The sequence below is a fragment of the Anguilla anguilla genome, chromosome 5 (genome assembly GCF_013347855.1).
Source record: "Anguilla anguilla isolate fAngAng1 chromosome 5, fAngAng1.pri, whole genome shotgun sequence".
NCBI classification, from domain to species: domain Eukaryota; kingdom Metazoa; phylum Chordata; class Actinopteri; order Anguilliformes; family Anguillidae; genus Anguilla; species Anguilla anguilla.
The window spans coordinates 12,839,954-12,983,719 of NC_049205.1; the positions used below are offsets into that span (position 1 = coordinate 12,839,954).

At 44.3% G+C, this 143,766-nt stretch overlaps 7 protein-coding genes and 1 long non-coding RNA gene across 10 annotated transcripts; 5 read left to right on the top strand and 3 right to left on the bottom strand.

Annotated features, from left to right (window-relative positions):
* The first annotated feature begins 14,937 nt into the window (after positions 1 to 14,937).
* On the top strand, positions 14,938 to 41,614 carry mxd4 (MAX dimerization protein 4). 2 transcript variants are annotated; one of them, XM_035417670.1, is made up of 6 exons: positions 14,948 to 15,271; positions 16,046 to 16,145; positions 19,461 to 19,490; positions 34,795 to 34,909; positions 38,134 to 38,284; positions 40,273 to 41,614. In XM_035417670.1, exons 1-6 carry the CDS (start codon positions 15,208 to 15,210, stop codon positions 40,419 to 40,421), a joined length of 609 nt encoding a protein of 202 aa, XP_035273561.1. In that variant the 5' UTR covers positions 14,948 to 15,207; the 3' UTR covers positions 40,422 to 41,614. The 2 variants fall into 2 exon arrangements, with proteins under 2 accessions (XP_035273562.1, XP_035273561.1); XM_035417671.1 differs by lacking the exon at positions 19,461 to 19,490 and having other exon boundaries at positions 14,938 to 15,271.
* A 4,634-nt stretch (positions 41,615 to 46,248) lies between these two features.
* Positions 46,249 to 59,274, bottom strand: LOC118227333 (PRELI domain-containing protein 1, mitochondrial-like). 2 transcript variants are annotated; one of them, XM_035417672.1, is made up of 6 exons: positions 59,136 to 59,274; positions 57,749 to 57,937; positions 56,127 to 56,352; positions 51,672 to 51,785; positions 51,140 to 51,218; positions 46,249 to 47,173 (listed from the first exon to the last, which is right to left on the bottom strand). In XM_035417672.1, exons 2-6 carry the CDS (start codon positions 57,838 to 57,840, stop codon positions 47,034 to 47,036), a joined length of 651 nt encoding a protein of 216 aa, XP_035273563.1. In that variant the 5' UTR covers positions 57,841 to 57,937; positions 59,136 to 59,274; the 3' UTR covers positions 46,249 to 47,033. The 2 variants fall into 2 exon arrangements, with proteins under 2 accessions (XP_035273563.1, XP_035273564.1); XM_035417673.1 differs by lacking the exon at positions 59,136 to 59,274 and adding an exon at positions 58,661 to 58,957.
* A 3,256-nt stretch (positions 59,275 to 62,530) lies between these two features.
* On the bottom strand, positions 62,531 to 63,579 carry LOC118228343 (transmembrane protein 215-like). Its single transcript, XM_035419804.1, has one exon. The coding sequence runs from the start codon at positions 63,422 to 63,424 to the stop codon at positions 62,825 to 62,827; it is 600 nt and encodes a 199-aa protein (XP_035275695.1). The 5' UTR covers positions 63,425 to 63,579; the 3' UTR covers positions 62,531 to 62,824.
* A 2,514-nt stretch (positions 63,580 to 66,093) lies between these two features.
* ndufb6 (NADH:ubiquinone oxidoreductase subunit B) lies at positions 66,094 to 67,827 on the top strand. The gene is made up of 4 exons (XM_035416872.1): positions 66,094 to 66,394; positions 66,749 to 66,841; positions 67,528 to 67,572; positions 67,668 to 67,827. Exons 1-4 carry the CDS (start codon positions 66,215 to 66,217, stop codon positions 67,737 to 67,739), a joined length of 390 nt encoding a protein of 129 aa, XP_035272763.1. The 5' UTR covers positions 66,094 to 66,214; the 3' UTR covers positions 67,740 to 67,827.
* Positions 67,828 to 68,979: 1,152 nt separating this feature from the next.
* On the top strand, positions 68,980 to 73,777 carry toporsa (topoisomerase I binding, arginine/serine-rich a). Its single transcript, XM_035416870.1, has 2 exons — positions 68,980 to 69,281; positions 70,115 to 73,777. Exon 2 carries the CDS (start codon positions 70,118 to 70,120, stop codon positions 72,833 to 72,835), a length of 2,718 nt encoding a protein of 905 aa, XP_035272761.1. The 5' UTR covers positions 68,980 to 69,281; positions 70,115 to 70,117; the 3' UTR covers positions 72,836 to 73,777.
* A 1,136-nt stretch (positions 73,778 to 74,913) lies between these two features.
* mtap (methylthioadenosine phosphorylase) lies at positions 74,914 to 95,453 on the top strand. The gene is made up of 8 exons (XM_035416871.1): positions 74,914 to 75,083; positions 77,696 to 77,782; positions 78,401 to 78,459; positions 78,735 to 78,902; positions 87,835 to 87,937; positions 88,359 to 88,598; positions 91,659 to 91,781; positions 93,743 to 95,453. Exons 1-8 carry the CDS (start codon positions 75,060 to 75,062, stop codon positions 93,779 to 93,781), a joined length of 843 nt encoding a protein of 280 aa, XP_035272762.1. The 5' UTR covers positions 74,914 to 75,059; the 3' UTR covers positions 93,782 to 95,453.
* LOC118226897 lies at positions 91,788 to 93,324 on the top strand. Its single transcript, XR_004765123.1, has 2 exons — positions 91,788 to 93,069; positions 93,222 to 93,324. It is a non-coding gene; the product is annotated as an uncharacterized LOC118226897 (long non-coding RNA).
* Positions 95,454 to 98,394: 2,941 nt separating the features above from the next.
* On the bottom strand, positions 98,395 to 100,940 carry cdkn2a/b (cyclin-dependent kinase inhibitor 2A/B (p15, inhibits CDK4)). The gene is made up of 2 exons (XM_035416873.1): positions 100,530 to 100,940; positions 98,395 to 99,290 (listed from the first exon to the last, which is right to left on the bottom strand). Exons 1-2 carry the CDS (start codon positions 100,650 to 100,652, stop codon positions 99,039 to 99,041), a joined length of 375 nt encoding a protein of 124 aa, XP_035272764.1. The 5' UTR covers positions 100,653 to 100,940; the 3' UTR covers positions 98,395 to 99,038.
* Positions 100,941 to 143,766: the final 42,826 nt, after the last annotated feature.

Consider the following 143,766-nt stretch of genomic DNA (forward strand, 5'->3'; position numbering starts at 1 on the left):
AAGCCTGGAAACCACAACTTCATAGTCAGAACTCTAGCCAATCACATGATGAGACGGTGGCCTGTAGGCGGGTGAGGTTTGCTGCGAATCACCACAATGGTCCCTGTGACAAGCAATAGCAATAAAATGCCCTGTTTGATATGAATAAATATGAAATATGTAAATTAATATTTATTAATATTTTTATTTTAAAGAAACGCAATTAAAAAGCTGTCGTCAGATGCTGTTACAATGAGCCACACCCACGGGTGTCAATGCGGCCATTTGTAACCAACCTGTTTTGCAGGAGCTTTGCGTGCCGTGAGCGCAGTGTGCTGCGGAAGACCGTGAGCGATGCCGGTTCGCCACGTGCTGAGTGGAGGTTTGGGGAAAGCACGAGCTGTTGATTAACGCGGCACGACACTTTGAGTCCTGGGACTGTAACCCCAGCAGAGGCTCAGGATAGACGCGCAATCTATTGTCTCTACGTGACCTCACGACACGTCCGCTACTCCGCGACTTTACCAAAGGGCACCAGCGCAAAGAGCGCAGCGATACCAGGAAAACATTTGCACACCGGGGAAGAGGATAGGCTTGGAAACCTCCCTTTCCTTTTCTGCACCAGAACAGGGGAAAAAAAGTATTACTTTGTCTTTCAGAGGTAGAAAGTACTGATACTTATGGCATACCAAGGAAGGATTTCTAATATGATTCAGAAATATGAGGCTTAGTGCAAAAGCATATAAATGTAATATACAAGACAGACATTTTGTCAGAAACAAAGAACCACAAGGAATATAAATTATGAGCACGTAAACTGAGCAAATGGATGTGGGAGCAAAATTTGAAGAAGCACATAAATCAGACATGTTGAAATGAGATCAACAGTATTTTAACCCAACAATGACCTTGCACAAACTTTAGCCAGTGCTGAGCCATAGCTTGAGTCACACACTCTGCACAGCACTCTGTAGTTTAAAATAGCGATTGCTATGTTTTGGGTACCAACATTAAACAAGACAGTATCGCATCCATTATGAACCGTATTAGATTTACTGGAATGGCTGTGTTTTGTAATGGTGCGACATTAACTTTCAAACTACAACTAGAAGTGCTCTTGCTCACTTACTCACTGAAACTGCTTCAAGAACCATCACTAGGCTACCGTTGTTATGATTGAGCCGTTTGAAATAGTGATGAGAGGCAACTGTCGCCAGCCTAATAGATGATATAAATTTTGAATTGAGGAAATCATGGAAGGAGCCTGATGGTCATGCTGAAAGAAGAATGACAACAATGTAAGTCAGGTTGTAAGAAAATACAGGCATGCATTCTCAAGCAAGGTCACACACACACACATGCACGCACGTGCACACACACACACACACACGAACATGCATGTGCATGCACAAATACATACATACATACATCCATTATCTATACCCGCTTATCCTGGGCGGGGTCGTGGGGGCTGCTGGAGCCAATCCCAACGTGCATTGGCCGCCAATTTATCGCAGGGCACACACACACTATTCACTCTCACACATGGTCAGTGGTTAGTGGGGCATCCCTGACAGAGTCTCACATGGACCTTCAAATGGAGTGCAAAGATGACTTACGTTAAGATGTGTGAAATGCACAACATCCATCTCTAGTCCTGAAACTGAAAATTCCAAAAGGCCATTTTGAATTTGTTCAGATTTTACATTTTTAAACACAAAACTGACGAACATGTCAAATCTTCCTTACACTATAACTCCATTTCCATATCAGTTGAATAAAAAAATAATAATGACCATAGCATTCATGGTGCTCCTTCATTAGTAGCAAGTGTTTGCTCCTACAGCCCAACATTTCTCTTGTAGTATAACCATTTCCTGACCGGCAAGGCTATCACCATTTGCAATTATTATAACTTCCACATCTCTTCCTATTGACCACCAGAGATGATCTATTGTAACTGGATGTTAAACTCTGCTCTTTACAGTGGAAAGTACGTCTCTGAACATTCCAACACTTGAACTCATTGGCACACATAAGTGTATAAAGTGCATGTAATGTATACAATTCTCTACCATTATTAATAACAGTAGACTATTTCTTGCAATATCACAGAAATATAAGTATAGGATCACAAGGCCACTTCTCTTTTTTTCTACAGTGAAAATGGTCATGTGGTAATATCAAGCAAATTGTATTTCTGGGAGCTGTGCTTATGAAACAAAAAATGGGAAAGTCAGGCATTTGAATACATCTTCCCAGTTTCAACGCTGATCTTGAAAATTGAACAATGAACAACATCTGAACATTGTGGTACATGATGGTTAGTTGGTGAAGGGTCATCCTGTTCTACCATACATGAAATCCACTGCACAGAGATGCGCCTTGTGTTTATTTCTTCTCAATCTCCAGAATTTTAGGCACATGCACGGGCACAGACAGAAACACATAGATAAACACATATGTACATGCGCACACACAAACACACACATGCTCACATGCACACACATGCAAACAGCACATCTTCATATGCACACACAACGGCACTCTGTGACAGACACGCATGCACATACACACAGAGGGCTGATCTCAACAGCACACGTTTCCAAAGGGAGCCATACATGATCCAGAATCCTCACATCCTTCCCCCCCAACACCCACCACCATCATTTCCTCCCGAGTAGCTGGGCTAAAATAACAGCCCCTGCCTATGAACTGAAATGCACACAAACAGCTTGGCCTCCTGGAGCCCGGCTCAAGTCTCATGACATGTTCTGGCAGGACGTGTGGAATTCTCACATGCGCTGTTCACATTGCTTTACCGCCAGGCCGCACCGTCCTGTGACACGGCGCTAGTTTCTGATAAAAACCCCAACACAAACCCAACAGAGGTGATGAAAAATGGACACCGGCTGTCCATGCTCTCATCGGCACAGGCTCCCCCCTACCTCACCTCTGGATAGTCCACTGTACTGCTATCAGCTCAGCTGTCTGGCTGGAGTCATGTGCGTGTTCAATAACAAATGTGAGGTTTAATCATTTCCTTATGTTACCTCATTACATTCCGAAGTACGCTCACTCCCCTAAGTTTCACCTCTGACCCTGCTCCCCTTAGACACACACACACAAACGCACATACACACACACACACACATACACATGCACAATAATGGCTAATGGTGACAGAATAACCACGTCAGAAGGGGGTTCACAGACCTCTGTTCCTTTAATTACACATTACCTCAGATCTTTGCACAGGGGCTATGATTGGACTGAAGTTGAGTTCAGACAAGTTATAGCAGCAACTTGAGCAAAACTGATTCAAAATTGGGAACTAAGGGGGGGGGGGGGGAGTACAGAGAAACACAGGGCTGTACGGCCTGCCCCTACCCTCAGCCCCACCTACGGAAGGTAGCGACGACGCTGACACAAGGTTTTTTTTTTGTTTCCACAGAAGGGAGAACCTGGCGTAGGTGCGAGTGGCCGCAGGCCTGCTCTGACAAACGCAGAAGCACGTCGCCATCATTCCCCCCCGCGCTATCAATCGAAAGCCCAGAGGACCTGCGAGTTGCATCAGGATAAGCGTCTGATTATAGCTACAACGTGTACCACGGCACATCTCACGCCGAGGGTGTGTGTATGGGCTCGCACCAATTACATTTGTTCAGTTGCCTTAGGCGTCCTATCCTGCGGCCCGGACAAGAGAGCGCTGACGAGAAAGACAGAGATTCCATTCGTTCCAGAGAACAATGTCCTGAAATCCCCTCTTACTAGCAACACCAGCGAGGGCGCTGCCCTTACCCATTAAAGGAAACAAATAACACTGGTAACCACGGGACCCACAGTGTCACGCCCGCGTACGCAAAGATAAAACACCTTTCGCGCAATTTGTTACTCCCCTGAAACCTCGGAAACACGTCGCTCCTGTAACCCCACCCCGTCACAAACGTTCTTCTGTGTGACTCACTCACTCATATCTGACTTAATCCCTGGGCAATGGAATAAAAGATCTTGGCATGTGTGCACGTTCACTGGCTTTTTTTTCTTCTTCTTTTGTTTCTTTTTTTAGATGGACAGACCTGGGACACAGTGACCCAATTTTGGATCTTTCCTCTCCATACGAAGCGGGAAGCATTGCCCTCCTCCCTGGCTTCCTCTTCCTGGACCACGCCCAGAGGAGAGACAGCATGTTAAAAGGCCTGAAGGGGTAAATAGAGAGGGGTCTGTGATTGCTAGAAGATCCACTGGAATGGTTTCTCCTCTAACTCAGTCACTCACGCCCTGTTGAAAGAGATGTCCATTCAGACAGAGGCATTTTACACATGGTAACATGTCCAGTGTTAATTCAACTGTAACAGTGTACATATGAGTCCAATATGGACCATATGTACTGTATAAGAGTTGATTTATTACTGAGTATTGTACAGCGCAGACTCACAATCCAAAAAAAAATTATGATGTAAAAATAAATTAACACATAAAGTAAAATTTTAAAAATGATTCTCAGAGGCTATGAGGGAGGGAATTCGAGGGGGTATGAGCTTGCAGTCGGAGCAGCCACTCTTGCGGGGCTGTGGAAATGACCCCTGAGGAAACACCGCCGGGGGCCATGGCGAATCGTCCCTCTCTGGAGACACAGCCTGCCCCAGCTGCGAGTTCGAAGGCGCGCGGGTGAATGTGGGTCAGCCGTCAGCGCAGAGTTACCAATCAGAAACAGCTGTGCGAGTTTGACCCTCTGCAGGGGAGGCGTGCAGTCCCATGATGAGATAACGCTTTATTGAGAGTGTTTGTTTTATTAATTTTTTTTTCTTTTTTTGCACGCTCGACCACCCCCGCCCACCCCCCTCGCTTTGGCCTGAAAACTGATACGTTGGCTGCTCAAAGCCCATGGTCATTTTTTTGTTTTTCCGAACATCCTGTTTTGTTCGTGCCATGTCTCCATGTTCAAAAGAATCTGCATTCCTTTGCCAGAGAAACAGTCCCAGCATTCAACGTCTCCCGATCCGGCGTGCTCCATGTAACACGTTTGTGTTTACACATGGCTACATTGTGGGTTTTTTCTCTGCTTTCTGTGTTTTTGTCCCTTTTCCTCCCCTTGTCCACGTCTATAAATACCCCAGGAAGTTATTTTTTGCAACAATTATTCTTTTCCAGGTCCCATCTGTGTTTGAATTGAGCTCAGGGCTTTCGGCTCCAAAAATCACTCCATTTCAAAATGCTTGCATATGTTTCTTTTTGGGTTTTTTTCTCCCTCTGTTTCTGGATAATCAAGGACAACGTCGTGCTGCTTGACAGTGATGAATTGGCTAATGCCTTTGGGTCAGCGTTAAGTTACTACAGAGCTCTGGAGACGCTGTGTCGCTAACCCGTTTAGACTGCCTTAGCCTGCCCTCACCGCCTCAATCCCGGAGGTAATAACCTGTCTGTCTTGTCATCTGGGGCTCTGACATCACCTGTCTCCGTGCACTATTAGGAGGGAGAAGACAGGCACATCACGGAGTCACATGACGCAGGAGCATCCAGTTCCCTGCCTTTATGTTGCTGTTGACACCTTGCTGCTGGCACCTCTGTCTGCAGGGAGCTCATTTAGAGGTGCGGTGAAGGAGGAGAGCGGTGAGAGACAGCATAGCAAACAGACCGCCCCGCTCGCACTCATAAACACACACGCTCGCGCGCTCACACGCACGCTCACACACGCAAGCGCACAGACCTGGCCGCTCACAGGAACTCAAATAATTACAGGGCTGCGCTCCGGTTGGCACTTGTCACCGCTGCGCCCCCTTCTTCGCTCACGCCTTTCGAGACGAGTGGGTGGGGCAGACTCTCCTGCCACGACAGACAAACGGCGCAAACATTGGCCCGGCCCCAAGCACGTGTGGACGGGGCACGCGAGCGTGCGACCGCGCTGTCCCTGTCCTCCTGAGAGGACAGCGACAGTTTATCTGACGCACTTACCTGCGTTAACGGGTCAAAGGCGTCCCTCTTTCAACATTCAGGTCTTATCACCAAAATCTTAGCACAGTTAGGAGGCAGAGGATTCAACAGAACTTGGGCAGCTTTGACTAGAGGAATGAGAATTGAGGAAAGAATAGGAAATCCAAGCTTCTTGATTAGGTTTTTGTGTGTGTGTGTGTATGTGTGGGCATGTTTTACTATCTTTGTGAGAACCAAATGTCCCCACAAGGATAGAAAGATGAGGAAAACTACGCAAGGTGGGGACTTTTTGCTGGTCCCCACAAGTTCAAGAGGCTGTTTTATGGTTAGGACTTAGGGTTAGAGTTAGGGTTACAATTAGGTTAAGGTTAGATTTAAGGTAAGGCATGTAGTGGTTGGGGTTAGGGTTAGGGTTAGAGGAATGAATGTAAGTCAATGGGAAGTCCTCACAAGTATAGCAATGCAAACGTGTGTGTGTGTGTGTGTATGTGTGTGAAAGCGGCGCTTGTAAAATGTAGGGACCCTTTATGCACACAGCGATCCAACAACATGGCTCCTGTCAAAACAGGACAATAATGGTGGGTGGTCCTGGCCTGCGGTACCCCGGCCGCCCCCACGCTCTCTGCTGCACACCCGGAGTATTGCTTTGGCTGGGTCTGCGTCTTTATGAGCAGAACGGATAGGAGGGTGCTTGTGACTGCAGACCTATTCAGGCTGGCAGTTGCCATGGACACTACATTTTTTTTTTTTTGGACCTCAACCATGTGAGATTCCTTAATTTTCTGTCTGAGTGTCACTCAGCTCCTTTTCCAAGACTCTAAGAGGATTCTTTCTGAATGCTCTGCGGCTTCAGACTCCTTGAAGGAACTCAGCACGTCTAAGTTTATTTGATACCCAAGCAGGACTGTGAATAATGATATGGTCAAACATGAGAGCCTGAAAGAGGCAAGGGGACATGAATGCAAACAGTCTGAGAAGGTGAGGACATGCTACTCTATACATGCAGGGTTTCACAAACATACCACGCTGGAACCCCAATGCAAGTTCAACAATGCTCTCTCTCTCTCTCTCTCTCTCTCTCTCTCTCTCTCTCTCACGCATCCCTGAGGTTTCCTCCTCAACATATGCTCAACAACATGACGTCCTCACGCGAGCTTGGTTTTCATGAGACGGGGTTGGGGTAGGGGGTGGGGGGGTGGTAATTACAGGCGCACAAGCCAAAACAAGAACTTTGCAGCCTGGCTCATGTCCAGGACTGAAATGCTAATGCTGCTGCCGGCATTGTGGTAAGTCACTTCTCCCACCCCCCAAATTCAGGCTTTTCACAGCGGTGCTTTGACCGAAATAGGCCTGTGAATGGCGAAGCCTATTTTTACAGATTTTTTTACATGTGTGGAGCATTCATTTATGAAAAGCAGAGCTGCAGTGGTTCCAGAAATAGGCAAAAAAAAGAAAAGAAAAGAAAAGAAAAAAAGGCAGGATATTGCTGCTGGAGCCTCTGTTCAAGCGAGGCATGTTGTGCCATTCATAACTTGGAGATTTCAGCATGTGTTCTCCTTTTTCTCACACAAAACAGTTACTCGAACTTAAACCAAAATTCATTCAGAAAAATGCTCCTAAGTTTTCCTAATCGAATGAAAGGTTATCTGTCAGTGGATTGATAAGTTACCCTTCGACCTCAGATGAAACAACAATCAATAGTGACCGTATGATTGCACTCATTTAAAATAATAGTGCCTGAGTTTGATCTGGGCTGAAATGTAAGCATTAACATGGGCAGACATTTATCTGTGTACATTACATTTTGAAATTAGCATTCCTGTTCGCTGTACCACACGTGGAAGCGGCTTCCCACAGAATGGTAAGATTTTAGACGTGTTTCAAATAATATTTCAGTATCATTATCTGAACACAGCAAATGACGTGTAAATGTGTAAAATCCCAGTTTATGCTTATTAAGTGGAGAACTTATGACAGATGTAGGTGCTGATTTATTGGCAGTATTAAACCTCTATTATTGTACAATGAACGGAGATGTCGTTTATGTGGACAAATGCAGAAGTATTCGATTGACAGGCTTCCCCTGTAGCTGCATGCTCCTGACATGCACAGCTGTGCGTGCGCATATGCATGTGTGTGTGTGTGTGTGTGTGTGTAAGGGGGTGTATAATAGAACTCATTTTCATCTCCATGAAAATCCTTTCAAATGAGAAGAGAAGAAAAGCTGGCAGGCAGAGGTGGGCAAGGGCACAGGGGCTCAGCACTAAGGGCTATAACTCACCATCCAACCAGCCAATCAGTAACACACAATAATGTTTCTCCACACCTCTGGGATGGACATACAGCCAGACAGACAGAAACGCAGTTGACTGGCATAAATAATGAATAAGAATGTGGTCCCTCCCTCCACACATTATAATTAGCCTGAAATATTTTATAGCAAAATCAGACGCCACAAATATTTCAGTGCTACACTCAGCGGTGACCAGTAGTACGAGAGCAGAAATGTTACATCATCCATCATCTCATTCTTATTGCCATAGTTACACCAAGGCCATGCCCAGAAAGACACTGAGGCATTGTTGAAGGGAATAGACTGTTTCTGGGAAGGACTACTGTTACGTGCAAGGACAGGATATGCTGAAACTTCTCGCAATAGAGGGAGTTCGGCAACATGGTGACTAAGTGATACGTTGGACCATATGATGACACAAGCCACTATAGCACGTACTAGTCGCCTGAAGCATAAAGAAGCCTATTTTCAGGAAGAGGTCCTGTGGTTTAAAGAGTGGTAATGGTGAACAGTGACTTCTTCTCTCCTTTGGTCACCATGTAGTACATCCAAACTGTGCCTGTGGACCAACTCCAATCCAAATTACATACTAAAGAATATGGACCACAAAATGACAATAGATAGAAATTTCCCATATTTAAACTGAAGGCACTGTGACATCACCAAGTAGACTTGGCTGCCGACAGAGCAAGGGTGTGGTAGACAAAAAAGATAAGGATTTATGACACATCAACATCATTATTCTGTGTCATTTGCTATGTTTGCCAAGTGTCCTCTGCTCAGGCATAAATATCATTGCAAAGATCACTGCCCAGTGTGGTTAACTTGCCATGTCTCCCCAGTCCCTTTGAAATGTATTTCAAAATAATTACAAAGCTTTAGATTGCTTGCCAAATGCTTGTATGTACTGTCTAGTTCAATTGCCTTAGCAATGCTAATTGGGAAACTAGATATTCACAGAAATTCTGATGTAACAAATAAAGGCAGGATATCCATCTGGTTTGCTCAGGGCAAAAACTAAAACAGCATTACTTTATTCTATCAAGGAAAACAGTCTTTGGCGACCGACAATAACACTTGGACATAAAATCTCCTTTGCAAACAGTATCTCTGCTCGCCTTTTGAAGGAACATCAGTCATTTTACTTTTAGAATTCCAGTCCCACAGGATGAGAGTTGCATTCATTCAATATGGATTGGTGCTCCCCTGTAAGGCTGCTAACGCCGAGGCTGGGCACCTTGTTTCCAAGAGGAAGCCTGTGAAAACACTGACTCTTGCAGGAAGATTAAAATCACATAGTTGGGATGTAGGTTGTTTGTGTTCTGGAGGAGTAGGAGTGATTGATTTGCTGTACATATCATCACAGTTCCAGAACCGAGAAGGCCTTCTTCCTGCTGCTTAATCCATTGTAAATCCTTCACGTTTATTATTTTAGCTAAACATGCAACTGGGGTTATCATTGTTGCAAAGACAAGGTCATCCAGTTGCGGAATTCTCAATAAAACAACAACTAGATGTGACATGGTCACCAGGCTCTGTGGGTGTATAAACAATGTGGTAATCTGCATAAGATTGAATTAATAGTCACAAACTTATGCAGTGTAAATGCTGTTCCAGCATTTTGGGTCTTTGGCAACACTCCAAGGCAGTGATTGCATTGGCTCCAGAACCTCAGACAATTTGAAGAAGAAAAAGAAGAAGAAGAAGAAGAGAAGAAGAAAATGTTTTACAAGCCAGCAACAAGCTTGCAACAAGCGAGGGGTCCCTTGAGATAGTAGGGAATTTAAATAGCTCCCAGTAATTTACATCTCATTGGTCTTCTGGACCGATCGGAAATGGCCAATTTCACCTTTAGACTGGTGGATTCAATACCTACTCTAATGAGGAGTGCACATTTCAAGAGGTCAATTCACTAGTATACACAGGCTTAAGTAAATTTAATTTCATGTTTCAGAGGTTACACTGCTTAATTTAAGAGGATTTTCCTAATACAAGTTCAAATAAACAGCATACCTTAATATATTTGTTGAAGGAACATGACATCACACAGAGCACCTTAACAGCTACAGTGAACTATGAATGGCTATGAATAATCAACAGGGCACTTCAATGTGGGATTTACAGAGAAAGTCACAGGTTGGCAGTGGTTGTGGCCACCACTTGAAGCAACAGAATTGGGACCTTAATCCTTCACGTATGATAACATCTATGATTATGGCTCATTGCCCTTGTAAAGCCTGGACAGGCATGTGCTTATTGAGCACTTGACAGAGAAAAGGGAAGCAGAGTGAGGGCTAGAGTTCAGTGTAGCACAAGTCCCATGGTCCAGCTCTTCAGCAGCGGGCTTTAGTGTGCTCTGCAATTATATTTAAACCTCTTCTCTAATTCCAGCAAGTTATAGGGGATGTACTGTAACCCATGGTCCATTTCCCTGTTGCCCTATTTATTGATAATAATCCTGACATCACAATGGGCAGAGAAGGAGGGGCTGAGGTAAAAAGTAAGAAGTAAATAAGGCCAGCTGGTTATAAACCCTGAGAGATAGGAAGCTGATGTGCAACTTCAGAGCACGTGCAGATAATTATAATTTAAAGAGAAACGCAGAGGGGGGAGAAGGTTTTGTCTTCAGCATCTGGTGTGGAATTCAAAGAGGGGAGGAGACTCCTGTCAGGAATCAAAGGGCTGCTGGTCTTGTTTCTGTTCAGGCGTCACGTCTGTGATGCCACATGATATGCACATCCACAGAACCATCCGATGTGTCATACTAAGAGACAAAACAAGCTATAAACCTCTATGGAAATGAGCCAGTTGGAAGAAGACCAAAAAATCAGATGATGTTCACCACAATATCAGACGAGACAGTTTAAGACTACAGGGAATAAAATTTAAATAAATCTAAATTAGTGATCAATGGCAACAGCACTGATATAGTTCCTTTGAAGAATAAGGAATAAGGAAAAAAGTTTGTGCTCCTTTTATTTTGCATTAGGTTTTGATGCTTCCCCTTCTCTAAAAACCCTCATAGATAATCTGGCTTCAGCCCCTTGGACAATGACTGTTCACGGCACTCAGCATACCAAATATTTAAATCTTGATAAATGTTCAGGATTGCCTCGATTAATAAGATAAGTGAGTTATTGCAAATGGGTCTTCAAAATCTATTTTCACTGGCAGGGTTCCTGACTCTCTGAATAGCTCTGGGCCCATACCAGCAGATCACATTGATCCTTCCTTTGTTAAAGGCGGCTTCTCAAGCATATCTTCAGTAGCAAATCAAAATGATATCATCGAGCTTCAAACAGATTCAGAGAAAGATCGAGTCTGGGCACTTCAAACAAAGATCGGGATCTCACAGTCTGTTCTTTACATGGGAGTCGTGACCTTTGTTATCTCGGTGCAGGCGCAGGGCAGGCAGTGTTTGGTGAGACTGACTGGGGAATGACACAACCGCACTGTACGCCTACTGCAAAGACAACACATATCACTTACGCAACTAGACTATAATTATCACAGAAACTATGCATGTAGATACTACAGAGCTTCTGCCCAGGATGATCATGCGGGGAAAAAAGAAACGTGTCCTTCCTCGCTCAGATCCAAGGACGAGCAACATGCTGCTCCTATTATGAAAGCCGCTTCAGTTTCACTGCCCTGTGTTCATTTTTCATGGTGCTTTCAGATGGGAGCTGCAGCCCTTAAAGTGAAAATTGATGCCAGGTTATTAATATCTCGACGAAGTAGATGGAAAAGCTTGCATGCGTAAGATTCAACCGGTCACCAGAACAGTCACAATCACACAAGCGTGTAAGTTTCACAGGAAAGTGAGACCAGAAATGCTCCCTGCCTGCCCCCTCCCCCCCTCCCACCCCCTGGCCGTGCCCTCCTCCTGTGTCAAAACAATGCATGCCCTACTGCTGCCCAGCTCCCACCATTTTACGAGTACAGTAGCATATTTAAAAATGAAACGTGGCTTCAAGGTAGAATTTGAATAATACATGATTTTGACAGGGCCCGTACCTCATCTGACCTGCTCTGGGAGCACAGCATTTAGCACAGGCCTAAGAATAGAGCGACCATCTGCAGTCTGAGAGCCGTTAGTCATCAAAACAGTGTGAGAGTAAGAGGAAGCACGCAGAAGAGCTCCAAGGAGAACCGCATTTGTGTTACACCCTGTCCAAGCAGACCCGTCGGCTGTTTAATACAGAATAATATATCTCACCTTGGCCAGATTGTACCGAGCTCATAACAAGGAACCTAACATACAGATAAATGCAAAAATATTGGGTTAGTGACACAATTTTGTTGTTTTGGCAGTGCAGTCCAGCAGGTTGGGTTTAAAATAAATTAAAATGAAGTTTAAGTGCAGACTGTCAGCTTTAATTTGAAGGTAGCTCCGTCCATATTGGCTAATTCCTGTAGGGATTGCAGTCCTTTATTCATTTCCCCCCCATTTTAGGGGAACAAAAGTAATTAGACAAATTAACATAATCTCAAATACTTTGCAATAGATGACTGCTTGAAGTCGGTCACCCACAGACATCACCAGATGCTACGTATCTTCTCAGGTCATGCTCTGCTATGAATGCATTGCAGCCATCTTCAGGGTTGTCTTCAGCAAGCAAAACACTTCCATTTGGATTCAGGACAGGTGAATGACTTGGCCAGTCAGCCTGCACTTTACCGTTATTTCAAATCCAAAAGTCAAAACATCAAAAAGCATATACACATCATCTCTCCCTCTCTCCCTCTCTCTCTCTCTCTCTCTCTCTCTCTCTCTCACACACACACACACACACACGTCTAATAAGAATTAAACTGCAAGCTTGTTCAGAAAAATAAATGTAGTTTTTTTTCCCAGGGCTGACTGGAGTAAAATTTGTTTATTGGTTGTTTAGGACACTTAATTTCATTAACTGGGTGTTTACTGATTCTGGCACTGGAAAAACAGCAACAAACATCTAACCACGGAGTGCACACAAGTGCTACATAATGAGGACATTGCATCTGATTACAGCTGTATGCTGCTTTCAGCGTCTACTTGCTATGACCAGGAATTTGAAAACATGCACTAGACTACCAATGACTCTAAATAACTGCAGGGCAGAAAATAAAGAACGCAATTACAAAACTATACAATGATTTTTCTACATCATAAAAGTTTGGCAAGGGGGAGCATAACATCCATCATGTATAGTTTCAAAAATGTGTGTAGATCCAATGTGATTTATTTATTGTAAAAATCCTTTAAAATAATTTAGAATCTTCAGGTCTTTAGCTTCCTACAACCATTGGGATGGGAGGTTGAGTATTAACATCCACTGCAACTCTGTACACCTCTCCTTTGGAAATAATGACACAGCCATTTTTCTGCCATGCATAACACTGTTACAAGATTATGAACACGATTTCATGTAGATTCCATTATCATAATATACTGTACATACAGACACAATATGTTTACCTGGCAATACCAACCTAAACATAGCTACTAATGGGATTAGAAAGTATGGTATTTGTGACCATAAGAGGGAAATCCGAAAAATAAATTCTCAAACAAGCATCCGCTGTAATGCCATTCATCACTTTTCGATAGGTTTTACTTTCCATTTCCTAGTGAGGACATTGTTTATAGATTGTAATGAAAATAACGTCCTTCAACATGCAACTTCCCCGGCAGTAATGCAGGTCACGCAACCACATTGCTTTTATTTCCCGACACTGTTGCAAATAAGCTTCCCTGTGCAATGCGTTCAGAACTGCACAACTGCTCTAGCTAAAAAGGTCAGCTTTAAATGCATACAGCTAACGACCTTCCAAAGTAAGCATTATTGAAATTGTATTAGGCTATTCTAATTCAAATAATTCACCTGTACACACACTTGCAATTCGTACGCTATGATTTCCTCTGCATGGTTATCCCTTATCTTGAGTTTAGCATTAGGTCTTTCCTCCCGTAGCAAGTAAGGTTGCCAGGTACCTCTCTAATTCCCCCTTTGAGTTGCAAATATATACTTTTCCCACATATTTTAAAGCTAACGATGAGCTTTGCTAAATCTTAGTGTAAATCTTTGTGTTTCACTGCATGTCGGGAATTTCTGTACTTAGCATTTATTTCTTGCTGAAGAATGATGAAATCAATATGCAATGGAGATGTCATCTGTACATCTAGTTCTCGTTGTGCAAGAAACATAAAGCGTGTCAGAGTTAAATGACTTCCTCAAAAGCACATTGATTACACCTTTCTGTCATCTTTATTTTAATGTTTTCAACAAATCAATAATCACATTGAAAAACCAGCTCCACGTTGAGTGATAAGGCAATCTGAAAATACAGCTATGAAAATACAGGTTTGAGCATTAAGAAATAATTAATCAGTCATTTTAGTATTTAGAACATCATTCTTTTTTATTTGAAAATGGTGATTTTCTGCAAGTTATTGTTGTCACTAAGAACACACACACGCATACACAACTTGTGGACCGCCCCAAATGGCAACCCTACTGACAACGTCAAGTTCATGTTTCAGTTGACACAAGGGCACGCCCATTTCCCATTTGCCCAATCATACACAAGCAATGTACACGTCAAGCCAATGAACGATTACGGGGCTGGTCACACGTGCTGTTGCTAGGGTATTGCTTCTAAATTGTTACTATCACAGTCTAACCAATCAGGACTCACTTCGCATGTATCAACATTCTACCAACATTCTCATGTAAACCCCAAAATGCAGCCACTCGCCATTGGTTTAAAAAGTCTTTAAAGAGCAACCTTTGGTAGAGAAACCTGTGTTCTTATTGGCTAGTAAAACCGTCGCTCGACAAGTACATTTTTGTTGAGGTGCAGTTGATATGAATTTGGCTGGGAGTCCCCAAGATTCCGAACTGAGCAGTTCATAGCGATCGAACCCGAGTGTAGTTTATTATTTTGAAGAATTATTTTTTATATACATTATATTTTTCTGTATATAATATATTGTTTTCTAAATAAGGGCAATAAGAATGGAACTTAATTCTCTTCTAATTCTTCTGGAGGCTGCGGAATACTTGGAAAGAAGAGACAGAGGTATTTCCCTGCCAAACTCACTTGCAACAATTTGCTACGATTTTATTTTCAGAAATTTTAAATGCGATTATTGTGTTAGAAATAACAGCAGTTTCGCATTTAATATGTAATTCTGAAGAACGTGTCTAACAAGACAGTCGTAGATATCGTGCAAGTATGATGTCACTAGCAGCCTTAGCCATCTAGAATTAATTTCACTGTGGTTGGTTAACATTATCCCCCAAAAAAACTAAGCAGTTAATAACGCTGAGCTGAGAGGTAAAGAAACATGGAAACCTTGTAACGTTATCTAGTCGTTTTGTTATCCACACAGCAGGGTACACTAGCCAAGTATGGACCCAAGCTTGATGTGTCAATATGTATGGTGTCCAATAAATCATGGCATCAAATGGTTTGGCTCTCTTGGTAACTTACCCTCTTGTAAAATTTAACTAACGTGACCGAGTTAAATTTTATAAGACAACGACTAGCCTAGCTAGCTCGCATATCCAAAACTAATGTTATCTCGCTAGTTAACCTAAATCATAACTAGCCTAATTAATTTAGCGACAAACACAGTCTGTAGATGCTTGAATGTTATATCACTTATTTTGCTCCCAAGGTTGTTTGTTTTATTGTTAGTTAGCCTAGCGCAAACACAGTTATCCACGTAATTTTAAAGTAAGCACGCTCTAGAATATTATTTCTGTAACGTGTGCCAGGCATTTTAGCTAATAAAATGTGGCTCAGTTGGTTAATAGAAATTAACAATAATTGTGTTTACTTTGTCAATAGAAGCAGAACATGGTTACGCATCGGTTTTACCGTACAATAGCGACTTTTCCAGAAAGAAAACGAAAGCTTCGCCACTTTCAAGAAAAACGCAGAACAATAGGTAAATATTCTGAGTGTTGATTGTACGATAGTAGTTTCTGTTCTCCTATACCCACTGTCACTCATATTATAAACGCCATTTTTCTTGTTGGGCTTGGCTCTCTGTTTTGATCTCGCATAAACACTGCCACGCGTACAGCATCAACTTTCCTTCTCTGCGCTTTCTCCACCGTCGCCTGTTTTCCTGAAAAATCTAACGAGCCAGCTTTGCTAACCCCCTTCCCACACCATTCTATCATATATGTTTGCATAGCTTTGATAACACTGAAGCATTTCATCACGTTGCAACGTTGGCAAAACTTCTCCACTACGGAAACATAGAAACTATAACGCTTGCTGCATAAGGCACTCCGTGTAGTACTAGTTAGCTTAGCTACAGTTAGCGTTCGACTATTGAAATAACAGATTACATGGATTAATACAAATGTGTAAACGAATCTAAGTTAGCGAACTGGTGGAGCGCTGATCGACTAACGTCGTTACTCATTTTGACAAATGCCCCCCTGTTGCGTCCTATTTTAATCACACACAAACACCACTGTCCTCCTATCGGTTGTTAGTCATTGCCAGTTGCAAACCGGCCAGGCTTTTCCTGGGGGTTATTGGCTGGTTAACACGTACGCAATGTAGCCTTGGCTATTGTTTGGTGCGCCGAAACCCACAGGTTTTATTAGCTCATGAGGAAATAATCTGCAGTGCGCAGAAAAAAAGTGCAGCTGCTTTATGAGAAGTGTTGTTAGCGAAGCCTGTGTAATCTATGTCATTTGGGTGCTGCAGGATAGTTATGGAAATGTGTGCATTAACTGAAAATATATCTGCCCTATATTTACGCAAACCATTCCAGTTATGTCTACTTAAGTGATAGACTGTGTATAGTCATGTCAAATGACTGGTGTAATCATTGGATTTGGCTCATAGTTGGCTTGTTTTTGTCTTTACATCATGTTGAATGTGTCAAATTCTCAGTTCGCAAGCAATCAGTCTGTGCCACTTAGAATTAACATTTAATTCATATGTGTTCATCACATGGCAAATCAGAGATAACTGAAAGAAGAGAAAATGCCATCGTCTGAACGGTGAAAATACCCTAGCACTCTGGCATACTTGATTGGGGTTTTTGTCCTCAGGTTGCTGGGCCAAGGTAAATTAGTGGACACAGAACTGAATGGTCCCTGACTTTGGTTCATGTTTTACTCCAGAACATGCTGACTAGCTTGAGTTTCCCTCCCGTTTTGGTCAACGGTCAAGTGCCAGGTTCAAATTCTCCTCTTACAAAAAAAGGGGAAGATACCAATAGAAGAGTTAAGTTAGACACCGAGAAGTGAAAGCCTACTAAAAATCCTCTATCAGATTCTCATCTCTCCTTTGATATATATATAAAATACATAATATTTCTGCTGATCAGTGTGCAGTCAGATTAGCTTTTTCCCCCTAACACTGCCATGTTTTACAGAATGATGTTGTTACAGATGAGCTCACTTGTTCTTGAAAGCAGTTATTTCACGAGGCCAGTGATTTTTAAGCAGCATATGCCTTATTTCTTTATATTTATTTTCGGCTTAGCCACCTCTTTGTCTTATGTAATGTGTATGTGTACAGTGTTGCAACACAACAGCCCAGTGAATGAAGCATGGTTGTGATTGTGAAACTTCAAGGTCACTATGGGCATTCTCAAACTGTTGTGTGCATTCCCAATATTTAGTTTTGTTACTGTTATTTTTCTGACATAAACAGTATTTGTGGTGTCTGTGCATCATATGATTTTAACTGTAGGCCAACATGTATTATTTGTTTAGCTGATAAAGAAGTGAAGCTGAGGATTTTTTCAGGATTTGTGGCCTATTTGCAACTATTTCTGAAGAATTTCTTCAGCGTCTAAGCTAACAGGTTGGCTAATGGGTGCTGCTGTTATATTTTCATGTGTGAAATGGAGGTTTGTGCCTTTAGCTGGTCCCTCCTTGCCCTATTTTCCCCCCAGAGGTCTTTGCTGCACGTCCTCCATTTGCACGCATTTGAATAAAACTACTTCCCTCTGCCAATAACCCTGGGAGATAAATGCGTTTCCTTTCCCAATTTTGTCTCGTGATGAAAGTGCTGTCAGCACCAGCTTATACGGTCTTGGGGTGCCAACTGCACATGGCCTGCGACTCTCACGGGCACGCACTCTAATAAACACTGCCGTGCTCGCAAACGTGCCGTTCCTGTAAAGGAGGATGGGACGCTTCTAATGCCGGGCCCTGCAGTGTCGCTCCACTGTATCGCCTGACACTGCAGAGGGCATTTTTTTTGCAGTTATTTCACAAACGGCTTGCTTGGGCCTGCACGGCTACATTTAGGGTTTTTGACTGTGCGTCATTAAATGTGTCACGGTGTGTCATTGCATCTGCACCGCTGTCTGCATTTTCTCCGTTCATTGCAATTTTGATCTATTTGGCATCCTCGGTATGACTGTAGTGTGTTTCTGGTGCAGGACAGTCATCCTGCATGCGGACACGCGTGACCCTTGGGGCACACAGACTTCTGGGTGTTGTGTTTCTGCGTGGGGTTCCTTTGCATTGCCTGAGCAGCACTGCAGCAGGACTGTGGACTCCCCCGCCCTCCCCCTGCTTCCTCCACAGGGTTATATAAACGAATGGTCGTATGGGCCCGCGTGCTATTTTATATAACGCCTACAGCATTGTTGCCCAGGAGTTTGGGTTCTTTAACACATGGTCTGAGCTTTGCCTTCTTGTCCTTGTCCTTGTCCTTGTCCTTGTCCTTAAACCAAAGCAGCCAAACGCTCAGCCACTTACCAGGTCAGATGAGATGCTGTGTTTGCCTGTGTTTCTGTATAAGTCAGCCAGCCTGGCAGTGCACGTTCAGTGCAGTTTGACTTTTTCTGTGCCGTCCTGTCTCATCGCCGCATGTGCTTTCAGTGCACGGCACTCTGCAAAACAAGCATTTAGAGGCAGGCTGGGAGGGAGAGCAGAGAGGCACAGATCATCTGTTTGTTTTCCTAGAAGACAAAGCCTTTTCTTACTACACACAGGAAAGAGGCCTTGCAGAAAAGCCAAAATATATATATATATGACCCCGCCCCTCCCCTCCCCCGAGCCTTCATCTTTCCTTCTGTTTTTCAACAATGGGAAAGTAGACCTCATGCTGTGTGGGAATGCCATGCTCTGGCTCCTTTTAACGTTTTCCAAAATGTTCCTAACGTTTTCCACGCGCTCCTTCCTCTACTTCGTCTCCGTAGCGACGTCTCTCATGCTTATTCCAGCCCTGCTTGCGAAGTCTGGATTGTTTAACAAATGTTTTTATCTGTTTGCTCTTTCAGGTCATCACACAACGAGCTGGAGAAACACAGGTAAGCGGCCCGAGGGCTTTTCGGACGCACGCGTTTACTCGATGGCGAGCGTCGTAACGTTCGATGGGATTTGAGTTTCTCGTTCAGATTTTTTTTTAAATAAATGAACTTGATGTATGTCTGAAGATGTTTGCGCTTTAGAGACGTGGCGGAATGGTAACAAGCCCCTGGAACGGCAAATACCCTCCCTCGTCTGGTGCTACCCCCCCCCCCGGCCTAAAGTTTCATCAACTCTTCCACGTGCTGTGCAGAGTTCTTTTAGTAATCTCATTTCAAAGAACCTTTTACTTTATTAGATTTTTTTTCTTTTTTTCCCCCTTTTTTGAACTTGAAACATCTTGCCTTGTAAGGCAGGGGGATCCTGTCCTCAATGTGGTAATCCCGTCTGCCTGAGCACTGGAGGGTGGGAAGACACGGCCAGGCTTGGCGTTTCTGTCGGGTCCTTTTAGTGACAGGCCCCTGAACTTAGGAACGGAGCTCGGCTCGGCCCAACATGCACTCCGTCCCTCGGAGGCTCCCTCGAGCCGTCTGGCAATGGGGAGGGCGAGGCTTCGCAGAGTCCAAAACTGGGCGCAAGCGAATACAGGCTGTCAGTCGCTGACTTGCGTCAACCTCAGCAGACTTTGATCGCCCGCCAGCAATTCGCCGATAACTGGCGATGGATCCGCCCCGTTTTTGGGACTAGTGAAGCTTTGTCCTCCCTTTGCTGCCATTGAGACCACGATACAGCAGCTTGAGGGTCCCTTCGAGGGGACGAGTCGGTTTCACACACTGCTTTTAACGAGAGCTGCCAGGGGCCACTGATGGCCCAGCATATCTGGGCCTAGAGATGGAGGCTGGTAGAATCCTCACGTGCACTAATCTCACTGTTCTGTAGCTGAATATGTGACAGATTGCAGCAGGTAAGAGGTGCGTGACTCTCTTCACCTTTTATGTTCTATACTGCCGATTGACTAACGTACAGCTTAAGCCCTCTTATGTGGAAATGGTCTCTCTGCGAGGAGGCTATTGCTGTTCGGCTGATTAAATGAAAGAATAATTGTCCGTACAAATGACTTTTCATCTGTGGCCGTAATCTCTTAGGAGATTCAAGCTGGAAGCTTTCTGTCCATTAATCATATCTCCCTGTATCAGGATTAGAAGGTCAGCAGCAGTATGACCAGAAGTGCGATTTGTACTATGTAGTGTGTGTGTGTGTGTTCTCTGTGTGTGTATGTGTGTATGTGTGTCAGTGCATGAGCAGCGGCGTGCGTGAGTGCAGCAGCGTGCCTGTCTGTGCACACGGCATTTGTGTCTGTGAGCGCACATGTGAGCGGTGGCATGCGTGCACGTGAGAAAGGGTCACTCGCACCGGGTCTGATTTGTTAGTCACATGCCGGTGAGTAATAAAGTAATTGCAGGCTGTGGCGCCAGGGAGGGACGTGTGAGAACATGTTCCTCAGGTCTGAGAGCAGCCGGCCACACCACAGTCTTCTGCCCGGGTGCTTCAGCGCACAGTCTGGCAGGACTGTTCTCTGTGTGTGTATGTGTGTATGTGTGTCAGTGCATGAGCAGCGGCGTGCGTGAGTGCAGCAGCGTGCCTGTCTGTGCACACGGCATTTGTGTCTGTGAGCGCACATGTGAGCGGTGGCATGCGTGCACGTGAGAAAGGGTCACTCGCACCGGGTCTGATTTGTTAGTCACATGCCGGTGAGTAATAAAGTAATTGCAGGCTGTGGCGCCAGGGAGGGACGTGTGAGAACATGTTCCTCAGGTCTGAGAGCAGCCGGCCACACCACAGTCTTCTGCCCGGGTGCTTCAGCGCACAGTCTGGCAGGACGTGCGATTGCTGCCACCCCACCGCTCATTACAGAAAGAGAAGTGCCACCGCCTGCACCCAGGATTTCCTGTTCCCCTCCGAAACGTGGGAGTGCCCGTAAACAGCTTACCTCATGGGCCTGACGGCCGGTGGTGTCACTGGCTTCCGAAAATAGGCCGTGGTTTGTGGAAATCTACCAGCCGGCGCAAATTCGGGGCTTTGGAAAAGGTGGAAAAACACCTTGGACGCCATTGTGTAGATGGCTTCCCCCCCCCTCCCCTGATTCATAAAAATTAGTTGTGATAGTCCAGATATTAAGGGTTTGTTTATTTTTGCGGCCCTCCCCAAATGAAGAAAATAAATAAGGGGGATTTTAAAGGAGGGAGGCAGAGGGTGATGTGAGGGATGAGGAGGAAGAGGAGGAGTGGTCATGAGGTCTTCCCAGGCACAGCGTGGAATAGCGCTGACTAATGATTCCAGAGCGGCAGCCCCACACCGCTCCCACACCACGGCCCGGCGTGCAAATGAGGGCAGGAGCCGGCCAATCAGATCAGGCCAGAGCTCCAGTTACAGTGCCCTCAACTCTGGCTGCACTCCTTCACTTTCAAAAACATCTTGGATCTAGTTTTTGTTTTTTTCATCCTTCTCCTTTTTCTATTCACAAAGCCCAGGGAAGAAAAAGTGAGGCACAGACCTCAGGCTGTGACAGCCTAAAGAGGATAGAGCGGTACAGGCTTGCAGGTCGAGACCACGTTGAAACCCATAGATCAAGTGAGCTGTTTTCTTCGCCATCGGATACTTTGACAGTTATCTGTCTCATCTTGGTGACTGACTCCTCTTAATCAGACAGAAAACACAAATGCAAGTGCTTTACGAACGGCAAAAAGGTTCCATTGTTATGGCTTCCAGGTATTGGGAATGAGCCCTTAAAACCGAACCTGCTGATTCCTTAAAACCCACTTAAAATGGTTGTTTTCCTGGTCTGGGCAGCCCTAATGCCGCTCAAGAGTTTTAAACCGGTATGTGTGTTACCATCATTTGCCAGGCTTTATATGAGCGCGGCCACTGAGTGTCCACTCATAAACTTGACCTTTCTGATCCCTGCCAATCCCTGTACTGTCACAGAGAGCGCACGCTCTTTTGAACTCCCCAGAAAGTTTTCGTTTTTCTCTTTGAGTTTGCGCCTCCCTTGTAGGTAGTGACAGTGCAAGGGAATGCCCTTGGGTGCCCCCGTCATGCCTCCCTGCTTAAAGACAGCGCTGGAGCTCAGTGTGGTTGCCTGATAAGACGACCATGGTTTCGTTCTCAGTAATTCTTTGGTTTATGGTTTTTTTGCATTGCCTATTTGCCTTTACTTGAAGCCTAGCTTCTTCTGAGAAACATCACATCAGCATCCGAGCTGCCGCCACTCTGCGGTGGCTCTTGGCATCCTCTTCCTTCCTCATTCATTATTCAGCACTTTCAGTCTCTCCGCCAGCTTTTGCTACAAGCCACCAGCAGAACCTGCCCCTACCTCACCTTCGCAGGGATTCTTTGCTGAACAAGACCTGAAATGGTTCCCCATCGGTCGACCCTGGGCACTGGTTGGGAGCATTACAGTACATTACATTACAGGCATTTAGCAGACACTCTTATCCAGAGCAACTTACACAACTTTTACATCGCATCTGCATTGCATCCATTTATACAGCTGGGTATATACTGAAGCAGAGCCAGACCAGCTCTTTGGGGTGGGCCGTACTTGGGTGAGATCCCATAGTGACCCAAAGAAACACGTGAAAACATGAGGAGCAAGAGTTGTGTTTGGAAGAGGCAGCTGGGGTGGTGTGCTGCTTTTGAACATGCGGTTCCATTCTACCCTGTTAGGACTCTCCCCGCTGTGGTGTCTCTGCAGACTCAATAGAGTCTTTATTCGACCCCTGCTTTTTGTGTCCGTCTCTGTCCCCAGTACAGGGTCAGCTTGTGGTCCCACGGGGGGGACGGCTCTTTGAAGAGGAGCTGGAGTGGGAGGGCGCTATGCCTGTTCCTGCAGCAATGGCATTGGTCTAAATTCAAAGGCCACCCACATCACTCTCAAACAGCCAACCAGAGGTTGGAGCAGAGATCTGATGTGCCTTTCAGTCTTTGAAGGTCCAGGACTGTTTGTCTCATATGCCTTTATCACTAGCCGTATTTTGCAGCAGTTTACAGTATGACTGAGAGAACCATCTCTTTTATCATGGTGAAAGACTCTTTCAAATTGGATGTTCTCTTGAACTGGTAGCCAATCAGGTGGTTAGTTCTTTGGGTTAGAGGTCACAAAATAAGGAAGCTTGGCTTGGAACAGGTTCCAGGCAGAAGGAGATTCCATTTTCTGTCCTGTGGAAGCTGTGTGAAAATCTACAGTGGCAGATTTATCACCATGGTGATACCACAGGAAGAAGTAGGTGATACAGTACACCCATTGGGAAGGACAACATACATTCAGTGGCATAATTCATGTTCAGGGATATCTCAAGAGAGGTGCCATTGGGAAACCAGGTGACAGGTCGATCATGGGACAGGAGGGGAAGAAGCCGATGCATATTTATCCAGGACCTCTGAGGATATGCCGGAAAGCGTCAGCAAAGGGGACCAGCGGAATATGTCCCTGAACTTTGCCTGTCTGCAAGGGAAGGGGCTTATTTGACGTTTCCAAGCTGCAATTCATGAATGGATTCCCATGACCATTATTCAGTGCACACATCAAGAATCTGTTCTGCTGGAGCTGTGTTGCTTGACAATTCCCCAGATTTGTTTGTACTTTTGCACTTGTGTACATATTTACCTTTCTTATTATTGTTCCCTTGTCCTCCTAATGTCAAAATCACAAAGTCTCGTTTACCTGAAAATTTGGAATAAATTTTGAAGGAAGTTTTGAAACCTGAATTGTTTGTGGTGTTTGTCGTAGCTCCCCGTATTTGCAGAGAACACTTGGTAAGAGTGGGGGTGGGAGGTTAGTGGTGTCCTGGGGTTTCTGCAGTGATGTTTCTACCAGAGGTAGCCGCCACCTTTGGGTGTGGTTTCATTGATGGAGGGAATGTGAAACCTGTAGCCCTCCGCAGGCAGGCATGTGGGGATGAGGTGGCGAGCTGGCACACAGAAGGGCACAGGGCTCCGGCAGTCGCGTGGGCAGAGATCTCGGTACAGCTGGACAGAAACCAGACCGTGCAGGTGCGAGCACGGGTGCTTGCTCCTTCCTCTGCAACTTTTGGGGTCACGAGAGCGGCAAGTCATGTGGTTATTGCACCAAGCCGACCGCTCTTGGTCCTCTTTCTCATGCTCTGGAGACCGCATCTGCTTTTGAAGGGCTGACATCTCAGCTGAGCCAGCAGGTCTGCACTGGGGGAAATGCATGGGGTGGCGGGTGGTGATTGAAACAGCCTCTCAGAGGGCCCCGTCTGTCTGTCTGTCTGCTCCATCCTCACTACCAAGCATTTTTACCCTAGTTTTTCTGTCTCTATCTACGGCCAGAAAAAAAAAACACAAAAATCCTTTGTTCGACCCCAAAAGTCTGCACTCTGAAGGGGAGAGCTGTAACATAAAGAGAAAGGTCTGCAGCAGGATGCTATTCTCCAGAGGCTTTAGTTGACCTGGATAATGCAAGACCAGGCAGTTTGCATCCTGCAGTTGCATTCTGCAAAATATCAAGTTGTCTTTCTGAGGGAAGACCTGATAAGAGGAGACGGCTGCAGATTTGAAGGTGGCGTTGAGGTTTAGCATGTGTTCTGTCGACTCTTTTCCTCTGACCAGACTGGATCTTGTGGAGGTAGTATCTGGGCCTCACCGACATCTGGCTTGTAATAGAATTTATAGAAATGGTGACATGAACTGCACTATTTATATCACACCAAAGCATAATTTTGCTTTGGAGTTATATACACAGGAATTTTTATGGTTGTCAACATTTGTTTTGGCCAACCATGTGCTAATATTACTAATTGCTGTGACTATATAATGTATTCGTTCTCGTAAAGGGGTGTACAAAGATGTCACACATGGAGAATAATGGATGAATTAATGTTTGATCAGCACAGACAGTTGCGATAGACATGACAGTCTGAGTGTGCGGTTTGCAGCTAAATTGCTCACCAGATTTCACAGAGCATTGATCAAAGTCTTCTGCGGTATCTGTTCCTTTTTGATAGCTTTGATATTGACTGACAGCGTAACTGTGAGGGATCCTTGCCTCACCTCTCCCTCCTGCTCGTAGCCAGGCCAGAAATGGATAGGGTACAGGGCCTGGCTTTCACAGCTGATGGGAAAGGGGGTGCAAAGCCTGGGGGAAGCCATGTTAAAAGGCCATACATGTATCTCTGCCGCTGTTCTGGAATGCAATGCTGGCCGTGCAGTGGGTACTTTGGCCAGCGTTTTGATTGGCTGCACCATATGGCGCTAACAGTACAGCGTCTTTGCCATTGGTGGTTGCTGAGCTGAGCTGAGCTGACCTGGGCTCTGGGGATCCAGCATGGCAGCCTGGACCCATGGTGACTTAGGAGAACTATGCTAGACAGGGAATCGATCACTCTTCCCGTCTCTGTACCTACACACACACACATATGCATGCACCCACATACACACACACACACACACATATACACACACATATGCACAAACACATGCACACACGCACACACAAACATAGGCACACCTACATATGCACACACACATGCATACACCCACACACACACAAACACACGCATGCACAGGGTAGTTGAGCGGATGAAGGGGAGACAGAGTTGGGAGCACTGAGAGTGTGAAGTCTGGAATGTCTGTTTCTCTCAGTTTTGGACTAAAGATTACGATCGCGTCCAGACTTTGTGATGAAAAGGAAAGGTCTGTTTTGAACTCCATAACGCTGTTCCTTAGAGGAGCAGGCCTGCATTTCTGTGTGCACGCGCGCATGTGCATGCATGTGCATGCATGTGTGTGTTTGTGCACGCGCATGTGCGTGCATGTGTGCGTTTGTGCACGCGTGTGTGTGTGCGTGTGTGTGTGTAGGTGCACGTCCCTCCGCGTGCCTCAGGGTATTGTGTAAGAGAACGGCTCCCTCCCTGATGGGCGTGTGTCTCTGTGCTCTCTCTGCACCAGCCCCTCCATGTCAGTAAATCAGTCTCCAGCACGGCAGAGCAGCTGACGCGAGCGCTCGTAAACTCACAGCTTAACCCACATTTAAACGAGTCCTGAGATCACACCAGCGTGCTAAGAGCACAGCCGCTGCAGCGGGGCCGGGGCGGGGGAGGAGGTCAGGGCCCGGGGGGAGGGGACGGCGCGCCCGTGCACCATTTGCATGAAGAACCCGTTCCGTGGCGCGGCGCGGTGGGGGGCAGGGCTGCTCCCCTGAATGCAGTCAATATTGGGGTCACCCGGGTTCATACGGTGGAATGCGGCATTGTGTAACGAGAGGGCTGCGGGGGGCATACGAGCTCAGCCTGCTGTCACGTCGCCCAGCGGGGTCTACATGCCTCGCTGTGGCTCAGTCTCACCCCACGGGGTCTACATGCCTCGCTGTGGCTCAGTCTCACCCCACGGGGTCTACATGTCTCAATTTGGCTCTGTCTCACCCTACGGGGTCTAAATGTCTCAATTTGGATCTGTCTCACCCTACGGGGTCTACATGTTCTGTTTTGGCTCAGTCTCACCCTGCGGGGTCTACATGTCTCAATTTGGCTCTGTCTCACCCTACGGGTTCTACATGTGCTGTTTTGGCTCAGTCTCACCCTACAGGGTCTACATGTCCTGTTTTGGCTCAGTCTCACCCTACGGGGTCTACATGTTCTGTTTTGGCTCAGTCTCACCATGCGGGGTCTACATGTCTCGATTTGGCTCAGTCTCACTCTGCGAGGTCCACATGTGCTGTTTTGGCTCAGTCTCACTCTTCAAGGTCTACATGTCCTGTTTTGGATTGACCTCACTTGATTACCCAACCCTAAGCCCTACCTTCATGCCACACAAATAGGCTTTTTTGTTGGTCATGTTGTTCAGTGATTAGTGTGCTGCCTTACTTTTCCATTATTTGAAATAACATTTAGGCTAATATCTATACAGCCATGGGTTGGTTATACTGTCTGTTGTATGGCAGCTTATTCACAACAGAGAATTTTATAAATATGTTCTGAACTCCAGTTAAACCAGATGGTAGGCAGGGAAAGCATGTGATTAAGCACGTGATCTTTGCATGTGTACTAGTGAACTGTAAGGTCACTTTAAAAGATAAAAGAGCCCACAACTTTGTTTTGTTTTGCAAAATGCGGAATCTTAAAATTCAAGCAGTTCTATTCTTTTATCCTCCAAGCTTTTTCCAACATCTGTTTTTCATCAGCGCTGTTTTTCTTTTTTTTTTGTTGGTCTGACGGTGCAGACTGGAAGAAATAAGGACAGCTTCCCTGTGTGACGCTGGGATATTTCTGTGGACTGCAGTAATTTTAGAGAAAAGCAGACAAAAGAAATCTAAGCTCCTTTGGAGTGAGCTCGGCCCAGCTCTGGCGCTGCGGTCTGAATGTTTTTTTTTACCTGAGTGCTGCTAACAGCGAGGGTCCGTGTCGAGCCGTTGAGAGAGGGAACGCGGGAGAAAGCGGCCAGTCTCCTTGGCCGACCCTGGCGTTTTTACGGCTAGCTACGCCGTGTCGGTATGGTGCTCTCTCGCTCGCTGCTCCCGGCCGGGTGACATTTCTTATCTGCTGGCGAATCGCGGTGTATGGGCCCACTCATTCCGCACGGCGAGCTTCAGTGGTGCTGACTTCAGTGGTGGTGACTCAGAACCGTTTTTCAGTTGCAAGCATTGGTGGCGTGATGTCTATCTGGATAAATATCTGTAGCTGGTTGAGAATGGGGTAGATATCTCAGCCTGTTCTGCTCCAGTCCTGGGCTCCGCGCCTTCCTCACGAGTTAAACGCATTACATGCGCTTTAGCCAGAGAGCCGTTCAACCGCAACCACATGTGTAAACATCTGCTGGTAACAGAATCTCCATCAGCACTCCCAGATGCTCCGCGCAGTCATATTTTCTTCTTACTAAATAGATTCTTGGATGCAGCGGAGATGTTGTTTGTCTGCTTGGGAGCGCCTTGTTGGCTTCTTGATGTTTTTCAGAGTTTGTTGTTTATCACTTTTGGATTTCAGACACTTTGATGTTTAAATCCTTGCTAATGGAGATGAGCATGGTGTTCTGTTTAAGAATTCCATCTCTGAATTTTGACCCTGTAGTGGTTGTTTTTCTGTAGGCCTGAATGGCATAAAAATGTTTGGCTCCCAGCCAACGTTAGGGCCTAACACTCAAGAGAGCATGCTCACTCAGGCATTGGCAGACAAGCTTGGATGGCGCACACTGGTAAAGTGGCAGCACCGCCTCGGTGACCTTTGACCCCCGGGGACAGAGCTGGCTGCTCAGTCGGACCAGAGACGGTCCGCTACCGTGAGACCCTCGTTAGCAGCGGACCAGAGGGGACGCCGGTTCGCTGGGCCGTTAAACGGGCGTTCTGCAGGCAGACGGAGGGTCGCACGGACACGGACAATCGCTCCGCAGTCCCTCCCCCCACGGCTGGTTGTGAGCTGGTCCGTTTCCATGACAGGGTTCTACAGCGCCCCAATTTGACCAGCGTTCGCTCCTGAAGATTGATGTAGGTTAACTGGAAGAATAATTTAGAAGAACATCTAATTGGGATGCATTTGTGTGCTCCTACGTTTTTCAGCTTATGAGCACATGTGGTCCTTGGAAAAAATGTTAGTATAGAGCCCTACGTGATTGACACAGTCTTGAATTAAACTGCTGATTATTTTCTCACTTGGCGACTGCTTAATCTCCGAGTTGCATTCCCTCCACATACTGCCCTGTTGACTTTAAGTTCCCTTTCAACACAAGGGTGGCTAGTGTCGTCCGCTAGAATAGTTTCAGAAAACAAGCTACTCTGTCCTGTAGATAAGCTAATTTTACCAGAGTGAGGGAGGGGGCCTGATTTGAATCAAAACACTCTGTCCAGAACAAGGGTGGGTTTGGGGTCAGCGGTTTGAACAGCTTGATCTGCCAGCATTTGTACTCACGTTTCCTGTCGAGAACCAGCAAGGGACAGGGTCAACTGGCTGTTAAACCCCTATGGTCCAGATATGACCGCCAGTCACAATACACGGGGGAGTCTGGTTTACGACCTTGTATTTCTGCCTCTTACTGCCTTATATCGCAGCTGATCCCCATAGCTGATCTTAAAGACCTCAACGCAATGTTGTACAAAGCGCTTGTTAATAACGCTGGTCTCTGGAGAAGTGGAGTTCCAACCGTTGGTTATTCTCCAATCCCCAGGGGAGAGACGCTGTTCTCCTCCCACGGTCTCTCTGTTCTTTTTACGGCAGACTTGGCCCCTGAGTCCGGTCCTGACGTAGATGAAGTGAATACCTAATGACAGGTTCTGCATGTACCCTATGTACAGCACATTTCCAACTGGACCGCAACGTGAAGTCGAATATTGCATATCAACAACTTGAGAACATTGCGGTCCGGTCAATTGAAGTTTTTTTTAAATTTATTTATTTTTTTGCCAGGATCTTGCACGGCTGAATAAACATCGCAGCAAACATCGCTTGACTAAAATTATCCGCTCAGAAATAGCAGCTGCAGACGCAGGCCGTCCCTAGTCGCGGCGAGAGCGCTCTGTGACGAGCGTGCGGTGGAAAGGGCTCTTCCTGTGACACATTTCAGGAATGGCGCCCAGCCGCAGGCCTAACCCAAAACAAGCGCGCGCTGCTGACTTCACTTCCCCCTCTCTCTGCCACCTGGGCACTCGACAGCGCCTCGGCGCTCCGGCTCCAGTCTGGCACCGCCGGGTTTCTGCGTCGAGAGCACTCTCGTCTGGCCCCGAAGTCTTCCCGGCTTTAATTCGAGTGCGTCTCGGAGAGAAGAAGCGCGATGGAACCGCGGTCTCTGAACTACGGCAAACGAAGAACCTGCTGGAAAAACTCTGCCAGGATGTCAGAGGAGCAGGTGGAAACGGTAAAAGGGGGAAAAAAAATAACAGAAAAATACGCGGACGGCGGGGGTTAGGGCGCGTGTTATTTGGCTGGGGGGAAGGGGGAGACGCCCTTCAGCTCAGGTTACCCTCGGATGATGTGGTGAGCCCTGCCCCTCTGCAGCTGAACACACTGCTCTCAATGGCCCCTTTTCAGAAAAAGAGAAACATTTCCACCCGGTCAGACCCCCTCCAGACCCCCCCCCCCTCCTCTTTCCCCCCTTCCTGTCTTGCTTCCCTTGGCTTCGGTCCAGCTTCTTCATGTGGCCATGAGCGGGGGGGGGGGGGGGGGGGGTGGCGAGTTTTTTGGAGGTAGGCCCCCCACCCTTCTCTTCTGAAGACTGGCACTTGTTCCCCTGCGGGGCAGGGCGAGGCGAGTTTGGGTCCCCGGGGAGAACGGAAGCCAGGACGTTAGCGGCGATTCGCACGATCCCGGGAGGATGTCTGTCTGCACCTGTAAACGCGAAGAAATGTGGACCTAGCGCCGCTGCCTTCAAATTTGGCAGCCGCCTTCTTACAGGCCTTCTTATAAGTTTGAATTCAAAGGCTCCCCTTCATGGTTCCAAGATGGTGTCGATAAGACTGCCGGCCAGGTCTGTTGTGAAGGACAAGATGGCGGCTGAACGCTCGGAGAGTGCTGGAGCAGGGTGTGTGCCTGCTTCTCATCCTGTTGAGTCGGTGCATTTTTTCCACTTTTAATTTGAAAGGCTTTGTTGTGAGGCACACACGCACGGGATGTTTCTGTTTAGTCTGATGCCCCTCGGCCTGTGGAACGACCCTGCTTATCGCCGGGGGGCTTCCCCTCCTCTGCGCTAGCTTTGCGGCACAGGGGCGTGTCCGTGTGTGCGGTGAAGGGCCCGGTGCAGCGCTGGCGCCGCCAAACCTCCTGTTGCCGTGTGGCTGCGCACCTGCCAACAGAAGTCGCGCCAGAGCACCTGGGCCCGGCATGGCAGGCTTGCGCGCCCGTTGCCAGGGTTGCGGCTGAGCCACGGCGCTCCTCAGCAGGTGAGGCACTTTCTGCACATGCTCACTGTTGTGCTGGAGTTGACGGTTGAACGCCTTGAGATTGAAATAAATTAATTGACCTTTTCTTTTTGGTTTGTCTTTGCATGTACTGTGATGTAAATACGGATTTGAGCATATAGGAGGTATATTTGCTGAGAAGTATCAGTTGTCTTCAAAACGAGTCCTTAAAATGGGTAAAACTGCCACATTACCCATTTCCTGTTGCTCTTTGATGAAGCATGTTGCTGTGGAGCAGTAGTGTTGTGGCATACAGGGCAGGGGCGGCTGTGTCTTTTGTGTCTGCCATCTCCACGCCCTTCAAGCGACGCCATTGGTCAGCTTACGTCCCTGGGGGACTCGTGGGAAAGGGCCTGCGAGTCACAGGCCCGGGCCACGCCTCCTCTGCCCGAGGGCCGTGTCGAATCGCGAAATGCGCCCGGGAAGGGGGGGCAGCCGCCGTGGTCCCGCGCGGCGGTTTCAGGCGGAGCCTCGGCCCGCCGCAGACCCGTCAGCTTGATTTAGAGGCAGCGCACATCGGGGTCGTCTCGCGTTACGCCCTCTCAGAAAAACACATGGTTCGCATTTCCCCCTCGCGACGGCACTGACAGCGACCGCGCGGCCGTCCCGGCGGCCCCCACCGAAAGCGGCGGGGGAGGGGCTGGCATAGTAACATCGGGGTTACCGGGGTTACCGTGCCACGTTTAAGTCTGTCCCCCGTGCAGAGGTGGAGGGGTGCGGCAGGAAAGACGAGATGGAAGAGTACAACCTGTTTGTGCAAGAGTGTGACCAGGGGGGTCATGAACCGCACAAATCATAGCTAACCAGAACGCTGAATCGCACAAAAATTACCGCTCAATGGAGTTGGTCACAAATGGCAAGAAACATTATGAATAGTCCAAAAGTGCACTGATAAAATGCCATTGATATTTGACGTGTCCTCTGCTTTTTCCCCCCCATGTGCTTCCTTTGTTGAATGACTGTACCCTTGCAAACAATGCGTTTATTATGCGATTGCTGTTGCCAGGGGTTTGTTCACTCTTGGCTGGTCATTAATGGTGGAGCTGCACTTCGAAGGCCGCTCTCTGTCTCCCATTGTATTGTTCTGTGTGGTTGATGAGCCTCTTCATTTGGCCGCTGGAGCTGAGCGCTGAATATCAAGCTTGTTAGGCCCTGCGATTTTTCTGCGGGCTGACGTCAAGCTCGTCCGCTGAGGGGCGTCCATTTTGCCAGGCTTCTCCTTCCTGCATTATCATGAGGGTTGCCCTCTTTGACTATTACATAATATGCCACAAAGCGCACTGTAGCTCTCCAATTGCCGTGCCTTCTTACGCAACCCACGCGTCTGTCTGTACGGGTCATTAAACCTGAATCCGTGTATGTGACCGGTGCCTGACACGTGGATTAACCACAAACTGTGTGTGTGTGTGTGTGTGCTCATGTTCATTTCTGTGTGGGTGTGTGTTTGTGTGTGTGTGTGAGAGAGAGCAAATGTGTATGTATGCCTGTGTGTGTGTCTGGTTTGTTCAATATTGTATGTGTGTGAGCACATGTATGCATACCTGTGTGTGTGTGTGTGTTTGTGAACAAATGTGTTTGCATACCTGTGTGTGTGTGTATATGTGTGTGTGAGCAAACATGTTTGCATACCTGTGTGTGTGTGTGTGTGTGTGTGTGTGTGTGTGTGTCTGAGCAAACGTGTATGCATAACTCTGTGTGTGTGAGTGTGAGCAAATGTGTGTGCATAACTGTGTGTGCATGTGTAAAAGGATATCAGGACTCTAAAGGATTCAGTGTAAACAGAAGGATAGCCAACAGTGTGTTTGTTGTGTCCTGCACGTTTCTCCACCTTTAATCCTGTGCATAAAGGTTTTACCTTTCTGATGGCGGAGCCTGATTTCCTCCCTGTAATCTGAGTCCAGTTTGGAGTCCACAGTGTTCCCAGCATGCCTTGCAGCTGGCCACAGTAGCAGTAGCATAGCGGCTGGGTACACAGGGCCCCAGGCAGAGCAGCACACACATTGCTGAGTTCTCCACACACACCCTGTTCTCCCTGTCCATCGCCCTTATTTTTCAGAGTTTTTTAAGGGATGCCACTAGCCATAATAACACAAAACTTGACAAATTGATGTAATGGTATAAGGGTTAGTTCACTTTCTGGAGTTTCTGGATTTATTACAGTTTTTAAGTGTATGTTTTTGATTGGCTCAGACCGTTTTTGTCTGAAGGACATTTTAGATATTCAGAGAATTTTATGACGACCTGCTTTACAGTGGTAGGTTGAGGGAAATATTATAAATGTAAAAGTTATTTTTATATTGCAGCAGTCTCAGGTTGCATGCAATACAGGAAATAGATCCAATTTAAAACAGTATTAGGAGGAATAGCCGAAAAGATATAAAGAATCCAACTTAGTAGAAAAACAGTGTTAAACTGTATTTTTTGAAGAGTAATTTATTAATGTAGCCTACTTACATACAACCCCTGAAGGATGTACAATCTGCCCTGGAGATATAATATATCCTTCATTTCACACAAAAACTTTCTGAGCCAACCAAAAACATGCACTAAAATTTGAACAATTCCAAAAACCCCAGAAAGTGATGATGTGATTTTATGTGTGCATTCACTGGCACCAACAATTTTGGTCACTGGGTGTGGTACCAGAACATGACCCTCTTTGGACTTTAGTGATGATGTTTGGTATTGCCTTCAGTTTTTGATGTAGTCAGACATGTTCTAGGACAAAAGTCTGACATCATGTTTCCATGACTGAGGTGCACCTTTGTATATTACCAGCCTGTCAAAAAGAGTCCTAGAACGAATCGCAGCTGTTGGGGTTAAGTAGTAGGCTACATGCAGAGTGGAGCTAAATGAAATAGCGTGTTCTCTTAATTAAATACTGCAATTACGAACATCTGTCAGGAATCTGAAATGAGATTACTGATATTAGGCTGCACGAAGAGATCTGAGAAGATCTTATCTCTAATTTATCAGCTTGTTTTGCTCGCAGTTATGTGGTGGACACCATTCATAAATCCACATGAATCATATCTGACATAACCTTAAGGCCCCTGCTTTCCTGCTGAAAGCTACAGTTAATTAAATGCACCTCTGTACCTGCAAATTGAAGTGCCTAACAGAATCCTTAAATATTATGAATTCAATTTTTCTATTCTTTTTTTTTTTTGGGGGGGGGGGGGGTTGTCTTTAACTGACAACATTTAAAGGAGAACTGTCTTACCTGAAGAAGGTCTTGTCAATAAGGAATGGCACGGTGTCTTGGAACACTGCATTGTTTATGGGTGATGTAGTTGATGATATATTAGCTGACATTCTAATGAGATGTTGTGCTATGCCAGTCCATATGCCATAAGTGGTCATGTGTGAGGATGCGGGCGTGTGCGTGCGTGCGAAGAGTCGGGGCGTTCCCCTTTTTGGGTTCTCCCTGCCTCATGGGCTCCTCTGTCCCTCTGTCTCCGTCCCAGACGTGCCAAACTACGGCTGTACCTGGAGCAGCTGAAACAGCTGGTGCCGTTGGGTCCGGACAGCACCAGACACACCACACTGAGCCTGCTCAAGAGGGCCAGGATGCACATCAAGGTACCGCCAATCATTCTTCACCTATCTGACTGTACGCCTATTAGGGAAGACACCACCATTTCCCCTCAAAGTAGGCTTTGTGGACCCAAAAATGGGAGGGGCTACAATTATGCTGTCTGCAGCTCACTGACTGGAACCAATCAATAGTTTTTCGCCAAAGAGAGCTAAACCTTTTGATTGGTTCAAAGGCAGTAATTGACAGCTTCTAGAAGCTCTGTCCATTATCGGGTTCATAACGCCTTATCTGTCATTACCAACCACTCAGTTGATCTGCCTTGACTCTATTATTACTCTGGATAAGTTTTCAAGACGTTTTCCAAGTTTGTGGGGTCGGTTGAGATGTGGAATTGCAATAAGCTGTTTGCTTGCTAATGACTCTCCCACCCGGGCTCAGGTGTGTGTGTGTGTGGTATGTGTGTGTGGTTAATGTACAGCTGTCATGGGAATTCTCTTAAACTCTGTAACTGTGCCTAATGCAGTCACAGCAGTGCAGGAAAATGGATTTAAATGCTTAGTGTGCATGTGCTCTCTCTCTCCACGTCGGGGCTCAGCATTGCAGGGGGATTACGGTCCGAACGCAATCTCTGTGGAAACGAGCCGCTGTTTTCACTTTCGTTACATACACACGGGCTTTATGCTTCCCCAAACATCATCTTGGGTTTGCCGCTTTCGCCGAAAGGCGATCCCCGCTAAAGCTCGTGTGCAGATTCTAACGGGCGAGGCCGCGTTGCCGCCTTTGATGATTGGAGCAGTGCCGTGGGAACACGCAGGCTATTAGCGTAACCGCTCGGTGACACATTCGAGGTTTGAGCGCCGTTCGGCTTGTTCCAGTGGCTTCAGCGGGGCGAGCGAGTCCCACTTCAGTTCCGCTGCCCTGACCGCACGGTCCTCCGCGCATGAGTCAGTCGGCGATGGGGGAAGCGCTCCTCTGCTCCCTCAGCCGAACCGGTCACAGGCTCTGCGCCAGCTTTCCAGAGAGGGCCGAGTGGGTGGAAGAGAGGGGTCAAAGGGTGAGCCGGAGGAGGGTTAGCCGTAGCGCCCGCGTCCAGGGACGGCCTTGGGGAGAAGGAGGCGGGGCCTTTGAGTGCCGCGGTCTCGCGGAGGTGGAGGAGGAGGAAGGCAGGCCGTGCCGAAAAACACTGGCTCCTGTGATCTGGTGAAGGCACCACCTTCAACGCCAAGGCTTCTGGGACACCCAGGCCTTGTTGGCCTGGCGCTCGGACGGTTGTTTCTGCTACAGCACCGTCTGGCCGTCCTGTCGCCCGGGAGGGAGAGCAGGAGTCCCGCTGCCTGTATCTGAGGTTGTCTGAAGAGCAGAAGCAGACGGCTCGGGCCGGGGGAATGAGATGCACGTTTCTCCCGACACTGGGGCAGTGTCTTGAACAAGTACAAATGCAACTGCAAATACGCATTCAAATGCAAACACAAGTGCAAATGTAAATACAGTGGAGAGAGATGACATGTCAGATGTCATACGCGTGTGAGTCACTAGATAAGGGTTTCTGCCAGGTTGCTAAAAAAACCTGTTCAGAGATATGAAGAAATGTATGGGTATAGATTCCTCCCTGGTCCTGCATGCCCATGTTGTGGGGCGGTGTCTGTCCTTTGATGCTGCTGATGTTGGGGCTCCAGGAAATGGCGGGGAAGCGTGTTGTTTGCGTGTAACGCACACGCGAGTGCGTCCCCGCTGTAGCCACGTCCCGCGATCCGTACCGCGGCCCAGATCTCCCGGTGGAGCCGCCAGCGAGCGGGACAGGCCTCTCCTAAGGGGACAGCCATCTCGTGGTCCGTGACGAAGCTCCGCCCCCTTCGTTTCCTCGGCAGAAACGGCGATTAGATCACTGCACTCTGGGGAGGGCGGATTGGAGACCCACTCTAATGCGAGCCCCATTGTCTCTAACACAACAAGATCTGCTTCAGGAGTCAAATAAAGTGGAAAATAACTAGATCCCTCCCGCTATTTCAGTACCATCTGGCGCATCTGGTGGAACTTGCTTTTTTTTTACTGACATCGAGGTGCAATACATTTAGATTTTTTTCCGATTTCACGGCCAAAACAAAAAGCCCACAGTCCAAAAAAAGTACTGGTCCCTCGTGAGTTTCTTTACGGTGGAGAAATGGCTGAAGGAAGTGAATCTCAAACGTAGCCGCTTTCAGATGGATAACCTGGTAAAGAGATTTGCGTTCCTGTTGCATCGCGCCCAGGCCTCTCTCCCCCATGGCCCAGCCATTAACCCGGTTATTAGCGCACAAAAAATAAAACCGCGCCGGAACGAACACAAAAGACGCTCGCTCGCCGCTCACTGTGCTCCGAAAGAAAGGCGATGCTTTGGAATCGCGCGTCCTCGGGCGTGCGTCTGGAGCCCGCCGGGGCCGCCGAACCTCAGCGAAAACGGCGTGCAGATAAGTCCGCTTTCTCTTAAAGTTCCACGGGGAATCCAGTTTCATTTCTCCGCGATAAACTAGTACGCCGTCTTTGGCCTCGGCAGCCGGCGCTGGGATGTTTGAGGAGGACGTGCGGTATGTATTTTGCCGCGAGCGCGCACCAGCGCCGCGTGACAGAAACCACAGACACCGTCATGGCAAGAGCTACGGCTCTTTTTCTAAAAAACTACCAGCTAAACAAACAAAATGAACTGCTCCTAGATCCTTGTCATGCGAGCGGACGTGTTTTGCTTCCATCGGAGATAAGACGGAGGGACGGCGCGCAGTACTGCTGTGGCATGCTGGGTAGAGAGATTGTCAGGCTCCTGAGAACCCAGTGCTTAATTCTGTTTCCTGACTACGCTGCATTTCCTGCTGTCTTGGTTCCTGGTGCAGGCTAAATGCACTGATATGGACATTTTACTTGGATTATCACTACCTCTGCAATGCCTGTAAATTATCTTGCTAATGCCTTTCTTGTCATAGTAGGATTTTTGTCCATTTCAGTGGCCCATCAGTGTGTGTGGCTGCTCTTTTGGAGTAGGCTGTTTTCCTGTATTTGAGCTGTTTATTTGTGGATATATAGTCAAAGTGAGAGTATGTGTGTTGGTGCTACAAGTCACTGGAATACAGTTTTGAATGAACTTAATGAGCATTTGGCAAAAATTTTAATATTGAGCTTTTACATTGGATAGTCAGATTGTATCTCCTGATCAGTCCTTTGTGTTTGTGCGTGCGTGCGTGCGTGCGTGCGTGTGTGTGTGTGTGTGTGTGCGTGCGTGCGCGTTTGGCCTCTGCAGAAGCTGGAGGAGCAGGACAGGAAGGCTCTGAACGTGAAGGAGCAGTTGCAGCGCGAGCATCGCTACCTCAAACGGCGCCTGGAGCAGCTGGGCCTGGAGCGCGTCCGCACCGACAGCATGGGCTCCACCATTTCCACTGACTCTGAGCAAGGTAGCGCCCCGCGCTGGTCTGAGTACAGCCTGAGTCACACTGATCTGAGTACAGACTCAGTCACACTGATCTCAGTACAGCCAGTGCAACACTGATCTCAGCACAGCTTAAGTCACACTGATCTGAGTACAGCCTGAGTCACACTGATCTCAGTACAGCCTGAGTCACACTGATCTCAGCAGAGCCACAGATCATAAAGGCCCACCAGATACTCTACTCAGCTTAGTATTGGTAATGTCGAATCTTCTGCCTACCTGCTTCTGTAACTGAAACAGTCCAACTTTGTGCATCTGCTGATAATTCATTAAGGTGTGAGGCCAAGAACAATATTGTGACAGCGCACATGCAGTACTGTTATAATACACCGGAAACTCCACTCCCTAGTCACCACAGAGCACAGCGAAGGGCCGGCCCCCAGTGCTGAACACTGCCCCCTGCAGGGCAGGCAGGGTAACTGTCGGGAGAGCGGATTCCCACCCCTCGGGCCTCCGGCACGTAATCCCACGGGGGGGCCGGCGCTCTTGAAGCGAAGCACTGGCGCTCGCGAGGGGGGGGGGGGGTGAAAGTGGCGGCGAAGGGGCTCGGCGCTAATCCCCCAGGTTAAAAACACGGAGGGCTGTTTACCACTCGAGGGATTAGCGGCAGTACAAAGAGGGCCTGTGTCGATGCGATCGGACAACGGCCCTGACAGATCCCGAAATAACGGCCCGTCCGGGGCCGCCCTCTCTGAGAAGGTCACATGACGGGGCCCGAGAAAGCATCCGCGCGCGAGCGCCCGGACGCCGAAAAAAACAAGGCCCGCTCGGCAGCACTGATCCGGGATCAGCTGGGAGCGTCGCCCGGCACGTTAGCGGGCAGAGAGCGCCGCGAGCTAGACGTCCTCTCGGTCGCGCTGGGTTCGTATCGTTTACACTCCCCGTGGATGAAAGCGAGGTCTGATTTTTGGCGTGCGCTTTCCCCCATTGTTTGTTTTTCGAGACTACAAACATTGGCCAGAAAAATGCGCAGCCTCCAGAATGTTTCAAATTTCAAAGCTTCGAATTTCAAAGCTTATAGCGGAAATAGAAAGAACAAAACAGACACACTTTCCATTTGCTCCAACAGAAGTGCAATTTAACCATTTCTGGTGTGTGTCTGTCTGCTGAGTTGCTATTAACAACTGCTACAATATCACTTATTCACCTGCCCTTTGCTTGGTTATGGTGCACTAGGTTACTGTGAGTAATAATTACTAAATAGTAATCGTTAGTAGATGGTTATTTTAGTCCATGTTTGATACAGTGCTGGATTGATACTCTAGTTTGTAGGTTAATGTTGAGTCAAACGGCCTGTTCCAGGTGTTATGAAATGTTATGTTCTTATCGTGTTGGTTTGTGTGATAATCGCTCTCATTTGCAGCTTTTTGCATTTGTCATTTTTATTACTTTATTTAGCAGCTAGAGCAGCCCAGCCCTTCACCCCGAGCATACATTACATAACAGGCATACAGACGCTCTTATCTAAAGCAAGTTTCACAGTTTTACATTTCTTTACATTATATCTGCATTTATGCTGCTGGATATATACTGAGGCAATTCAGGTTATGTATGTATGTTGCTCAAGGCACAACAGCCCGGTTCTCTAACCAGTATACTACACCAGGGCTGCCCAGCCCTGTACCTGGAGATCTACCGTCCTGTAGGTTCTCACTGTAATCCTAACAAAGCTCACCTCATTCAACAGCTAGAGTTCCTATTGAGTTGCTAATTAGTAGGATCAGGTGAGCCAAATTACGGTTGAAATGAAAACCTACAGAGTGGTAGGACAGGAACAGGGTCTGGCAGCCCTGTACTACACTGCTGCTCACATATAGCGGTTATCCTCCTAATGCCTGTGACAGTGTGAATGCAATGGAGGGAGCAGCTCAGGGGACGGTAGTCTGTGACCGTATCACCGGAGGGAGACACTGACGTCTGTCTTTCCATTCGTCTGTCTGTCTGTCTGCGCAGATGTGGACATAGAGGGGATGGAGTTCACCCCGGGCGAGGCGGACAGCGTGAGCAGCGTGAGTGACGGGGAGGACCACTACAGCCTGCAGAGCAGCTCCAGCGACGGCAGCTACGTGCACTCCCACAGACTGCAGCCCCTCCTGTGCTAGGCCCCGCCCCCGCCCGCCGAGGCCACGCCCCCGCCCGCCCACCCACCCACCCGAGGGGCCACGACCGCCTATCCTCCGAAAAGCAGGCCGCAGACGTGCGACTCACCACTTCCTCTCTCAGAGACACGCCCCTAACCCCCCACCCCTCCACCTCCCCCTCCCCAATCCAAACCCTCCCTCCATTCACACCGCAGAAATGGATAGCTGAGCAATTCATGGTTTCTGTGGAGGAACTCTGTGGTGCACAGCTTTGACTTGCCACTGAGAACCGTGTGCTGCACAGGCCTGTTTGGTTACGTGTGTGTGTGTGTGTGCGTGTGTGTGCACGCGTGTGTAAAGTGGGGTAAAACACTTCCTATTTAATATGAAACGTATGCGTAGAAAACAAAACTGTTGCCATGACTGTCAGCAGCGGAGTACACTATGCATCACGTAGTCGGTTTCTGAAAGAGGGAAATGACCAAGCATTTTTCCTTGACGGAAGAAAAATATATTTATTCACGTCTGCTGTACTCCACATTTTGACCAGCACTTCTGAGAAGTGTAGCCTGCGACTTTTACGCCTCGCATTTTACACAGTGTCTATGTGTACGGCCGAGCGTGTTCTGAAGCAGTCCAGGCTAATACCTTAGTGGAGTGCACAGCAGTGTGGCCTAGAGGCCTCAAACCTGCAACCCTCCTTTAACCACTACTTCACTGCTGACCGCTACCCTGCCCGCTGTGCTACTGGGGATGTGCCGCTACAGGGTTTTACACCAAAGGCAACATCTGATTTCCAACTGGCAGGACTGGCGTGTGACATCACTGCTAATTTAACCCTTTGAAGAGTAGTAGTATTTTTTTAAATGCTTTTTTTTTTTTCTTCAAAACTCAAGTCAGAGTTCTGGAACTCAGTTGCATTCACCAGCAGCATTGTTACATCAGCATTAGAATGTTCAGTTGAGAACATTCTAATCACATATTTGTGATCTCACGCCTTAAATGGTTAAAAGGACAAAGCTGCACTGAAGCAATGCCAGCTCAGGCCTGGTGTGATACACATTCTCAGCAGCAGAGCGATTTAGCCAGGAAGCAGGGAAGCTCCAGCTCCGGGGAGCGCTGATCGACCTGGAGAGCAGCTAACGGGAGCAGTCCTGGACGTTCTCCGAGCGGGGCCGTCCAGTTCGGGTGCGGAGGACGCGGGGTCTAGGGCAGGACGGGGCGGGGCGGGGTGGGTGGGGACGACAGACGGGGGGAGACAGGGGCTCTTTGTTCCAGCTCCAAAGATCAAAGTGTGGCTGGAAGATGGTGCCGCTTGTTCTCTGGTCCTGACCTCGAGATGGATGCCCTGGTGCGTGTATGCGGGTGTGTGTTTGCGTGCGTGCGCACTTCGGTTCCATTTGGCATGCCAACGCTGCACGAACTGCCAACGTGAAAGAGGAAAGAGTCGGCGGCTCTTAAGGATCAGCTTCCTCAGGAGGAGCAAGCGTTTTTTCTGACGAGTGAGATTACACTGATTTTAGCATGGATGCCTTTCCCCCGCTTTTACTCTCCTCCATTTGAGTCCAGTAGTAAGCAGTGACACCCTCTCAGCTCAACCCAAGAGATTTCGCATCCGCATTAACAGAACTTCAGGAGCCTCTGGGCATGGCAAGATCAGACCAGTGTAATGTGTTTATGTTGGTTAGCCCTACGCAGGACCTCTCATTACTGCCAGTAGGTAGACAGCAGAGTCGTCCCTTCCTTTATCTCTGACTCACACTGGGTGTCCTGTGGGCCGTCCCTGAGAGCTCCGCCTCTTAACGTGTTAAAAAGGACCAGCCAATCAAGGAACGTCCTGCAAAAAAAATTTAAAAAACAAAACAAAACAAAAAAAAAAAAAACAAATGTACAAAAAATCCTGCATACAAGACACTTATAAAGTGATTTTTAGCAAGTGTAGTCTATATTTCCTGTATTAAATTTTATATTATATTTTCCTAAATGTTCTCTTAAAAGAAGAAAATATGAAAAAAAAGAGTATATGTGTATATGAAATGTAAGGAGACAGACAAGAGGCCAGGCTAGTGGAGAGGAGAGGGAGCAGCAGGGTTTCCGGTCTCGTCCTGTGCCTTGGTGAGCCTCGGTGACTGTTGTTGTGAACACACCCCCTCTACCCCCCTCCCCCTCTCGAACCCACTGACCCCAAACCCCGTCTCCCCCCTCTTCAGGTCTCGTCCCCGCTAGACATTCCCCCCTCCCCTGGCACACCCCCCCCCCTTCCTTCCCGTCCCGAGCAGGGGGCTACATCATTCCCCATTTCACGCTTCGCCCCCCAGCCCCCCACGCTCAGGGCCGAAGAAGAGCTCGCACTGAGAAACCCCCGTCCCCCCAGTCCCGTCGATCTTCATCACACTGACCACGTCGGTGACTCCATGGCAGCTTTATAACATCCCTGGTTACCATTCGGGTTGGCCGTCAGCATTTCCTTCCCGACAAACCAGCAAACCCATGGTGTTTTTATTTTTTTATTTTGTTAATTTTCGTTTGAACTTCTCGTGTTTATCATTAACTGAACAGCAGGTGACTGGGAGTAGAGTGAAAACCTAATCCAAAATGGCAGCTGAACATTTTCAGTCTGCTCCCAGTGTGTCAGCTCCATGACTGCGCTAGAAGGTCATGGAATCCCTCTGTTATTATGAGGAAAAAACAGCAATATAAGATTTGCGGGATTTTTTTTTGGGGGGGGGGGGGGGGGGGATTTGGATTGGGTGGGAAGGTTGTGTGAATGAGAAACGGGACTATTTCAGCTTTTTTTTTTTTTTTTTTGGTGAATTTTGTGACCAACTCTCCATTTCTTTCAAGTTGATTTTACTGGTCCAGTTTCTCTGGAAGCGATGGAGAGAGAAATGTAAGGATTTCTTTGTGTGAAGTTTACATTCTTGTTGAGTAAACACATGACTGTTAATAGCTAAAATTTTACTATTTCAGTTTGTTGGTCAAATGAACAACCGGTGACTAAATGTTGAGAATAATAATAATAAACTCATGCACAGAACCTTCCAGTAGCAACTTGTGGTAACCATGACGCATTGGGAGAGATTGTTTCTGGAACATTCCGTAGTTGATGGTGTAATTTTAGGCACGTACTTCTATTTATAATCTCTGAGGTACAGGAGCACAGAAATGATCTGGGAAGGGTGGGCCCTTGCGGTGAAAGAACTCGGGGAGGTTGCCACACTGTCACCTTTAGGCGTTTCTTGTTCTGGTGGAACACTTTTTTTTTTTTTTGGCGGAGTGGAGAGGCGCTTCAGTTATGCCCCTGAAAAACAACATATATATATTTTTATTTCATGGAAGAAACTAAAATGCTAAAGAATTATTTGAACACAAAATCGGTGTTCATGGAAATATTCCCCCCCCCCCTCCAAAAGAGTACTCCTGTTCAGACTTTGAGTGAAATACTAAAGACCAGTCAAAATGCTAAACTATTGTTTCTATGAGAACACAGAGAGGGGCTGATTCTTTTAAGGATTTTTTTTTCTTACACATACACCGAAAGTGCGACCCCGGAAGCAGTGAACTAGTGACTAAAGGAAAGAACACACTGCTGAGCAGTCTGTAGGAGGGACTGGACCGGGGGAGGGAGGGGAGACATTTCGGGCTAGAAGTGCGCTGGGGACAGGGGGAGAGCAGAGTCGAAAGAGGACACAGAGTCACTTGGGGCAACAAAAGAGTCTGTTCTTCAAGTTCCCCTGCAGTATTGGCACCAGTACAGCATCCCCCATGGAACTGAATTCCTGCTTTTTAAACAGTTGTTTTTGTTCCTGCGCTCTCTCCAGCTTGAAAGAAAGGGGGGGATTTTTTAAATGTCATTTCAAATTCAAGTTTCGCATGCTTTTGGGCACTGTTTGTTTTTTTTTTGTAGGATATAGGATGTCTTGTGTGGCTCCCCACTAGATCTTTAACGTTTGCAGCGGGGGAAATACGAGGAGTATAATCCCCGAATTTGGAGCGTTTGTTCTGTCGACGTCGTCCTGTATCAGTGAGAATGGATCCCTGACTGGGTGCTGTGCATTTTATTGAAGAGCCCTGATTGGCTGGCTTGACATTCAGGCTGGTGTGGGGGTGGGGGGATTGGAGCAGAGGAGAGTTCTCTTTGAGCATGCTTGTGGGGAGGGGGAAGGGGTTGGGGGGTTCTGTGCCGGAGTCCTGTGAATAAGTACCTGTTAGCAGAGGAGTGTTTTGTGCATTCTCAAGGTGTGAAATACTCATTCAAGTTCATTTTGTGTACACATACTTACCTGGTGCTGGCTGCATTTTCTAGCACACACTTGAAGGTATTGTGCTGTATCATTCTTTCATTGTAATATAAATAAATAAAAAAGTTTTATACAAAAGGTTGTCAGTGTCAGTGCCTTATTCACACTTTGCTAAAACATTATTTGTACAATGTGCAACCAGACAGAACAGCCACGCGCACTACAAACCAAATAATTTACGTTTGTATCGTGCCGCCCCGCCCATATAATGATATGTACATTCTAGGGAAAAAAGAGTTGGTCAAATGTTTGCTTACCAGGGTTAAAATTTGGTTTCAAAGGCCAGGTTAAGAGTACGGCTGAGCGCCGGCCTTTCGCAGCGCCATCTGTTGGCCGAGAGCAGAACTTGCACGCTCTCCAAGCCCAGCCCCACGAAATGGTTCTCACATAATCCAGCAAAAGCCATGCAGTGAGGCACAAACCGAGACGGGCACGCGGAAAAGGCGAACCAGCACCACCAATCTCTCCGGTTTACGTACGTCCAGAACCACGGGTTCGAGGGAGACCCCGGTGGGCCGGCCAGCCCCGGCCAAACCGTAGCGGCGTTGAACAGAAGTGGCGCGGCGAGCTTCCTGCCTGCTAGCCCGTAAAACCACAGCTGTTCCAATATCAGCGGCGTCCTGGGAGCGGTGCGGAGAGAGCAGACGAGGACATCCTCCCTCACGTGGCTAACGTAGCTATTGTTGTGCATTTCGTGAGGGGGGGGGGGGGGGGGGCGTTTTCATCGCTCTCTATGCCAGGATCTGCAGCCCTGGTCCTGGAGAGCTGCAGGGTTTGTTGCTTTTCTCAGCATTAAAACAATCAATGGAAGCAGTAGATAACGCCATTAACTCGCGTCTCAGGGTTTTTTGCATCTGAAATGGCTGCTGACGCCTCTGCAGAGTAGACCAGACCAGTATTAGATAAATCAACAAATATTCTGTTGGGGAAAACGTCATACTCCACTAGTAACAGCGTACGGCCTTCTTTATTAAACCATTGAAGAGAACGTTTGAAGAGTGTTTTTTCAAAATTCCAAGTCAGTGTTCCAGAACTACAATGCTTTCTCCAGTAGGGATCATTACATCAGTGATAGAATGTTCAGTTATGAACATTCCAATCACACATCTGTGATCTTGCACCTTAAAGAGCTAAGTGTCGTGTTCTGTTAGGTGAAGAGAGTGTGATTTCAGTGCAGAACGGGGGGCAGGGGGACGGATTGCCCTCAGCGGTTTAAGACACTTCCATGGGGCTCCCAAAATCGACCCCCCTCCCCTGTTAAGTCTGAAGGCTCTAGGCTGGGAGCAGAACATCCCTGCATCGGGAAAATGGAGGTTTCGGCCTGGTGTCCGCGTGTGAGGGTACCGTAGAGCTGTAACGCAGAACCATCACGCAGAGCCGGGCCAAGAACAGTCCCAGGGGCAGCAGGCAACTTGCACCCATTTTCCTCTCTCAGGAACTTCTACACACAGGTGAGCTTTCATAATTTCCCCTGTGTCGGTTAATCCACCAACACGCACGATCAACAAGGACGCCATTTTCCAAATGGATAGAAACGATGCACAGACTTGTCAGTTCACTCTCCCATTTATTGTTTAGAACTCAACCTTAACATGTCAAAAAGGATTCACTGACAGAGAAGGTACAGGCTAAAGGATCAGTTCATGAGCCACGACAGAAAGCATGATGCATTAGAATTCCAATGCACCTTTACTTTGTACTGTACACTTTTCCTAAAAAAATGAAAGGTATTATTACCTTAAATTCATTACATAAATTGAAATGCTACATCACATTCGCTTTCTCACTCATTCTATAATTTAGCTCGCTCACTCACAGCAAACTTAAGAACATCCACAACAGGTTTTAAAAAATCTAAAGTGTCAGTCTAACCAGAAGGAATGCTTTCAGATTTTCTTCAAGAAATCACACTGACCGAACCCCTAGATACAAGAATCTAAATTTAAAGCAAGACGACGTCAGAAAGGCCTACGTTACCGCGGCTCCAGACTAAACAAAGCAGAAACACATTTCATACTTCCGCCTTTCTGTTTTTTTTTTCCGTCCTCGATTGTCTTCGCGTCACAAACAGGCTGAATGCACACAGCTTAAGGTGTGCAAACAGGGCCGCTGGCCTGTAAACGCAGCCGTTTCCACGCCTGAGGGCTGTACAGTACCTGAGAATCCTCAGCAGGGAGATGATGATGATGATGATGAACAGGTTATGAGTCCAGCCAGCTGGATCCCTGCCGAGCGCTGCCGGGGGTCCCTGAGGGGGGAGGGACGCGCGCTCCCTGGAGGACCGGGCTCGCGGAGGGGGTAGTTTTCGCACGCTCGTGCGCGCGGGTCTGCGTCACACGAACTGCCGGGGCTTCTGGGGCGACGCGGCCGAGGCCAGGGTCTTGGCCTTCTCCGTGGCGGCCAGCGCCGCCTCCTTGGCTTTCTCAGAGGCCTCCTTCACGGTATCCCTGCGCGGCCTCGGGGACGAGCCTCCTGCACACACAGAGAGAGCGCTGCACTCTGACTACACGTTATATACACGCACACACACACACACAGGACAATGAGCGCTGCACACTGTAACTACACATTATACACACACACAGGATAATGAGCGCTGCACACTGTAACTACACATTATACACGCGCACACACACACACACAGAGGGCACAGGATGATGAGCACTGCACAATGACTACATGTTACACGCACACACACACGCACGCGCACACATAGGATAATGAGTGCTGCACATTGTAACTACACATTATACACACACACACACACATTATATACACAGATTACACAAACACATACATCATGCATACACGTCCATTGTACAAACACAGATACAACCAGACAATCCTCTTGGGCCCACACTCACAGAGAATATAACACACACACACCGACAAGCACTGCATACCACAAAACACACACACTCCAGCAAGAACACCGTGTCCCTGAATGAACCTCAGGCCAGGAGACAGCTGGGGCGGCAACACCCCCCCTCACCTCATTTAACATTCCCAACAAATGCCACCCACCCTTAACAGGAGGCCGTAGGTCAGATTCCCAGGTAGGGCTTTGCTGCAATACCCCCGAGCTGGGTACAATGTCAGAGAACATCCCCCCACAACGGACAACGTGTGAAAATGCGTACGCTGTCCTCGACAACCGTGACGTGGGCACGCTTATTGTATTCTCGCAGCGCTCGGTGTCCACAGTCCGGGGTCTGTTTCTAAATCCAGGGAAGAGCAGGTCACAGGGGCTGGGAGCGGCCCACCGGGAACGTGACACTGCGGGCTCCCGGGACACGATGTACGGGGCGAATAATAGAGCTCTCCCCTTACCCCGCCTAACCCTGACCGCACGCACCGCGCGGCTGGGGCTGCGACAAAGCTCCCTGACCCGACTCAGGTCATCAGCATTGTCAGACTATCAAAAAAAACAATAACACAACACGTGATTCAAACATCTGTGCGGAATGTTCACTTCCTCTTGAGACTGGAACAGTGCTGGAGCAGCCAGCCAAACAAGCGGTCCAGAGCGCCCAGTCTCTAGCCTTCTGTGGAAACAGACTGAGGCATGCGCACACACACACACACACACAGAAACACACTGGAACCCACACACCAACACTGACATTCAGCACACACAGAGGCACTTGCATGCACCACAGACACACACATATACACGCGCGCACACACACACACACACCACACGTACACACACTAAAAAGCCACTGCAGAGACGGCACAGCGTGTCCTTAGCCTCCACCAGACTCTATGGCCACGTGCCAGGGGGCGGGGCCTGTCGCCATGGTGCCCATGTGTAGCACTCTGCCCCCGAGGCAGCCCAACCTTACAGGAGAGGAGAGGAGAGCAGGAGAAGGGAGAGGAGAGGAGGAGAGGAGAGCAGAGCAGGAGAAGGGAGAGGAGGAGAAGAGAGGAAAGGAGGGGAGAGGAAGAGAGGAGAAAGGAGAGAGGAGAGAGGAGAGAGGAGAGGAGAAGCAGTTCTGGGCGCAGGGAGAGAGGGGTGGAGATTAAATGCCCAGAGCAGGCCTGAGACCTGAGTGGATTAAGGCAGGGACAGTGTTCTCCTGCCCTGAGGAGTCAGGGTGCCGGTATGCAGGAAGGGGAGTGGAGTGCAGTGCACCCGCCCACAGCCCCCCCTTCCTCTGCTGTCAAGCATGTGCACAATGTACTCTGAGACAGGTGACCAGTTGGTTACAATGTATTAACAGTGTGACTGATTTTAGGGTTCTGGTAAAGTGTGCTATTAAGGTATTGTGTGTGTTGTTTACAGGAAGTGGGGGGTAACGGTGAAGCTATGCTCTGTTAATATGAATTACAGTGTGTTAATAAGGTAACTGGGGACAGTCCCTCAAGAAAAATTCCCTAAACCAAATACCAAAACAGCTCTAGGGCCTGGAATCTGGCATAACCGAAGACCAAAACAGCTCTAGGGCCTGGAATCTGGCAGGCCTGATGACCTGAGCTGACCCATCCACGGCTGGTGAGAGAGAGGAAAAACAGCTCCACCGAGACACATGTTTCCACTTACAGCTGAGTGGTGCTTTTCCTCTTTCCCTCCTTCATGCATCTCTCTCTCTCTTTCTCTCTCTCTCGTGCCCTTCTCTCTCCCTTGGTTCTGCTCTTCTTTATCTCCCTGTGTTGTGCCCTTCTCCTTCTCCCTCTGAGGTGCTCTCTGCTTTTTCTCCCTTTTTTCCAATCCCTCTCATTCCCTCTCTTGCTCAATTCCTCTCTCTGCCTCTTCTCTTTCGCTCTCCTCTCCATATGGCAGAGCAGGAGTAAGACCAGTGTGTGGGTCAGAACAGCACCGCTAGCAGTGAGGGAGACCCAGGGGCACTGTGAGCCTCGCTGAAGACACACTCTTTAAAGTACACACAACAGACCATTTATAGTACACACTACAGACCCTTCAAAGTACACACAACAGATACTCCCTCACACACTGTGCACAACCCTGAGCTCCACAGCATGGGACCTTTCAACTGCAGAACCCTTCTCTTTTCTGGGTCAGGCTGCACCTGCTGAGCGCTGCTGGTTAGCACGCACTGAGATTCAAAAGCGGCTGAACATATGGCATGCTGGGAAATGCAGTCCAGCAGGGCTGTTACATCAACCCCGAACTCAGGATTCCACCCAATCAATGCTATTATACAAAGACCAGAAAATCTATAATATGCTGAGACAGATGCAGTAATAACATGTTTAATGCCTGATCCCAGGTTGCTAATACTCTATATTCTTTAAGTCCTTTCCTGCTGGGGCACTGTGATCAAAAGGAACCATCCAAGTCCAGGCCAAGACTTTAACAGTAAGACCATACTGCCCGGAAAAGCCTCCTCACCTAATAAAACAGACACCTGAAAATGGTGGCGTTTGAGTGTTCTACCACAGGGGGAAAAGGGAAATCTACATGCGTGCACACCACCGGCTGACTCCTACTACAATACCCACGAGCACAACTCAAACGAAATGGGGCTACGAAGGTTCTAGAACCACAGCTGTTGTCTACCCACTACTCCATCACAAAGCTAGAGCTTCTAGAATGCGCGGCGCCGGGCGGACCGCTGAGCCAGCACCTGGCACGCGAGGGCACAGGTGCGTGGCATACTCACCAGCCTGGTACGGCAGAGCTCTGTGCTACGGTGCCAGGGCAGGAAACAAAAGTGCACACAGAAGGTTTTTTTTCGTTAAAACATCTCACCAGTTCCACCGCGCTAGCGTGGCAGAAGCCCCTCTGTTCTCGTGTCATTGCGGGCTATGCCAAACAACTGGACTGCACTTCCGGTTCATTCGGACATCCTGCAGTAATCTGTGACAAACAGGGGAGAGCTGCACTGCTCACCCTCTCTGACCTGGAGTACAGCTTCGGTAAGGACACCGGGCGTAGGTTAAGCACTAAAGGGTTTCAGTAATGACACAGGGCCTTAGTTAATCACTAAAGGGTTTCAGTGCTGACAAAGCGCTTTAGTTAGGCACTGAAGGACCACAGAGAAATGAAGAGGCGTGTGGTATGCTGTGCATTGCAGCAGGCCCTAAACACATCAGCAGCTTCAGTGGGAAGAGCAGCAGCGTGGAAGACAAACCAAAGTCACCTCCAGACAAGTCACCTCAGCCATCGATATACTGTGAGGGAGTTGCAGCAGTGCACGCTGGGATGTTTGGGCACAATAGTTTGGACAGGACAGTGGGGATAGGCTTCACTCTCTGATCCCACATAAAGTTTAAAAATGATACTTCTTGACAAGCTTAATCTGAACGGACAACCTGTGCTGATGGACCTCTGACCAGATTAGGTTCAGCTCAAAAAAAAAAAAGGGTCGGTAGAAAACATAGAGAGGGGCACAGGCCCGCCCGCCGCCCCCCCCCACCCAAATCAGAGGGAGCAGCGGCCGCCAGTCTGGAAGGATCGAGGGAGAGGATACGTACCGTGCATGTTGGCCAGAGCCAGCTCCAGGCCCCGAAGGGCCTTCGTCTGGTTGCTCTTGAAGCGGGCCAGTCCAAACTCCTGCGGGCACAGGAGAGGAAGGGGTTAAAGGAGGGCCCGGGCGCCCGGCTGCTCATACTCAGACTACAATAACAGACCACCTTCACTCATTTCTCTTTCAAACAGTACATACAGGTTCCTGTCGCTTTTTTTAACCATTCACTGCATATTTACGTGACTTCCGCTCTCTATGTTCTGCGATATCACTTGACCTATAAACCATGCTAAATTGACAATGTTTTGGCTTGCTGGACGAGGCTGATAGAAAAACCTTGCATGCTCCAGAGAACACTGACAGTCAAGGCAGATGCCCTACTTTCACATACAGGACAGAACTCCTTTATATGCAGGATTTCCAGTCGATTTCACAGGAAAGAATGCGTGAAATATACTGCACAGCTCCTTCAGTTCAATATTAAGCTACCAGCCATTGGCACAGGCTCCTGTCCCAGCCTGACCCTCGGGGAGCGTTACCTGGATGGGCCTGGAGAATCCGTACACCCCGGAGGTGATCCAGGCCTCGCGGGTGAGCTGGGTCCACGCCGGCCGGTCCCGGGACTCCTGGAACACGCAGCGCTCCTCCACCGTCTGCGGAGGACCGCGGAGACTCCTTTTACATTTAAAGCGGTCGGGGGGAGGGTGGAAACGTGCAGGCAGCTGCTAAGGGTGAAATCCGCTAATGGCCGTTCGCCTGCGCCAGGCTAACGCCGCTCTGCCCGTTGGCACGAGACTGTGACCAGCGAGGGCTCAGTGCCACCAGACACTCCCACTCCAGCTTTCACAGACGAGGCCAGACGTTTAACCACACCTTCTCTCCTTAAGGGACGAGTATATAAACTCCCCATGTGCTATTGTTACCATCTGCTTTACATGACAAAAAAAGCAACAACAGTCATGCCAATGCACTGGAGAAGTAAGGCTAAACAAGTTCTTTATTGTTTCACGATGCCACCATCTTAAGATGCCTGCAGCCACTGTGGTGTGTGTCTTACTATTCAGACAAGCCAAGACATAGTCAGCAAAGTTTGTTTCAGGTGAGCAGCGTTAAAAAAAATGCACACCCCAAGAGTGCTGTGCAAACTGTCCTAGTTTCCAGATGTTACATCTGATAGAGAAGGCTATAGTTTACACATGTCACAATAACTCTACAACTGTCAAGCTAAGAAAAAAATGCTACAGATCTGACATATTTCACTGTGAAATACAGGCCCCTGACTTGTGGCGTCCAAGGTTTGGAGTTGGAAACACAAAAGACAAAAGAATCTCTAATAAATGGTGCACAAAATGTATTCTGGTGCAAAATTTATTTTATTATTATCACTTTCTTTTTAAAGACTTTGTTTCCTGGCTTGCATCCTTGCATCTAAACTTCAATTTCCAAGTGCAGCTGTCTCTCCATGCGGCAATGTTCATACTCACCGCATTACAAACGTCTCTCCAGCCTGGCAGAGAACCTGCTTTCATTCAAAGCAGTGAAAATCCGGAACGGCAGTTTGACCTCGAGAGTTTTCGCGATCGATAATAAATGAGGAAGCCGTCGTGGACCTCTGAGCTCGTGAAAAGAACAATGGCTGGCGAGTGACGGTGGCCTTGCCGGGTGCACGCGCGCTCTGTTCCTCTCCGTCAGACTCTCGCTCGAGAGCACGAAGCCGTTCCCGCACCGACTGACGGCGAGAGGTGTGGGCTTCGTGCCGAAAGGTGAGGGTCTAACCCTGGCCTTGTGACAGCCACGTGTGCCTTTCCCCACTTGTACATTAAGCACATGGGCAGCGAGCTCTACAGGGTACTCCAGCAGGGCGACAGTATAAGTCGAAGGACAAACCAAAAATACATTTTTAATAGGGTTTACGCAACAGGCTAGCTATGAGGACACACAGCTTACACAACCACTCCTGAACTCCAGGGTTAGGAATGGGGTACTGCAGACACTACTGGTACCATTTACCTTCCAATCGTAAAATGCACACCATATGGTAAAAAAGCCAGCAGAACTTGTCCTGTCTACTGAGGAAATTAAATAGTTGGGTTGTCAGCAAAAACTTTCAAATCTCTTCTCGGGACAAGCTCCCCAAAAAAAGGATACCTAAGGATACCTTCCCCGTAGGGCATGGACACTGGAGTGGTTTCCCCCGCTTTGAGTCCACGTAAATGTTCTTCTCCGCGCTGAAGTCAAGGACTGAACCAAGTGAACTCAGCAGAGGGGGGAGGAAAAACGCCAACTCCGCCATAGTCATTATGTCAAATGACATCATCCTGCCCCCGAGGCTGGCAGAATTAGCCAGGCTGCAGACTCTCCCTCCTGGACACTTGGTATTCAGTGATTCTGCCGGCCAACACTATTACTGAGGAAATGCATTCAGGTCATCTATTAAGTTGTCATAGACACCAGACATAACAGCTCATATTTTCAGGACCAATTGCATCTGAGGGCCGACACTTTTCCAGACACTTCCATGGCCAAGATGTTCAGGGCTTTAAAATCCATTTAACATGCGTTCACAAGCAGAACCGCTCAATTCAAGATATCCATTAATGAATGGCATACACACACACACACAGACAGATATATATATAGATAAATGAGTGTGTGTGTGTGTATATACACAAGTTATATAAATGCCAAATGAAGTTTGTTGATTCCGAAAGGGAAAAAATGGGAAACTTCTTTTTCACTCAAAAAGTGAAAATGCATTAGCATATCTTTCTCTTAAGAGCCCCCAGTTCCTGTAAGCCTAGCACACATCCGTACACATGAGGACTTGCTACAGAAACGCAATACAGCAGCACTGCCTCAGAGGCAACTCTGACTCCATTTGAACGCGTCGGCACTGAAACCTGCCTCTCCCCTGACAACCACGCGAGGATTTTCATCCCCAAACAAATTTTGTTGCTCCCATGGAAATTATGCCTCAAAAATAACGAGCTACTGGCATGACTCATCTGAAAAGTCAGCTTGGAAAAGGTAGCAAGTTTAAGTCTAATTAACTAGCCTCATGGGCGGTTACTGTCAGAAAGGAGTGCATGGCTCCACACAAGGCTGTGCTAAGTTGAATATGCTGGCTGAGAGCTAGCGTACTGCTGTTGGTGCTGAATGGAACATAATTCATAGACCAACAAGAAACAATGCCTCCTACTGGAGAACCTTGGCATGATACCTTTAGGGTGCATCAAAAATACTGTTCAAAAAGTGCAGTGGCATGTGTGAATTTAGGCATGTCCAATACCAGGAGGGCAACAGCATTCTGTACCAGTAGCAGTGGTCTAATGTCACAGGCTGGTAAACCAATCAGATAATTGTTACAAGTTTAAAAATGTATGGTGGCTTGGACATATAATTTCTGCTAGGAACCCCTTTACAAAGTATATCTTAATATGCACATAATTTAATGCAATAAAATAACACTAACATCATGAGTCACGCTTTCGCAATACCCCTGGAAACATTTAGGCACGGCGACTGAGAAACCAAATGGCCATCCTCAATGCTGCTGCTCCCAACGTTTTAGCACACTCTGACCTCTGGTGTCAAGAATGAGAGACAGGCAGAGAGAGAGAGCGCAAGAATGAGAGAGACAGAGAGAGTGAGAGAGAGAGCGTGAGAGAGACAGAGAGAGAGAGCAAGAGCGAGAGAGACAGCAAGATTCAAACAGACAGAAAGAGAGAGAGACAGAGAGAATGTGATGTGAAACATCTGTTTGGTGACTGAGTTGTGGCCTCGTGGTCACGAATGTGCTGTACTGGAGGGAGGGGCATGATGGTGTTCCACACTCGCCCTGTCCAGCCTACAGGACACACCACTCAACAAAACGCCTCACGGGTTCTCCTCAAAAATGACACAGCCTACCACAACCCAAACAACCAGGGCCTGAGAACAGAACCATGCATTCCCAACCGCAGCCTGTGGTTTCGGGCCTTTCTAGTGTGAGGGGAGGGAGCGGGGCGAGGGGACGGATGCGAAACAGCAGGCCCATGTGAAACGCAGGGGAGGGAGGGGCTAGCGGACGCCTGCAGCTCTGGGGGACATTTCCCGCTCGACGCCGCAGCTATCGTGGGCCGGCTCGAGCGGGGTCGTCGGCCGGGCGACCGACCGCGGCGGACGAGCGGAACCTAGCTGTCCGCGAGTGACCCCGTTCGGAGGGTCTGGCGGCGGCGGAGTGGGACGCTGATCGAGCGTGCGTGGCTTTGGAGCGCTCGCAGAAACCATGAGAACGAAAGGAATCTTCACGTTACCTTAGCGTAAATCACAAAACTACGTCCTCAACACTGACAGTAAACCTTCTCTGGGTATGAACGGCAAAAGAAAACAGCGGTGTACCATTACAGCCGTCGGTGTCTTCTACAAGCGCACCGTCACCCCTCCCCCTCCGCACATTTCATATGTGGAAAACTGCTCCTGGCAAACCCTTCTGGGTGATGTGCTGTGTTTTGTTTTTGGTTTTCAAGAAACTAAACTCTACAGCATGGATACTGAAATCTGGTCCTCAAGGCAAGTAGCACTGCTGCTTTTCTTTTCTACCTGATGGTCAACTGATAGATTAATGCCAAAGATTGGCTAGAGATTTAACACACCTGGTGCCCCAGGTTCAAATCAGTCCAGACCAGAGGGGAAGAATGAGAACCAGCAGTACTACTGGCCTCGAAGCTCATATTTCAGAATACCTGTTGTACAGCAACATTCTAACAGCACCAGACCATGGGAGCGTAGCTTTCCGTCTGTAGGGTTGCAATTGCGCAACTGGAAACACCATTCCATTAGAACAGTTCTGTTTTTTTCGTGCGGCTTTCATTTTTAAGAGACAGAGAAACGGTCTGTGCTTAAGCGGTTCAAGCACGACTGTATTCATACACGGACGTGAGCGTGTGTGTGCTGCAATGCACGCGTGTGCCTGTGTGTGTAAGTGTGTGGGCACACATGCATGACAGCCTCACCATCAGCCTGGTGTGGTTCAGGTTCCAGGTGAAGGTCGTCATGCTCCTGTTTCGGGGGTCCACGATGGAGTCCTCCACGACGTAGACGGAGCGCGCCAGGTTGGCGGGGAAGAACCGCTCGGCCCAGCGGGGCAGCCGGTTCGTCTTGGTCAGGAGGCGGCGGGTCAGGAGCCGATGGTCGGCCGTCACCTCGCGGTAAACCACGTCCTCCGTGAGAACGTGGGTGCTGAGAGACAAGCAGGACAGATGCGGCAGCCATTACGGCTCAACAGGACAAATGAGAGGTTGTATTATGGTGTCCTCATAATACAACCGTGTGGCAAACACCCGTTCAGTCAAAGTAAACATGTCCTCCTAACAAATCATCCTAAGAATGTAAACACATGGACTTCTCTTGATGATGGGAAATGTATTCACTGTATGATATACTCAGTGTACCACACAACACATCTGTTTAATATTGTTTTGAAGATTATGTATCACTCTGTCTTTGTTGTTTAATAATATTGGACTTTTCCGGGCAGTGGCATGTCCCCTGTGGTGTTCTGGGTGGCCCCAAATAGGTTCCCAGAGTTCTGCTCATGTGTCCCAGTTGTGGTTTTGTCCCAGAGGACTCACTTGCACAAGTCAAGTGACTGTGTGGCCATAGCGATATTCACAGACATAATTCTCTCCACCTAAAATCATGCCATCACACTACTTGTGCAATGGCAAAACATATTTCTTATATTAATATGAGTAATTACTTTGAGTAGATGATGCAGACAAAGCCAATGGCCCCGACTGGTAGAGGCAGGCACACAAGTCATTCAGTTTGACTTTCATTGTCATTGGAAAGGTCTAGTGAGGTGTTTCTCAAACTCCTGTCTAATTTGCAGAAGCACAGGACCCAATTTTCAGATGCATAAAGCCCTTTCATTTCCCTGTCAATGGCAACAATAACATTTGTTAAGTAAACAACACAGCCCCAGACACCATTTTTTTATTTTTGCATTGGGAAGAAAAAATAAAATAAAATAAAAGGGCTTTATTAGACTCTCAAACAGGCCCGCCCACTCGTGCAAACTGGCCACACGTGGCTCCAGGGTTACTGGCACTGTGCGATGTGAAAAAAGGAAGAGGGAAAACGAGGACGAGGAGGACGCTGGCTGCTCCTCTGAGCCGAAGCAGAGCGCAAAGCTCTGCAGCAAGCGAGCAGTGCCCAGAATGCAACTGTCACAAGGAGCCAGTCATTCCGAGCCCCGCCCAGTTCCCTTCCATCCATTTCACTTCTCCTCTGCTCAGTCTCGGTTCTTAGTGAACACAGGCCCAATTCTTTTCACTGCAAACCCTGAAAATGCCATTCCTACGAGATTAGGCCTAACCAGGAGAAAATGCAATCGGGCACAGATTAATGCTCATTTTGCATATTCAAACGACAGGGGGAATAATAATATAATCATATCAGGAATGAGTGATGGGGCAAAAAAGATTTTATTAAAAAGGCAACAGACCCAGCAACAAGTCATGCAGATCACAGGTTTCAGAAAACAGCCATTTGATTGCAATTAAAACATATCTGCACCATTTCAAGCACCACCTGTCCAGGTCGCAGATTAGGCTGCCATTTAAGGAGAAGGTACCTGAATGGGTTGGGGTATCTCTGCCAGAACGCAGAGAACACTTGGTCCCACGTGCTCTTGATGTCCACGTCATTTACAAAATACTTCCCCATTGTTCCCGTGCAGGTGGATGGAAATCTTGACTAGGAAGAGATTGCTGTCTCCGTTAAGCAGTGCTTTTCCATAGCATGGCTCCCTAAAGCAGACAAACTAGCAGACAAACAGAGACTGGTGAGGTCAAGTTCATTTGAAAAAGGCTTTCCATTTATTCACATATTCAACTGGCTAAAGAGCAACATGAAGAGCAGTCATGTACCACTTGTAAGATTAATCATCAGCGCCTGAGGATCTAATTGAAGAGCAGCTGTTTATTTAGCAGTTTCTGTCGACACACATTTAGCACTGTTTAAGATCCATCAAGGCACCTTGCAATCTTAATCTAGACTGGTTCCTGCTCTGTTACTTCTACACTGCACTATTCATCAAGCAGTTTTTAGAGGCAAATCTTAAGACCACTGCACCTTCAGTGATATATGATCGCCCACACACTTTTCCGGCCAATGACAGCCTACCGTTCAGCTAAAGTCATACAGCGGGCATCATCCAGGGTAACCAACGCCGCTGATCAAGTTGCACATGAACGATTCCATCTGACCTTATCTGAACATGTGACCGAGTGACGTAAGTCACAAGGGGTAATATATTGGTATAGGTGTGCTCTGTCATAAATTTTCATTCAAACAGCTACATCCTAGCTAACTTATTACCTTTTAACTTTTAAATTAGGTTAGATTTCTTCTCCGGCAATTATTGACATGTAGCCGAAACTGATCACTGAACGTATTCTTGCAGACTAGCTAAGCTAACCTTACCGGCAACAAAGGTCGGCACGTTTGTTACCAGTGGCGTGGTGATAACGAAAGATTAACGTACTTTGCATACTGGTTAGCTTGTTAACCAGCAGTGTCTCCTTTCAAATGAAGCGTCTATCGAATGTCTTCTCTTCAGCGATTTTCATTAGCATCAGCTTCAATGATACAGCATGACACTGACAACTCGCTAGCATGTTAAACATGTTAGTATATAAGCTAGCGAGTTAGCGCTATTTATGCTAGACAACAAAAATGCATTCGTTTAGCTATTTTAGGGTTTAGCTTTAGCTAACACGCAACGTAAACCAACTCAGACTAAGGTTAGCTAGTTATATAGAAAGCTACAGACAACTGACATTCCAGTGCAGCTAACCAAGCTAATGTTAGCAAGCTATGTATGATAACGTCATGGCAGTCGAATTATCTTGATAGCTTGTCTAGAAGCAGTCATATTCCAACACAAACGGATGCAAACTCGTTTGCAACATCCATTGTAGCAGACAGGAGAGCATTGTCTGACAAATTTGCTGACTTACCCAAAATATGTCTTGCTTCTAAAAGAAAGATAACTTAGGAGCTAGTTGCTAAATTAGCGGGCGTTATGTCGGCCGTCCTTGCCTGGCCGGTTAACTTGCTAAAAACACGTGATGCCTTGTGGGAGCTGCTTGCTAGGGGGAATTAACAAGTGTAGATTTCGTAAATATTACACTGTGGGTTTTCTTTACCATCACGCAATGTTATTTATTTATTATGAAAGTCAAAGAAACCGTCTGGTACTGCTAAATTAAAGTATAAAAAATAATTTTACTGGTAGAAATAGCAAAAATAATAGACTTTATAAATACTAATTATTTGAGAAATTCAATAATTTAAATGCGTGTCAATCTGTTATGGTAAGAAAGGCTTTGATCCTTTACCTGATCCTGAACCTTTAGCCAGCAGTCATAAAATGAGTCCTTCATCCTTTTGGTGAAACTAATCGTGGTAGTGTTTATAACTGCCAAAGTTCTTGTTTTTTCTCCCAGATTCACGAAGTTTAACTTTATCTAAGCTTGACTGCACTATTATACAGGTTGATAGATCATGTTGCAGTGAACAGCAAACTTCCATTTCACTAAATCTGTAAGAAATCACAATGTGCATTTCATGACTTTTTGCCAATGAGGAAAAGAAGCTGTAGACTTTCAGGGTCTACATTTATGCAAATATCAAGCCATCATCTACAACATAGGTAATCCCTCTTGCCCTTGGAGAGCTCCAGGTTGGCCAAGTTTTTCAACCTTTATTGATCAATTAAAGCCCTCAGTTACACAGCTTACTTAAACTATCTGGTTTCTCAAGTCTGAACTGTCTGTTGATTTTAATACAAAAAACAGTCCTTTTCCTGGCTTTCCAAAGATGGTGGGGTGGCTAGTTTTTGGTGAACTTTACTTTGATTATGCACACCTCAGTAGTTAGTGCATACAATAGCCACATCTGGTAAGCATGAGCTGTTTTCTTATAAAAAGAAGTAATGCACACCAACATGTCAGCCAGAAGCACTGTATGATTGACCTGAAACCAGGAGGGGACCAATTTAATTTGGTAATGTCATTGCACGTCTTCTGAAAACAGTGTCAATGCTCATTTGGGAAGAAGGTAGTTCTGGCACTGTACAATCCAAAGGGAGTGAGATGGGTGTTCTACTTAAAACCATTCAAATATATTTCTGCTTTGTGGCACAAATGGTTATGATCACAGTGGATTCGTAACATTGCTGTTTGCCTAATCTTTTGAAGCCTGAGTGTTATAACAAATTGCCTTAGCAAGAAGACTGCTGAACGAAGGGAATCAGTTCCTTTAATGTGATACTGTGGTGACCTCTGGTGGAAGATTGGACTCCTGACAAATTGTACGCTTTCTTATCACATAATGAGTGATGTTAGGGTTTATTGTTTATTATGGGTTTTGTTGCAAGGTAAGGGCATTTTTGGGTTTGAACAGAATACACACAACCAAACAAATTCTAAGCCATGTCTGTTATGCTCGATGAAGAGGGCGAAAGCATAACTTTAGTGATAATGTGTTGTGTGATGCTGAGAAGAGAAATAACGACAGATTACTGAGTGCACAGCAAAGATGCTATTGATTAATTCAACCTCTGGTAAAGATGCCTTCCGTATGAAAGAGACTGACTGAAAAGCACAAAATGTTCACCTGTAAAGGTTGTGTCTTAGTCATCTTCATACCCACACCCATAGTGAGTACCAGACTACATACTCAGACAAACCCACGCATAATGCAACATGGAATTATATTACAAAGCACAAGCATTTCCATTTGTATGTTGGTCTCCTTGTTTTCAGCCATAAAATTGTATATCTGTAAGGGGGGATTTTGCAGATCCTCCTACCATTCAAGACAGCACTGTTACTGGGATGTAAAATGTCCATTCCTGATTGGCTTAAGACCTTCTCTAATCCGTCAGAAGAGGGCGTGGAAACAGTAAACATCCACCACTGTGAAGGTCAGGCGCTGATTAAAACAGATGAGTCTGGAATAAAAAGCAGCTGCATAACCAGACCTGCACACAGTTCTGTTTACACAGAGCTTGATTGCTCTCTGGGTTGCACTCAGGGTGTGGCCAGAAAATTATGTCCAGAAAATTTTGTGAATGAATCAAAATGACAGAAGACAAGTAAAAAACATTTCAGCTGATTGAACCAATAAACACAGTGAATTATTGTGACGAAAAAATCAGCAAAATGGCTAGCCAAAAATTTGCATAAGACACAAAAAGTGTAATACTACATTAATTTAGCGGTCGATTTAATGATCCACAAACACTCAGCAAATGATTTCAGATGTTGCTTTTTTAGTGAAGTACTAAGCTACAGTTTTTTTTTGGTGATGATACATTGTATGAGACCTCTTGCTTCCAATGTAATAACTGTAGACCCAACCAAAATCCACATTCAACACAGAGCATTCAAGTGAAAAAAGGAGGGAATTTAGAAAGAAATAAATGTATGGGTGGTTTATTTTTCTAGTAAATACAATTTAAACATATCAGTATTTACTGATAGATAGCTCCTGTAATACTGTGCCACTCAGAAATCAAAATGTATATGTACAATGTATGTACAAGGAAACTCTTGAAAACTCCATAATGCCTGTATAGATTTTTTTTTTTAGCTTTAAACATACAGAGCTACACACACATGTTTTTGTAATAAAATAGGGCAAAATATCCATGTCTTGGACCATTTTCAAATATAATGACGAGAAAGAGACGTAGATATACAATGCAAATATCTATCCTTCATTTTAGTTTTTCATTTTGAAATTTAAATCTGTGATCAATGAAAATAAAATAAATTTTATTCTGATTCTTAGAGGTTGACAGTTACAGAGACTTACTCTAAACATGTAAAATTTTCATCTTAAATGTATATTTTTTTAAAAATATTTATGCGGAAAGCTGCAGAATCACTTCAAATATAGTTTTAAATTACATCAATGTTTCTTAATTTGCTAAAAAATACTAATGGCTCCATTTAGATGATTATTACAATTACTGTCTTAGAAACATTCAATACTTATCCAACAAAGCTATAGAAACAGGGACAATCCCCTTTAAAAATGAAAAATTCTAAATTACAAAAATAATCAAAAGCATAGAGTTCAATCATTTTCTGCTTTAGTGCACAGTTGTCCTAAGTGGTGAACAAAGCACACTATCAAGCGTGATGATAAATGATCTGACTCCTGTTTTAAAATATACATTATAAAACAGCATGCAGCGTTACAATAGATACATTTGACAGTCTCTATTCATTAATACATTCTTTTTTCATTAAAGTTTCATGCCCAGGTTCATGTACTTTTGCAAAAATGTTGTTTCCCTGAGATTTAAAACACACCTCATTTACACACTCACCTCTTCTTACATGTAAAAAAAAAAAAGAAATTATAAATATGAAAAATTTTAATGAACTTTTCCAACATTTTTGATATCATGCAGTTGTTCATATGTTTTTCTGAACATCAGCTCTTGTGGGCTTACCACTCTGACAGTGTTGTTTGAGCATACATTTGTAATTGAAAAATCATGTCAGTGTGCTTTTCTGATATGAAGAGAGTCCTGAAGATCACCTCTATATTTTCACTTGTACAGCACTTGCTAGTGGATACATTCCCGAGTGTTAAGTCAGGCGAGTACAGACATCCTCTGAAGCTCCTCAGGTCAGACCATAGTCTCGTGGCCCGATGTGAAGTCCTTGGGATCGATTTGACAGCAGTAAGAGGCATAGGGGCTGTGGGCTCCGTCCCGAGGGGACAGCACTACAAAGCTGTCGCGGGGCTCGTGCCCCACACTGCCGGAGGCTGAGACAAAGGCCACGCCCTCCCTCGGAGCGCACAGCTGTTCCAGCGCGCAGTAATCAGAGATCTCCCTGGCGGCCGCGAAGGCCCTCTTGGGGTAGAGGTCCCGGAGGTAGCGGAGCAGCTTGTTCTGCTCCACGTCTTGGATGAGGCGGCTGCTCTCCCCCACCGTGGTGGTGGACATGGTGTCGTCTCCCGATTCCGGGCCCCCCCGCTGTTTCCTGGGCCGGCATCGGCGCCGCCAGGAGGGCCACTTGGTGCAGCCCTTCGTCTTATTGGCCAGGAAGATGGCGGCCACGCCCGGCAGGCAGATGGCTGGCCCGAGGGCGAGGAGCGGGACCCGGCCCAGCTTCTCGCCTTTCATGCCGGAAACGGTGAACATGAAACCGAACACCAGGAACACGCTGCAGATCGCCACCACCATCCCCGTGCGCGGGTTGATGCCGTCCGCCCTCACCGTCATCGTTTGGAAAGCGCGCACGAGAGCAAAGGAAATGAGAACATTGGCAAAAAAATTGGCTCTCGGAAACAATTCTCTGTCAGCAACGTGAGCCACCGAAATGTGTCACATCAATGTGAACATGGAGAAGACGAGGGAGGGCGTGCTTGAGGGTGTTTTTATAGTGACCACCCCACTTCCTGGTAAATAAATGCCAGGAAACTTGAGAAGCACAAAAGACAGCGGGACACTGTGTGCAGGCTTTATAGCACACTGAGATGGCATTTAGGTCCCAATTATCAAAATGTATAACCATGCACAGGGTGTCAACTGCTTAATTATGCTTCTACCTGATTCATAACATCATGCATAATTAATAATAAGTTCACATGTATCATGTATGCCAAATAACAACTGCAAAGCTGGCTTAATGTAAATAACCTGATTGACTTCAGTCTCCCCTCAGTGCTTCATGACTCGAACCAAAAGACTGCAAACCAAAAGTTTGGCTGAGCTGCTTTTAACTGAACCACCCGATTGCATTGATTTGGAATAAAAATATATAATCTCAAGATAGAAACGAACGCCCACAAGTCAGCCTGACTGTCTAATAATATTCTTCCTCCAACCGAAGAAGGGTGTAAATCAAGCCACCAGTGGATACCATGGAAATATTTTCTCTCTTGAGAATCACGTGGAACTTTAAACTGATTTTCATAAAGTAACAGAGAGCGGTGATTAATTGAGTGAAGGCCTCTCATATACAATTGATCTATAAAACCCATATTTTTATTTTAAAGGACCACACTGCTGGTATTTTAATATATCCGTACAGTTTTAGTCTGAACCAATATAACGGGCTCTTGGTTTCACTGGCAGTATGACGACCATCCAAAACATTTCCGTTACATAATTTTATGAATTGGTCACAAAACATTGTACCCCCCCTTCAAAACTGCTGAGAAATTTAGAAGGGAACATCTTAGTGGACCTCCACAGCCATGGAAATTTAGATACCTTTGAGGAATTCAAGTTCAAGTTGTTTGAAGTGCTGAATGCGTTGTGTGCTCTTTTGCAACAAGTATTTGAGCAGATCGTTTATCGGGTATCTTTTACATTAACCCTTACCTGACCCAGCAACACATTACTGGCTGCTAAACCAGTTCCTTCATGTAAATCAAAACTGAACTTAATACTGACTTGGGTGCAGGCATCGTTTGCAAAGGTCTCGGGAAGTCTCTACCACTCTGTCAAATTTGCAGTTACATGTTTAGCGAGGTAACCCAAGACAGGTAATGCTTCAGGCTAACGTACAGTATATATTTTTCTGATTTCCCTTAAGTAACCAGGCTTGACAGTTGTTTTTCTAGTTTGGAAACTAACACAAAACTTTAACTGGTTCTTATACACCACCAAGGGTCCAAATGCCAAGGGTTCATATACACCATTAAAGGGTCACACAACAATAAAAAATACACATTTGATTTGATTTCTGCCATGATGAGCATATCATATACAGTAATGTCAGTGATATAATGGTGCCCAGTTTGTTCAATGCATCTGGTAGAAATGACACACTGCATGGCACATAAAAGAACACACAGAGAACATTGTGAAAAATGATGAACACTTTTTAAACATTTACAGGATAAAACAGAATGATAAGAAATTATCAAACAGATAATTGAATTATTATTGAATAAGATCTAGTAATTGGAGCTATGGAACTGCAGTTTGGTACTTAGATTTGAGTGGGTCTGTGGTTGACAGAAAATAGAGTGGATTTCTTCCATTCTGGGTATGATTCTTTGTATGATGATGTAAATGATAATGTGAAGCATGTAACACATATTTTGGCATGTTCACTGGCATAATTGCTGTCTTCTGCCTGTGGTCAATGACAATGACACATAGCTAAAGTATATACTTTGAAATTGTCTTACTGTGGTCAAGAGGCTGCAAGATTAATCTACCCATTCACAAATGTGAATGTGTGACAGTGTGGGAGGATGAGACCTGGCTGAGATTTCTGCTTCAGCAGGTGCAGGCCATGCTTGAGCTCACCACTTGCCAGTTGTTGCCTCATTGGAATTCACTCGCGACCTCTGACACTTCCTATTCCTTGGAATGGCTCGGTCGCAGTTGCACCATCAACCGTAAAAACCCTGCCACATTGACTCCAGGGTCAAGGGATTGAGTTTGAGTTTCTGGGTACAGGGTGTTCCTGGGGTCTTGCTGGGTACTGTTTATATCGATTTACAATGGCAATCTTTAAATGACTGTGCTAATGGTTCTGTCTGAAGCGGGTCATAAGATAATAATTAAGACATCAAGACATACATAATACTTGTCACACTTTACTGCAAAAAGTGGCAAATATTGTTGCCATGTACCTCTACTACCTCTACAGAATGTTCTCTCCGATTTTTAGGTTGTTTTTTCCAAGAAAAATCTACCTGAAAATATTACTTTTATTTTAATTTATGTTGTAATGTTAAATAATTACCTAATTTTCTTTGTAACTATCTCGTAGTGTGTGGTAATACACAGTGCTCCCATTAGTAGATGCATAGAGTGCTTACTGTGGATCAGGTTGTACTGTCAAACATAAAATCATAAATGTCTGTCAGGATTGGTGTATGATGACAGAATTACCACTCCGAAACACCAGTTGTCGCTAAAAGAGAACTATCGAACGCTGTGTTCAAATGAATGACGTCATTTATAAGCGACTTGACTCTGACGAGTGTCCTCACTGGTGTTTGCGGATAGGGAAGGTTGAAAAATAATTTTGCTGTTTTGCCCTGCCTAAAAATGTCTGGTTATACTCCAGACGAAAAGCTCCGCATCGATCAGCTGACAAAACTACGAAGGCAATGGCTCAAGGATCAAGAACTGAGTCCCCGGGAGCCCGTTCTTCCGCCCAAACCTGCAGGAGCTGTGGAGAAATTCTGGGCAAGATTTTTGGAGCCGAAAAGCTTGTGGAGACTCTATGTGAGTTATAGCTAGATCGCGCTCTCAATAGTTTCACTCTGAGTGCTTATGAATATTAATATGTCCTTCTCGACGGACATAACAGGATAAATCTGAGGCTAATTTATCTAATCTGAGCACTGCCGCCAGTAATGTCAAAGCAGCACGCCAATGTTATGTTTATCGGTTAGAATGACGTTTGTAGTTATAACAATACAAAACTGGAAATCGGCACAATCGTGTCAATAAAAACGGCAACAAATGTATTAGCCGAGAACAGATAGAGTTGTAGAGTTCGATACTTAAAAGAGATGTTTGTTATATTATTGATGGTGATAAATTGCATGCAATTCATTATACTGGCTTTTGTTTCAGACATTTAAAGCGTACAATGCCGGAGTGTTTGCATTTACAAGGGTGATAATTCCAGCTTGGATTGTACACTACTATGTCAAGTACCACGTTGCAGTAAGTTTGTTTTCTGTTTATTTAAGCAACTGGCTTGGTTGTGGAATATTGCTAGTATTTTGGGAGAGTCGAGCACATGATTTGGTTCATGGTGCATGCAGTGTTTACGTATGGGTGTTTGTGATCTTCACATTAAATCTGTATCTGTACTCTTGTTTGTCTCTGGGTACATTTTGACATCAGTAAGACTAAACTTGTTAGTAGTTAAGCAATCACTAAAATGCTGAATCATCTCAAATAGTTATTTAATTAATATCAATGGAGTGCATGGACAGAGTTTGTTTTCCCTTTAGTTTTTATTGTCTGTAGAATTACCAGGTGTATTTCATTCAGTTAAAGCTGCAATTGTGAACCAAATAATTATGACTGGTCTCACAATTCAATTAATTAATGTATTGTAACCTTGCAGTACACACAATTCACATAGACTGCCTGCACAATACAGAGACACATTGGGGAATTTCAAATTAATTGCAATCTCAAAATCTCACTACTGGAAAAGCAGTGCCTTAGTCACAAGCCTTTCTTAGTGGAAGGAGTTTACTTAGACACTGATGACATGTACAAAAGTTCACATGGGATATTCCTTTGCATGAACAGCCCTATTATACAGTTCATTAATATGTTGTGCAACGGAAATGAACTTTGCCCTCTAATAACAAGTCGACCGTGCTTATCTGTCGTAGAAACGACCCTATGGTATTGTGGAGATGAAGCCCAAGCTATTTCCTGTAAGTACCTCTTTAAGTTTTGACACACACTCATTCATGATCACTAAACTTATGTACTGTGTTATGCCTACGGTTTGGTTCTCTTCATTTCACAGGGAGACACGATTTTGGAAACGGGAGAAATGATCCCTGCCCTCCCTGAGGAAGAAGGCCATGGTCACCATTAAAGAAGAGGACGAAAGTCAAAAAGCATGATTATATGTCATTCTGTTGTAAAAATCATTTATTTATCAATAAAACAAAGATTTACAAATACAGTTATCTACGGTGCGTATATACAGCATATAAAAGGTTACGGTTGTCATTGCCTTTCACTCAAACACCACTGTCATTTTTGTATTTGATTTGTGCGTACAAAGCACAACCAAAATTGATTTGGATCACAACCACTGGCATGACAAATGTTTGAAGCCTATTGAAGCTATGAACTTAAGGACTTGAGTGCATGTCACTGATCAATCGGAAGTGACAATCAGATGCTGATGGGGCTGAGGACATCATCAACACCAACCAGCAAGGCCACATAGAAGAGAAAGAGTTAAACATTTAATCAAAGGCATACACTGTCAGCAGCAGTACTATTGGCATATTTAATTATGTAGTCCTTTCCTGTGTGCAATTTGGAATTTGATGAAGAATCTGTAAATGGAATTATGAAAATAATATTTACGTATCAGATATTAATATTCTGTGACATCACCTTGTGCTGAAGAAATGGAATTTTACATTTTGAGGTGTAAAATCCATAGGAATATTTAAAACTGACCCCTTCAATTGTCTTTTTGACATGACCGTTTTACACTTGAACTATGCACAATGGATATGGATAGCTTTTATTTCTTACACAGGTAGCAAATGTCAGAGAAATGATTAAGTTTGCTTTTCACAAACACAGCATTAAAATCTCAGCTTCTAAGATCACCTTATTTTTAAATTACATATGTACTGAATATTCCAGATGACGAAACTACCATTTCTTAATAACATCAAGGGGTTAAAATGCTGTAAAAAAAAAAAAGAACGTGGAAATTCACATAATGGCACCACAACACTCACCATTATTGCATTACTTACTAGTCTGTGTTTCGACAATGTTTTTAAAATATGCATATTGTATGATTTTACTTTTTAAGGGCAGGCACAACAAAAATATAGTTTCATTTGTTGAACGGAGGTAAGTGAATAATGGCCCTATAGTACACGCTGCCTTGAACGTTCTTCAACATTAATTATGTTCCTGGAATTTTAGTTGCATTGCCGAATAATATTTTCGCGTGGTTGGGCACCACAAAACACAAAATACCACTGCGGAATTTCGCACATACTCTCCCAACATCGTTTAGTACTCCACGCCACAAGGGAGAGCCATAGTCATCTTCGGTGGAAAAATACCAAAACCTATTCTGTCTTCCGTGAGTGTTTTGGAATTTTATGGTATTTATGTTGTCATCATTACCAAATATATCACGAACAAACTGGCCTAGTTGTCTAGCTATGTTCACTGTAGATTTTACTTTCATTTTAACGTAAATATGGTGCAGTTACTCCTTTTTTAAGGCTGTTCTGTGATGTTCTGTGTTAGTCGTCACAGTCGTTGCTTAGCTGGCTCGCTAGCTACAGAGGCTAATGTTTGCAGGCGAAAGTTGGCTAGCTAGTTGGCTGGGGAACTGAAAGCGCAGGGGGCATCTGCTTTTCTGCTCTTTTTGAAGGTAGGTGAGACTAATACATATTTTCCCGCATGAATCACAGTTTATATTACATACAAATATTGATCTGGCTTGCTTCAATATATATTAGTAGCCAAATTACTTTTCTTTGTCACGATTAAGACATGTTTGATGTCATGTTGATTTAGCTTCCTATATATCGTTAGCCTACCGCACTGTACTTGACAAGCTAGCGTAATCTATATTAGATAGCAGGGTTCAGGAGTTTTAAAACTGCTTTGGGACTTTTTAAATCTTTTTATTTTATTTTAGATGGCTGACCAGCAATAGTGACTGTTGTTTAATTAAGGAAATGAGGAAAAACCAGAAAGCCTGTTTTTGGTGAACATAAGATTCCATTATGCCACCGACTAACAAGTTTATCCTGTCGCATAGTACGCGTGTGTGTTTGGTCTCTGCATTTACTGGAAACATGTACAAATGTAAACATAACTGACCCATAATGTAAAATATCAGGCTAGCAGTCATAGAATAATGTAAAATATCAATTAGCAGTCGTTGGTATGTTTTTTTCTGCCTTACTCCAGTGATTAGGGAACTGGAATGATAACTCAGATTGCAGACTTTATTCTCATGTGGGGCAGTGTTGGATGTACCCTTGAGCAAGGTATATTTTACCCTTCAGCAAATAGGCAGATGTATAAATGAATTGTATGCAAAAATGTAGCTATGCAACTCGCTTTGAATAAGAATGTTGCAAAATTCTCAAATGTAACATAACTTAAACTAATTATGAAGATTTTTGTTGCAATACAGATAAAACTTGTGCAATTGAGCACGACAGTGACCAGTAAAAATAATAACTTCTGTTTAAGATAATGGAGCCAACAAAGATGAGGCTGCGGACGCGGAAGAAGGCTGGCTCGGACAAGGCCTTGCAGACGATGACAGCAGAGGCGTCCCCCGACTCAAAGTGCCCAATCTGCCTGGACAGATTCAACAACATGGCGTACCTGGACCGCTGCCTGCACAAGTTTTGCTTCCGGTGCATCCACGAGTGGTCCAAAAACAAAGCCGAATGCCCCCTGTGCAAGCAGGGCTTCAACTCCATATTCCACACAATCAAGGCCGAGAACGACTTCAAGGAGTTCGTCCTGAGGCCGGTGGAGAACGGCTCTTTCGGGAGCCCCGGGGGCCACCGGTTCAGGTACCGCACCACGCTGACCAGGGAGAGGCAGGAGGCCCGGCGGATAACGTCCTCGCCCCCCGACAACGGGGTCATCTTCGAGGGGCTGGCTGGGCCCGCCCCGTCGCAGCCGGACAGGGGGGTCCGGCGCATGATGACCAGGCTGGCGGCACGGAGGCGGGCGCAGAGCGAGGGCCGGACGCTACGGGCCCTAAGGGAGCAGGAGGTGATCAGGTTCCGGCGGGCGCTGTACCGCACGGGGGTGCGCGTGCGGAGCGTGCGGGACGGCGGCCGCTACCGGGACACCTCGGCCGAGTTCTACCGGAGGAACCCGGCGTGCCTCCACCGGCTGGTCCCCTGGCTGAAGCGGGAGCTGACGGTCCTGTACGGCGCCCACGGCTCCCTGGTCAACATCGTGCAGCACATCATCATGTCCTGGATCACCCGCTACGACATGGAGGACCAGGCCATGCAGGAGGAGCTGCGGCCCTTCCTGCTGGCGCGCACCGACCACTTCCTGCACGAGTTCATCAGCTTCGCGCGAGCCCCGTTCAACATGGAAGCGTACGACCAGCACGCCATCTACGACTGCCCCGCCCCGTCCTCCCTGGAGGACAGCAGCTCGGACGCGTCGGTCATCGCCATATCGGAGGACGAGGACGAGCTGGACCTGCGGCGGGGCCCCGTGGCGGGCGGGGCGCTGAGCCAGGCGCCGTGGGATGACGAGACCCCCGGGCCCTCGTACTCGGCGGCGGAGCAGGCGACGCCCGCGACGCTGGCGCTCAGCGAGTCGGAGTCCGAGAGCGGCGCGGAGGAGCGGGCGGGGCCGGGGGCCACCCCCCAGCAGGGGGCCCTGGTGAAGGCGGACCCGGCGGCGGCCAAGGACGGGGCGGACTCCTCCGGCGAGGAAGACTGCGTCATCATCGGCTACGTCAAGCCCATGGTGGAACGGACGCCGGAGCTCGTCCAGCTCTCCTCGGACTCTGAGGAGTCCGTCCGCAACGAGAGCCCGGAAGCCTTCCCACAGCCCCAGCACATCCGCTTCCCCAGCCTCAGCCCCCCCTCCTCCGCTGGCTCCATGGGGTCCAAACCCAGGTCCCCCACCCAGGGGCAGGCTCACTCCCACCAGAGGTCAGAGGCCAAAGACGGCGATCGCACCTCTGCGGCGCCTGGCGACGGACGCCCATCTTCCCCCTGGGGTTCCCCGCCTCCAGACCGATGCAGAACCACCGGGGAGACGGATCCAAAAGGCGGCAGACGTCACCGGACGGACCGGTGCGACCGCAGCAAGAAGCACCGGAAACGGGACCGGTCCAGGAGAAGGCGGGAGTCCAGGAGCGGGGAGAGGCGTCCCCTGGACGGGACGCGAAAGCGGTCCAGGAGCCCCACGATATCCATCCGGAGCGACAGCACGCTCTCCAGAGGCAGGGGCCGCTCCAGGTCGCGGAGCAGGGACCGGCGGCCCTCGAGAGGCGGGGCGCGAGAGGAGGGGCGAGGCCGAGACGGCGGCGGGGCCAGGCGCTCGCGCTCAGGACGCCGGGATTCCCGCGGCCGCTACGGCCGGGAGAGGGACCCCGGCTATGCTCCGTATGGCCACTGCAGGGGGCGCTATCCCAGCAGCCCCGGGAACCCTGACCGCTGGAAGCCGTCTCGCTCGCGGAGCCGGACCCCGACGGATCCCTGCCGGAGGGACAGGGGACGATCCAGGAGCCCCTCCACCGCCAGCTCCCGGGGGTCCCGCTCCCCCCGCGCGACGGGATCCCGGCACGACAAGCCCGGCGGGAAGAGGAAGTACAAGACCCGGCACCTGGAGGACCCGGCCGGGGAGGACCGCTCCCCCGGGCCGCGCGCCCAGTCCTCCTCTTCCTCCGCCTCCCGAGCCAAAGAGAAAAGGCCCCACGGGGAGAAGCGCCACGGGAAGTCCCGGGGAAAGAGCAGGAGCCCCAGCGTGGAGATCGTCTACGAGGGCCAGGCCTCGGGGGAGGGCAGGAGGCGCCACAAGAAGAGGAAGAAGCACAAAAAGAAGAGCAAGAGGAGGAAGGCCCGGGAGGCCTCGCCCAGCGTCATCACCATCAACAGCGACAGCGACCACAGCGCCGGCGCGCCGGCCGCTCCCCTCGACCTCCGCTGCCCGGAAAGCGCCGACGAGGCGCCCGCTGCTCCCGGTAACCCTGGCGACGAGCGGCTGCTGGAATCCATCCTGCAGGCCTGGGAAAAGCCGACTCAGCCCGTCGGCCAGTGCAGCGGCGCGGATAGTTTGAAAGACGCGGCAGCTTTTACCGTGGATGACGCAAAGCACGACCTGCCAGTCGGCATCGGCGAACAGACTCCTGCATCTCCCAAGGATGAGACTAACACTTCCAGCAGCCCTATAATAAGCATCGACAGCCATTTTCTGAGTTGTTTGTGAAACCTGACAGATAGCAATTACGGTGGCACAGGCTAAAACTCAAATACATTACTCTACGCACACTTGTATCTGTTTATTTTCTTACACAGCCATTATATACTTGAACTACCAAATGATCTCATTCAATATTTTCAGATGAATGCCGTTTTACGAACCATTCTTTATTATGGAATATGATCATTTTGCTGTGCTATACTCAGGGAAAAGATTGACATGTAGCTACCCTGGTAGATTTTACCACCTTTTTTGAATGAAAACATCTACTGCCAGTTTGAGGAACCTTGTGAAATTTAAGACAGAAACCCTAGATGTGCATTGCATATGACAAATGCCAAGGATTGGAGTGCAGTAGGGACTTTCTAACTGCACCTCCAGGATTAATTTGGTTAAATGGGAGAATAAATAAGCGTTTTAATTACTATTAAAGATTAAAAATTAAAAATATCCCACTGCTGTTCATGCGATAATTGTAGTTGGCTCACTATTCTTGCTGTAAGGAATGATTAGATACAATTCAAAATGGTTGACCGTAACACTCCACATACACTCAGACTGCAGTAGTGTAACTACCATGCAGTTCTACTAGCGGAAAGCGTTTGAAACAAGTTGACAGCCTATTTGGTGCTATCAGTATTTTCTCAGAATTGTACTACACTGTACTTATATGAATATATTATATACACACATTATTTCCAACTAAACACTGTGTAAAGGCATGGAGTTAAACTTAACAGAATACCATTTCCCTGAGAATATTTTCTTCCATCAGGGTGCAATGAGGTGCAGTCTCAGCATTTTTTATGTTAACAGATATACTTTATTTGAATGCGTATGCAATTTTTGCAATTGAATATGAACATAGATTCTTGCCAAACTGATCTATGTGTCATGATTGAGCATAAAATGGTGAGATTAAAGGATTCCAACAAAGTTTGTAATTAAGCGATTTGTTTTGCTGTGACTGTATTATTTTTTTTGGGTGTAGTTAATAGCTTGCAAGATTATGGGCTTGACTTTGAATCTGAATCAGGTTATTCCTGTACCTTGTAGTTTAGAAAAGGCGTGTGTTCTGTAGGTTTGTGGTAGAACGTCAAAGAAAACGGAATGTCACAGTCTGCTTCCTTCTATTGAAGACAATGTCCAACAGTGGCCTACACAAAACATGTTAAGTCAACCCAAGGAGGTTTATATTTGAAAATAAGTCACTGAATGTTCTGTTGAGCATGGTCAAGTCTGTCATTAGAGGTATGTGTACTGTAAGCTACCCAAAGAGGGTGCAGACCCAATCCAGAAAAAGTGTCTCACCATTAGGTGCAGAATGTATGCTTGGTCTAGGTTCCCCCCCTCAAGCTCACAAGCAGAAGCTTCTCAATGTGAGGGGATAGTGGGAGCAGCACCACAAGAACTTGTGATGCAGACGGCCTGGGACCAGCATGGGGTGATTCCACCTGCGTGTAACATGGTGGAGAGTTTGAAGAACTTGGTTTACAATCCAAGGAACTTGTAAGTCCATGTTAACCCAAGCAAAATAGATGCAATAGTTTCCAAATTTGTGTGGAGCATAACAACACAAATTGAAACAAATGATTGATTTCCAAGCAGGTATAATCCTTCCGTCGCAATTCGTGCATACATAGTATACGGTATTTTACTGAAGAAGTTAGTTTATACAACTTTAGTAAAACATTACTTTGCAAATGGAAGAGGATCGATGATTTTTTCCGTGTTCTACACATCTGGCCGATGTGACATGCATATGCAGGTTAAACCGGGTAACGTATCACGAGACAATCGCAGGTCTGCAGCCCAATACTTCGTAAACTGCGCACCTCGATTCATAATTGAACATTCCGTCGTTTAAAAAATAAATGTGAATCACTTACAGCTCAAAACATTTTGATTATATTGCAGTGCAATTAAATATCTGTGTGAAGTGGCTATTTTAAGTGGAACATGTCACATTTTATAGAAGTATATTCGATTTGTAAACAGATGAATTAAGTACTGCATTAGAGTAAAACTGAAGGGAGTCTAACGAAAGCAGATGGCACGCGAATACCTTTTGCCGTAGACACAGTCGATACTTGAAAATGAATCCTGTGAACTCACAGTACCCTGAAGACGGCCTTTTCGTTCCATCTACACTTATATGCCCCTCCCGTATAGCAGGAAGGAAGTAGCCATCTAGCTTGAAAAAACATTCTGTTTCGGCTGCTCTGAAGAAATGGCTGCTGACAAGCAGGTGAAGGTAATATCACTTTAAAAACCATGCAGTCCAACTCATTAGCTTTAGGTATGATGGGAAACAAATGTGCAGTTCCGTACAAACGTAGCTAATACTTCAGCTTTTAAAAATGATTTCATAACGGTGTTCTATACTTGGTGAATGTTTGCTGCAGCTAACGCAGCAGAATAAATCTGAATAAGCGCTCAAAACTGCAGTCGGTTGAGTTTCCGCTGAGCCAGGTCTCTTGGTGAATCCATGGATAAACCCAGTGCAACGGGGCCTTTCGCTTTGAAGCTGGCGAGCCACATAATTCTTTGTTGATTCAAGATGCAAGATATAGCACGTGCTCTATAGAATTAATGGCAACTCGAATACAATCCGCTGCTTGCAACGTTCTGTGATCAAACTAAAGAAACATTGTAGCTGTTCAATAGTGCAAATAAAAAGTCAAGTAAATGTTTTGTGAATTTTGCTCGCCTACGTTCGCAACGTAGCTGGGAAGCCTAACCACATTCACCTGTACTAACGGGTTAGGGTGAACGGACACTACCAGTTAGCCGAATGCGCCCGCAATAAGCACGTTTGCTAACTTGGCTAACAAGCTAACTTGTCATAGTTAAATTGTTGCAGATACGTTATATGCAGTCACTGACTCCGTTGTGAAAACTTATCAAGCTACACCGCGTGTACGTTTGCTAGAGATTTAAGTTATATTACGTATTTCTCATAGAAAGTAAGTTGGTAATTCCCTTGCCAAGTCCATCCATTTACTCTAAAACATAAAAATTGTAACCTTTAAATTAGCTCATGCCTTGCAGGCGAAATCCGGAAGTAGGTGCAGTCCCCTGAAAGTAGTACTTGACCCCTTTCTGATTTCCTCTGTTATTGCATATTTCTCTCTGAACGGTTTCAGCTCTTCCGGCAAAATCTAGTATTAGACAAAGGGAAACTGAGTAAACACAAAACACATTTTTGTATTATACAATTTATCTAATTAAAAAGGTTATCAAACACACATATCACCCATGCGAAAAACTCATTACCCCCTTAGTTACTCAATCAACCAGTTAACCAAATTTAATTGATAATTCGATTTAGCTAATTGACCACAGCCAGGCTTGATTGCAGCCATCATCTCTAAATGGAGAACACTTGGAACAGTGTTGGATCCTCCCAGAAGTGGCTGGCCTGGCAAAATTTCTCCAAGGCTGCAGCGACAATTCATCCAGGAAGTCACAAAAGATCCCAGAAGAACATTAAAAGAACTGCAGCCTCTCTAGCCTCAGTTAAGGTCAGTGTTCATGACTCCACAATAAGGAAGAGAATGAGCAAAAATGGGATTCATGGCAGAGTAGCAAGTTGGAAACCTCTGCTATCAAGAAACATCAATTCTCATCTCATAAAAAGAAAAAAGCACCTGGATGATCCGCAAGCCTTTTTTGACGACACTGTCGCTAGCATTATCTTTGTTACTGAACTTTTTGGACGACATGGTTACCATTATAACTGGTGTAAAGCAAATGCAGCATTTCATGGTTGGTACATCATACCAACAGTCAAACATGGCGGTAGTGGTAGTAGAATGGTGTAGGGATGCTTTGCTGCATTGGGACCTGGACGACTTGCTATTATTGAAGGAACCATGAATTCTGCTCTCTACTTAATACTTAAGGAGAATGTCTGGTCATCTGTCTGTGAGCTGGAGCTGAAGCATAATTGGGTTATGTGGCAAGACAATGATCCAAATCACAAATGCAAGTCCACATCTGAATGGCTGCAAAATTAATGTTTTGCAGTGCCTAGTCAAAGCCCTGACCTGAACCCAATAGTGATGCTATGGCAGGACCTGAAATGAGCAGTTTGTGCCTGCAAATTTGTCTGAATTAAAGCAGTTCTGCAAACAAGAGTGGGCTAAAATTCCTCCACAGAGATGTGAAAGATGGCTATCAAATTTTAGAAAGCCTTTGATGGCAGTTATTTCTGCTAAAGGTGGTGCAACTTGTTCTTAAGTTTAAGAGGGCAACTACTTTTTCACATGGGTGATATGGATGTTTCATAACTCATTAAAAGAAATAACAATTTTTAAAAATGTTTCATGTGTTTACTGAGGTTCCCTTTCTCCAATATTACATTTTGTCTCGAGATCTGAAGCCTTTTAGTTTGAATATGCAATAATAGATGAAATCAGGAAGGGGGCAAATACTTTTTCATGACACTAAATATCACAATATACTACACTTTTAATGGCCTATCCTCCTAAGTGATGTACAGTAGATTTACTACATTGTAAACCATATAGAGTAGCTATTTATATCAGTTCCCTACACAGGCCACCAGTTTTGTTAGCTTTGGTGAAGTTGTAGTTACTGAGCCTGATATCATTTGTGTCGCTGTGCAGAGCTCGTCATCATGAAAAATAAGGTGTTTTGTCTCTGTTTTGAGGCTAAATATAAAACTCCTGTAGTTTTTGAAAAATAGAAACCTTTAAACGTTCTTAAGTTTTTTGTGGAGTAACTTTGTCAGAACTAATGTATTGATCTTACACTTCAGCTCAAAAAAAAAAAGAATAAATAAAATAATCAAGGGAAAATCACTATTATATCGATCCCATGCACCCCAATGTCTTTTTTCAGATTGGTGTTATTGGAGGGTCTGGTCTCGATGATCCAGATATCTTGGAAGGAAGGACTGAGAAGTATATGGACACACCATTTGGAAAGGTTTGTTACCTCTGATTGGCAGGGGGAAGACTACTCAGAGTTTCACCATAGGTAAAGTTCAGCTGTGTATGTGATGCAAACTGGACAATGTTAATGGCACCTACTGAGACCTGTCTATTGAGCAGGGCCGGCCCGTGGCATAAACGGTCTATGCGGTTGTTTAGGAGCACAACCTCTGGGGTGGGGGGGGGGGGGGGCAGGCACACGATCCAATGTTTATCTAAGGTAAATAACGTTATTTCCGCAATTATGTCATTCATCCCCTATCGCAGAACTAGCGGTATTAATTTTAGATGGAATGGCCACCGAACATTTCATAACAATGTAATGTAATAAGGATTTTACGAAGCGAAAACCCCCCCCCCCCCCCCGCCCGCTCGAACAGATTTGCTTAGGGCCACCAAAACCCTAGGGCCGGCCCTGCTATTGAGGACTGAATTTTGAGGGTGAAGTTGTACAGTAAACCTGTAAGATTTCTTCTCAAATCACTTTTTCAGTTAACATGGTTTTGAAAAGAAACATTTGAAAGAGACTGGCACAATGTCACAGTGGATTCAGGTTTGAATGTGCAGTGAAAATAGACCTCAGAGACTCTGGAACTTGTCTTTCCACTTTCAGCCCTCTGATGCGCTCATAGTGGGGAAGATTAAGAATATTGAATGTGTTCTCCTTGCAAGGTAAGTCAAGGCCCTGCAGAAATTGCTGGTCAATGCAACGTTACTGTATGTGCACATGTTTGTTGCCCTCTTGTGCCTTATTGTTTCATTTTGTAACACACTGCCAAGTCTGCCCATTTTGGCATTTGATGTTCAGTTTTACATATTAAAGCACTGGACGGCAGCAGTCTAATATTGCCATTTCCAATATTCTGAGTTGTTTCTGAAAACCAATAGAAAGATTTGTTTCTATTTTAAAAATAAGTAAATTAAAAACCCTTTATTTCCTTCGATAGGCATGGCAGACATCACACAATCATGCCAACCAGCGTCAACTACCAGGCCAACATCTGGGCTCTGAAGGAGGAGGGCTGCACCCACCTATTGGTCACCACAGCCTGCGGCTCCCTCAGGGAAGAGATTCAGCCTGGGGACATTGTCATCATTGACCAGTTCATCGACAGGTGGGGACGGAGGGAGGGCGCCATTTTTATTTGTTAATTCGGTTATTTTTGCCTTTCTCATTTTGACAAATTGTCTGCTGTTGGGAATGATGCCAATGACGGGGATTTGGTACACTGTCAGATTCAAGCCAGTTCGTCAGTTTCACACTAAAATTTCCATTCTTCAGAGATTACCTTCTGACTCAATATATTGATTGGGTCTTAATCATTTGGAGAGTCTTGTATAGACCAGACATTGACTATTTTTAAATTGCAAACAAAAGGTCATAAACAGGAACCTTTTTGGTCTATTTCTTTGGCTTTGTTGAACTATTGCGTATATTTTCTTGACTGCAGGTTCTGAAGGCTCTCTGATATTGTTGGTTACTCTCCAAGGCATTCTCTAGATAACGTTTTCTATGAAACTCCTGACTCGTTTTAGTCAGTACTGTATGGCTGTCTGTTTTGGTTAAAAAATGTGCATTTTTTTGTCGAGTAAACTGTGGTTTGCCAAGGAAATTGAGGGTTCTTTGTTTTCATGGTGCTAAACTGTGAGATCTTCTTTCTCACAGTTTTGTTTTTGGTTCCCAAAGGGGTGGAGTCATACATACATATGTGCAGTGGTTTATGTGGTGCTGATTCATGTATCATCAGTTAAGCAGTAAAGGGAGCTCAGCATCTCCACATCCTATGTGGGCGACTGGGAAACCACAGATTGATTTCACTGGAAATTTGAGGGATTTTCCTGCACCACAAATCAAATTAATCGGTCAATTTTTGTCTCCTGTGCTCCCATTTTCTTTAATCCTAAAGCCTCAGATGCTAAACCAAGAGAAAGAAAAACTGCAAGTGTCTGCATATAATATGGCATATAAAGTGGTACAGCCTGCAACCTTATAAGGCATGAAATGGCTTCCTGCCTTGTTTTATAGAAGCCTTCTGGTGCTGATTGTTCATGTGTAATGCAGCACTGTGGTGTGTGTAGTTTTACAGCGAAGCCCGTCTTTCACAAAAATGGGCTTGGTTGTTGAACTCACAATGAGCCTGAGTATGTGCATTGAACTTCACAAAGAATAAATGAACTAGACATGGTAAAGCATGTCTTCATAATAGTAACAGACAGTGAAAAAGAATGTTGATCAGCTGAAACATAATTATAGTTGTATTTTTGCACTGCAATTTAGTCATATTGGTTCAGAGTTTATATCTGACAAGATTAGTTGAAATTACAGTTGAAATCCACTAGGTGTCTATGTAGCCACTCTTTTTGACTGGGTAAGATGGTAATTCCCTTTTGATAAAGCCATTTCAATTAAACTAAAGGAAATCTATTGCAATGAGTTTTGTGTAATCCAATGAACTGCTGCATTAAACGCATACATTATTCTAGGTAATTCTCACAATGGAAGAAGCAACCTTTTAGTGTTCCAGCCTCCACATGGCGCAGTGTTACATTGCCTGGCGCAAAGCTAGTTGTGTGCCCTGTGCTTCAGGCATGACGCCCCAGCTCTGAGTATTCAGAATTCTGTGAGGTGTTATTTCCTCTGTGTTTTCTTAGTATTCTTGAGCCCATTTTCACATGAAAACTGTGACAGAAGATGAGGTGAGAGTACCTTTGCTTTCCAAAAAATCAATGCTAAGAGAGTAAAGACAGCACCACCTGTATCAAAGTGACTGTGAAAATGTAAATGACAGCTTAATCTCAGAAACTACTGTAGCCCCATCAGCAGATATTCTAAAACTCAGTAACTCACATTAAACAAGTCTTCTGAAAACATTCTAAAACCATTTTGTCAGTGGATGGCTTTTTGTCCTGAACTGGTATTTACATGGCTGTGTTCTTTGTGACTGAGTTTTTAGCTCTCTCTGTTCTGTGCGAGTTCTGAGTTTTCTCTGAGAAAGGGTACTTACTGTGTTCTGTGTAATAGGGTTCCAAGTTCTGTTTGTTTTATGAAAGGATTCTGTGCTCTGTGTTCTAAGAAGTTTATGTGCTTTCTGTGTTCTATGTATGAGGGCTGTCGCCTGTCTGTACTTGGTGTGAGAAGGTGTTGATCTTTCTAGTTTGTTTGAGAGTGATTTAGAAACACCTGCCCTTACTCTCAGTGCTTAGATAGTTGCAGTACTGCCGTCCCGTAACTTATAGTTGGGTGTTCGGGTAGTGCTGACAAAGGTTGTTCCAGGATAGCTCAGCTTGAAAGCATACCTCTCTTTATCACTCACTTGCCCCTTGGACGGAGTGCAAATGGGGCACAGTTTGAAGAGCGTATGTGACAGTTAATTTCATTTCATTTGTGTTCTTTGGTGATGGTAATGGGGCAGGCAAGCAGTATCAGCTGACCTTATATTGATTGCTTTCCTATCGGCTGTTTTTTTAATCCGGCTTGCATAAATCCATCTTTCTCATCTTCCCTACGCCCCCACCTTCTCCACCATTTACTGAGGCTGTTTAGTGGCATGTATCCCTAGAGTTTCAATTTACTGTATCTTGGCAAAGGAGAAACCAAAACTAAAGGCCTGAGGGCATTCTGCTCTTACCCACGTAGTCTTATCTAAAGAAATTATATGCCGTCATTGAAATGGAATGCTGCTGAAAGGACATTTCTGGTTTTGCCAGTCATATTGCCTCTTATCAGCTGTATATCTACATCTACCTACCTTTAATTGTAGTGATATAGTACCACATTTGGATGATAAGCATCATTAAAAAGTCATAGGTTTTACAATCGCACTGAAGTTTATATTGATTGATTGTTTTTCCCTCAATTGGAAAGAACAATTCAGTAAATGGGAGCTGTCCATCATTCTCTGCTACTACAGACTTGGTATTAAATTTGTTGGTTTTATTTTGCAGAATGATCTCATTCAGTGCAGCTGAGGACGTAGAATGTGTTTTTCAAGGTTCTTGTTTTTCTTTTCTTTTTTTCCTGTTTTTTCCCTTCTTTATTCCTGTGATGATGTGTTTTTGTTTGCGTTGAAAGCTTTTTTTATACTCCAAGATATGTAATGCTTGAGACAGGAAGGAAATAAGAACTTGTTTTACCTCCACGGAAACAGCTTGAATTAAGCAGCAGTCGATGGTAACACAATAATGGTGTTTTACCAGCCTTGTGCAATAATTCCCCTGACTGTGCCATGCCATCCCATGACTCAACTGAGAAACTGATGTGCTTGTTGCACATCTTTGTTGTCGGTACTGTGTGCCTTTAAAACCTAAAAGCTCTGTTACTCTGTTCGCTCCCTTTACCTGAGAGTCACGTGTGAAGAAGTCACGGTGTGGCCAGTCGGTAGCACAAATTGTTCAGTTAATTTCCTGGGAGAGCAGAAAACCAGGGCCGGATTTAGATTCAACTGCCAGATTTGAGTGTCCATGCCTTACAGCACTGGAGTAACAAGCCCTGAATTGTGGCCAGTTGTCCTGAGCTGGGCACAGTCATTGAACCCATAATTTAGGCACTTGATTCTGGGTTATATTGCAAATTCTTTATATAAACACTTCTGTGATGTAGAAAAGCTGCGTGCCAGCTGCACTTACCACCCCAAGTCATTTCTTTGCATAAGAGAACAAATTAGCATCACATTATCCCCGCAGGACTTTTTGCTAGGAGTGAGACTGAAGCAGGGACAGTTTAAGGATCTGTGCTTCCTTCTCCTGGTGCTGATGTGTGTACTACATACTTAACCTATAACAGACCTTACAGATTACATTGTTCTAGTAGTAGTAGTTTTACTGACAGAGCTTTTAAAGATTACGAATGCAATTGGAGAATAAAACAAGCAGAAAGCAAACCGGTCACAAACGGCACAAGAAGCTATGGATCCAGAGGTAACACAACAGAAAAATTCAATTGCTAATACAAATGTCCAGGTGCAGCCGACAAAATATATGTGAGCGCATGAGTCACAAAACTGGCTACCAAGTACCTACAGGAGCCATTTGTTTGGCCGTATGTTAAAACGGCAGTCAAAAAGCCGTTAGCAGTCAACAAAAGCTTACTTATAAACACTGAAGCTTTTCATCAGTGTCTTTGCTGGCTTGTCTCTAGTGACCAGGCGGTTGGGTTCAGTGCAGTCATAAGCTGCCGTTTCGAGCAGAGCCAGGCTTTTGTACAGCTGGGCGGAGAATGGCATGTCAGGGCTTGTTCGGTCTTGTCCCGCAGCATGTGACTGCATATTTCCGAAGGGTTAGCTGATGGTGTGATTGCATTTGAGCCTCATTTCTTTAAAGATTTACATTCTGTTTTGACTGTGCGGGGCATAAAGAGATTACAGGCTGTAAAATGTTTTACAAGTCTGCCTTCCTGCTTATGTGATGCCCTAGTTACAGCGTTGTCTGAGCTGCGTGTTGGAACAGCTGATTTTACGGGAGAAGCTCACCTGCCTGATATTGGTTCCCCTTACTAGGCTAACAGTAGTTCCATGCCTGAAGGACTGTCATTTGCTTAAGAGGAGTGTTCAGTTTCAGTTCAATAACTGATAGGACCAAGTTTGTAAACTAAGGCAAACGCAAACGCTGTAACAGTCTGTAATTCGACAGTGAACTGCTCTTATCTCTGTACGATGGGTTGAAAACCACACCCCTATGCTCAGCATGTCCCTGTGTGGCTCTTAATGTCTGAAACGGTATCCATGGCCACACGCCGTGCTTCACGGCTAAGCTTCCGGGCCACTGCTCCTCTCAAGGTGGGGTTCATTTGAACTGGTTCCAGGCTTTCCTCGTCATCAGCAGAATAAATAAGGACGACATCTGCGTTTTTGTAGTCTGTAGTTTATTTTTGTGTTTGCTTAAACCCCAGCTGAAATGACTGTTTGTAGTAGTTTATGAGGAGCTGTGTGGCTTCACTAGAAAGCAGCATTGTTCATAAGGTATTTTCCTGTAATCACGTCGGTCGGAAGTGCGGCCTGGTGGTTTTAAAGCTAAGCCTGTAATTCAGAGAAGTCTGTCGGGATACTGAGATAGGAAATACTGCTGAACATTTGAGTGAAGTTGTTGAATTCCCTGGTCCCAGAAAGTATTCAGCTGCAAAATGCATTATATTTTCTAAAAAATTTAATTTAATGTGAAGTGCAAGTCATGTAACCTAAATAAGGGTCCCTACCCAAGACATAAATAATGTCAGGTAAAAGTAATCCCAGAGGACGCATTTATTGTGGATTAACTGTGTCATTATATGTTTACCAATTTAACACCAGTCGTTATGACAAACTATGTCCTGATCATCTTGAGGTTTTGTTCCTCTTTGTCTGGGAATGTGTCTCATAAAATAAAAGAAAATAAGGAACAAAATGTTTTTGTTCCTTATTTTTTTGCCTTTTTTTAGATTGTGCTTAGCATATCAATCTACTGTGCATCTCGCTAGTGGACTGCTTGGTGTTCATAAAGTGAAATATATTGGAAAAGACAGTGTAGCTTTTTAAAGTATTATTTACATTCAGAATGACTCAACGTTTAAATGTGCCTTGCTCACTGGAGTTGGTTGTCAGAGAGATTTCTTGTATTGGGACTGGGAAACCCCTTTCACATATTTCATTGGTTTTGATAATACTTATAGGAGATAAATACGCCATCATAATAATCAAAAGTCATATAACATGCCAGTCCACCCTGGTTTTAGTGTGTATTATCTAATTATATACATTTTAGTCATAGATACATTTGCTTCTTGTCTTGTTGATAAAAGGGCATATGGCTGGCCTTTATTGTGTGATATCGGTTGAATGGTGAGGCTGAAGACTGTTCACCTGAAATTGCTATGCTTTTGACCATTTGCAGCGTGCATGTGTGCACGAGCGAGTGTACACGTGTGTCTGGGCTCGATCTCGCAGGGCGTGGGGTGTGCGTGACCATGTGCGGCGTCATGGAGCATATGCTCACAGCCGTTTGTGAGGGTGGGGTGTTCCTTTACCGAAATGTGCTAGCCTGGCCACCTAGAGCTCAGAGCAGGTGCGCTACTCGCTCCACTTGTGCCTGTCTCATGCCTGTCTCTTTCCCTCCATTCTTCAAGTCACCTGAGACCATTGCCAGAGCCAAGGCTTGTGTCAGGTGATTTACTGGATGCAGGATCTGTGTTGTTTGCTGAGGAATTAGGCAATGTGACACGCCACGCATCAACACTGGGGGAGTACTGTGGGTTGTGTTCCTTTCTGAAGACTGTCCTGAGGCTATTAATTTAAATCCTCGTTAACCCACTTGCCCAGTGGTGGATGTGTGCTGTCTGAAACGCGTCCAAATGCTGCACTGTACAGTAGCGTTTAGCCAAGCTGAGTGTGCTGTCCGGGTGCCGTGTGTGTGTGTGTGCATGTGCGAGCATGCACTGTGTGTGTGTGTGTGTGTGCGCGCGTGTGTTAGCACGCACTGTGTGTGTGTGTGCGTGTGTGTGCGTGTGTGTGTGTGCTTAATGTATTCATAGCTATGAGGAAGCTGGTTGTTTCTCATGGGAAATGAGCTGACCAGGTATGAGGTTCTCTGTGGGGCTGGCTGGCTCTTCCTTCTCGCCTCACCTGGGTGTAGACGGTTCATGACAGCGCATCACTTTAGCTGAATGGCGGTTGCTCATACGGTTGATGGCCCTTCATTGTTTCCCGTAAACAAAAAAAAAAACAAAAAAAAAAAACGAAACACACACACACCCTTATCTTGAATCTTGATGTGCAGCATTTTACTGTTGTGTGCTCTGGCATAACACCAGTTACAGTAGTGCCCTGCCCACTCCCCAAGGTTTGGTGTGGCACTGTTTGGGCCTGGCAGAATGCCCATGCCCTGCCAGTTGAACATCATTCTTCTTCTACAGGTACTGAAGTATGCTGTCGTGGCATCACACTCAACCAGTTTAATGGGTTGCCTCCCCGAAAAGCACCTTCTATAATAGCTTATGGCTCGAGCTTGCTTATTGATTCACACTGACACACCCCACGGGCAGTCTGACTAGTTGTGTTTGTGAGGGGGAGGACTACAGTGTTAAATGGAATAAATGCAAAAGTCATGGAACTGTTTCCATTTCTCTGTGATGGATGAGTGGATTTTCGTCCCACAGTGGGGCAAAGGGTGAAAAGACAGCAGCATGTGCCAGTGTCCCAGGAGAGTGGGCAACTCTGGCTAGACCTTAGGCGCTCTTCTTTTTTTAAAAAAAAGTTTATTTCAGTGGGACAGTGCTCACTATGAACTAAAATTTTGAAAATGAGCATTGGTGCATTTACTCCCAAGTTGGATATAAGCACATTTATATATCTGTAGCCTCCTGGCAATTAACTGCAACAGACATGGCAGAAGAAGCATGACAGGGCAGACAACAATAACTATGTGTCACGAGAAATGCAAATGCTAAAGCGAACAGTAGCAAATGGAAGTACGCATCCAGCAGTACTAGCAGCATTTACAAAGCCTGTGTGACTTTCTGTCATAATAAAACTAATGTTGTTAGAAAAGATGTTTAAATGAAAACTATGTGGGATTTCTTCAGAGCTTCTTTATTTTATTTATTTATACTTTGTTTTACCAGGAGAGTCCCATTCAGATTAATGTCTTTTTCTAGTAAAAAACACCACTTCTGTTCTTAGTGATGGTTAGTCCATGTTTTAATGTAAGATACAAACTGAACAATATTCATGAGTTGTGTCAGTGGAGAGAGAGAGTTCCAAGTGTCTAACTGCGGTGCTGTGTTGGGCTGTGTGAAACCGGGGTAGGCACAGAGACTGACGTAGTCACGGCGACAGGCGGAGTCACGGTCGGGGTAAAGAGCAGGGCCTGGGTTCTGGAGGGCAGCCGTCGCCGTAGCAACGCGCCTCGGTGTGTAAAACGCACCACTGACAGAGAGCGAAAGGGCAGTCAGGGCTGCCGAACAGCTGAGCCAAGGAAAACAAATTCCAGGGGCGGTGTGAGTAAGCCGCTTAGGCGGAAGCGACTGTAGGAAGGAATCATTGCAATACGGTCTTTTCATCCATTTTGTAAAGCATGTGTTTCTTGCTCTCCTTGATATTATATCGGAATGGGAACAGGCCTCGGATTTGGAATTCACTTCATGTAAAATATTCTAGTTAAAATAAGATGTTAGCGGGCAAAAAAACAAATATTTTTGGAAAATCTTCTTTTAGTTATCTTTTCTTGTTAAATTCTAAATTTCGAAAAGAGTGTATATCCTGGTCCTCACCAGTCTGGTTTCAGCTTTACCTAAATTTGAATATAAACAGAGATATTTGACCAGCTTTACCTCTTTACCTATTTAAACAAATATGACCTTGGATCTTTCACATCAAAGAACAAAGACAGTTTGTTAAGAGCCAGTGCAGTGCCTCCAATGCTCTAGGTTGGTAAATATGTAAAAAATTTTCAACTGGTTTTTTCAGCCAAGTTACACAGGCTGGTTTTCTTCTCACATTACATGATTAGCAGCACAGTAGCTACTGTCATTTTTTTGTATGTCCTTGCTGTAATGGCAGGATATGTTGGTGAGCAAATAAATATTACACTACTATATATTATGGTAATGGCCATTTAATAAATTATCATGTGGGGTTGGAAACTTCACTTAAATGTATGCTGTCATAAAAAGAGATACCGAAGTAAAATTGAAGGAGACTCCGGACTCCTAACATTCAGGACAGCTAGAGGGTTAGTACTAATTTATGCATGAAGTCACTGGCAAAGCAACTTGTTCAGATCAAACCAGATCAAAGTGCAACTTGGCCCTCATGTATCGCAAGCTTACTGGATGGCTACATGACTAAGGCGGGCCTATAGCTGTCAGTTGGCTGGCTGTCAAAGAGGGCACATGCCTGAATGTGTGTTCCCTGCAGTGCGTGCAGCAAGGGCACCAGGCGAACTGTGTAGCTGTGCCAGAGGTCTGTGCAGCTGGTGTCCGTTTGATATCGAGAAAAGATGTGTGACCGCCATGGCAACTAGAGCTGCTGACAACCTACATCCGCCCCCCCCCCCCCCCCCCCCCCCCCTCCTTTACAGAACCACAAAGAGGGTGCAGACGTTTTACGACGGGCGTCCCAACAGCCCCCCCGGGGTGTGTCACGTTCCCATGGCCGAGCCCTTCTGCGGCAGGACCAGAGAGGTGGGTGGTGCCGGTTCCTCACAACCCCCCCCCCCCCCCCCCCGTACGCTGGCGTTACATGCTCACACTCGTGCCCAGAAACCGTTACACAAGAGGCCTGTTCAGTGTTTTGCAGTCATCGTCATTTTTATTCATGCAGCTGTATCTGTGAGCATATGAAAATTCAGGCCATGCTTCGTGTTGCTGCTGTGGATTTCATTTTTGTAAAATAATTAAATGCCATTACTTAATACAATAAGATGCATGCAAATGTAGTCCTTGTAATTTGTTAACTGAATAAATATATTTTTTAAAACCCCAAATAATAATGAAATCGCATGAGTTTCAATGACCCGCACACATGTGAATTACAGTAAAAAGGCAGCAGCTCCCGGTTTCCACTCTTATTGAGCCTGCCCCCCCCCCCCTTACTGCGGGACAGGTGCTGCTGGAGGTGGCGAGGAGCCTGGGGGTGAAGTGCCACACCCGCGGCACCATGGTTACCATCGAGGGCCCCCGCTTCTCCTCCAGGGCCGAGAGCCTGATGTTCCGCCAGTGGGGCGCTGACGTCATCAACATGACCACCGTGCCGGAGGTGGTGCTGGCCAAGGAGGCCGGCCTCTGCTACGCCAGCATCGCCATGGCCACCGACTACGACTGCTGGAAGGAGCATGAGGAGGCAGTGAGTGGGGGCTGGGGGGGGGGTTGTGGTACAGGTGGCATCAGGCATGGGGCATTGAAGTATGCAGGTGTTTTGAATTCAGTGTAAGTGTGGGCAGACGGTTCAGGGCCTGGCTGTCTACAGTCGCAGTACATTTCCCGCTTACTTAACATCCCGTGAGAGAATATGCTGATTACCCTGCCTTGTGTTGTCGTGCTAAATATCACATCCAAGATTCCAATTATCTCCACCCTCTAGTTTTCCCTTATCACACGTGCACAGTTATCAAATTTGTCATGAGTCATTTTACCACTTGACGGATACAGAAATATGAGACTGTCCTGCAGTCAGGCTACTGTAAATTTGGCAAACTACTGGGTGTGTACTCAGTGAGAGTGCAGCACGCTTCGATCAAAATGGCCACCGACATGTCAGCAGCAGCATGTGAATGAGGCCCGTAGCGATGAGGGGAAAGGGTTAAGAGAAGAAGAGGGAGGCCGAAGCTTATGGGGGAGGGCGGCCTCCTTTCGTTCATTGGTATGGCGGCAGGGCGGGGTGCCCCGGGAGCCGGCTCAAACACTGACGTAAGGGCCTCTTTCGGCAGAGCGGAACCGCTGCGCTGACTCAGCGCATTAAGAGCTGACCTCACGTCCACACGGCGCGGCGCGGCACGGGCCAAAGTCCGCCGCGAGCCGGGGACGGAACGCCGAGCTCTTCCTGTAGCCGGGGAAAATTCCTGTTTTATCGAGATGGAGCCCGCTCCAGCGCTGGGGATTAGCGGCCCTGTCGTTCAGAATGCCGCTACGTGCCATAGACACCTGTCCTGCACCTGACTGACCGGGAACAATAGAGCGATGAAAAGTGAATGATTTAAATGACCTTGTGGAAAATAGAACAATCAGCTCTGCAATATTCTGCTCTACAGCAAAGAAAGGGGAACGTGTGAGACCCAAACACTCTCTCTCTCACTGTATATATATGTAACCATACTGAGATTGGGCTTGCTATTCTTTTTATACTCTTTATTTTCATTTTTGGAATGCGGCAGGTGATTATATTTAACAAAGAGCAGTAATGGGAATTTCATTAATATCACTTTTCCTTTAACATGACTTTTCCTACTCTTTCCTGTCCGTCATTAACGGGGTACCTTCTGCAATATAATAACTACGCACACTGAAGTAGCTGCCTTGTAGCCAAAGCTACAAACGGGCACCCCTGGCATAGTGCCTTTATATGAACGGTGTTAGCTCCAAGCTAATTGGTATGTGTTTATTATGTGTGGGTGGGTTACTGGACTTTATTGGCGTCCTCGAGTGACCCCTCCCACTTCCTTCAGCTCATTCCTTTGCCGCGGTGTCTCGCTGCACGTACCGAACGTGCATACCATTCCACTGTCATTGGAGCGAAGCGCGGATTCCACCATCTAGAGTCGTCTAGAGCCCTAGTGGCTTGTTGTCAGACCTCATGTCACCTGCTCGGGCCTAACCTTACCGCACGCCCTGTCGAATTCTACTACACCTCGCGTCCTCGGCGGAACGTGTTGGGCGGATGCTGCTGACACTAGAGGCGAATGATGCGGCGGTATGGACCGTCTCGCATCGTGCAGCGGAGATGCCTCGGCAGTCCAAATGCAAGGCCTCTTATGTACTGTACTGAGGAATGAGTAATGAGCCTTAAGTTACGTGAGGCACAAAACAGAACTTGTATCCATAGAGTAACGCATTCAACAGACGTGGTCACGTGTCGGTAAACTGGAATTTTTTTAAAGCAAATTGTTCCTCACAAAGTAGACCGCTGTGCTTTACACTCTCTGATTGCATAATCCAACTAGGTCAGTGTGGTTCCCCTCACATCACGCTGAACGCACAAGGCATTAAAGTAATATCTGCTGCTTTTCATGTCAAACGAATAGCAGCAATTTACCACTTTGCTAGGTGTGGAATTGCTGCAGAACACCAGCTTTGGCCCACTGGAAATTTGTAGCAGACAGCTGGTGGGAGAACGCTGTCATTTTGCTGGAACCTGGCGTATTTGAGTGGGGTAACAGCAGTAGTTTGCTCTTATAGTTTCAGGAATCACCTTCTGATATGGTGTCAACAAGTAGGCAACAATAAATGAACAAATGAAAGTTAGGCCTATCCCTACGGTCACCAATAGTAGTAATCGGCAATTGTGAGAAAGCCAAAAGGTTGTTAGTGGCAGGGTGGAGATTGTGATGATGCGTCATTTAGGTCAACCACATGACTGTTTGTCAAACAGAATTATAACCGGCACACATGACCACCTTCCCATTTCCATAGCACTCAGATATAATATTTAATCATGACCATGCATTTTACGCAATTCTGTTTTGGAGATTTCCAGTGAAACAGATGACTCTTATGACATGGGACCTGCCGTCTGATTTCTTTGTCAGGCAACATAGGTCTTGTTTCTGGGAAACCATGAATGTGTTAATCAAAGGGAAAATGAAAGCACAAAGCAAAACATGAAAAACTGGTATTGTTTAGCCCTTCGTTCAAAACTGTATTGCTCCAAGACAGGTTATGCATTGGGTGGTTTGTCAGTTGGGCTTGTACCAGTGCCAAGTATGTATACAGTCCTCTTGTGTAAAGTACACCTGTAATCATATAAGCCTTACCATTTGTTTCAAAAATCAGTGTTAATTTTTGTGCAAGTTGCTTTGAAGGATAGTCAATTCTTTAATTGATTTTATGATGGGATGCATTTAAGGTCACGACATCGACAAAGGGCAGCTCTTTCCATACCTTCATTCCAAAGACTTGAAACATGGTGTTGAAAATGTTCTAGGATTGGGCTGCCCAACCCTGTTTCTGGAGATCTACCATCCTTTATGTTTTCTTTTCAACCCTAATTTGACGCATCTGATTTCACTAGTAGCTCAAGGAGATCTGTAGCTATTGAATGAGGTGTGCTTTGTTAGGGTTGGAGTGAAAAGCTACAAGTTGGTAGATCTCCAGGAACAGCATTGGGGAGCCCTGCTCTCTGAGGTCTGATGTGATTTCTGTAAAAAGTTGATGACTCAGGACTGTGGCTGTGGCCTGTTCCGCTTCACAGGTCTGCGTGGACAACGTGCTGAAGACGATGAAGGAGAACGCCAACAAGGCCAGCAGCATCCTGCTCACCGCAATACCGCAGATCTGCCAGATGGACTGGACCCACACAATAAAGGCCCTGAAAGTGAGTCTTTCGTCCATCCCCATCATTCACTGCCAGTGTTTGCTCAGCTGGGCCCTGGTTTTCCCACAACATATTCACGGCACAGCCGCAGAGCAAATGCTGGTGTCCGTGAATCACTCTGACTCGTTCACATGCCTACATGCTCACCAGCCCATCTGCCCAAAAGGCAACTCTGTTTAGCTTTGAGATCTGGGTTGCCTTCTGAGAAAACGGTGCTTGTTTTTGTGTCAGCCCAGCACCGAGACATCTGATTCTACTTATCAAGCTCTTGATTGAACACCACGATTAGTGAATTAGTAGAATCAGGTGTCGTGGAGCTGGCTAAAACAAAAACCTGCACCCACAATGGCCCTTTTTCCGGAAAAGATTGGACACCTCTGCTATAGATGATGAAAATTCTAGCAACGTGACCACAGGCTCTGTGCAATGATTTGATAGATGTATCATTTTGGAGGTATTCACATCGATGTGGCAGCAGTGGTAGAGCCTTGCACAAGTCTTCTTTTTTTGAGCAAATCCTCCCTCACATTACAGCCAAGTCACCTGTGAAGTATCTGGGAGCCCTTGACAGATGTTAGCTCTCGAGTCCAAAGGTGTAAGCCCAAATCTACACCTGTCCATCTCTTCTCATCAGCAGGCATTAGCAGAGCAATCAAATTCGTATGGCTAGCCCCGTAAACCTGTCAGGTTTTATCCAACGGCTTTTTTTACTCAAAGGCTGCGTTGACTAGCTCTCAGGGAATGTGGCTTTTGCCTACACCGCGTTGATGAACTGGCAGACGGCACCTGCATTCTTCAGAAGTTCTTGTCATTTCCAAATTTTTTATGTAAAATTGGCACCTCAAGTGTCTCCATTACAGGGTTGCATGATGTGCCGGTACTGAAAAAGTCCCGCAGTACAAAAATTTTAGAAAAGGTACTATACCAGCATTTTACAAAATTGGATGCTTGGATACAAAAACACGGCTGACATTGCTTTCTATCATGGCAAAATGATTGCTCTCCGTTGGAAAATAAATACTGTGCCTTTAAGAATTTAAGGGAACATTGACATAGTGGGTGTGCGTAGTGGCCTGTGAGTGTGTGTGTGTGTGTGTGTGTGTGTGTGTGTGTGTGTGTGTGTGTGTGTGTGTGTGTGTGTGTGTGTGTGTGTGTGTGTGTGAAGGAAGGCTGGCTGTGTAGCTGTATCCTCACGGAGGAAGAGAAGTTGGCCAGATATAAAGGCAGCAGTAGATCACATTGACTGTCCCCAGCTTGTTGACAAAGTAGGGCGCAGACAACATACGTGGTAAGCAAGTATGCATACATGCACGACAAAAAGATTTAAATTTGTGCAACTGTTTTATTATGTCTATTTGTAGGTACCTATCTATTTTTAGGTGAGCATTTCCTTATGACATAAAATTGTGACTCATATTGAACTTTTTGCCTTGCATGCAGTACTTGCATACCACTTATGTCAACCCCATGGCAGCTGTTTGACTACAATAATTTGCCCGAAGGAGGGAACACGTCCATTTGAGCAAAGTGTCTGTCCAACAAACAACCCCAATCTCTTCAGGGTCTTCAAATCCCGACAGGAGGGTAATAAAATGAGAAGTGTAGATTAAGTTATTTTGGTGGTTTAATAAGTGCAGTCCTGTTGTTCACAAAGTGCTCACATCTTAACTTTATTTCTTGTTTTGTGTGTCAGATATTTTGTTAATAAATATTTCTGAGTTTACATTTCATTTTATGAGAAATTATTGGTTATCAGCGATTTACCGTGGTATTGATGTTAAGGTACCAAAGCTGGTATCGGTATCAAAGCCAAGATTACAACATGGCCCAAGCAAGAAAATGGGTAAATAATCCCTGTTTACATACATGAATAAATAAATGTGTCCTATGATGATTATGATCTCTTAATCATATGTATTATATTTTTAACTTATCGTATTTTTTTCCCATTTGCTTTTCAGTCCACAGCACAGTGTTCAGTAATGCTGCCCAAGCACTGAAGATGCGACTCCACTTTTGTCTTACCTGACAGTAAAACCACAGAAAGGACATCCCAGTGAATGTAGACTGCAGAAACATCAGGTCCGACTGTACCGCGTGTTACCAGTGAGAAACATGGCTGATATGCTTTTTTTTTATTGTATTCATATCATGCCCCACTCACTTTGTATGTCTTTTTTGTATTTTCTTTAAGACGTTTGGTTCAGTACATTTCATCCCTTTGTAATATCTACTGGGAAATGTTTTATATATAGTCAGGTTCAGAATTATTGGCACGCTTGGTAGAAGATGACCTAAAAAAAAGTCTGTATAAAATAAGTAACACGGCTAATGGGCTGTATTGTATGCTCCAAAGATGGGAAAACAAGAACAGTTGTTTAAAAAGAATAAAGGTATATAATATAGTTTTGATAAAAAGTTTGAGTGTAAAATATAAAGCTCATTATCTGTGTTGTTTATTTTATAGAGGCATTGTTTCACTATTTTCTTCAAGGGTGCCAATAATTGTACACATGGACATCATACAGTATAGGATGCAGATTGGTTTATGTTACAATTTTATATGATGCAAAGATCTGACAAAGATTTCTGTTGCTTTTTTGACTGAATGATTAAAATAAACAGCTTTACATCAGAGAAACCCCATCTTTACATTAGAGAAATGACAGCTTTACATCAGACCACACAGCTCTGATTCTTACGAAAATAGCCTGCTCTTCATATCTGCTTGTAACCCATGACAATTTTAATCACCAGCATTTGTGCAATTTCTTTAATCCGTCACAGCTACTCACAGACATATGATTAATCTTTGAAAGCTGAACACACCTTCCCTGAAAGCATTTAATAACACTTAAAGTCATTAAAGTCTTATGAAATGCTTTAAGGGAATCATTAAAAAGTTCATAGCGAAAAGAAAGCCTTCAGTGTTTATTTGACAGTGCCCTCCATGTACTAGGCGGTTATTTCAAACGACATTATGGATCATGGTTATGTCCGGCAACGTTACGGATCATGGATTTAATCATTGACGATGCTTTGATGACTTCCAGAGGAATTTTGAAATATTTATGTTTGTCTCAGTGTTTGTTTGTATGTATGCGTGTATTAAAGCTGAGGTGCTTATGATCTGGCCTGTGTGCTCCTTAAATTGTCAGAATGATGACAGTGTTTGGCTGGAAAGTCTGGGAAATGAAGTCACTTCTCAAATTCTCCATCCCTGCTGTCCTTGCTTGGCCTTCGCTACTCATAGGTAATCACATGATGGTCAGCATTTCTATGGCCCATCTCCTAAATACATCCTTCCCCTGGAACACATGTTGACCTTGTTAAAAGATGAAAACCCAGTAACCATGTATATCGCAATGTTGCTATTGGAGCACCAGGGTGGTGACGTTTGCTTACTGGAAAGGCGTACTGTACTATTGCTTTGAGCAGTTATACATTTAAAACTTGTTTTAATAAGACAGCACATTTTGGATGAGTACATTGCTTTCCCTTTCATTTAAATTGGAAAGCCACTATAGTAAAACATTCAAATAATTATGGAATAAAATTGCAGATATGCTAAGAATTGGAAGCAATTTCTATGCGAGATTTGGTTCTCTGAGACATTAAACATGTGTCTTTTTGGTTTTTTGTGTACCAATAAACTCCTATGAACAGAAATCAGAGCTGCGTTGCACTATGTGGTTGCCTCTACATTAACTTTCCACAGCTACTAAAGAACCTCTCCCTTGAAACCAAACAACCGTAAGTCAACATTGCTGCTGTAAACTATTTACACAGACATGCAGGTGACCACTAACATTCATGATGTCGTGACTGAAAATATCCTTTGTTTTTCAAATGAGAGTATTGTTCTCTTAAATTTAAACGCCTTTGAAATGTTCTCCTCTATGATAATTTTTATCAGTGGGCAATTTTTATGGGGAAATGGATTGGCTGGCAGCGTGACAGTACACGGACAAAATTACATGTAGAAATATTAATGTGTGGACAAAAATGGGTGTATAAGTTGCTTTGGATAAGTGCATCTGTAAAGGAAATTATTTGCCATATTATGGTGTTTTTAATAATTATGGCATATATGAAGTCTTACAGTCTTAACACGAAAATCTCAAGACCGAAGAAAAAATATTTTGTTTTATCTCCACGATCAGAATTTAATTCAGCTTGCATCCATTTGCTTATATTTAATACTGTATTAGTTCAAAGTGTTACTGTAATTATTAACGGGTTATCATAATCATTGCAGCCATTGCGATTGGAATATGCTTTGCCTTTTGACCTAAATCCATTTTGGGATACCGGAGCTGAAAAGACCGCCCGGAATATTGTCAAATATAGCATATAAAATCATTTTTATTAATTTGTTTTTTGGCATGAAAAGCGGAACTGACGAGGTTCTGCGGTCATGGGACGCGATGTTTTATATAAAAGAGTTTATATGCCTTGTAGGCCAAACAACGTTCTATGTTGTGCATTAATGCATAGGCTACTGAAAGCCCATTGGTGCATATTATTTTCTACAGTTCTGAGGTACAGAACTGCTGCTTCCTCATTTTTAAGGTTGCTCGGTTTCCTCCCTGGTAGCTCGTGCTTTCAGTATTTCGCAGCACCATCCCAAAGTTATTTGTGGTAGCGGGCTGGTCTGCTGCTAACTGATAAGCCTGGATGCATGGGCGTCACACTTCACCATCCAAGTCAGTTTGTTTTATATTTTTTTCAAATAGGCCTACGGTACATGAAACAGATAAGATGCACTGTATTTCCAAACAACGTCCCCAAGATGGCCATGTGGACATTTAGTTTGCTTCAACAAAGTGGGATTTAAATAATAAAGCTTCTATTTGTTAATGCGGAAATCAAATAGGCTACAGTGAAAATAAATTGGTTTAATATCTGAAACGCTTGATGGACGTTTTCATTAACCATAACCCGCCATGCCACTTTGAGGACAATTCGAGTTTCAAAGAGACACGCCTTCCACTATCTTCGTTCCACTCACACATTCGGGATTATGACCTGGCGCCCCACACAAATTGTTTTGTTTCAGGAAAAGGTCTAATCTGCAGTGTCCAACTCGCGACACGGGCGCAATTAGATTTGTAGGTTTATGATTTTCGAAAGAAAATTCAGTGTATACATTTGAAACGATACATAGTTTTGAATATTTAGCCTGTACATGCAATGAAGATCATCCTAGACTAATTAGTAGCCTATTATAATTTTGAATTACAATTATCTGGAATTCCGTTTAATTTTGGAAAAAGTTCCAACCCACTCTGTTGCTGATCGGTGAAAAACATGTTCTTTCGTGAAACAGAGTCGAATATTATGAGTTGAGCGGACTTCTGAAAGTAGCCAATAGACGATGAAGACTCGTGGTACTTGTCATGTGTACTATAGGCTGTCAAAACGAGGTCAGCGGTACAGTGAAATGCGAGTTGTAAAGCTTTTTCAGTAAACAAAAGGACACTAGCCACTGTAAATCTGTCCCACTAGAGCCTACATGAGTTAATTAGCCTATTCTGTAATTGGAAATCAGCTTATATAAAGTATATAGATTTTGTTAATTTATCATTTCCTGTTAAAACAAACGGAATAGACATCGATTTGAATCCTATAATATACATGACAAGGTAATAGTTTAAAGATTGTCACCTTGTCTCTTTATGTTGTCTACAAAACAGTTAGCAGACCTTAAAATAAATTTTCAGCTCTTCCTAACACACCCATAGCTAAAACTAATAATAATAATAATAATAATAATATCCAGCCACTTCTCATGAAAACATTTTTGAAAATTTTGAGTGAAGTGACAGGGAAAGATTTAAAGGTTTCGTGTTCTTCCATTGATTAGAAATATAATTTAAGTGATTTGTCATTTCTACGTAGACATCGGTAATGCTACATTTTTCACTGTAAGACTGACATGAAGGTCCCCTCCTAGGATTTTTTATTATTATTATTATTATTATTATTATTATACAGTTTTCAAAGGACACTAATATGATTTACTGGGAAATTTACAAATTGATCCTTGCTATCTCTCTTCCAGTTCATGTAGCCTACCTGTTTCATTATCCTGCTGTAGCCTACACTGCATGGATTACTAGCACTAAAACATTGTCAGTTTAGATGAAGACACTAATATAATGCAACCTGCATAGTCCAACAGGGTTATGACAGAATAAGTATAGGCTACTGCTTTAAATAAATTTTTAATTTTTAATTTTTAAAATAGATTTTGTTATGTGTCTCAAAAACTGTGATAGGCTTAATTTACGGTTAGGCCCAGTTTCATATTAAACGGTGTGGGACTGTTTCTGTGAAGTTCAAGGTCCTGTATATGTATAAATATAAGCTACCGCACGTGTCATTCGGGCTATACTCTAAGTCAGACAGTATATTTTTTGGGGAAGCTTGAATACAAACCACGGGAAACATGGTTCTTTTTATTGGCTTTCTTTGGACATGTTTATGATTGATTCGGTTAGTCTGTAGGCAAGACGACGCCTTTTGACAAGGCAGTTGTCATAGGCCGTCATCTTCTCGCCATGGCGTACTCCAAATAAGGTTACTATAACTAAATAAATAAAACCACAAGCAAAGCAAACCAGATGGTTTTATAATCTCAATGGACTGTTTCACATTTCAACGCCGCCCAAATACATCATGTAACCAATTTATCACTGGCTCCCACAAACAAGAATATGCCATACTATTTTTTTCATAGAATTAACTGAATCTATTGCACGTAATTTAGCTTTTTGTAAAACACTTTAATAGCATTTTTATAATCCCATTACAGCAGGGTACACACATTTCATGGCACACCTACCAGTTTGCCTTCCTTCACATTCTAATTTTCTGGCCTTGCATAGGCTACGACAGAACTCCAAAACACAATAAAATCAGCATTCATTTAAATAACGTACATCAGACCCACATTTAGCTTCTTATATACAGCCCATTTAAACACATTGACAATACGACAGATACACAATAATTAGTCAGGAGAATGATTTTAATCATTTATATTCAGCAGTTTTCTGCCAGTGGTTCTATGAACCAGTTGAACCGTTGATTCAATTACTATTAAGAGGATCACATAACCTCCATAAAATGCATAGCCTGCACAAGTATGCTTTTTTCCATAAAATAATACTTAGATCTTGGCACATAAAATCTGTATAAATTAAAAAAGCCTTATATGAATAAAAAATAAATAAAACAAATGGCTGTAGAAATTTACAGAGATTCAAGAAAAGTAACCACCTCTAGATGTCCGTTCTCCCGCGCCAGATCAACAGGTCGGCGGCTTCTATAGTCCTGGGCACGTATGTCGGCGTTGAATTCGATTAGCATCTTCACCGTGTCCAGAAATCCTCCTCTTGCAGCGTCATGGAGTGGTGTATCGCCAGTGCTCTCGTCAGACAAATTGGGGTTCGCTCCGTGTTTCAGTAGTAGCTGTGCCACTCTAGTGCTGCCCATCATCATCACCTTAGTAAGGAAGCCAATAAATAAATAAATAAATAAATTAGTTTGGCCGATTACACGCTTCCCCATAGGTTTAATGTTGGCTATACCGATATCCGAAATGCCATCTGCCAGAGTAAACAATTAGATAAACCAGTTCTATTTAATGTATGACGAAAAGGAACATTTTCGTAAATAAATAAATAAACAAACAAATAAATAAAATACATGTAGGCTACAATTTCCAATGTATCATAATGAATTATATGATTATTATTATTATTGTTACTATTATTTTACAATCATTTTAAAATACTGAGAGGTAAAGAACATATACATCAAATTAACGGGAACACATGAGCCTTGTATTTTCGCCAGAAAACATTAACCGGTCAACGATGAGTCGTTTTTTTATTTTATCTACATCAATGCTACTTCTCAAGTTAAAAACCCATTTTTAACGTATTCAGGACATGCTCCATATGTTCTGCGACAGGTTGTCATTCTTTCTTAAATATGAGCTTTCAGCGTATTTATATTATGAGCGTTTCAACGAGTTAAACTATTTGAATCTATTTTCTTAAAAGAGTCATCCATGGTATTTTGGAACTGAACAGGCGTAGCGTTGTAGCCTACAAGATGGGTGTGACCTTACAAAATGATTATTTAATGTTGCCATCTCACAAACAAACATTCGCTCAAGAACACACATTTTCTCATAAAATTCATATAGGCTCATGAGGATTGCAAAAATCAGCATATTTATGTAGGTAAGAAATTTACACCATACGCATGCGTTATTGAATACCTTCGACAGATAAAGACCATCGCACTATTATATTTAGTTTTTTTAGATTTGAAAAACAAAAAGAAAATAAAGAAAAATGAAAACAACGAATAGGCTATACACAGACTACACGCGCGACGATGCTGCTTAACAATGACGACAATTTCAGATATTGACATAAATTGCTTAAAAATATAGCCCAACAAAGCATTCATGACTGATGCTAAAAGTGATTGATGCTCCTAAGTAGCCTATATTTGTTTCGAACCACAAAGCCGCTTTTAAAAAAAATCAAACATCAATAGTTTTAATTCTTCTGTTGTCAGGCTATTTTAATTGGCTTAGATTCAGCTCCCAGTTTCTTTTGAAAAAAGACAAGCAATTCGTGGTAATATAAGTAGCCTAAGCTTATTATCTACCTGTGAATTTTCATAACAACTGAGCAACATGTGAAAAAATAGAGAATGAGAACCAACCTGCAGAGGTGTTCGTCCAAATCTATTTACCGCATTAACATCAACCCCAGCTTGAAGTAAAATTCCTACATGGTCCACGTTTCCAGTCGCTGCTGCTGATGCTAACTCATCTTCACGAATCATCGTGGACACCAGCAACACTTGATATTCTATTGAGCTTGTGGTTTAGCTTATTCCTCTTGACAGGTAGATCGTGTCAATGTTGCAAAGTCATATTCCAGAAATATAAAATAGACGTATCATTGTAACAGTTTTTGCTGTCGACAAATTATAGATCACTTAAATATGCAACACACAATGGAAGTGTCCTTGTTGCCGAATCGCGCAAAGCAAGATCCTGGACCTTTGCGTAGTGATCAGAGGGACCGCACATAAGATGTGTTCAGACTTGCCTGTTTCAAATTTGCCAAACGTCATTTACGCTTCTGCAGTATTGCTCAGTGCGCACGCGCAGTATCCAACCAGGAAGATAACAATATCTAGCGTATGTGGTTTGGACAGCAAAACGAAAATGTCACAGTGCAATCCTGTTACGAAGATAACTTCGACTTTTCCAGCAGAAATGTATCTCTGAAAAGCAGTAAATATGTGCCATTGCCCTTATTACAGTGGTCAGTTTTAATCACAATCCCATGCATTGTTATTTCGTTTAACGTTTCTTTCTTTTCGGCTTTCTGTCTGCCCGATGCTGCAACCTACCGGTCATAAACGTACTATGTCTATGTAGCAAGAAAGTGATAACGTACTGGATACTGTGTGCTGTTCACAATAAAAAGCTTACAATTTAACTGCCCGTATTTTTCTTTATTATTTTCTTTATTTGTATTTTAATACGTTAATAGGAAGGCATTGGGTTCTTCTCTAATGTCAGTCGGACCTAGCTAGCATTCTTATTTTACATTTTCACCTGATATGTAAAAATGGAATACATAACATTTAAAAATGACTACCAGAATTAATTGTTTTACGGCTAACCGGGGTCATTAACTGGTTTCCGACAACATAATAATAATAATAATAATAATAATAATAATAATAATATTCCTTCAAGTCGGAGCTGCATAGTGTTAGACCAATTAGGAAACACTTTGAACTGTGAATAACCTAATATTGTTCTTCAGAGTTGTCTTTCATCATACATAATGTGGCTAACATCAACACTAAGCTATGTATCCACATCTTAATGCAACATTTTATTCCTTTCATATAGTATATATTAATCTGAATCTGTCATTTCTGAGCAGAGCTCCAAACCTCTGAGCTTTTTCTGAGAGGTCCAAAAGCATTTTGTACCAGAGGAAAGTCACCCCTTGTGCAAGGGGCAATTGATTACTGGGAGTCGGGACCTGAAATCTGCACGAAACCAGACTGATTAGGGTCCAAGGGGCTGTTGGGAGAGAGAAAATCAGTTGGGTACTGCATAAAATGGTTATGGACACACAATACAACAGTAATTAACCTTGCCCCTAGACTTAGCCATACCTCTGGCAAGCTAATAATGACTTAAGTCTATAATTAGTCCCTCAAAGTTGTTTGTTTATTCAAGAATGAAATGTTTGCCTTAATGATAACTGTAGTATCCCCTTTTGTGAACCTTGCATCTTCTTTCTCTGAGAATATCTGGACTAGATAATGTGAAAGTTAAAGTATTATTGCGTTTAAGTGACAAAAGTTAGCGTGAAAATGCACATATAAACAATTCTTCATTGATTCATGCCTGCGTGGTTCACTATTTCAGGCAGAATAGCCTGCCAGTATGCTAAAAAGTATTCCAGAGTCAAATATGAGGTATCAGCGTGTCAAGTAATCATGCTCACAGGATGAGTTTCAATGAGTCCTCTGTACAAATTATTTTAAAATAATTTTTAAATTCATTTATTGTTCTATCTACAAATCAAATAATTGAGGTCACATGAACAACGTAGTTTGAGGATCCTTAGTCCTCAGAAGTCAAGGTTTCTTTCGATTAGCTCATTTCTTTTTATTTGTTTTCCACTTAATGCTGAGTGGCCTGATTACAATCTAGATAATCTAGAAAAGGAAACTGTTATTTGTTCCCCTTAAAAATCCTGCAATCTGATAGGGTCCATCACATTTTAACCAGTGCCAAGTTGGTTGGTGTGTTAATTAATGCCTCACCAGAGAAGTTTGCTGTTTATCTCTGCCTCCAGTTGGAGCGCCATCTGTACGAGATCATTATTTGTTAGAAGTAACTGATCGTTCATTTATTTGCACTGCACAGAATGTTTGGCCAGCTCATTTCCTACCAAAGTGTCAGCTGACGTGGTCATTTACCATAAGTGCAAGTGAGGGTGAGTCAAAGCTATAGTTGTAATTCTCTATAGTCATAAACATGAAATCTTACCAGCAAGACAAGAAGCAGCCGTATCTTGCATCACGGCTGCATTATATAATCAACGATTCCCATGTGCAAACGGGTAATTGAGTCATCACTAACCACGTAATGTGATGCCACTTTACCTACAGAATAAGACGACACCTCTCTTGCTGTGTGTAACCATGGCAGCATGTGGATCAGTGAACAGTGGTGTAGGGGATAGGCAGCCCCTCCCCCAAGAAAATATAACAATTATCAAAACAAGACATGAAAGAATAAGGCCAGTTCAGTTAAAAGGATTTTGGGTAAATGTACTTTAATATGGGTGTCATCCCCTAAATGGAGCAGCTACGGGCTAGGTAGCTATAACTACACAGAACAACTGAGAGAGCACTTCCACAATGCATTTTCAGATCCACATAGACATTAAAAAGGAGCACCTATAACACTTTGTCATCAGAGACTGTCCCATTATTAGCATTCAAAATTGATGCATCAACCGGTTTTTAGAGGAGGACAAGACTTTCCCTGATAAAATCCCAGAATACTTTTGCATTTAAAGCATGGAATTCCCTGTCTGAAAGTTGGACCAGGAGAAATTTCATGGCATTTACAAATAAACCTTATTCATGGTGTTTTTATTTTCTTTATTGAAAAAAAAAATTGTGATTGTGTGGCTCTTGTCCCAATATAAAAAAGACATGGTTTTCTTTGGACTTTTAATTTCCTTTTGGTGGATTACTTTCCTGAATGGAAAATACAACAACTGGATGTTCCATATTGTGCAAACAATGTTTCACAGGACCTGTTATGATACAGACCTGGGTCAAATACGTATTTGTTTTGGATTCAAATACTTTTCTACACTTTACTGATCTTGTCTGGTGTATTGGAACCAATGAAATACTCTCAAAAGGTGCAAGCCCCACCTTCTGGTCAAATATGTATTTGACTCAGGTCTCGTTATGAAGATGGACTGTCTCCAGATCCCTATGGACAGTGTCATAGTTTCAAATCAGGCATTCCTGTTGAGTACCTCATTTGTGAATGCATACTCAGTGAGTGCCCGTTGTTGCCTGGGGTGGTGCATCAGGACCACGGACAGAACATCAGAACAGTGAACTTTGCTGCTATGTTTGAGACAATGCACTCTGACTATGATAGTTCAGAAAGTTTCTGGGAGGTCTCTGTCAGTTGAGATGAAAGTTGGGCATTGGTTGGGATAGACTTCATTAAAACTGGTAGCATACGCAGGTCAGTTTGAGCCTTGGCTAGCATGGGGGAAATGTAGCCATAAAGTGTGGGCCAATCAGATACCATGAGGTCCTTCATCACCATGACACGCTAGGGCTATGCACCCATCTGCTCATTCCAAAATGATCTCATCTCACAATGAGTGAGAGAGCAGGCTATGGAAAACAATGTGGGTCTTAAGCTCACTACAGAAAGCGGCACCATATACAATGAGAGCTTGCTTCAATAATTCTTGAAAAACCTTGGCTACATTCGGGTCTGCAGACCCAGAATTGCAGGTGATCTTTGTTTTCATCTTAAATCTTTTTCAGTTCCTCTTTTTTCACAATTGCCGCAGTGTTGTTCAGTTTGTGTGTGCTTATAAGAACATATGGGTATGATGCAATCATTAAAAGGGATGTGGGCACTGCTTTTTACAAAATATATCATATCTCATGCATGCATCATTTTTAACTTAGTTGCCCTGTGTAGTCCAAATTCTAGTGCTGTTACTCCATGTTGCAGGAAATGGAAGAGGAGGTTTATGGGAGAATATTCTGCTTTGGAACTATTGCGTGCAAAACAACCAAGACAGGTGTTTTAAAATGGAAGGTGGTATGATCTGACCAAGCCCCCACAAATACGTAATTAATCCATCACCCATGAGATTATGGCTGATGTTTAATTCAATCACGGTATTGCAGTACGTGTTGTGCACATTTAAACTGTTTTCATTTAACTTCATGCATTTATGCCTGTTATTTTTAATTATCCCAAACTGCTTACTTAAAAGAATAGTTCACAATCTAGAGTTATCTAGTATTATTACCATTTCAAATTTTCAATTGGTCCAGAAAGTTTCTCTGTGCGATGAAGGATATCTTGCCACAAGTTGCTTTGGAGTTGCTTATTTGCTTGCTTCAGGGCACTAACATACAAATGCTAAAAAGACTGAATATGACTAGGATCTTTGGATTCACCCACACAACCTTGCACTAGTCCTTGTTATTTTTAACATCACCCCCATCATCATCTTTCCCATTTTGTCTGTCTAATTCAGCAGTATAGGTTAAGCAATGAGGTGGATGTTAATGACACCTCTCATATTCAGTTTCATATCAGTAAATGCCAGTTCAAGAGGATAGCTCAAAGTTGGAATATTTTGTTTCTCTCATAAAATGCTAAATACATTAATTCAGTTGTGTTCAACAATATTTTTTGGCAATTATTATACAGTAAATCATTTTGGCACCTATGTACTCCCTGAATAAATACATTTGCACGATGTTTGAGGTAAAACAAAAAAAGTATTTATATTATTTATGTATTAATAGTAAATAAATAAATAAATAAATAGATAAATAAATAAATAGCTGTCTGGTGATTCTCGCTAAAGGTAGTTCTAGACACTCTTCTATTTGATTATCCCTGCACGACCAGTTCTGGCCCCAGTACTGTGTGTGGGTGGTTTGCTTCCTTCCGCTGTTGCCCAGCAATGACTGTGGTTAAGAAGGGATATGTCATAGGGCAAGAATCCAAAGGACAGGAAGGAACCCATAATATTCATATCACTCTTGCATAAGGCACCTGGCGATCAATGCTTAATGGCTACTGTTTTTTTTCTGTATTCTTTATCTCTTTCTGTAACAAAAAGCACTGCCAAAACATTCTAATTGGATAATATGCATGTTCTTTATTTCATTTGGGCTACATTGAGGAAGTGCTATTTTCATTGAAATGCACTAAATATCTGGAGGATACTTTATGTTAATATCTATGTGAAATATCTTCAGCTCAGACAAGAACGCATAAGACAAGCTCAGCTGCAAGCAGTATGATGCAAGTCAGAGGAAGACTAGTAAAAAATCCTGAACAGGGAAAGGGAAGTGTGTTCTATAGAGAAAGACAGTAGGAAAGATAAAGGAAAAAAGAAAGACAGCACTGTACTTTTCCACAAGCGCAGGACAATATTAATTGTTTTGAGTTGATGTAGAGGGAGAATCCTGAGCCTGTAACTGTGCATGAAAGAAAAAAAAGTTGCATAGTTTTTGTGTGATATATACAAAATCATATTGCTGCACCTATCAATAATTGCAGCATTTTTACAGCATTTCTCTTTTGATATATTCTTCACCTTAATGCCTGTATAGTGTACTGGCTGCTGCAGTACTATATTATTAAATATGTTTCTGCCATAATGTATTTAATGCATCCTGCTATATTATCGTTGTATGTTAACTGGACATTAACTTATGTCAAGGAAACATATCAAGGAGCAAGCTGATAAATAAATAAACGGGGTTGCAGCTATAGTGACAGTAGGTCTGTTGTCACTAGATGCATGGCCTTCCAATGCAGTAGGGCTATTCACCTGTAACTTTGCAATACAGCATGCTATGCCAAACAAAGCAAATACCACATTGTAAGGAGCTCTACCATTCAGAGTTTGTGGTCCTGGGAGCCACACTTCCGAATTAAATGTTTATCTTCTTTTTAAAATCTGCTTCTGCTCTCAACTCTGTTTTTCATTCATGCAAAGGGTACAGTGTTCCGTAAGGGTTCAAGAGGAGTTAATATCCTCTGGTTATCCAGTATAACCAGCCACAAACATTTATCAACGTTTCACTTCCTGCAGGGGAAGGAAGTTTTTTTTTGTGTCCGGCAGTGAGTGCACATTTGAGCACTTGGGAGAGTGAATCATCGGACGTGCGGTTTTGGCGTATCCTGGGAAGGTGGGTGTGATGGCGGTGGTGGTGACGGGGGGCGGGGGGGAAGTGGGGGGTTGGGGGGGGGGGGGGGGAGTTGTTGTGAACTAGTGCTGAATAATCCTCAAGAGTGAGGGAGGCAAATACGTAGGATACTTATCAATAAAAAGTGAGAAAATTTCAACTTTACATACATGCTGTTTGTCATGTAGAGGACTATGCAGAACATCAGGGAAAGTGTCCATCTGGACGTTCTAAGGGAAGGCTTATACATTTCCCCCGTTAGTTTAGTTTACTTTGTGCCTGCTCAGATGACCTGATAATATATTCTTCCTGGCATTCATATTCAAAAACGGATTAACCTTTCCAGTGCACTTAGAAAACACCATGCCTCAGTTATAAGTACACATACTTTTAAATTTGCAGTAGGCTGACGTGCATCTTACCATTGGTATGGCTGGTGTTTCGGACTTTCCTTCTGTTTTTCTTAAATTAAAAAACTGAATTTACTGCGTGCCAAGGTCCTGAAGCTGCAATGCTTGTGATATGTGTAAAATGCAAAGCATTTGGTTCGGTATCATTGCAGGGGCATCAAATCGTACGAGACAGACAAAGGTCTTTACCCACAGTGCAGTCTGTGGGGGGTCAGTCAACAGTGACCTTCTGCCAAACAGCCAGGGAGCATTTCTGACATTTCTGTGTCTTAGTCATCTGAAAAACCACAAGGAACCTCTTTTTTTCCTCTTTGTAAATGTTATGGAACAGGCCCATCCATGGCAGGTGCAGATCTATCCAAAAGGCTTCTCTGACCCTATGGGTCATCAGTAAAGATAGATGCCCCACCAATATAAACCATCCAATATGTTCAGTTATCACAATGAGCACCATGCAACTATCTCTACCACCGTTTTCTGTGTGAATTCTGCACTAGGCAACACTTCAGTGCACAGGACAGATGCATTTGGCAGCGCCGTTGCTCAGTCTGTGTGATGGGTCTCGATGCAAGCGCAAATGAACTTACTAGCCACAGAAGAGACTGTGTGCAAAAACAACATTCAGCTATATCCCCGCTCATATTTTAACCCAGTATTTCAGTTCGTTTCAATTGTATGTTTTGTCTTAATTTGCTGCACTCTATGTTAAGCACACTATGATCATCACCATCGATAACCAGTCAAATTTGATGGATTCCGCATGTGCATATAGAGGCATGGACATGAGCAAGGGATTTAACTGGGAATCATGAGCAAGAGCCACACAGTACAGGAACAATAACTAAACTCACAGCAGCCCATATCCTAATACAGGATGCTCATTTTGAAAGCAGCAGCTTCCTGTGGCTGTATATTTAACCTCTTCATTCAGTCTGAATTTTAAACTGTCTCTCATTTGCGCCGTGTCTTCTGTTTGTTTTATGTATGCGATGTGGAAACAGATAGGACTAGTGCACAGAAAGAAATGAGCTAGTCCCAATCAGAGACAAATCCAAACTTTGGGTTTGGCAGAATTCCAGGTGCTATATTTTTACAAATATTGTTTAGAAAATGGCGTCGAAGTATAGTAACCTATTTAAAAGTTTTAAACTTGAAGAATGTAGTATCGTACCTCCAGCAAGAAGTTGAGAAAGACTCGGACTCGGAATACCAATTATCTTGTGCAACAAAACTTCGCACTGTAAATGCTAGCTAGAGAGTGAGAGAGAGAGAAAGAGAGAGGGAGGACGAGAGAAAGAGAGAGAGGGAGGGAGAGAGACTCATTGCATATCTGTGGTAATAAGTATATAAATATTTTTTATATGTACTGTATCTCAGTTGGAGGGTGAAAGGTATGATCTACCCATACATTATCACAGTGCAGCAATCAGGTAACATTTGTGTCTCTTTTTAAACTGCGTGTGAGTCATAAGCGCAATGCCATAAAGTCATTACCATAACTCCGGAGGTGAATTTACTGCTAATCGGCACGAAACTGATAGGGAGGAGTGCGTAGGATGTTGTATATGGCCTGATACTGGCATGTGAGTCCCTAGATTGAGTGAAGCATTAGCCTCTCACCTCCTGCCTACTGTTGCTGTTCTTAGCACTTTTATTATATACTTCTGTGGGAAACTGCATTGGATTTTAGTCGTGTGTTTACACTGTGCTTGTGTGCATTGTATTGTGTGTTGCTACCTTTTTCTATAATGTTCTTTGTTCATAAAATAAAAAAGACATATAAATATGAACACAACTAGTACCCCCCACACACATACAAACAACGATAATAAAATTAATCCAGCAAAGAGGATCTTTCGTCTTTCATGTAAAACAAATAATAACGATGGAGATGTAAGAAATGCTTACTTAAAGAAACACCTTCCTTCTTTATTTAAATACCATATGAAGTGGTTCTTTGTTTGTGCTCGTGAGTTTCATTCCTATCAAAGATACGGGAGTATGGAGATAAGCTCCACGAGACAATTCAAGAGCACCTTGTTGTGTCTACGGATACTGTCATATGCACACAGTGCAGTGTGTCATCAGTCAACAGTGACCTTTTGTCAAAAAGCCAGGCATTTTTGACATTTTTGTGTCTGAAAAACTACACAGAACCTTTTTTTTTTTCTTTTTGTAAATGTTTTGGAACAAGCACATTCATGGGAAGTGCAGATCTTTTTGAAAAGCTTTACGGACTATACAGGCCATCAGGCCAGGTACATAGGGTCCACCAACATGTAAAACCATCCAACATGTTCAGTTATTACAAACCATGGCATGCAATCACCTCTATCGCAGTTTCCTAAGCAAATTCTGCACTATTCGGACGTTTAAGACAGCGTTTCCCAACCTTTTTCCTTCCGCGGCACACTTTCCAAATTTACAGAATCTCATGGCACGCCACTCTCAAAAGCATAAAAAATAAACACCCTGCAGTCCCCTTCCACACACGCACGCACGTAGGCCTAAATGTTCTTTTGGGGTTTTAATTAAGCGATATGCACTTTAATTACATTTATTTTAGCTTTAGTGAATGGGATTTGTTCATTTAATGTTTTTTTTAATTCATTTGAACATTCAAATTTTTTTAAAAGGATTTTTCACACGACACACCTGACCTCGCCTGACGGCACACCAGAGTGCCGCGGCACACTGGTTGGGAAACGCTGTGGTTCTGTGTTTTTGTGCCCGTGAGTTTCATTTCTTAGAAAGATCTGAAAGTATGAGGATAAGCTTAGATACAGCTATGAATCACCTTATTTTGTCTACAGATAGTGTGATATGTTTGCAGTGTAGTCTGTGGTATCAGGCAAAGTAAACAAAAAAAAGAAAATGTTATAGAAAAGCACGCATATACGGGCTTGTGTGCGTACGTGCTTATGTGTTTCATTCCATTCAAAATAATTAATACACATGAATGAACTTATATAAACTAAGAAAATCTAAAATGATCAGACAGTATGATATTAAGTCTGGTATCACTTTCTGCAGTATTCAGGTATTACTGGCAAGGGAAATGACATTAATATATTTCAGTAATTGGTGTGATTTTATAGCTTGGAACCACTAGGTGGCAAAAGAAAGCTACTTACGCATGGCACTAGAGCGCATCTGGAAAAAGTGAAAAAATAAAAACAGCCACACGTGTCGGCTTTGTATGAAAATGATACAGTACATGGAATAATGCATAATTACTACTTGAATTATTTGATAAAATGGAAGATCTTAATCATTAGCTTTTTAACCGACTCATTTGATTGCACACCATAGGGCCCAAACAGCCCATATCTTAATCGTTATTTTGATGTTTCCTACAGCAAATAAATGAAAGATACTTGAATCCAGTTAGTCAGGAGGTTTCTCGCGAAATAAATACGGTTTCCTTAAATAATATTTCCTGTTATGTCCTCTGAGCGAGTAACTGTTGAATGCATCTTTAGTAAAGGATTCAGGAATACACATAGTGTGTCATCTAGTCAGATAAGTGTTGAAGGTGTATGTCTTAAGATTTGCAAGAACCTCTATCAGGAGGTAAAAAGTGCATTGTAGAGTTTCCAAGAGCATATTTATCCTTCTTAACTTTCTAAGATACTTGCTGTATGTAATGTACAGCAAAGTTTGAAACAATTCGTTCAGTAATGTTGGCTAATCAAGTGTGTGCTAAAATTGCATATGCTAAGCTTGCAAGAGTGCATAGACAATGTTCTCTGGAGAGAGGGGGGCTGGGAGTGTGGTGAGCTTCACACTGCAGATAGATAACATCTGTCTACGTTCCCCAGAGACAATATGAGACAGCCGGTCAGCCAGGCGGTGGAACAGGAGAAGTGGCTGCTGGGTTCATTCCTGCCTCCACACACACACACACACATGCACACACACAGACACACGCACACTCTCACACACACACACAGACACATTTACACACATACATGTACACGTGCACCCACACGCATTCACACCCGCACACACATTCACACACACACAGACACATTTACACACGTACATGCACACACACACACACACACACACGTACATGCACACATGCATTCACTCACACACACTCACATGCAAACTCACACGTGCATGCACACACACACACACACATATGGACACGTGTAGGACGAGCAGACAGAGAGAGAGATGTGCTGTCTGTGTCAGTGGTTGCCGTCCTTGCATGGGGGCAGGAGCTGAAATGTCATGTCAGTAGGCCTCCAGTGGAGTCGCATCAGCTTACAGCAAGACATTCATATGTAACTGATATTCAGTCACTGAGAGCCTAGCCAACCAAGTCACATCCAATGCATATGTGCCACTGCAGCAAAGCTACCAGGCTACAACTTCTTCTCAACTCAATGTTCAAAACATTCAGCGATGGATTTTTTTGTAAGTTGGTTTAGCCACTAAAGAATTAAGAGGAGCAGAAATGGGTGTGTTTAAATGCATGAATTCAATAGGAACAGAAAGCTTTCATTGCAAGGGAAGAGAATCAGTTATTTATGAAAAAATCGACATAGTGAGATGTGTCAGGAATGCAGTGTAGTTAGAATGTGGGGAAAATTCTACTGATTTGTTTGTAGGTGCTTGCATAGCTGTTTCTGTGTATGTGTATGTGTGTGTGTGTGTGTGCGTTATGCGTGTGTGCATGTATGTGCATACATGCAATGTGCATTGCGTGTTTGTCTGTATGTGTGTGTGCGTGTGCATGTTTGCCTGCGTGCCTGTGCGTGTGTGTGCATGTTTACCCGCACTCATGTGCTTGTGTGCGTGCCTGTGTGTGTGTGTGTGCGTGTTTGTCTGTATGTGTGTGTGCGTGTGTGTGCGTGTTTGCTTGCGCTCTCATGTGTGCCTGCGTGCGTATGTGTGTGTGTGTTTGCCTGTGTGTGTGTGTGTGTGTGAGCGTGTGCGTGTTTGCCTGTGTGTGTATGTGTGTGTGTGCATGTTTGCCTGTGTGTGTGTGTGCATGTGTGCGTGCGCGTGTGTGTATGTGTGTGTGCATGTTTGCCTGGGTGTGTGTGTGCGTGTGTGCGTGCGTGTGTGTGTATGTGTGTGTGTGTGCATGTTTGCCTGTGTGTGTGTGTGCATGCGTGCGTGCGTGCGTGTATGTGGGTGTGTGTGTGCATGTTTGCTTGTGTGTGTGTGTATGTGAGCGTGTGCGTGTTTGCCTGTGTGTGTGTATGTTTGTGTGTGCATGTTTGCCCTGTGTGTGTGTGCACGCGTGCGTGCGTGTGTATGTGTGTGTGTGTGTGTGTGTGCATGTTTGCCTGTGTGTGTGTGCATGCATGCGTGCGCGTGTGTGTATGTGTGTGTGCATGTTTGCCTGTGCGTGTGTGTATGCGTGCGTGTGTGTGTGTGTATGTGTGTGTGTGTGCATGTTTGCCTGGGTGTGTGTGTGCGTGTGTGTGTGTGTGCATGTTTGCCTGGGTGTGTGTGCGTGTGTGTGTGTGTGCATGTTTGCCTGGGTGTGTGTGTGCGTGTGTGTGTCTTTGCGTGCCTGTGCATTTGGGGGAAAGCTCAGCCGCTGCTCCCTCCCCCTGCTCCCAGAGCGCTTAGCGTCGGTGCCCTCTCCTTGTCTCTTTCTCACCTCATTCTCACCTCCCATTTGTCAGTCTGTGCCATCGCTCGCAGGTCCCGGCCCACGCGTCACGCCGCTGTTGCATGGCGACGCAACGTCCCCCCCCCCAACCCCCCACCCCCCACCTCCACCCCCGCCGCCTGCTGCTGCTGACCCTGAGACGCGGATCCTCTTCCTGTTCCCTCTCCTCCAAGCACCAGCTCTGCCCCCACACAAGGAAACCCCCCTCCCATTATGGAGTCAGAGCCCCCCAAACCGAGATGCCCTCTGACATCTCCCATATGCAGACTCTTCTGTGACTCTTCTGTGTTTTATACGAGCCCAATGAATCATGGGTAGGAGTGAACGACCACACAAAGGAGAAACATCATTATCCTGGAGGCCCGACTTCTGCCTGTCCCTTCTCAACAGAATCATTTACATTAAACTTAGAGCTCTGAATCTCTGAGCTTCAATACTGCATCATAACGCTGAACATGACCTGAGCCGCATATTCCTTTTCAAGCGGCTGCTGTTTTTTCTGCGAATACAGCCTCGAAACAGGCCAGTTCATTTTCAAGAGACCATTTAGTTTCCCTGTTTTGTGTTTACATATTAATCCTTACATCCTATCTGAAATCACATCACGTACAATCTTGAATTTTCATGCTATTGCCAAGTGAACTAACAATGCACCCAGCTGCGAGCAACGCAAGGTGTGCTCCTGGTATATGAAAACCGAACTTATCCGCAGGCCCGTGTCGGCCACTAGATGGCAAACTCTAGATGGGAATCCGAACGGGCTGACCTTCTTCCCTATCTATCTAATTACACATTAGCCCGTAAATGTGGCGTTCCACCGCCGTGGATTTCAGATGAATGGCTTTCCCTCCCCCCGCCCCTCCCCCACACTGACACTGTTCCAGCCAGCTTCCCTCAATTACTGTCACAGGCAGGCAAACACACTGTGGAGGATCTGCCATGACGTGAGCAGGGGCTGAATATTGAAAAACGCATTTGAGAAGGTGAGGTTTCTGCCTCGCCAGTACACCACGTATATTAGAGACCATGGCGCACACACACACACACACATCGGTGTTATAAAACCATGAGGTAAAGCGATCTGCCCGTTTTATTTTAACTGAACAGAATCAGCCTTATTGCATTCAGGTGTGCGTTCACAAAAGGGTTTCTCGCACGCGAAGACGATGCATTTTTGTTATTCTTTTATTCCCTCCCGACGGCCAGGCGGTGTGCCGTTTCCCGTCAACGGTAGGGTTTTGTAAGATTTCACAGTGGCCCATTAGGCAATCGTTACTCATGATTGGCATCTGCACAGCATTTGGGACAGAATAATCGAACGCTTGTACAACATGAAATCAATACGAACTATTTGAAATTGTTTTTGGTGGTGCCTGAAGTATTGTGTACATTTTTTTTTTTTCAGTCAGGCAATTACAAAAAGCAAAGTGTTGCAATGAATATTGATGTCCTATTTAATTTGTGCACACAACCATAAAGCTTTAAGTAACACATAAGGGCACGGACAACTTGTGATTATTATCATTAGCATGAATTCTTAATGACTTCACTCTGCCTCCTGGTGGTACATAGAGTTTAGATAATTACACACAACAACTTTTCCTTCATTTTTTTGCTACCAGCAGAATGGTCTCGATAATCATTCACAACATATGAGTGAGTAACATACTGTAAAAATTAAAATCTAAATGTAACAGAGTCCTCAGAAAATTATTTACAGCTTTGAAGAAGCTGCTTTGCAATCATGGAATTGCATAACGCTTATTATATTGTTCCCTACACATATGAAATAGCATGTTTTTATGTAAGTAATTGAAAATAATCACCGACACATTTCACTTAGTTGTAAAATCTCATCCATGGATGAGATTGCGAGGGAATTCTGGGTTGACACTAGGTGGAGTTGGCTCTGTTGTTGCGTGAGTTTCGGAATGTCTTCATTAAGGCCCAAACTGCGAGATATCCAAGGCGCTTCATTAAGACCTCATTCCTAAAGCCTGACAGAGCCTGCCTGCAAATGCTTCATACATGAAATCCCTAATTTCCTGTCGTCAAGTGTGAATAATAGAATCATTTGACACAGCAGATATGTGTCACACGCATCGCTAGAGAGCATTCCTTCTAGCCTCGTGAAGATGGCTGTCGTCCGTCTCCGTCTTACGGGGGCAGCGCCTTCCGTTGGTTTGTCCTCCGCCGCGTCGAGCTTTGATTTCGCAGATAAATATTATCGCGCTATTACTCAGGTTTGCCGAACAACAAGACCAGTCATCTCGTGCCCACAAATGTGACAGCTTTCGTTTAATATTTCAACGCAAGCAAACAGTAATATTCATTAAAAGGACTAATAGATTATATTCCAGCGCGATATTTTAGTCACCTCGCATCTTGTCTTATGCTTCATTATTAGGTCACTGGCTCCAGTATGACGAACGTTGGATTTATTTTGCACAACTTTTCGTTTATTCGCCCATAGTCTTATTCGAATTGAATAACAGCCGTGATGTCATGGCGTAGTAGGCTGCTCAGAGTTGGGGATTGAGGAGGCGGCGGCGGGGGTAATCACACCTCTGCTAATTGAATCGGCTCGGGCCAGAATTTGTAATTACCAACGCGGCGCAGCGTGGCACCGGGAGCGGGGCACGGGCACGGAGAGTGCCCTTTTCGTAGGTAAGTGGCGGTCTGAAGGCAGGGGCGCCGCGAAAAAGCCCCTCTCTTATGTGGCACGCTCCGTAGCCTTAAGAGGGCATTGTATTAGTGTGAGAGCCTGGGAGCTCGGGAGGAGGAGGAGGTGAGGGTGGAGTGGGGAAATAGATGGCGGTGGGGAGAGAGGGAGGGAGCCAGGGTGGGCGCGGAGGGGGGGTGGGGGTGTGATGGGGGGGTGGTAGATAGAGCTCTGCGGCATTCCCGTCCTTCCATTTCACCCACTAATGTCAGGGAGAGGAGGAGGGGGGGAGGAGGGGGGGTGAGGAGCGTGATGTCCGTGGCCTGTCGTCCGGGAGGAAATATAAACACCTTCAAAGTGCGTCACTCCCACAGCGACCTTTTTACATATAAAGTGTGCGTCAATCGGCTTAATTTGCAGGTGTCGACAAGTCCAGCGGCTTGAATTAGCATTTGCTGTTTCTGCAGAAATTTCTGAAAGGATCTCTAGAGCTTCTGGAGCTACGCTTCTAGTCATTTACCAGCAGTGGAATGGCACACATGTTGGACAGTGTTAAATTTTTTGTTACATGGCTATGGCTTTCCTGAAAATGAACCTGGTACAAAATTACCAGAAGTCTTTTCAGGCCAAACTAATGTGTATATAAACAGGACATTTCCAGTACCCGCATCATTACAGGCTCTATTTTAGCTTAGTTATAAGCTTTGGTCATTGGTCATTCTAACCAGTAACATTAAAAATTTATTTCAATTCATTCTTCAATTTATTTTAATTGATTTCCTATCAATCTAATTACAAATGCAACTTTTATATTGTCCTGCAGGTTTATTTTCGTTCTGTGTCTTATGCAAAACCAGTTGAAGAACTTTTTATAGCTAATTACAGCTTTTTACAACAGCACCTTCATGTAAGCCACCTAAACTTCTTTTCCAAATGAAGGTAGTGCTCACACAACTGACCTCAGCTAGTGATCCTTTGCCTTTGGTTTTTGATGGAACCAAGCGGGTAAATTACACCTATCCGATAACATAAACAAGCCCGAGCGGTGGGACTGTTGACCAACGAAAGCCATTTGTGGGCTCTGCCTGATCAATAGGCCACACTCCCCTTTGCCGCCCTGCGAGTGTTAGATAAAAGTATGCAAAGAAGGCTTTTGTTTGGTCTTAACAGACAGCCGGGTCTGAAGGACACAGAAACGACGCTCCACCATTTTGAAGGACGCGGTATCGTAAAGACCAGGCGTGGATTGTCAGTAGCTCCCGTATATGCCCCTTGCTCAGAAAAGGTCACTTAATTGGAGGGGTGGGGAACAGGGGTGGGGGTGGATGAGGGTGTGGGGGAGGGGGGTGGTCTGCTCTACATCGCCCTTTTGTTGTGGAAAACCAAGTCAGGTGCTGAAACGTGAACATGGATTAGTTTCTATGCCAACGACAGCAGGTCACGCACGTTCTGCCAGAGAGGGCCTGCTGTACATTTGTTTCTGCATCACTCCTGGACATAAGCCCAGACCCATCTCCTAACATTATGGCCAGCCTTAAACAGTTATGTACCAAGACTTACTACCAATGTCCTGGACCTGAATTAAACAGCCATTTATTTATTTATTTCTCGCTGCTATTTGGGTGGCCATCTGTATGACAGCCTTTGAAATAAGGACATTGCCTAACTGCAGTAATAATAATATGTATATATATATATATTTTCAACTAATGACATTTGTAAAATTTCAGTACAGAACATCCTCTGTCGGTAGTGCAAGTGTAAAGCTTCCGTGAAACCATAAAAACCTGTATTTTCCCCCCTCGCGCTCAGTCGTTCTATTCTCCCCCCGTCGTTTGCGAGGCGTTTTCGATGGATCATCAGTTACAATAATCTTTTTCTTCTCGTGGCGCGTTCCGCCGTCTGTTTCTCTCCTCCGCAGTAAACGCGACGTGCGCGGTAAATGCGGGGGGGGGGGGGGGGGGAGGGGGGGGGGGGGGGGAGGGAGGGAGGGGGTACAGACGGGCGGGCGGGCGGGCGGACGGACGGACGGGCTGGGGAGAGGAAGGGGTTAACGCGAAAACAATAACAAGGGGAGTGGAAGCGCGCTGCTCCTGGAAGTGTCAGGCTCTCTGTTCATTGACAGTGTCGTGCACCCGCCGCCCCGGGAGCGCCGGCAGGCTCACAAAGACAGACAGCTCGAATTAATCCCAGGGGGAGCGCGTGACAGTTTGGCAGAGCAGAGAATTGAAAAGGAGGAGGATGTTAAAAAACGGGGAAGGCGCACGCATTTGTCAAATCATAATTAAATGATGAATCACTATTCCGTTTTAGTAGCCGTACCCGCCCACTCTGCAAATAATAATAATAATAATAAAAAAAAAAATAATAATAATAATAATAATAATAATAATAATAATGAAATGCAGAATGCAGACCTGGACCATTCTCGTCAGAGGAAGAACATTAGACCCAAAGGGACTTGATGATTTTTATGGATGTAATGCAGATTTTCTGAAACCCCTCACTAATTTCCAATATCTATTGTTGTGGACAAGTGAAAAATAAACATACAGTTAGAAAACATACATCAGACATATAAGATGGAAAATGACACCAGGAGAACATAAATTCAATTAGCAAAAAATTATATACAGCAGCAATAAGTACAGCCATGTGCACCATGTAGAAAATGGAGAACGAGGTCATATACTTTACAGGTGACATAAGGCAGTGACTGTGGAATTCTGGGAAATAACCAAATCCTTGTGTAAACACAACCAAAAATTTACATAAGTAGCAGAAGCTGTAAGTCCATTGTTTTATTTTGCTACAGCTGATTGAAATGTAACTATGAATAAATATGAACGTGTCAAATCCATTGGATTTTCAATTAAAAGAACAATTGTTTTTTTGTTTTTTTTGACCTAATCAATTTTAGGCTGTACAATCATTTAAGATACGTCTATAGCTAAGATCATCAACCTTTGAACATAATAAAAACTTACTGTGTGGCAGAAGAAAGTTACTATTTTTGAAATCTGTATTCACCTTTTCACATATCTAGAATTTATACACTTTCATAAGATAACCATATTACTCAGCCAAATTAACTTTAAACAAGTATCAAAAGCAGGATTTGACACCTCAGGGGCATCACCCCTTTCTGATCCTTGTGAGAAACAGTTTCATGTTGGTGACTCTTTGGCAGACTCCAACATCTGACAGCACTTCTGCTTTCAAAAGAAACGCTCCCGTTGTGCCAATCTCTGACACTGCTTTCATAACACACAAATAAAGATGTAGGAAAAACAAACATAATAGTTCTTTATCAAAAAAGCATTTACCTATTTTGTGTTTTCTGAATGAGTGCATGCACACTACCAAAGAAAACCTGGACTGGAAGAATGACAGAATCTGATCTGAATTCTGAATGTTTTTTTCAGTACTGATGTCAAAATAAAGGATTTTTTTGAGTGAGAGTTGACCCTGGTCTTTCTTTTTAAATGCAAAATATAAAAAAGAAAAAAAAAACTTTGCCAGAATGTCAATTTTTAGCATGAATAACTGACACTCTGTCTCAGTTAAACATACACACGAACAGGACAGCCCCCAACACAACTGATGGTCATTCATACCTTCTGATGAATAATACATTTGTTTTGGTAGGAAATGGAGGTTGCCATTCAACCAGACTCAACCCCTGATTGAAAACATAGCATTGGCATAGAAGAACCAAACAGTCCAATGACTTTCACTTTTCAGAGAGAGAACCTCTATGTTGAAACTAGCACTTGCCAAGTGGTTCCCAAACCTCAACTTGGGGACCCCCAGATAGATGTAAGTATTTGATGTTTCACCTCCAGCACCTCCTGATACAATTCTTATGAATTATTATTAATCAAGCCTTTGATTGATAGCATCAGGTATGGAACACATCACATACCTGGATCCAGCTGGGGGCCAAGGAGAGGTCTGGGAAACATTGCTCGAGCTGATGTGCTGGTGTCCCACTTTGTGAATCTTTTTATGCGCTGTCTAAATGCTGTTGTCGTTTCCACTGATTTTACAGCTGTTTGGTGTTTGCAACTTTGTGTACCTTTGAAAAGCACATCTTGCACACAATTTCCACAAAAATGTTTACTTGACATATAAACTTGAACAGTCCAAGAGCCACACCTTCTCATCCTCTGATTGGTTCAGTGGTCAGAGGGTTTGCCAACTTGTGCAGTTGGGGGAGGCGGCTACAGACTACATCTGCTCACAACAAACTCACATCACAGACCAGCTGGATGTTCTGATATAACAATCTGGTTGACTATAGCCATCCTCTTCATTGAAAATGTATCCAGTCTGTACATTTGTCTCCTTACAATTTGGCCGCCTTAATGTCTGGAAGCAACAATAAGCACGCTCACTGACCTTTCCACTGGGCCCCACCTCCTCCACCCCAACCCCCACCATGGTTACTGTTGCTATGTCTGACTGTTGCTAAGTTTTTGATGTCAAGCAGTGGTAGTCAATGGCAGAATGTCTCAGGAAAGGCTCTTTCCACTATAATACCTTCTCTGCATGTTTTTCCGCTACAAGCTATTAAGACCTAAATTAACTTTGAAAACACCTTTTTCTAGCAATGACTAAAGGGTCTGGAACAGCTCCTTTCAACTTCTTTGTTCATTCTGTGAACAATGAGGAGGCTGGCCTTAATGCTGATTGGATTAACCATTTCTGCACTGAACAAGTCTTAATGTAACTTTTGTTTGTCTTGCAAGATCATCGTGTCGTATTTCATGAGTTATTGAATAAAATGTTTTTTAGAAAGTGTTTTACAGGGGTTTAGGAAGAACAAATAAAATAACATCTGAGCTAACTGGTTAGCTATGCTACTGTAACTCGGGTCAGGCCAGGGGCCTTATTTATTCGTCATATTTATTTATGATAAGCTCTTCCTCCCAAAACAAAACACAATCACCCCTTCACAATAAAAATAAAAAGTTAGTATATGTTGTAAATTATGCAAGAATAACAAAATAAAATGTTGATTTGACTATGTTCCTTCATGTTATCACTGCATAGTAGCAGTAGCATGAAGGAACATAGTCATACTATCGCTGCATAGTAACGATAGCACAAGCAAGGATGCTACTGTATGGTCTTATATGACACAGCTGTAAATACTAGTAAACCAAATGTACTTTACATGCACAGTGGCAACCTAACTGTTTCACAGGGAACACAGATTTGACCATAAACACCTGCATGTCATTGGTCAGTGGCCAAAGCTTTGAAATTTATCTAAACTGCTGAGCTTCCCAATTGATCTCTATGTGATAACACCCATATCAAAGGCTTCACCACAGAGTAGAATCCCTCCAGTGACAGCACTTCAATTAATCTCAACTCTGCTCAACTCTGGTGTTGTAAAAACAAGGCATTCTGCCATTGTGTGCAGATTAAACTGAAGATTTTAACCGAGGGTGATGAATGAAAAGCCTAGACAATGCACATAATAAGTATGGTTTGTAGCTCTTATAAACTAGGTAATGCTGCAATTGCTAAAAACAGACAGAGCAGCCATAAAATGTGACAACCAGGGGAATTCTGAATGAGAGTAAATTATAGCCAGATACTAACCAGCCATTCACCATAGAGTTTCAGAAGTGATAACTAGCTTGTCGTATGGCATTAAACAGTGAGTATTATAAAGTAAATTCAACTAGACTCTTGAGTAAATAAAAGTTTTATTACTGATAATGTAGCTTAATAGCTAACAATAGCCAACTAATACAGAGTTCAAAAGTTGTAAAACCAAATCTTCTACTTGATCAATAAAGCATATGTCTCCATTAATATACCCGAAAGCGTGTCTCAGTATACAGTTTTTTTTCTATTTAAGTTATGCAGCTTGAATTATTATTTTTCTGAATCACTACATTGTTTTATGAGCAGTACTGTATATTCAATGTTCTCTCACCATTGTACCCTGAGAAACTCCTCATCTGCAGTGGCCTTGTATGAATCCCTTTGTTCATGACGAGTTTACCTTACGTGTCACAAAAAGATAAACAATCAGCAAAACGTTTTCTTGTGGAGCCTCAAACCTGTGGAGTGATTAATCTCAATTAGTAACAGAATCACACTCTGCCATGAACATTAATATCTACACTGAAATCAATTCGTGTAACACGGCTATGCTTGGTGGTACGCGAGCGTGATCTCACGCAGTCGCATTTAGACAATATTATTATTCCTTATGTGCTGATAGGTTGGCTTGGGTCACTGGATGCTGATGGTGTAGGATAACATGGCTCATTAAATTTTTTTTTTTTCGTGGGGTGCATGTGGGGGGAATTGGGGGGGGGAGAGAGTGCAGTCCTATCTCATGTTATGTCATCTCTTCCTTCTGCACATGCTCCCGCCTCCAAACAATGTGTTTTCAGAACTCCAAATACCGGTTTCCTGGTCCTTGATGATCCGACACACATACATGTATGCTTTGGGATTCTGCATAAATGTCCAATATTGACTGCCCCACATCCTTCTTCCACAAATGCATCAATCTGCAACTATTTTTGCTGTTCTTCCCTTATGCTGTAATAAAATGACAATTCTGCTTTGGTATTGCTACCAGTTATGCTATTTGTAGCAGTTGACACTGGAATTTTTTTCACAATCATTGTTAAAAAGCACTCATATTCTGCCACCAAAACTAACACTGTTTTTATTTATGTAACTGGTAATGTAAAAAAAAAGTCTTCTTACAAAAACAAAGGTCTTCCTTTTTTCCAACCAAGTGTCTCTAATGGATTAGAGGATTTCTTATAAATATGTTCTTCTTATATAAATATCAGATCACCAGAAAATAGATTTATTTACACCCATTTGCCAAATTCATATAAGTCTTGAGCAATTTCATTTAGTGAGACCTGTGAAAATGACGCAGAGATGCTAAAATGGAAGAAGCTATTCAGGTGAGATCTGCTGGTACTAGATACACTCCGTTAACCACAATCCATCTGAAGCTTCTCAACCCTGGTGTCCAGACCAGAATGTGAGTGATGCCTCGTTTCCATCTGCCAATAAGAGAGAGAAGGAGGCTGACTGCTCCACCCCCCATCCCCCTCCCCCCCCCCCAACCCCCGCTTCCAAAAAAAAAAGCGAAAGAAAAGCACTTTGCTGAAAGATGGATGGGGCGGCCATGAGTTATGGGGCGAGAGAGCGAGTGCAGTGCTCCTGTGGCACTCGGAGGAAATGACATAACAAAATTGACGAATAGGCGTGGGCTGTTTTAAATCTGCTAAGTAACGGCGCATTTCCTGCTTGCTCTTGAAAAATTATGGAATTATTTTTCACGCGGCGGCTCCGCCAATGTCTTCACTTGGCAGACGTAAAACGCTCTGCTCATCACTTTTTACTCTCCCCATCCTCCAATTTCTCCTTCCACCCCCCTCCCCCAAAACACCCCCCCCCCCCCTCTCATATTCACATGCAGACAAAGTTTGTGACAAAATTGGCAGACTGGTAGTGACTGGTTGCAGGGCATAGACGGAAGAGGGTTTGTACTCAGCCTCTGGTCTACAGCTTGAATCTCAGCTCCCAGGATTCGCTGATGGCATAGAGGCATCATGGGTCTCCCTTTTGTCAGTTAGACCCTAATTAAGCTAACGATGCAGGCCCTTTGCCCCAATGACTGCCCTAATCGAGAAAAGACATCATTCTCCTCCTGTGCACCTGTGTCATCTTTTTGGCTTATTGGAGCTGCGTGGGGGATTAACTGGAAAAAGCGAAGAGGAGACCCTCCGTGTACCTTCTGACACATAGGTATTGCACCCTGCAGCCTTTACAGGGGCGGTGAAGAATATGTTCCTGTCCACTTGGGGATGAGATCGGCTCTGTTTTTCGGGGTTCTGGGCACCGTTAAACCAACTCCCTTATGTTTTTGGGAAACAAAGGATTCCACAGTGAGGAGCGAGGTGCACCATGGGCGGGCACCTCTTGGGACAGAGCTCTCATAGAGCCCGCTCAAATGCACTGACCCGGAATTGGCTGCAGCCTTTTCTTGTAATGCTTAGACACTGGCTCACGGTTGGATGAGCTGAGCCCTGGATGGGCCATTGGTGACTGATCGTCAAAGGAGCTTCCCAAGAACACTGGAGCATTTCCACACGGCTTACCAACAACTGTTTTAGCATTGCAGAGAACTGCTTGTGTAGTTGCAGCTCAGATTCAAAAACTGTCATTTACTACCGCTAAAAAAACCTTTTAGGAACTGCTCTTTTAAATAATACATTTGGGCCTGATTTACAGAGACATTTAGCATGTGCAAAACCTTTTAGCACACGCAAAACCAATAACATGAGCAGCGATTGGTCATGATATTTTCTTTGCGCCAATCATTGGTTATGTTTTTAGCGTGGCTAAAAGTGCGCTAAAAGGCTTTGCGTATGCTAAAGGTCTTAGTAAATCAGGCCCTTTATGTCAATATTAGCATTATGCTAAAGATTTTAGTAGTAGCATGATAAGGTAATAAGGAGATTTGTTTGGCATTACATAGCTGCTCCATGCAGGACCGTGCTTCTCCCTGGCCTGGGCTCTGGGCTCTGGGCAGGGCCGGGAGGGCCGAGGGCAGGAGGGGAAATGTGCGTGTGATGCGGCGATGTGGATGCAGCGCCGCGTGCAGGGAACGCCACCTCTGCCGCGCGTCTGTCTTGGGTCCCGCGTTATGACAGTTATAGGCCTCCAGATAAGATAAGCCCGGCCGAGGAATACAAATGGCTCACCTTGGGTTTCATTCTAAACTGACAGCGCCGCGCGTCGCATTTAAACAGAACCTCATCGACCCGGCGAGATAAAGCGAGCGGATTCGGAGGAGTAATATCACTCATTTTCCCTCCCGCGAATGACGCAATTTGCTTTTGTCCCATTTCGCCTTCCCTCCTTCCTTGGCATGAATGATATTTACCACTGGCCTGCATCTTAATTAGAGTGAAAAAAAAATGAACTGTGAGAAACGGTCTGGCGCATTTTGTCTTTCTAACCCCCTCTTTTCCGGTTCAGAGAACACAAATCTTTTATCTGAGGTGGAATGAAAGCAATTACAGGAACATTAACAGTACCTTACGTAATCCATTAATCGCTGTGCTGCATTGTGGCAGTGTGGCACCGAGCACAGTCTGTGAAACCTTCGTTACACCAAATAATTTACATGCAACTTGTGTCGCGTACGACCAGGTATGTCCTAGGTTGTGACCGCGTAACACGCTGTCTGCACTTACTATTGTGCTGAAAGGCAAAATATAAAATAGACATCGAGCCTGTTCCATTCACCTAAGTTTGTGTAATATGCAGGCAGTGCACAGATACTGTAGGTGTCACATGATTCACTTCTGTCAATGTGATATTGAATAGACAACTACTCGCCCATTCATTACTTCATAACGTTTGCTCTCACTCATTTATGTACCCCATGCCTCTCCCATATGGAAATTTCAACTGTGCTACGATAAGTCGGTAGTCTTGTCATTTGAGATTTCCTGTAGTGTGCCCACATGCGTAAGCTGCAATATTTGATGAGTTGGGATGAGAATGTGTTCTGTAGAAACATATAGCGTTAGGCGAAACACTAGTCAAATGGAAAAAAAAAAACATTTAAGTGCACTTTTTAAAAGAATACTTAGTATAAGGAAATATACTTTCAGTGTACACAATTTTACATACTTAAGCATGCACTTAAATGCATTATTTTGGAACAGCTTAATACACATTAAATGTATTTTAATTATATTTAAGTAATGTTGAAATATATCTTAAATGCATTTAAGTGTGCTTTTGCATGACAAAGTGAACATAAGTATGAACTTTCATTACAAAACTAATTCATGTTTTAAATATACTTTAAGGTGTACTGACACACATACCAGATGCACTTCAGTGGTACTTAATTTCTGTTAAATGGCAACTAAAATGCTTTTAGTATTTTTTTTCAGTATACTATTTCTTCAGTATACTATTGATGCACTTAATTACACATTGCAAGGTTATGCTGAACCACCTATACCCACACATCCACACATGAGCAGTACCCACATATACACTGTACCCAAATCTATCATGACACATGGACATATACCCTTCACCCACACCTATACCCACAAATACACACATATACCATGTACCCACATTTATACGAACACATGCGCATATACAGTACACAGTACCCACGCCTATGTGCATCCCTGCCCTGCATTTGAATATGTGCAGTTCTGTGATAGGTTTCATGAGAAAATGAACATTTTCCATACCACAAAATGTATTATGATGCATTATACAACACTAACCTGCTATAGAACACCTGAATGACGCTGAATGCTAAATGCCTGTAATGTAATGACACTGGCTGACTCGAGCCAACTCTATCCCAGCCGAACAAAGCCAATGAAGCCCCACAGCTTTAGAGTGCTGGCCATAGTTAGCTAATGATATAGTCCAGACTACAAAAGGCAGGGAGTAAACTGTATGATTCAACCTTCCCTCAAGTCAAGTGAATTTACAGACTCTGAATGACAAAAACATTGTTCACCAATTGCTGTGATATCAAACAAAGGGAGGACCAGTCAACGTCATTGAACTAATAGCTTGAAACAATTGGCTAGCTATATTTTTGAATTGCCTGACGAGATTGTATCACTTCTCAAGCAGTCACATAATATATATTTTTATCTCTTATAAACTGAACAACACTTTAGAAAAAATGCTGCTATTAATGTTTCATAAATAGTTAATAGCTGCATTGTACTGTACATCATTACAAAATGGTTCATTTACAAAAGGAGGTCTGGGTGACCAAATAAAGAAAACAGAGTTGTACAAGGTTACAACAAACTTTTATATAATTTTTAAATTTCTGTGACCTCTTTCTTAAAGTCAGATTTGTTCATTTGGTAATTTATTAAACTGTAAAAAAAAAAAAAAAAAATCAATCAGCATTATATTATTTAAGTCAGTTTTGTTATTAATTCTTTATAGTGCCTCAATAACTACATAACAGTTAAAAACAATAAATTGGTTGCTGTAACATGGGATCTACAGATACTATACCTGTTGTAAATGCTGTTTCTCTGTCTTCATCCAATAATTAATGTTGTATTGAGCTGGAATGCTTACTGTGTAGTACTGAGCTAATGCAAATAAGAAATTTAAGTTTGGTAATGTCGTGAGTGTTCACTAAATTGGGTACACATTGGAATACTAATATTCTTTTCTCATATTCATGCACTGTATAATCTGTTTCTATCTAGCTGCATAGGTATTTTATATGACTGAGTTAGACATGCTGGTGCTCCTGAGTCAAAAATGTGTATTCTCATACAAGAGATAAATTCATACACATTATCATACCCCTGCCTCTTCAGCTGTAATATCTCATTGGACCAAGCTGCATTTCTAAGTAATGGGGTTTTAATCCTGCATAATGGTTAGAGGAGACAATTAGTCTTAGCATTAATCATGTAAGCCATAAATGTTACGTCTATAACCTGTTAGTAAATGTCAGACTGTTTTGCATGAAAGTGTGAGGTTGTTCGTACTTGGAGATATAGCGAGTTCAGGACTGCAGGTGCACATTGGTTTGGACTCCTCTTGTTGCTAAGGGAGGACCTCTTTCCCTGTGGCTGATAAGCCACACAGCCAATTGCCTAATGTACGGACTGGATCTTCTGGGTGGAGTTTTAGCCAATCTAGCCAATTGCATCCACTGCAAGAGCCTGAATGTGATGCAACAAAGGATAGTGGCCAGCTTACTTTTTCCATTGTGTTTTTCAGTGTGAATGAGGCTACCTTTGACCACTAATCATTATAGGTCATGTTCAAGATATCCATCACCATGTCCACCATCATTCCCTTGTTTCATAATTGGTAAACAGAGGTATTTGCTGATATCTTGTGAGTTCAAAAAATATAAGGTTTGATATTTTTTAGTTTTTGCTAATGGATTAATGGAGTATTAGCTTGATTGAAGCCAATAATTAGTCCTAGAAAATTAAATTTAGCCAGCACTGGCCTGCACCAGCTTTCACAACCCTATTTAATGCCCTTTCATAGCTACAGTACAACCTAAGAAATTTATTGACTTTAAATATTAAACTTACATTGACTGCACTTATTGTGACTCACATATTGAGAATGAATGGTGTTCATAAGCATGCACAGTCGTTTAAAGTTTGCTCCTAAACTATATTTCCAGAAGGTATATCAAATCCTCACGTCACGTGCATATGCATCGCTAGTAGATAATAGATACTATTCCTCACACACCTCGTGCCGAAACACAGTTGAAAGCATGAGAGACACTAATTATCAATGTTGATGTAAGAAGAAACTCTCTAATAACAGCCGTTTCGGGTTCAGCAAATAACTTATTACCAGGGAAAGGTTCGGTGCAGTTTTAGAATTTGTTTTTCTCCTTTATTTTTACTGCGGCAACTCATAAATTCCTGCGAGGTGTTTTTGAGAATGCGGAGCTTGTATGGAAAGTCACACACGTATCCTACACTCGCTGTCAGCTCCCAGCATCTTCTTTATCGTGTGTTTTCAGGATAGATGCCTTTTTGTGTGCATTCATCTGCCGCTGCCCCTATGCATTATTATCTCATTTTGACAGGCGGCCCCGCCCACCTGCCTCTGCGTCGTTCTCTGCGAATACCTCAGGGACAAGCTGGGCGAAGCCTCCGGTGAACTCAATCGCAAAGTGCTAAATACGCCGCGTGCTCAGAATGCTAATTTACTGTACCGCGCGGCTCGGGTCTGCTGCTTGGTGCAGACAGAGAGAGACCTCTTGTCATTGCGAACTGAAGTAGGGCTTCAAGCGAAGTTATGCTTAAAAAAAAAAACATAAAATATTCATCTGAAAAACAGGCCATGGTTTGGTTTGCACTGCCTAAGAGCTGATATAAAAAAAAACCTTTTTTGGTGCCCTTTTTAGTTGCCAAATATTATTATTTGTATCATGCAAAATGCTGATAAATTGGTATTATTTCTGTTTTAGTGAAGTAGACATGGGTACTTGGTTTATTTAATTTCAGCCATTTTCAGTCATGAAGTAATGACTGAATATCCCTTAACATAAACAGAGGCTCATAGTGCCACAGTATTGTTATTAGTAGTGCCAATATTGGCACTTGCAATCATAGTATTAACAGTAGTATTAACAGTAGAATTAGTACCATCACTGGTGGGCTGTCATGACCATCAGGGTATTCTCTGCTAGCCCAACCAAAATTGAGGAAATGTCATATTTATCATATTATCCAGTTGTGTTTATTAATAGAATATTTATTCACGTTAATAAATAGCCAATTTCATTGGAAAATTAGAATGGGTTCCTTTTCATGTTATCAGACCAATGTTAGTTCAGAATTGTATAGGTTCACAAGGTGCATCCAAGGCAGTGATTCCTGTTGTTCCAACCCTTTTCTAGGGCTAGCAATGGCCCAACTGCTAGAATCTGCTCTATAATATCATTTTGGATTCAGACAATGAGTGACAGTTCATCAGTCAATCAAATTTCGTTGTGTAGTGATTGAAACATTGCCAGGTCACATACTCTGTTTCAGAAATCCTTATTTGCTGTCAATGTTTGAGCCAGTAACAGTTGTTCAGCCAGGAAACTACGTAGCTACAGTTGTTGAACGCAATGGAAGCAAACAATGGTGAACTTCATTGTGGATTTAACACGAGTCCTGTTTTCAAGGCAGAATTATCAAGAGAAAATACAAATCATGTTCTATAAATGCAGATATTCTGTGGTTTTTTAGATTACAAGGGGAAATGACCCATACTTGAGCCACAACAAAATAACTATTCCTGTCTTGAGCATCTTTCCGTGTCTTACATTTGTGTTGTTTATTGATCATAATATTTATATAACCATTGATAGTATTGTGAGATTCAAAGAGAAAATGCTTAATTTGAATGAAAAATAGAAAATGAGATGTCACACTCGCTAACTAGCTTGTTCAGCGTGAATACATGTTTAATATTATTAGCCTGTGTGGCAAAAATGCAATTTGATCAGAACAACAGAACATGTAGCTTATTTCATCCTGCTTTCTGTCATAAGTGTCAGAATAATATAATGAATGACATACACTTATCGTGTTATTGTCTGAAAATGATGGCAAATATATATTTTGTTCAGAATGCAAGAGAATTGGTGTACAGCACAGTTCAGATATTGAAATGTCCTGCATTCCAAAGATGCCACATTCCTTGGGCTAGCACAACTGCTGTAATGCTTTAGCGTGCCATAAGAATAAGCCACCTTGTATTGAGATGTACCCTGCTTAGTCCTTGTGCAATGTGTGTGTATGTATATGCTACAGTGGTTGAGCTTGATTGTGTGTGTGTGTGTGTGTGGGTGAGGTTGGTGGGTTTTTAGGGTGAACAACTGCTACCTGACTACACATTATACCCAGCTGCTCGTCCAGGCTACGGTGACCTCCCGCCTTGATTACTGCAACTCTCTCCTTGCAAGCCTGCCAGCTTGTGCCGTACAGCCACTACAGATGATTCAAAATGCCGATGCCCGACTCATCTACAACCTTCCCAAATTCTCCCACGTTACACCTCTGCTACGATCACTCCAATGGTTACTGGTCGCTGCCAGGATCCGGTTCAAAGTCCTGACCCTCGTCTACACTGCAGCCAACACGACAGCCCCTATCTACTTGCAGGACATGATTCGATCCTATACGCCTGCTCGACCACTCCGCTCTGAAGCAGCAGGGCGCCTTGTACCCCCTCCCACCGGAGTAAAGGGATCACAGAGATTCTCCACCTTAGCTCCCCAGTGGTGGAACGAACTCCCTGTCCCTCTTTGAACCTCTCCCTCACTACCCATCTTCCGCTGTGGTCTGAAGACTCATCTCTTCAGACTATACCTGGACTAACTACCACCACTCTGTAAATTTCATTCTAAATCCCCCCCCCCCCACTTACATGACACTCGTTACATGTTCTCCCACCCCAGCACTTTTTGGTAATTTTTATTTGTCCTAATATTGTAGGTTGTTCTTCTGCCTAGTTGGCTTGGCAGGTTAGGTCAGAATAGCGTTCACTGTGTGAACTAAACTGTGTTCTTGGCTAGAAATAACTGTACAAAATAAGTATTTTATCTTATTGAACCTGTGTTTTGTAGTTGTCCATGACCATGAAATGGCACTTTTGTATGTCGCTTTGGATAAAAGCGTCTGCCAAATAAATGTAATGTAATGTGTTGTTGAAGGCTCTGTCTGTCACCCCATGGTCCATTACCGAGTACCTTGAGTTGTTGTAGCTTGAGTATCATCAATATTATTGCTAGTAATAGGAGTTTTAAACATGGCAGTAGAAGTTGTAGTATTGTAGTGGAAGGACTAGCTATAGTCCTATCGTCAGTATTAGTAGCAGCAGCGGGAGTGATAGTTGCAGCAGTATTCGTGAATAAATTTAATTAGCTCCATGGTCGTGCTCTTATCATGTTCAGGTGTTTACAGTGGGATGGATTTCAGGTGTTGACTGATGTTCTTGAAGGGGGCCTACTGTGTCCTCTCCTGTTCCCTCCTTTCACCACCTTTCTTTATGGCTGATGACAGGCACGATGTAGCATCTAAAGGACTACCTTGCTCATACAAAATATTGCACTAAAACTCTATTGTGTTGAAGGCGTTAATATCTAAATCTTGCAGTTTACGGTGAAGTGTTTGTCCGAAGTCACATAATCTTTAATATAGAACTATTGTACAGGCTGAACCTTTCCACCATCCTTCAACTCAGTATCAACCTTTGCTCAACCGGGTAAGTGGAGAAACGTTATTATATGTAAGTGGATGTCGACACATTTGGAGCTTGGCTTTTCATGGAATTTCCTCCTGACGGCCCTCCTTGTTTTAAGTTCCACTGTCAATGCATCATGCCATCCAGATGGGCAGCATAACACCCACCCCTCAGAGAGCATGCTGGGAAGAGTTCCAACCTTGCCCCCACCCCACCTCCCTCTACGGAACAAGCCAGAATGGAACGCGGGATATGTCACCTGAGGACCGAGGTTTGGAACATGACAAATTGTGACAGCGAGCGCGAGAGCGCGGAGCAGCTGCGTTCCTTCCCTGTGCCAGTCTCACCAATGGAAGCCAAGCGCGAGCGCTCGCAGGATCACAGTCAACCGGGTCGCACCCTTTCCGCTGTTTGGGAGCTAAGCCGCAAAAAAGATTCTCAGCGGTTTCTGGATGCGCGGAAGATCGTGGATCTTGGCTTCCAATTAAACGCAAGTTAAATCAGACCTGTGATGAACAGACATCAATTGCAGTCTATTAGTGTTTCGTATTTATCGTCAGCCTCACAGTTTTTCAATTCATACTTTTTTCAGTATGCATTTAAAACTGTCAATATTCTTGGAATCATTGGACATGTTAGCATGTATTTCTCTAGGTTGCTTGTTCATTTGCACACGCACACACACATACGCAAACATGCAGGCAGTGTGACTTATATAAAATACATGTATGTAAACATTGAGCCTGCTGAGCCATGGAATAGGATCCAGTGAAACTGTGAGATACATCTGTCGTCCCAAACCTCATACGGCAAGTGCAAAACAAATGAGTGCATTGTGATTACATATGGACGGGCCTCTCTCTTGTGAGTATGTATGGTTGGGGCCAAAACAAAATTTAAACGTTAAATGTCTGTGCTGCCTATTAAAAACACAGACACTCACATTTATCTTTTGTCATGAGGAACACTTTTTTATGGTGCGATTTGAAGCCCCCCCGCACCTCCTACTCCCCCATCCCCTAAAAAATCTGATAACCCTGATTCTGTCAGCCGTGCCTCAACCGACGCATCAGTAATTTCGCCTCAACCCCCTCATTTCCCCAGTCCCCTCGCCCCCCCTCCCCACCCCCCCCCCCCACCCCCCGTCCTGCTCCTCCCCCTCCTTGCTCGCGGAATGGATTTGGTCAAATTGCCTAAACCCGGAGCAGTTGTAATTTCTGGAGAGGCTGCCGAGTGGCGCTTTGAAGTGCCTCTAAAAAAAAAAAAAAAAAAAAAAAAAGAGGAAAGAAAAAAGCAGGACGGCGATGTCATTGCGTATGCGGGCGGCGGGAGCGAGGCGAGGTGAGGGGGAAGGCGGTGTTAAGTGCTCTCTGCCAGGAGTCGAGCCGTCCCCCGTAGGTCGGCGCGCCGCTCCCGGCAGTCGGATTCACTTTGAAGCAATTACCCTTTCACCTGGACGAGCTCATCAGAGCCGCCCGCCCCGGCGCGAGCGCGAAGGGGCGCCGCCGACGGCGGACGCGCCGAACAAAAAAAAAAAACCCGGCAAATAAAGGATTTCTGATCGCCCCCGTCGTGCTGTGCGTTTAACGTTCCTTCCTTTTTTCAGCACGCGATCATGCATTTCAATGGGATTAAAAATCAATGAATGACATCAACTAACATTGATTATAATTATTACTGTTATTATTATTATTATTATTATTATTATTATTTTAAGGTTACTGTCTTTCTTAGACTTATGTTGGTTTATAGCAGTGGAGAAAGTGAGAGCATTAAAATGTTACTGGTTCTGTGCCTTCAGAGTACCTTCAGCATAAAACAAACTCACTGTGTATTTTTTTTTTAAATGTCACATGTCTCTCAAACAGGTCCAGTGTGACAGGCAGGAGGATCCGCGCGCGCATTCTGAGCTCGAAGCTGTTGCCATTTTTTTTTTCCCGTGGATTTTTTTTTTGAGGTGCAAAGATGCTTCTTTCCAGGAGAGAATAAAATGTACAGTATCGAAAAATAAACACATGAGAATACACGTATGTGTGTCTAGAATTTTTGGCTCTCGCGCACAGGCCTGTCATGGTCTTCTGCGGCTAATCTTTATGCACTCTCTGACCTCCCCACTGCAAACCCTGCTAAATATATTATTCCCGTGGGGCTTTCATTGCTGCTTGGTGTCAGAAATCAATATGTATGAGGCGCGTAGATGGGAATTTCTAATAGATCTCCACGGCCCTGCGCTGCTCTTCAATATCTGCCTTGGACTATTAGTGCCGGCTCAGTGGCGGTGAAATAACCGAGATAATCTTTTAAGGTACCTTTCTTAAGGTGGAACCGCATCTCGCAGCCTCTCGTCCTCTTTCTTCAGCCGGATGCCACTGGCTGCTGGTCGCTTGATTGCTGTTGTTGGTGTTTTTGTTGTTGTTGTTTTTTAAGGATGAATATCTCTTGTAATGGCTGGATTTTCATTAGGGTGCAATTTGAGCACGTGCATTATCATCATCATCATCATTATTATTATTATTTGCTTGAGACTGGGGTGTGTCAGTCATTTCCCACTCCCTGTCTGCCCATTCATATTTTTAACAGGTGATTACCTACAATGGGGATGTTACTCAAAGCAGCTATTATTATTATTATTCAGAATTATTTGTAGTTCAGTTGTAATTCTACCTAGCGTGCAGTTATACAGGAACTCCCCCACAGATTTATTTAGAGAATAAAGATTATATCCTGCACAATTCCTGAAAAGGCACACGATCGGACGCATGCACGACACGTACATTCACACGGACCCTCTCACATTCTGTCCCATTATTTCCTCTCTTAATATCTTAGAAAGCCCTCTGAAAAAAAAAAAAAAAACCTCTTAACACGCATCTGTAAATGTTTGTGTGTGTGTGCTATATGAGTGTGCGCGTGCGTGTGCGTGCGTGTGTGCACGCGCACGCGCGTGTGCAGCGCAGTTGTTTGTGAGGATGTGCTCTGCCGCTAATTGCCCGTATTCGGAATGGGGGTAAGATTTGCTGCAGCGCACAGGCGCTGGAGCCTGGCTGCCTCGCTCGCGTCTCTCCACTCACAGTAGAAAAGACATCCGGCATCAGCAGGCAGTTAGGGGATTGGAGGGGGGAGGGGGAGGGGAAAGGGGGGGGAGGGGCTCAGACAGCACACAATCCCAGGGGAAGGAGAAGGCTGAAATTATTCTACGGTCATGGGCTTTTTTTTTTTTTTTTCTCTTCTCTCCGCCTCATACTGAGGACCTCCGCGTATAATCCGCTCTTCTCACTGCGCTGGTATATTTAGCATCCCTGAGACAAAGGTTATCTCCCTGTACGCTACCCATTGACCACAAATGCAGGCCCACACGTGTGTACACACACACGCACACACACATATGCAGACACACACATATAAATGTGTGTGTGTATGTGTGAATGACAATTTCTTTTTTAGCATTTACATGACCTATAATAAATCATTGTACATTAATTTATATCATCTACAGTAATAATTGTGATAATTATTATTTGTATCATTATTAATATTATGAATGTTATTATTTTGCTACCATGACAATAGCAGCGCACAGCAATGTTTACCATCTCCAATTAAACTAATCACATTCATTGCCTCCCCACTCCAAATTACAGGTGCTGTTTTATACACACTGTGACCAGCTGAGGCGTATAATTCCCCTGATTTAGAGACACAGAGTGCCTCTCCTCTACCCCCTCTGCTCTCCTGTTACCTGACTAACTTTCACCTGTGTGTCAGTGTACAGAGAAATGTGTTCAAGTTTATAATACTCCTGATTTTTTTGTGTTTCTAAATGAGGGGGTTCAGTGTTAATATCTATTTATCTATCTATCTATCTATCTATCTATCTATCTATCTATCTATCTATCTATCTATCTATCTAGCTGTCTGTCTGTCTGTCTGTCTGCCTGCCTGCCTGCCTGCCTGCCTGCCTGTCTGTCTGTCTGTCTGTCTGACTGTCTGGGAAAAAAAACACAATGTTTTGTCTGTTTGGATTGTCTGTGAGAGAGGATCTGACTGAGTCTGCGTTTGTGAAGTTGGATCTGACTGAGTGAATGAGTGAATAATAATGTGAAATGAAACTCCATAAGAACTTTGTGTTGTGTAACCACAGCCACTTTCTGATGCTCTAATTAATGTGAAAATATGTATTATTTTTTTTCTTTGCAAGTAACAGATTTAATCAGTTACCTCCAAAACTATCAGTGAGGTAGAAAACCAAATTGGAGTGATTCATTTTGTATTTATCGCATTTACCTACTTGAATCAGTTCCACAGTGCATGGAATATGAAGTATCCATGCAACACAGCGGTCTTGATAAATTAATGCATTCTATTAAGATTTAATTGAACAAATACATCCATAATTATTTTAGTTTCCAATATACCCTATTACACAAGTTAGAATCCAGTTTTAACTTCATGGCTGATTTAGATTTTGTACCAATTTGGAGATCTGCAATAGTTAATTCTTGTTAGTTCTAGCTTCTAGCATATTTTAACTACTTTTGGGGCTTCTGTTTAAACTTTATTGTATATTTAAATACAACTTTGCTGTAAATGTAATTGGCACAATGGGAACTAAAATAATACCTGTACATTTGTATCATAAAACACATTCAATTAAGTTTTTCATTCTTAAATTATGAAATGCACCTTATACAGCAATGTACAGTATAGAAAATAACTCATTTACAAAATGGAAAATTTCCAAATACAAAGTCATCGGTGGATGAACATTAAAATTAACCCATATAAACTGAGACCAGCTGGGTCTAAAACCATTTTGGTCCTCTGGGCTTAGGGATGAGGAATATTCTGAGTAAGGAAAACCCACACTGAAGGGCAAAAAAGCCCTTTTGAAGGGCAGTAGATAGCCAATGAACCACCCCCTTGCACTTGAGAGGTGTGCAGACTTGATTTGGGTATCCAGAGATGTTGGAGAGGTCAGCTCCCTCCTTTTTCAAACCTTCCTCTGCCATAAACATACTAAAATCATATGTCCATGCCAAAATGCATTGCAGGTAATCGGCAAGCCACGTATCCCAGTAGTTCTTATGTGTTGCACAGTTCTTTCCTAGAAATAGTCAGTGTTAATGTCAGGGAAGAATAAGGCTAAATTTCTCTATGAATGAAATATGACACAATATATGATGTGTGTGTGTGTGTGTGTGAGAGAGAGAGAGAGAGAGAGATCCCATAGTAAAGCCCTGAATTTGAGTTTGAAAATGTACTATGCAGTATTTTACTGGACTGCATATCGGTGTGAACTGTGTGAATGCTTTACATGGATTTGGAAATAAGAAGACCCCCTTTAGCAATGCAACCCAGTAACTGATTAATTAAGAAGCTGATTAAAATGGGGATGGGATTGACAATGATTCAATTGGAATTTAACTGATTTTAACAGGGTATTTCTGAGTGAAGGACAATCGTGATCACATCTTCATTTTCCGGATGATGAATGATTTAACGTTGCATCAGTTCTTAATCGCTTCCCACAAATAATCTGCTCTCCCCATATCCACATTTGCGCTTCATTAATCATTGTGAGCTGCAGGATAACGAGCGGAGATGCGCACTGAAAATGTTTTGGCTCGGCTGTGTCACATTCGATGTGAAGGAGAAGCAGCGGGACCCGCTTATAGGGACCCGTGTCATTCCCGCACGTCCAAACGCTTGAGCAGGCGTCAAACGGGAGATTCCTTAGGTGCGTGAGATCAAAGCTTGGAGAAAGCAATCCTCCTCCTGAAGGTGGAAGAAACAGAAAATGTTATGAAGTAAGAGCAGAAGAAAGGGAACTGATGGTTAGAACAATGCCGCTCGCTTTTACCCTCTGCCGCGTTCTTTTTCCACACGTCAGATTTTTTTCTCTCAGCTTCCCTGAGTGTGACGGCGGGTTTTATGTGTAAACTCTTGATATCCTATGCAGTGTGTGTGTGTGTAGGTATGTGTGTGTGTGTGCGCGTGGACGCTTGTCTGTGCATATTTGTGTGTGCTTGTTTGTGTGTGTGCGTGTGTATGTGTGTGTGCTTGTGTGTGTCTGTGTGTGTATGTGTGTGCACGCACACATATGTAAACCCCTTTCGGCCTGTGTTATTGTGAACAAGGCAGCTTAACACCAGTTCACAGAGGGCTGACCTCTCAGACGTGTGACGCTTTAAAACAGTGGGTCCTTGGGGCTCACTTTTAGGCACAGCCACAATTGGAGCGCTGCCTGAGCATAAAATGCGGTGAGCCAGTTTGCCAGGGGGGGCGTTCACTCTATGCCTCCCTGGGGTTCCCACCGCCCCCCACCCCCCCAACCCCCACCCGCCCCCCCTCCGGCCCAATGGAGTCAGAGCAGCTGTGGCCCGCCGGGTCTGGCACAGCTCCGGCACAGCCACGCGTTCTGTGGGACCCGCATCTGCAGCGCTGCACCTGTTCACAGCGTAGCCTCTCAGCGTGTCAGAGGAGCACTCCTTTTAAACCTGGGGTTACCAGCCAGACGCCATCTTAGGCCGCCCCACGTCATAAACACGGTACCTTTTCCTGTCACGCTCAACCGGGTCTCATAGCTTTGTTTGGCCCTCGATCGGACTGCTCTCGAAAGGATATAACAAACTTCTCTTGCAGGCAAAACAGACAAAAAAAAAAAACGTTTGGATAAGAGGTTTCTATAATAAGCACAAGGGCAGAAATTGGTAGATAAATATAATCTAAGCTTGCAGCCCTATCTCCATCTCATGTTTAGTGTTCTTTAGTAGTCCAAAGAATTTCAACTGACTAAAAAAGGAAAATAAAAAGAACCCGTAATTATGGACTAAACCAGGTGAGGAAGAGCGGAGTGGGCCCACCCGTGACGAGCGTTAGCGTCGCTTAATTGGCGGTCGCGAGACGGAAAGCCCCACGCGGCGCTGCGCGCGGAACGCCGCACCCGAAGCCACGTCGATCGCCCGCCCGGCTCTCTCCCACGGCGCGTGCGGGCGGATGCGGACGCTCCCTTTTAAAGATTAACCGCGAGCGGCTCCCGAACAGCATGTGGGGCGACTCCGGCTGCTCCCCCGCCTCGGAGACCGGGGGTAGGCGTGCGCGCGCGCCTTGATGGCTTCATTATCCCGCGCGGAACGAGGGAAGCACACTGGCAGGTAAAGACCCGGCGGTAAGCAGAGAAAACGAGGTGAAAATCTATGATTGCTGGGGGGCTGATGTGGCGCAGATCTTTCCCTCCTCCCCCCCCCGGCCTTCCTGCGCGAGGGGAAACGTGCGCTTCGGAGAGAGAGAACCGATTCGCCGATTCATTCAGGCGCCGTCTGAGAAACGGCCGAGGCGGCATTATGGTGAGCGATAGTAATTACGGAGCGTGTGATTTGTAGCGGTGGCCCAGCTGGGCAGCCGTGATTTGGTCCCCCCCCTCACACGAGGACGAGATAAGAGGGATTGATTTACACTTCTGAAGTCTGTTCGAAGTCTACGCTAGTTTTTTTTTTTTTTTCAAAAATAACCACCCCCCTTCCAAAAAATAAAATAAGTTGCATTTGTGTGTATTGATAATTAACAGTAAAATAAAATTGCATCATTTGTGTCATAAAATAAGACAGCTATATCAAACATTATATTCATTAAACATTAATTCATTATAACATTAAATTCACATTATATTTATAATATCAGGGTAGAGTCAACAGCAATTATGTCACATTTAAATGTAATTGAAATCTAATGACGGGCAGACATTAACTGTAGGTACCAATGTAGGTTTGTAGATGCAAGATGATATACAATCTTATATATGAAAATCAGTATATTTCATAAAATAGATTTGCTAAATGAATTTGCTTCTGATAACATGTTGACACTATGAATAGCCATTAGTCTGGTCTCTAAATTAATATGTAATTAGACTATGGCTAATATTATTTATTTTTAAAAAATACATCTGATCTCATTATGTATTTCTTCAACCAGTAAAGCTTCTGATACATTGTACTACAGTGTATAACCTTAAATAAAGTTTCCATGGTTTACTGTTAGTCTTCAAATGCAATGAGGCATAATTACATGTAACTGATTATTATTGGTTGACATTAACATCTTTTTTATTATTTTACCTGGAGGAAGAAGTTACCCAGTCCTGCTGTACTGGGCTTAATTTTTCTCCCTTTTTCATAATTGTTATACTGATGAAATAATCATTTTAAAAATGATGTCGGGCAAGTGTGGCAGTGCATCACTCATTTCACTGAAGTAAAGGGTGTGTTCCAGAACCGTTTTGTGTACACTAGGGGGTAGAGGGTGTGAGGTCGAGTTAGGTTTAATTGAAGATTATCTGCTTAATTACTCAAGCACAGCCAGTGCTAAATTGCCTTGGATAAAGAGACCATCTCCACAGACCTTTGGGTTCAACGTTGCGCCCAATTAGAGAAATCCTCAATCTGTCTTCTTTTACCACAGGATCGCATTATCCGTGCGCAGGGAAGGAATTAGACAAAGAGCGCAGACAATCGCGGCAATCCGCAGCCGTTTCTCTTGCTGTCTTGTGACCTTCCCCCAGCATCTTGGCTTGAAGGCTCAAAGGGATGAGCAGATACTCTCTCTGTGAATTCCTCATCCCACGTGATTTCACACCTTCGTGTTTCAAGGTGTCCACTGACCTAAAAAAAATGGTTTAATCCATACTTCCTGTCAATCATGTTTATCTCGCAAAGATGCTGCCCAGAGGGTGGGTAGTTCTACGAGACAGACAGGTCCTTTTGTCCGCCTGACCTGGGTGTGAGACAGGTTCTGGGTCATGTGACCCTACTATCGTGACCCCATTCCTCTTCTCCTTCCTCCCTCTGCCACCTTCATCCCTTCCACACATGGCACCCAGGGCCACTGAAGAATGCCACAAGATCACCAGGGGCAGATAGATCCCGGCAATCCCAGACCATTTTTTCCCCCTCGCAAGCAGGGATTTACACACCTTCCAAATGACAGGGCGGCTGCATGGAGTGGGTAATTCTGTTTCTTTCATGGTCATTTCTGTCACACACAACTGGGCAACTTGAAAGGATCTCCACCTGGTGCAGTTCCTGTGCGGAGAAGTGTGATAAGCATTAACTTACTCTAAACCGTCTCTTTATTTGAATATGCTAGTTTATTTTTGGTGCAGTTGTACAAGAATAATTCGGACATTGTTTTTTTTTTTTTTTTTTTTTTACAAGGACACAAGATTCTCACAAGGGGACTTTTCACTTAACTGACTGACTATGCGGTGCAGTCTGAAATCTGAGTCTCACACAAATAGGCCTGCAGACGTTTCAAAGACCACAAAATAAAATAAAAAATAATAATAAAATAGATATGTGCGCTGTATGTTTGAGTACAAGAACAGCTTCAAAACTTAAAGAAATGGGAGCCCAGGGAAACAAACACAAACGAGCAGAGTATCGATAATGTCTGCTAGCAAAAAATACTGGTTAATTCATACTGGTTGCCCGGTCATCGTTCTACATGAATGTCAGGGTCAAGCTCTTTTTTATTACGACCAAGCTGATTTATTTAATTATTTACACATCCAACAGATCCCAAAAGTAATAAAACTACCTAGTGAATATGACCCAGTTGCCCCAGTTTTGGCCTTAAATATTTCTTTTAAATAATGTGAAAATTTTCGGTGTGCTTGTTCGCGACTCAAAGGTTCGACAAGAATGCTTCAACACTGGTCCCCATGTATAAGACAGTTAATGCACAATATGACATAAACGTCTTTAAAGCATGCAGTCCCCGATCATGGTCATGGGGGGAAGCAATTGAGGTATTTGTTTTTCCCCTAAAATCATACTTTCTCTTGAGGTGCACTCACTGTGTAATCAACTGCTCAAATTGATCAATTAACTGCACAACAACAAGAATCAGCAGACCTCCACGGCTCTCCAGGACCAGGGTTGAGTCTCCTGTTCCAGTGTTTTCTGTCTTTCTAGGCATTCAAGAATGTTCTGTCTCGTAGTTATTTTTATCTAAGGCCCTGACTGTCATTTCTTTAGTCCCAGAATAGTAAAACAATCAAATGAAAATAGACCCTGATATCAAGCTAATTCTGGAGTCCCTCTTGCAAGCGAAGTAATCCTGCTGGCACAGAGGAGCTGCATTTGAGAGTATGCCTTCTAGTACCCCTTGGCTCTTGAAGTTTCAGGCCAAATTCCGTATTTAAAAAGAAAATATAACTTTCAGGTTATAAATATTATAACTTGTTTTGGTGTTCAAGAACAGCCAAGAGGACTCGATCGAAAGGCTTTCCACAGTGAAGTGCTTCGAGTTAAATAGAGCTTTGTTTATTTGTTTCATTTTTTTTTTTTTTTTAATGGTAACTAATTGTTTTTAGCAATGCAAATGATTTTAAATGAAAATTTAATTTTTTAGCTTATGTAAACAGATCAGAGATGTTTGGTGGATGCATAAAAAAGCATAGTAGCAGGAGGATCATGGCCTGGTTATTTCATGCAGAGCACCACCCTCTTTACCGCACATGCTTGCTATATCTGACCCAATCCACATGAATGCACTATCGTGGCCCATTATATAATGTCATCGTTAATGTTTGATAAGCGCATTCTGTGATGACATCAGCAATTTGATCACAAGGACAATTTTGGCTTACTTCCACCCACTGTTTCTTGCCAAATTGAAATAAGACAACAGAGGTTTGGCTTTAAGGCAATTGATCAGGCTGGGTATTGCGACAGGCATTTCCTCAACAACTTGATTAAGAAACGGCAAAACGTTGGGTAAAGCGCGGAGCTCTCCCCACACAATGGGCCTGGCACGCTGGATGCATTTGCAGGTCCGCATACATTAATGCTGCTTTGCATTTCCAGTCATGCTTTTGCAGGCAACGCGACCGCAATATAGGGGGAACAAAAAAAAAAAAGAAAAAAGAAAAGAAAAAAGGCTGGATCGCTACACTGTTGAGAAAACGTAATTGGTTACTTTTCAGAACAACAGACAATTCTCAATTAAACACGAAGAGACATTCACATTGAATTGAATAAGCCCTTTTCTCCTTCTTTTTGTACTTCTTCTAGGTAATCTGACACAAAATCTGCTGGCCTCTTTGTTTCATTGTACGGCTCTGTAATTGTGTCTTCTCGTAACTGCAATGCCACAAAATTCAGCCAAATAAAGGTCCACACATTCTAAGGACAAAATTGGGGTCCTCCACCCCGTGACCAATGTGCACAGCATACGTACATGTAGTTATGTGACAAGGTGCTATAACTGTGCCCATCCCCCACAAAAATGTCCCCTTTATTTTTTTGCAAAATACAAAAAGGCAAAAATACATTCAAATTAATCTGAAATATTGTAATACACTTTCAGCTGGGAATTTTTGACGGGAGATTGGATTAAATAAAGCTCAGTAAATCCACATTACCCAATAAGGAGGAGGAAGGGAGAACATTGTGCTTTGATTTAATCTAACCCTGGGGTAATATGCTACCACTTTTAGCTGGGTCACTGGATTTTTTTTTCTCCTCTGGTTGTGAAATGTTTGTTGGAAGTCAAAATGCACAGGCATGATAGTCCACTAAGCCGAAACCCAACTGACAGAACCATACCAGCTGTGGGTGTATGGTTACGTTGGTTCAAATCATACTGGAAAGTGCAAGAGGGGTGATGGGGTAATAAAAAGACTTGAATAGGTTATTCATGTACACATTGCTCCTCTGATGTCATTCATTACAACCATGAACAGACATGAAACCTGAAAAGGACTGACACACACACACATACACACACACACACTCACACACGCACAAACTTGAAGACCCTTGTCTTATTTCAAAATGCTTTAATTAACCTCTCATTTCTGAAGGATTCTGAAGGTCCTTGGCCTTTGTATGGCCTATTTTTTTTCCATAGCAGTGAGCAACATCGCGCTTCCGCATAATGCAGGCTTCAGTTCTGAGGAGCACCTGCATTGTTCGCACTGCCCACGCTGCTAGCAGAGACAGGCCTGGGCTAACAGGAGCCGGACTCCGGTGAGCCAAGGCTATAGCTCACACGCTAATTGCAGTTAGCCACATTGTGATGTGTTTGCCAAAGGGATAACGTGGTGCGTGGATAGCGTGGTGTAAGAAATGAACAGAAAGGAGGATGATCGCTATTCTTCAGGGTACTATGTTTAACAGTCTGATCACTCACAGCAGGTATCACAACTTTCTTTTGTTCGCTAATGCCCCCTGTCCTGTGAACTGAATTGCAAACTTAAACAGGATTCGTTTATAAGGGTTACAGGTTTTCTATTCCCGTATCCTGGATGCCATGAATATAGAACAGGATGTCATACTTAAATAAGTGATAAAGTAACTATCAAAGCTTTCCTTTCACATTAAATTTAGCTTAACATGAGGAACTACCCTTATCTGTGTTTTGTATGTAACCTCCGTAAAA

Bases quoted from the DNA above. Each gene is read 5' to 3' on its own strand.
- mxd4 (XM_035417670.1), top strand. From the start codon at position 15,208: ATGGAACTTAATTCTCTTCTAATTCTTCTGGAGGCTGCGGAATACTTG. The intron at 15,272-16,045 runs GTATTTCCCTGC...CTTTGTCAATAG, and splicing joins CTTGGAAAGAAGAGACAGAG to AAGCAGAACATGGTTACGCA. The intron at 38,285-40,272 runs GTAGCGCCCCGC...CTGTCTGCGCAG, and splicing joins TTCCACTGACTCTGAGCAAG to ATGTGGACATAGAGGGGATG.
- LOC118227333 (XM_035417672.1), bottom strand. From the start codon at position 57,840: ATGGGGAAGTATTTTGTAAATGACGTGGACATCAAGAGCACGTGGGAC. The intron at 56,353-57,748 runs GTACCTTCTCCT...CTTGTCTCTCAG, and splicing joins AGATACCCCAACCCATTCAG to CACCCACGTTCTCACGGAGG. The intron at 51,219-51,671 runs GTAACGCTCCCC...CTGTGCCCGCAG, and splicing joins GATTCTCCAGGCCCATCCAG to GAGTTTGGACTGGCCCGCTT.
- LOC118228343 (XM_035419804.1), bottom strand. From the start codon at position 63,424: ATGACGGTGAGGGCGGACGGCATCAACCCGCGCACGGGGATGGTGGTG.
- ndufb6 (XM_035416872.1), top strand. From the start codon at position 66,215: ATGTCTGGTTATACTCCAGACGAAAAGCTCCGCATCGATCAGCTGACA. The intron at 66,842-67,527 runs GTAAGTTTGTTT...TATCTGTCGTAG, and splicing joins ATGTCAAGTACCACGTTGCA to AAACGACCCTATGGTATTGT. The intron at 67,573-67,667 runs GTAAGTACCTCT...TTCATTTCACAG, and splicing joins TGAAGCCCAAGCTATTTCCT to GGAGACACGATTTTGGAAAC.
- toporsa (XM_035416870.1), top strand. From the start codon at position 70,118: ATGGAGCCAACAAAGATGAGGCTGCGGACGCGGAAGAAGGCTGGCTCG.
- mtap (XM_035416871.1), top strand. From the start codon at position 75,060: ATGGCTGCTGACAAGCAGGTGAAG. The intron at 75,084-77,695 runs GTAATATCACTT...GTCTTTTTTCAG, and splicing joins CTGCTGACAAGCAGGTGAAG to ATTGGTGTTATTGGAGGGTC. The intron at 78,460-78,734 runs GTAAGTCAAGGC...TTCCTTCGATAG, and splicing joins GAATGTGTTCTCCTTGCAAG to GCATGGCAGACATCACACAA.
- cdkn2a/b (XM_035416873.1), bottom strand. From the start codon at position 100,652: ATGATTCGTGAAGATGAGTTAGCATCAGCAGCAGCGACTGGAAACGTG. The intron at 99,291-100,529 runs GTTGGTTCTCAT...TTCCTTACTAAG, and splicing joins TTGGACGAACACCTCTGCAG to GTGATGATGATGGGCAGCAC.